This window comes from Salmo trutta, chromosome 14, assembly GCF_901001165.1.
Source record: "Salmo trutta chromosome 14, fSalTru1.1, whole genome shotgun sequence".
NCBI classification, from domain to species: domain Eukaryota; kingdom Metazoa; phylum Chordata; class Actinopteri; order Salmoniformes; family Salmonidae; genus Salmo; species Salmo trutta.
The window spans coordinates 66,892,786-67,025,404 of NC_042970.1; the positions used below are offsets into that span (position 1 = coordinate 66,892,786).

General features: G+C 44.2%; 6 protein-coding genes across 8 annotated transcripts; 3 read left to right on the forward strand and 3 right to left on the reverse strand.

Annotated features, from left to right (window-relative positions):
* Positions 1-15,865: 15,865 nt before the first annotated feature.
* LOC115208733 (zinc finger protein Gfi-1b-like) lies at positions 15,866-22,511 on the reverse strand. 2 transcript variants are annotated; one of them, XM_029777054.1, is made up of 7 exons: positions 22,096-22,511; positions 21,830-21,897; positions 20,461-20,808; positions 20,086-20,246; positions 19,315-19,458; positions 16,626-16,791; positions 15,866-16,244 (listed from the first exon to the last, which is right to left on the reverse strand). In XM_029777054.1, the coding sequence occupies exons 3-7, from the start codon at positions 20,732-20,734 to the stop codon at positions 16,072-16,074; spliced, it is 918 nt and encodes a 305-aa protein (XP_029632914.1). In that variant the 5' UTR covers positions 20,735-20,808; positions 21,830-21,897; positions 22,096-22,511; the 3' UTR covers positions 15,866-16,071. The 2 variants fall into 2 exon arrangements, with proteins under 2 accessions (XP_029632914.1, XP_029632915.1); XM_029777055.1 differs by lacking the exon at positions 22,096-22,511 and having other exon boundaries at positions 21,830-22,077.
* Positions 22,512-23,112: 601 nt separating this feature from the next.
* LOC115208732 (EVI5-like protein) lies at positions 23,113-61,927 on the reverse strand. Of its 2 annotated transcripts, XM_029777052.1 has the most exons (20): positions 61,505-61,927; positions 47,873-48,243; positions 45,130-45,319; positions 43,968-44,192; positions 43,520-43,594; positions 43,201-43,326; positions 41,482-41,625; positions 41,167-41,256; positions 38,947-39,044; positions 38,649-38,709; positions 38,372-38,425; positions 37,764-37,796; positions 37,125-37,265; positions 33,654-33,770; positions 33,438-33,578; positions 32,924-33,085; positions 30,212-30,358; positions 29,708-29,803; positions 29,428-29,523; positions 23,113-28,092 (listed from the first exon to the last, which is right to left on the reverse strand). In XM_029777052.1, the coding sequence occupies exons 2-20, from the start codon at positions 48,106-48,108 to the stop codon at positions 27,790-27,792; spliced, it is 2,535 nt and encodes an 844-aa protein (XP_029632912.1). In that variant the 5' UTR covers positions 48,109-48,243; positions 61,505-61,927; the 3' UTR covers positions 23,113-27,789. The 2 variants fall into 2 exon arrangements, with proteins under 2 accessions (XP_029632912.1, XP_029632913.1); XM_029777053.1 differs by lacking the exon at positions 37,764-37,796 and having other exon boundaries at positions 61,505-61,926.
* A 666-nt stretch (positions 61,928-62,593) lies between these two features.
* LOC115147852 (uncharacterized) lies at positions 62,594-70,012 on the reverse strand. Its single transcript, XM_029690122.1, has 15 exons — positions 69,815-70,012; positions 69,431-69,550; positions 69,047-69,166; positions 68,252-68,371; positions 67,865-67,984; positions 67,472-67,591; positions 67,031-67,178; positions 66,822-66,875; positions 66,582-66,714; positions 66,445-66,481; positions 64,909-66,331; positions 64,442-64,534; positions 63,214-64,280; positions 63,012-63,123; positions 62,594-62,747 (listed from the first exon to the last, which is right to left on the reverse strand). The coding sequence occupies exons 1-15, from the start codon at positions 70,010-70,012 to the stop codon at positions 62,638-62,640; spliced, it is 3,975 nt and encodes a 1,324-aa protein (XP_029545982.1). The 3' UTR covers positions 62,594-62,637.
* Positions 70,013-71,366: 1,354 nt separating this feature from the next.
* LOC115208734 (ATP-dependent RNA helicase DDX39A) lies at positions 71,367-78,010 on the forward strand. Its single transcript, XM_029777056.1, has 9 exons — positions 71,367-71,460; positions 72,513-72,721; positions 73,630-73,757; positions 74,155-74,431; positions 74,693-74,811; positions 75,718-75,849; positions 76,168-76,277; positions 77,026-77,318; positions 77,793-78,010. Exons 2-9 carry the CDS (start codon positions 72,514-72,516, stop codon positions 77,807-77,809), a joined length of 1,284 nt encoding a protein of 427 aa, XP_029632916.1. The 5' UTR covers positions 71,367-71,460; position 72,513; the 3' UTR covers positions 77,810-78,010.
* Positions 78,011-82,238: 4,228 nt separating this feature from the next.
* On the forward strand, positions 82,239-88,330 carry LOC115208735 (CCN family member 1). The gene is made up of 5 exons (XM_029777057.1): positions 82,239-82,498; positions 83,531-83,744; positions 84,764-85,135; positions 85,407-85,585; positions 86,524-88,330. The coding sequence occupies exons 1-5, from the start codon at positions 82,448-82,450 to the stop codon at positions 86,827-86,829; spliced, it is 1,122 nt and encodes a 373-aa protein (XP_029632917.1). The 5' UTR covers positions 82,239-82,447; the 3' UTR covers positions 86,830-88,330.
* Positions 88,331-89,803: 1,473 nt separating this feature from the next.
* On the forward strand, positions 89,804-99,827 carry LOC115147853 (rab11 family-interacting protein 4A-like). The gene is made up of 3 exons (XM_029690123.1): positions 89,804-90,028; positions 99,517-99,555; positions 99,795-99,827. Exons 1-3 carry the CDS (start codon positions 89,819-89,821, stop codon positions 99,825-99,827), a joined length of 282 nt encoding a protein of 93 aa, XP_029545983.1. The 5' UTR covers positions 89,804-89,818.
* Positions 99,828-132,619: the final 32,792 nt, after the last annotated feature.

Consider the following 132,619-nt stretch of genomic DNA (forward strand, 5'->3'; position numbering starts at 1 on the left):
CAGGTAAATGTTTATGTGCCTGAATACTGAAGAGGAGGAATCAGTTCCAGAGAACCTATGTGGTCCTCACAAGAGCAGTGGCAACCCGTCATTCAGGGCAGGGGGGGCAGACCCACCTATTTAACAAAAAAAAGTGTCACCAGTTTGCAAACAATGTAAAAACAAAAAAATCATTGAGTTAATAAAGCCGCATACAAACACGGTCTCTTATTTGCTTTCTTGAGTAAGGCAGTTCCAAAATGTAGGTGTTTCAGCCCAGCCTTTCTGTGGTGGTGGGGCAGCCAGCGGAATTTACGGAGTGTAAAGGTGTGTCTCCCCCAACCCCTGTGGCAGTTTCGCTTCTGCTTAGAATCCCATGTGAGATGGGTCACATAGGCTAAGTGGCATGGCACGACAAATATGAATTAACTAATTTATTCATATACAGAGTCCCTGCTCCTGCGGGACTGGGTTACATACATTCCACTTTGCTGTGACCTTAATTGAACCACTCACTCCCATTGCTGCTATAGATAGAGGGAAGAGAGGCAAGAAAGGGATGACAGGAACGGAGAGAATGTAAAGATCCAAATGTAAATTGCTGATCGATTTCAATTCTTGAATTTGAATAAATGGTAGTCTACTATACACAATTCCACCATCAGAATGTTACACTACAGACAGTGCCCAAGTACTCACCCACCTTTTACTTAGATTTCTGTGTGTTAAACGGCAACTAAAATGTATTTAATTTGGGATTTTATCACTGATCTACACAAAATAATCCATAACGTCAGTGATTTTAAAACAATTTATTTAAAAATTAAAAATAAACCTAGACGTTTTCAACCCCTTTTATGGCAAGCTTGAATTAGTTGACGAAAACATTTACTTTAAAATCTAATAATAGGTTGCATTGACTCACTCTGTGCAATAATTGTGAGAGAGAATACAGTAGACGGCATCTGTCAAAGCAGTGATTTATGACCTATTTTATGGGTCACGTGGTTACGCCCATATATGTACATCCTGTCCTTCCGTTCTCACGCTCTCGAGTGAGTGTTTATTTAACCAGATAGTGTAACGCCCTGGGCATAGAGAGGGGTTTTTTGTTCTTTATTTTGGTTAGGCCAGGGTGTTACATTGGGTGGGCGTTCTATGTTCATTTCCTATGTTGTCTGTTTCATTGATTTTGGCCGTGTGGCTTCCAATCAGGCACAGCTGTTGTTGGTTGTTGCTGATTGGGAGTCACACATAAGTGCCTGTTTTTCCGTTGGGGTTTTGTGGGTAATTGTTTCTGTTTAGTGTTTTGCACCTGACAGGACTGTTTGGCTGTCGGTTTTCTTGTTTTGTTTTGTGTAGTGTTCTTTAGTAAATTAAACTTCAATGATGAACACTAACTCCGCTGCATATTGGTCCACTTTCTCAGACGATGACTTCTCTGTTTCGTCTGACGACGAAGACAGCCGTTACAGATAGTGCATCTGTTTATGTTAAAGCTTAAAGCTGTCATGATGATTGATGTGTAGTGACCTCGTTGAACTTGGGAATGTGTTTGAACATTTCAAAGAGTATGGCCCCCCCTCTTGTAGTGAACTTAGAGCCTGGCTGTTGTATATGAAAACAGTAATATCCGGCGTTATTGGACAGCCGGAGTATAAGTAAGAGCTGTGAACACTACGACCTCGATAAACCCCAGAACACTAAATAAGAAATTCAAATAAACCCAGAACACTAAAGAGGAAATGAAACATGACTCCTAGACAAATTGTAGGTGTACTGTGTTCCTCGTGTCAAGAACACAATGACAAAACCATCGAAGACATTCTTTGGGAAGCCCCTGACTGTTTTAATGGAGTGTTGGATGTGAGTGATGGCCATATGGGTTACATTTTCCAACCGGACAATTCAACTGTGAAGATTTTCACAAACAGCGGCCACAGCACCCTTTTTCAAACAAAAGCAGGGAGTTTTTCTCCTGCGCTGCGGATGAGAGAATGGCTTAAGATACGGCTGGCGCTATGCCAGATCGAACAGGCACTGAGTGGGACAACCCTGTGGGAACAATCATTAAGACAAAACACAAACAGTTGTAATATAATCTGTATACATGTCATTCTATACTGAAAACGGGTACATTCTGAAAGATTTTGATGTTGATGTGATAACATTTTTTATTCATCTCTCAATTTAGGATAATACTGTTTATTTTATACTTTAGTTAAATTGTATTATTTATCTTGTCTCATACCATGCTAATAAACTACCAAGCAATGCAAACAGATGTGGAATTAACCCCATAACAGGTGTGTCTTTTTGGATCAAGAATTGATCAAGAATACCAATAGGCTTGATCAGATCCTCTTCCCTATTCGGGCATCATATAATGCACAGCCACATGCAAATCCATAAAACTTCACCAATAAAACATTTCAACATAACTACTTGCAATGTCATAATTTTTGTCACCATCCATCAATGGTTGAATTGTGTTTTTTTTCTTTGTACATGCAGCGAGCTTCCAATGGCTGGAGCAAAGCAACAGGCTAAATGAAAAAGACCCAAATAAAACGTATGTGAAAAGATGTGGTCAAAGTATAAAACTTTGCTGTTTTTTTATTTAATTTTTTGTTTTGTTTTTGTTACAACCACCAGGTCTTCCTGTCCGTACTGTGAGACACCTAAGACAGCGCTACTGGGAGACAGCTGACCGTCCTCGCAGCGGCAGACCACATGTAACATCACCTGCACAGGATCGGTACATCCGAACATCACACCTGCGGGACAGGTACAGGATGGCAACAACAACTGCCTGAGTTACACCAGGAATGCACAATCCCTCCATCAGTGCTCATACTGTCCACAATAGGCTGAGAGAGGCTGGACTGAGGGCTTGTAGGCCTGTTGTAAGGCAGGTCCTCACCAGACATCACCAGCAACAATGTCCCCTATGGGCACAAACCCACCGTTGCTGGACCAGACAGGACTGGCAAAAAGTGCTCTTCACTGACGAGTTGCGGTTTTGTCTCACAAGGGGTAATGGTCTATTCGCGTTTATCGTCGAAGTAAAGAGCGTTACACCGAGGCCTGTAATCTGGAGCGGGAGCGATTTGGAGGTGGAGAGTCCGTCATGGTCTGGGGCGGTGTGTTACAGCATCTTCGGAATGAGCTTGTCATTGCAGGAAATCTCAACGCTGTGTGTTACAGGGAAGACATCCTCCTCCCTCATGTGGTACCCTTCCTGCAGGCTCATCCTGACATGAACCTCCAGCATGACAATGCCACCAGCCATACTGCTTGTTCTGTGCGTGATTTCCTGCAAGACAGGAAGGTCTGTGTTCTGCCATGGCTAGCAAAGAGCCTGGATCTCAATCCCATTGAGCACGTCTGGGACCTGTTGGATCGGAGGGTGAGGGCTAGGGCCATTCCCCCCAGAAATGTCCGGGAACTTGCAGGTTCCTTGGTGGAAGAGTGGGGTAACATCTCACAGCAAGAACTGGCAAATTTGGTGCAGTCCATGAGGAGGACATGCACTGCAGTACTTAATGCAGCTGGTGGCCACACCAGATACTGACTGTTACTTTTGATTTTGACCCCCGCCTTTGTTCAGGGACACATTATTCCATTTCGGTTAGTCACATGTCTGTGGAACTTGTTCAGTTAATGTCTCAGTTGTTGAATCTTGCTATGTTCGTACAAACATTGACACGTTAAGTTTGCTGAAAATAAACGCAGTTGACAGTGAGAGGACGTTTCTTTTCTTGCTGAGTTTATATCGGCCATATATTTTGTGGAACATTTTATTTATTGGGTTTTCACATTCATTTCAAACACAGTTTCATGTGAAGTTAAATGAAAATATAATTCTAATTTTTACAATTCCACAACAGACAAATATAAGTCATATAGTCATGTATAAGGTTTACTGTGGTGTGTTTTCCTGTATATAGTTTATAACTGGCATCAAAACCTTAATAAACAGTCATGGTGATAATACACAGTATCACACATTTCAGGTTGGGGTCAATTCCATTTTGATTACTTTTATAGGGTAGTGCTGACAGAGAGAGAGGGTGGATTCTCAGCCCACCACAGGTATTTAATTCCAGGAAAATGTTTCGGTTCAAGAGATTGAAGTTAATGATTCAGTTCCAGAGAACCTACGTGGGCATTGCACACTGTTTAACTTCTTTTATCTCAAAGTTACATCTTAAACCATCCCACAGGTAAATCATTAAAGACTTTGATCACTGAAATAAAACACTGTTCATTCATAATATGAGTACACCAGATACTGACTGTTACTTTTGATTTTGACCCCCCCTTTGTTCAGGGACACATTATTCAATTTCTGTTAGTCACATGTCTGTGGAACTTGTTCAGTTAATGTCTCAGTTGTTTAGTCTTGTTATGTTCATACAGATATTTACAAATGTTTAGTTTGCTGAAAATTATGCGCAGTTGACAGTGAGGATTTCTTTATGTTGCTGAGTTTATATAGGCCATATATTTTGTGTAACATTTTATTTATTGTGTTTTCACATTCATTTCAATCACAGTTTCATGTGATGTTAAATTAATATAAAATTAAATGTTTTACAATTCCACAAAACAAACTCATATAGGTCATATATAGTGGTTAGAGCGTTGGACTAGTAACCGAAATGTTGCAAGTTCAAATCCCAGAGCTGACAAGGTACAAATCCATCGTTCTGCCCCTGAACAAGGCAGTTAACCCACTGTTCCTAGGCTGTTATTGAAAATAAGAATTTGTTCTTAACTGACTTGCCTAGTTAAATAAAGGTTTTTAAAAAATAAGGTTTACTGTGGTGTGTTTTCCTGTATATAGTTTATAACTGGCATCAAAATCTTAATAATCAGTCATGGTGATAATACACATTTCAGGTTGGGGTCAATTCCATTTTGATTACTTTTATAGGGTAGCACTGACAGAAAGAGAGGGTGGATTCTCAGCCCACCACGGGTATTTAAATCCAGGTAAATGTTTCCGTTCCAAAGAATTTAAGAGAAGGAAGATGATGATTAAGTTACAGAGAATTCCAGAGAACCTACGTGGGTGTTGCACACTGTTTAAATTCTTTTATCTCAAAGTGATATCTTTAAAACCATCCCACAGGTAAATCATTAAAGACTTTGATCACCGAAATAAAACACTGTTCATTCATAATATGACTATTGTTGTTATGCAAATCTGAAAGTGGGTAACATAACAAAACATGTTTTTAATGCACACTTAAAGCGATAACTTTGTTTCCTAGGGCTGGGTGATATGACGATACATATCGTGTGACGATAGAGCATAAAATGAAACGATAGAAAAACATCTTTTATTTCGTTGTGTCGCAAATCACTATTTTACCACCTACGCAAGAATCACGTGAAACAGTACGGAGAGAGTCTACGGATAAGACCCAAAAAAGTACAGTCGTGCTCAAAACAAACCCCCGGACTCAGACGTTGCAAGAGGCTTTTGCCCGCGGCACACCATATGGCAAAGCATCACGAAGATGGAAGGAGATAACAGCTGCGGTTACAACTTATATCGCTGCGGTTACAACTTATATCTGCAAAGACATGGACCCCAATTTACATGGTCGAGAAACGGGGGTTTCGTGAGGTGGTGCTAACACTTGACCCAATTTTAGGCCTATATTTATTTTGTTTGCAACTTTAGTTGACGTGTTTTCTATTTATCTTTTTAGATTTTATACATTAATTTATTAATATTTTAGGCTCTAATCTTTGGATTTCACATGACTGGGCAGAGGCATAGCCATAGGCCCACTCACTGGGGAGCCAGGCCCACTCACTGGGGAGCCAGGCCCAGTCTATCCTGCAAGTGAAGAAGCCGGATGTAGAGGTCCTAGGCTGGCGTGGTTACATACTCCGGCAGGTAGCCACTACATTTTAACAGGCACCACATGCCTCTGCTAGGGTTGAATGGTGGGAACCCGGTTACCAAAATGTACAGAGATTTGCCGCCTAAAACCACTCCCTTTTCCCGTGAATAATAACTGCAAGAAACAGGTAAATTATAATAAATTATGTATATGAACAGCACGACATGAAATCAAACTGTTAAATGATATGTGATGTCTAAATCTGGCTTCTGCATGGTCTTCTGTTCTCTGCATGATCAATCATAAACGCTCAGGGTGGGGACATAGTCTATCTCAGTATGGAGCGCAGTTCACGTTGCATGTAGACCTATCGTCTCATGGTAAGTTTTTTTTCTTGTGACAGGTAGGCCCTGCAAAATAATGTTTTATGGTAAAGATATATATATATTTTTGTAGCTGAAAACAGCCTATTACTCGAATATCGTTGCTTTAAATCTGTGCATGCTTGAGCACTCTCTAACAGTCTCTCAATTCCATTCATTGTTGCATCCAAAATAGACAATCCTGTTTTTTTATATATTTTTTATTTAACTAGGCAAGTCAGTTAAGAACAAATTCTTATTTTCAATGATGGCCTACCCCAGCCAAACCCGGACGATGCTGGGCAAATTGTGCACCGCCCTATGGGACTCCCAATCACGTCCGGTTGTGATACAGCCTGGAATCAAACCAGGGTCTGGAGTCGCTCCTCGAGCACTGAGATGCAGTGCCTTAGACCGCTGCACGACTTTATTCAGACCTGTAACCATTCAATCTTCGTGAAGATAAGTGAAAGTAATTCTAGTCCTAAATTAAGCAAGCATGTCATTAGGATGAAGATAAGGACAACAAAATTTATTTCATTTACAGTTGAAGTCGGAAGTTTACATACACCTTAGCCAAATACATTTTAACTCAGTTTTTCACAGTTCCTGACATTTAATCCTAGTAAAAATTCCCTGTCATAGGTCAGTTAGGATCACCACATTATTTTAAGAATGTGAAATGTCAGAATAATAGTTGAGAGAATGTTTTATTTCAGCTTTTATTTCTTCCATCACATTCCCAGTGGGTCAGAAGTTTACATACACTCAATTGGTATTTGGTAGCCTTGGGTCAAATGTTTCGGGTAGCCGTCCACAAGCTTCCCACAATAAGTTGGGTGAATTTTGGCCCATTCCTCATGACAGAGCTGGTGTAACTAAGTCATGTTTGTAGGCCTCCTTGCTCGCACAAGCTTTTTCAGTTTTGCCCACAAATTTTCTATAGCATTGAGGTCAGGGCTTTGTGATGGCCACTCCAATACCTTGGCTTTGTTGTCCTTAAGCCGTTTTGCCACAACTTTGGAAGTATGCTTGGGGTCATTGTCCATTTGGAAGACCCATTTGCAACCAAGCTTTAACTTCCTGACTGATGTCTTGAGATGTTGCTTCAATATATCCACATAATTTTCCCTCCTCGTGATGCCATCTATTTTGTGAAGTGCACCAGTCCCTCCTGCAGCAAGGCACCTACACAACATGATGCTGCCACCCCCGTGATTCACGGTTGGGATGGTGTACTTCCGCTTGCAAGCATCCCCCTTTTTCCTCCAAACATAACAATGGTCATTATGGCCAAATAGTTATATTTTTGTTTCTTCAGACCAGAGGACATTTCCCCAAAAAGTATGATCTTTGTCCCCACGTGCAGTTGCAAACCGTAGTCTGTCTTTTTTTATGGCGGTTTTGGAGCAGTGGCTTCTTCCTTGCTGAGCGGCCTTTCAGGTTATGTCGATATAGGACTCATTTTACTGTGGATATAGATACTTTTGTAACTGTTTTCTCCAGCATCTTCATGAGGTCCTTTGCTGTTGGTCTGGGATTGATTTGCACTTTTCGCACCAAGTACGTTCATCTCTAGGAGACAGAACGCGTCTCCTTCCTGAGCGGTTTGACGGCTGCGTGGTCCCATGGTGTTTATACTTGCGTACTATTGTTTGTACAGATGAACGTGGTACCTTCAGGCGTTTGGAAATTGCTCCCAAGGAGGAACCAGACTTGTGGAGGTCTTGGCTGATTTCTTTTGATTTTCCCATGATGTCAAGCAAAGAGGCACTGAGTTTGAAGGTAGGCCTTGAAATACATCCACAGGTACACTTCCAATTGACTCAAATGATGTCAATTAGTCTATCAGAAGCTTCTAAAGCCATGACATCCATTTCTGGAATTTTCCAAGCTGTTTAAAGGCAGTCAACTTAGTGTATGTAAACTTCTGACCCACTGGAATTATGATACAGTGAATTATAAGTGAAATAATCTGTCTGTAAACAATTGTTGGAAAACTTACTTGTCATGCACAAAGTAACCTAACCAACTTGCCAAAACTATAGTATGTTAATAAGACATTTGTGGAATGGTTGAAAAATGAGTTTTAATGACTCCAACCTAAGTGTATGTAAACTTCCGACTTCAACTCTACATACCCGAGAAGCCTGAACTCTTAGAGCCCCATATAGGGATCTAAAACCTGCTGCAACTTGGCTATGCGCACTGACACGCTGCCACTGCAGCCCAAGTCCATAGATCCCATGGTTCCAAGAATACTTACCCTGGGAGCCTAAAATGTCAGAACTCGTACAAGGAACTGCATGTCCAAAACAACAGAACACCTGCCGTGACTTGGTAAAATGCTCGTGCGAGGCATAGTATCAACCAGAGTGGATGAACCACAGCAGCCCGAGACTCAAACCCACAGTAAACCTTCAAACGCCTGCCACTAATAAACTCAGCAAAAAAAGAAACGTCCTCTCACTGTCAACTGCGTTTATTTTCAGCAAACTTAACATGCGTAAATATTTGTATGAACATAAGATTCAAAAACCGAGACATAAAATGAGCAAGTTCCACAGACGTGACTAACAGAAATGGAATAATTAGTCCCTGAAAAAAGGGGGGATCAAAATCAAAAGTAACAGTCAGTATCTGGTGTGGCCACGAGCTGCATTAGGTACTGCAGTGCATTTCCTCCTCATGGACCGCACCAGATTAGCCAGTTCTTGCTGTGAGATGTTACCCCACTCTTCCACCAAGGCACCTGCAAGTTCCCAGACATTTCTGGGGGGAATGACCCTAGCCCTCACCCTCCGATCCAACAGGTCCCAGACGTGCTCAATGGGATTGAGATCCGGGCTCTTCGCTGGCCATGTCAGAACACTGACATTCCTGTCTTGCAGGAAATCACGCACAGAACAAGCAGTATGGCTGGTGGCATTGTCATGCTGGAGGGTCATGTCGTGATGAGCCTGTAGGAAGGGTACCACATGAGAGAGGAGGATGTCTTCCCTGTAACGCACAGCGTTGAGATTGCCTGCAATGACAACAAGCTCAGTCCGATGATGCTGTGACCCACCGCCCCAGACCATGACGGACCCTCCACCTCCAAATCGATGCCGCTCCAGAGTACAGGCCTCGATGTAATGCTCATTCCTTCTACGTTAAATGCAAATCCGACCATCACCCCTGGTGAGACAAAAATATGACTCGTCAGTGAAGATCACTTTTTGCCAGTCCTGTCTGGTCCAGCGATGGTGGGTTTGTGCCCATAGGTGACGTTGTTGCCGGTGATGTCTGCTGAGGACCTGCCTTACAACAGGCCTACAAGCCCTCAGTCCAGCCTCTCTCAGCCTATTGTGGACAGCACTAATGGAGGGATTGTGCTTTCCTGGTGTAACTCGGGCAGTTGTTGTTGCCATCCTGTACCTGTACCGCAGTCTTGATGTTCGGATGTACTGATCCTGTGCAGGTGTTGTTATATGTGGTCTGCCACTGCGAGGACGATCAGCTGTCCGGTCTGTCTCCCTGCAGCGCTGTCTTAGGCGTCTCACAGTACGGACATTGCAATTTATTGCCCTGGCCACATCTGCAGTCCTCATGCCTCCTTGCAGCATGCCTAAGGCACGTTCATACAGATGAGCAGGGACCCTGGGCATCTTTCTTTTGGTGTTTTTCAGAGTCAGTAGAAAAGCCTCTTTAGTGTCCTAAGTTTTCATAACTGTGACCTTAATTTCCTACCGTCTGTAAGCTGTTAGTGTCTTAACAACCGTTCCACAGGTGCATGTTCATTAATTGTTCATGGTTCATTGAACAAACATGGGAAACAGTGTTTAAACCCTGTACAATGAAGATCTGTTAAGTTATTTGGATTTTTACGAATTATCTTTTGAAAGACAAAGGGATGTTTCTTTTTTTGCTGAGTTTATGTTTAAACCCTTTCATAGAGGGTGCACGTGCTAACTGTATAGTCGATCACATTCAAGGATAAATCCCTGGCTGTCGAATTCAACCTTTCAGGGGCCAAACCCACAGATCCCATATCTGTGTCCGTGGATGCCAAACTCTTCCATGCACCTGGGACAATAGCTCAGATGACATGGAACCCTCCACAGTTCCCCGCCCAGGAACCATGGTTGTCTGGGCCAACTGGGAACCACCAGAATCAACAACAGACCCTCCTGATGGAACCTCTCCACCGTGGCCTGAATCAGGTCCACCGGAGGAAACGCATAGAGCAGGGTCCGAGGCCACTGATACGCCAAAGCATCCATTCCCACCGGAGTGCCCAGATCCGTCATTGTGAAGAAGACGACAATGCACATTTTCTCGCAATGCGTAAAGATCTACAACGGCCCTGCCGAACCAGACCCATATCTGGGCAAAAACCGAGGGGTACAGTCTCCACTATGTAGAGATAGGAACCCCTTGGAAAGTAGATCCGAGCCCACATTGAGAGATCCGGGAAGATACATTGCCCTGAGCAACAGGAAATGCGCAATACTCCATACGAGCAGATAACGGACCAGGTATAGGAGAGACTGAGACCACATCCCCCCTGCCTGTTGATGGACGCCACCACTGTCCTGTTGTCGGACCGTACCAACACATGCTGGCCCTCAAACATCGTAAGGAAACACCTCAGTGCTAGCAAACAGTCAGTAGCTCTAGGTAATTGATATGCAGCACCCTTTCCGCTGTTGACCAAATCCCTCTGTCCCAGACTAGCCCACACACAGCGCTCCACCTCCCAGTAAAGACGTGTCTGTCGTAACACTACTCGGCCCATGAGAACCCTCTGCTACAGCAGTCACAGGTCCCTCCAAGGAGTCAAGGCCCTTAGGCACGACGGGGCTACCTTGAGCAACTGATGGAAGTGGCGAGATGCATCCCGACGCATAGCAATCACCCAGCGCTGAAACAGACATCAACCGAAGTCCCAGAGGCACAGCAGCTATCATAGAGGCCATCAGACCCAATAACCACAGGCATAAGCGAAAAGGCACAGGGTGCCCCAGCTGATACAGTACCAGACAGACGGATTGCGACCCTCTGTTGGGACAAAAACACATGATTTAGAACCAAATCCAAAACAAGACCCAGAAACTGAATGAGCTGTGTCAGATAACTTTTCTTGTGATTCACTGTGAACCCCAGAGACTGAATATGGGAAACCAGCGTGGAGCTCCACCTGTTCCCTAGACTCCAGAACGACCAACCAATCTTCCAGATAGGCCAATACTCTGATCCCCTGGCACCGCACCTGTGCCAAAGGCGCCTCCACCACCATAGAAAAGGTGCGGGTGATAGGGAGAGCCCTAAAGGCAGGAGAAGAAACCCGTAGGCCACACCCTCGAAATGAAACTTCAAAGTTTCTGTGGGGAGGAAATATAGCTACATTAAAATACGCATCCTTCACATCTATGGACGTGAACCAATCGCTGGGAAGCACCGACTGCAATACCCTGAGAATTGTGAGCATTTTGATCTTACAAACCTTGAGGTGCTTGTTTAAAACAAGCAAGTCCAGGATGAGCCTCAACGTTCCATCGCTCTTGGGAACTAAGAAGTACTGGCTGTACCAATTGCTCTGTACTTCTGACACGGGGACCAACCGAATTGCCTGCTTTTGAAGGAGAGAGGAAATCTCCCTTCTCAAGACAGGTGCTAGGACCTCGGTGACGATTGACGAAATGAAGCCATGAAAAGGAGGAGGAAGCACAGCAAACTGCAGACCGTACCCCCACCATTCTCTTCACCAGTGGTGAAACTGCGCATGCCCGCCCCTGGACGGAGCACGCTGCCAGTCTCCCATCCATTATCTCCTGAAGGGGGCGCCACCCTGAGGACTAGGATAAAAACATTTTTTGTCATGCTTATTTTCATAACCACCACTCTTGACAACTGCATGGAACAGGAACTGTGTCTATTATACCCACACCTGGACTATACCGCACTTTTGATACCCCTGAACACCGAGGAACCTTAGAAACAATGTTCTTTCGTGACTACCAATGTTATTTTGTGGTCACACCCCGTCCTCATCCCTACAGATCTTTCCGGTGTTGACGAACTTCTCACCTTTGTCGTCAGTGATCATGTAGGATTTGGGGTGATCCTCAACATAATTTACTAGGAAGATGTCAAATATCATACCTCCAAGACATGCTAACCTCTCACCATTACAATAACAGGGGAGGTTAGCATTTTTTGGCGGGTATGATATTTATGCCTCTGTAATTTTCTCACTCATCATTATTCACGATTCATTCAGAATGAGCTGCAATCATTGTAGCATCCACATAATAGTGTTTCGAAAAATATTATATAGCAAATGTCACAATACATTATTTACCATTAATTTCTATTGGGCACAAAAAAATCTGAAACACTACCAAAACAAACAGCAAATTTATCCAACAAATGTTTTTGGTCACTAGCATGATGTATTTTTTGCGTGCTATGAATATGGGACCAAATACTTAACTTTGTACTACTGTAATACACATGTAAATTTGTCCAAATACTTTTGGTCCCCTAAAATGGGGGGACTACGTACAAAACATGCTGTAATTTCTAAACGGTTCACCTGATATGGATGACAATACCCTCAAATTCAAGCTGACAGTCTCCACTTTAACCTCATAATCATTGTATAATTTCTAAAACCAAAATAACAAAAAATGTGTCGCTGTCCCAATACTTTTGGAGCTCATTGTATATGGACATGTAATTACTTATTTGAAATGTCTAATATAAATGTTTCTTATAATCCCATGTGGGATGGGCCACTTAGGCTAAGTGGCATTGCGCAATAATAAAATATAATTGTGTTAATTTATACAGTCCCTCCTCCTGGACTAGGTTACATACCAGCCTGATTGGTGATTTAGCAATTGAAATACCGCCCTTACCATCTTATATGCTTTGGTCTGATATGTTTACGCCTGATATGTCATGGCTGTCGTCATGGCTGTCGTCATGGCTGTCGTCATGGCTGTCATCATGGCTGTCTGTGCCTGAAGCTGGAGTACTCTTTCCCTAACCCATTGTTGCTACGATGGAGAGGGACAGAGAAAGAGGGTGACGTCTTGGTCTGTATACTGATTGAAACTGTTCTTTAAAAACTGTTTTTAAGTCTTGAAACGAGACCAGGGTGTGTGTCAAATCAGAATTGATCTGAAAATTCCCATTCCAATTCATTTATTGAATTTGAGTTAAAATAGTAGACAACTGTAAACAGTACCACCATAAGGATGTTACACTATATACAGAGGCCTATAATAAGTATTCACCCCCCTTTGTTATGGCAAGCTTAAATTAGTTCAGGACAAAACAAACTTCAAATCGAATAATAAATTGCATTGATTCGCTCTGTGTGCGATGACAGTGGTTAACATGATTTTTGAATGACTGATCCATCGCTGTAATGTACCCCATACACACAACATAACTGTAAGGTCCCTCAGTCATCCCTGATCAGGTATGTCACGATGAGGCTAATCTTGACCCCAGCTGGCTCTCTCGCTGTAGCAATTAAGCCTGGGGATGAAGTCACAATGAGGCCAATTGTGATTTAAAACCTAAAGCATGAATTCTAAATGATGTATTTACCTGTGTCTGTGTGTTCTTCCTTGGTGGTGCAGTGGAGGGGTTGAAGGGATCAGGTGTTTTAGTGAAGTAAAGAGATGGCTGTGCTTTTATAGGGTAGCGCTGTCCGAGAGAGAGAGGGGGCTTTCTCAGCCCATCACAGGTATTTAAATCCAGGTAAATGTTTCCGTTCCAGAGAATTAAACAGAATGAATATAATGATTCATTTCCAGAGAATTCCAGATAAACCATGTGCAACGCCCACGTAGGTTAACTTCTTTTATTTCAAAGTGACATACCTTTAACCCCCCTCCCGAGAGGTAAATCATTAAAAAGCAAGTTTGATCACTTAAAAAAAACAATGATCATTCATAACAATAATATCTTGTTGTTATCCAAATCTGAAAGTGGATAACAAAGATTTTTAATGCACACACTTAAGAAAGCGATACTTTGGAATAAAGTTCAAAGGTGTTTTTAACATATTTTCAGATATGACTCTATGATAACACTGAAAAAACTGAAATATATATGTAGGCAAAATATACAGTTGGGATTCAACTACAGTCAAGGTACAGTTGAAATTGGAAGTTTACATGCACCTTAGCCAAATACATTTAAACTCAGTTTTTCACAATTCCTGACATTTAATCCTAGTAAAAATTCCCTGTTTTAGGTCAGTTAGGATCACCACTTTATTTTAAGAATGTGAAATGTCAGAATAATAGTAGAGAGAATGATTTATTTCAGCTTTTTTTTTCTTTCATCACATTCCCAGTGGGTCAGAAGTTTACATACACTCAATTAGTATTTGGTAGCATTGCCTTTAAATTGTTTAACTTGGGTCAAACATTTCAGGTAGCCTTCCACAAGCTTCCCACAATAATTTGGGTGAATTTTGGCTCATTCCTCCTGACAGAGCTGATGTAACTGAGTCATGTTTGTAGGGCTCCTTGCTCGCACACGCTTTTTCAGTTCTGCCCACAAACTTTCTATAGGATTGAGGTCAGGGCTTTGTGATGTCTTGAGATGTTGCTTCAATATATCCACATAATTTTCCTGCCTCATGATGCCATCTATTTTGTGAAGTGCATCAGTCCCTTCTGCAGCAAAGCATCCTCACAACATGATGCTGCCACCCCCGTGATTCAGGGTTGGGATGGTGTTCTTCGGCTTGCAAGCCTTCCCCTTTTCCCTCCAAACATAACGACGGTCATTATGGCCAAACAGTTATATTTTTGTTTCATCAGACCAGAGGACATTTCTCCAAAATGTACGATCTTTGTCCCCATGTGCAGTTGCAAACTGTAGTCTAGCTTTTTATGGCGGTTTTGGAGCAGTGGCTTCTTCCTTGCTGAGAGGCCTTTCAGGTTATGTCGATATAGGACTCGTTTTACTGTGGCTATAGATACTTTTGTAACTGTTTCCTCCAGCATCTTCACAAGATCCTTTGCTGTTGTTCTGGGATTGATTTGCATGTTCAAAGTACGTTCATCTCTAGGAGACAGAACGCGTCTCCTTCCTGAGCGGAAGGATGGCTGCGTGGTCCCATGGTGTTTATACTTGCGTACTATTGTTTGTACAGATGAATGTGGTACCTTCAGGCATTTGGAAATTGCTCCCAAGGATGAACCAGACTTGTGGAGGTCTACAATTTTTTTTCTGAGGTCTTGGATGATTTCTTTTGATTTTCCCATGATGTCAAGGAAAGAGGCAATGAGTTTGAAGGTAGACCTTAAAATACATCCACAGGTACACCTCCAATTGACTCAAAATTATGTCAATTAGCCTATCAGAAGCTTCTAAAGCCATGACATAATTTTCTGGAATTTTCCAAGCTGTTTAAAGGCACTGCCAACTTAGTGTATGTAAACTTCTAACCCACTGGAATTGTGATACAGTGAATTCAATGTGAAATAATCTGTCTTAACAATTGTTGGACAAATTACTTGTGTCATGCACAAAGTAGATGTCTGAACCGACAAAACTATAGGTTGTTAACAATACATTTGTGGAGTGGTTGAAAAACGAGTTGTAATGACTCCAACCTAGGTGCATGTAAAGTTCCGACTTCAACTGTAAATGTTTGTTAGAATTTTTTGTGGAGCATCCATCACTTCTTCCATCCATCCCCAGCTTCTGGTTAGCTTGTGCAGTGGTGCCCCTTATAATGAAAACATTATCTGGAGTCAGCTATGACCATGTGAGGGTGTTTGAGTTGCTATCTATGTACAGTGGTTCTCCTGATTGTGAAAACTGAGCTCAGATCAGTTCTTAGCCAGGGTCTTGGCCTAAAGGTCTATGTACGGGGGTTCTCCTGGTTTTGTCTCAGGTCCTTGTTTGCACTGGAAGCCATAGAGGCAGCGGTAGGGCTGGTTGCGACTGTGCTGACGACTGTGGGTGATGAGGTTGGAGCTCTGGCTGAAGGCTTTGCCGCAAACCTGGCACACATGAGGCTTCTCACCTGGGATAGGAGGGCAGAGGGGACATACGGTATTAAAGGGGAAGTTCACTCTTTTATAACTGAATGTTAGATGGTTCCTCACCCTGAAAGTGAGCCAGGAAAAACTGTAATGCATGGTTGGGTTTTCTTTCATTAAAAGTCACTACAAACTTCAGCTAACTTAATCCAAATCAATGAGAGTGGTCGGGGCATGGCTGTTATATTTACTTATTTTAAAGGCCAAATCACTTCCCGCCGGACTCTGGCGTGTATTCACTACATTTTTAACAGGCACCACATGCCCCTACCACTCTCATAGCTTCTTTTATATATTTAAAATAGTTCATACGTGACTGTGACAAAGACAAGATCCCTATTTCTGTAGAATACACATTGACTCACCTGTGTGAATGAAGGTGTGTTTTTTCATATCAGATTTCTGGTGAAATCTTTTGCCACAGTATTGACAGGGGTAGGGGCGCGTGTCAGAGTGGATTAGCAGGTGAGTGGACAGGGTAGAGGAGCGCTTGAACACTTTCCCACACACCTTACAGCCATACGTACGGTCCTGAAACACATGAGAACAAAGCATATATGGTCATATATTTTGTAAAAAAATATAAATTTATTGGGTTCACAATTTCATGAGAAGTTCAATGAATCTTATATTTTTTTTTACACCAAACAAAAACAGGCCATATAATATAGGCCATATAGGGTCATGTATAGGGTCTACTGTAGTGTTCCGAATGTCCTACAAACTATTTTGACCCCTCTATGGAAAGATGAGACTCTCTCGAACATATACATGTTTTGCTCTAGGACACTCACAAGACTCGTCTGACGGTCCCCTGGTACCAGCTGAAAAAATGTATGGAAGTATATATGGAGACTATTTAATGCCCAAAATATGGAGTTAAATACATGTAAAAAAAAAAATATATATATATATATATATACTGCTCAAAAGAAATAAAGGGAACACTTAAACAACACATCCTAGATCTGAATGAAAGAAATAATCTTATTAAATACTTTTTTCTTTACATAGTTGAATGTGCTGACTACAAAATCACACAAAAATAATCAATGGAAATCCAATTTATCAACCCATGGAGGTCTGGATTTGGAGTCACACTCAAAATTAAAGTGGAAAACCACACTACAGGCTGATCCAACTTTGATGTAATGTCCTTAAAACAAGTCAAAATGAGGTTCAGTAGTGTGTGTGGCCTCCACGTGCCTGTATGACCTCCCTACAACGCCTGGGCATGCTCCTGATGAGGTGGCGGATGGTCTCCTGAGGGATCTCCTCCCAGACCTGGACTAAAGCATCCGCCAACTCCTGGACAGTCTGTGGTGCAACGTGGCGTTGGTGGATGGAGCGAGACATGATGTCCCAGATGTGCTCAATTGGATTCAGGTCTGGAGAACGGGCGGGCCAGTCCATAGCATCAATGCCTTCCTCTTGCAGGAACTGCTGACACACTCCAGCCACATGAGGTCTAGCATTGTCTTGCATTAGAAGGAACCCAGGGCCAACCGCACCAGCATATGGTCTCACAAGGGGTCTGAGGATCTCATCTCGGTACCTAATGGCAGTCAGGCTACCTCTGGCGAGCACATGAAGGGCTGTGCGGCCCCCCAAAGAAATGCCACCCCACACCATGACTGACCCACCGCCAAACCGGTCATGCTGGAGGATGTTGCAGGCAGCAGAATGTTCTCCACGGCGTCTCCAGACTCTGTCACGTCTGTCACGTGCTCAGTGTGAACCTGCTTTCATCTGTGAAGAGCACAGGGCGCCAGTGGCGAATTTGCCAATCTTGGTGTTCTCTGGCAAATGCCAAACGACCTGCACGGTGTTGGGCTGTAAGCACAACCCCCACCTGTGGACGTCGGGCCCTCATACCACCCTCATGGACTCTGTTTCTGACCGTTTGAGCAGACACATGCACATTTGTGGCCTGCTGGAGGTCATTTTGCAGGGCTCTGGCAGTGCTTCTCCTGCTCCTCCTTGCACAAAGGCGGAGGTAGCGGTCCTGCTGCTGGGTTGTTGCCCTCCTACGGCCTCCTCCACGTCTCCTGATGTACTGGCCTGTCTCCTGGTAGCGCCTCCATGCTCTGGACACTACGCTGACAGACACAGCAAACCTTCTTGCCACAGCTCACATTGATGTGCCATCCTGGATGAGCTGCACTACCTGAGCCACTTGTGTGGGTTGTGGACTCCGTCTCATGCTACCACTAGAGTGAAAGCACCGCCAGCATTCAAAAGTGACCAAAACATCAGCCAGGAACTGAGAAGTGGTCTGTGGTCCCCACCTGCAGAACCACTCCTTTATTGGGGGTGTCTTGCTAATTGCCTATCATTTCCACCTGTTGTCTATTCCATTTGCGCAAGAGCATGTGAAATGTATTGTTAATCAGTGTTGCTTCCTAAGTGGACAGTTTGATTTCACAGAAGTGTGATTGACTTGGAGTTACATTGTGTTGTTTAAGTGTTCCCTTTATTTTTTTGAGCAGTGTATATAGGTTCCCTGATCTTTCTTAAATCTCTCAGATATAGGAGAGACACTTCAGAACTAACTTCCTTTTGATCTTTTTTGGGGGACTATCTTTTGTTCCATGTAGTGAATCTGTTATTCAATGCGTTTTTATGGGCTAATAACAGTAAGGACAAAATTATATATATATATTTTTTTTGTAATATTTTTGGGATACTTCAAGGAGTCTTAAAATTCAAAATCAAATAGCTAAATGATCCTTACTATGCCCTTAAAACAATTCCATATATCTTAGTAGAACAGTGCATTTAATAACTTGATTTCCAGTTTTTTGAATGATATTTCCATACTATGAGGTCGAAATAACATTCTGAAATTATGATAATGCCCTTGATCTGTATGAAAAAAATGCCTGCAATATCAGCCTTTTCAGGTGGGATGGAACTTATGTCCCACATCTTGACGTCACAATGTGATCTGATTATTATAGACCTGACCCCAGACCTGCTTTAAAACCCGTCATTATACATGTAATGTGGCAGGCAACAGACCTTATTTGGCGTTATGAGGTGTGTTATTCCTACCTTGACCCTGTAGCTCAAACCCAGGTCTGGCCTATAGCCATACGGCTGACTGTTAGTCTTGTTGTGTGCTGATGATGACTGCTTGTGTCTGCCAACATGGGACTTGTGGACGTGGGACTCCAGACAGGAGAAAGAAAAGAAACTCTGAAAAGGAAATAAACACTTTAATGTCATTTGCATTAAAGTGGAGAGCAGTGCAGTAAATACAATAGACCTCTTATCTTGATTTAATCCTCACACTGGTCTTCCAGTCAGAAACAGAATAGAGAGTTAAAGCAAGTCAGACTTCAGTTGCTGCACTTTGACCTTTGGTTAATAAGAAGGCTGTGTGTAGGTCTATCCAATCACCTCAGTGGTATTCCAATGAATCAGAATTGTTCACTATCCATGATGGAAGCAAACATAGCTTTCTCGTATCACTAATATCAAACCTTTTTGATGGAGAGGAGGGTTGACGTTTAATTTTACATTTTAGTCATTTAGCAGACGCTCTTATCCAGAGCGACTTACAGTAGTGAATGCCTACATTTCATTTCATACATTTAAAAAACTAAAATAAAAATTGTGCTGGCCCCCCGTGGGAATCGAACCCACAACCCTGGCGTTGCAAACACCATGCGTTGCAAACACCATGCTCTACCAACTGAGCTACAGGGAATAATAATTCACCTTTATTTATACAGGTAAATCAATTAAGAACAGATTATTATTTGCAATGACGACTTGTCAGAGAGTTAGAATAACAAAACTGATTTGGGATCATCCACTAACCTTTCCACACAGTGGACATTCAGTCCCAGTGGCCCTGTGGTCACTGATCTGGGGACAGTCTCTGTGTCGGGTCTCTCCCAGGAGGGGAGAGCCCACCTCCTCAGCAGGGCTGCCAGGGTTCAACTGGGAGGAAGAGTGATGGTGCAGCGCAGCTCTACCATCTTAAGATGGAGAATAGCAGGAGGTTAATAAGTTACATTAATAGCCCCTTCTTACAAGCAATCACTGATCTCTAGGTTTTAAACACATTTCTGTTTCAGTCTTAACTTTAATGAAAATTGTATAAGAATGAATGATTATGAGAGAACAATAATACACAAAACTGGCAGATGTACATGAGCTTGTGTTAGCTGAGCCTCAGTGCTCAACACCTACCTGAAGACATGGGACTGGTGGGGTGAAGGTAAGGGGGACTATGTGAGGCAGGGTGGAGGGCTGGAGGTGGAGAGGGCTGTGGTGGGTAGGCCTCATTGTGCGTCACTAGAGACACTGCACTCTTAGGTGACGGCTGTCCCTGAAGGGTACCCCCCTGCCTCTTGTCTGTTTCTGAGGGACCTACTGGCACCAGGGTCGTGCCCAAGCAGGGGCTACCTGCTTTGGGACGCAGAGGGGGAGAGCCCCCCCTCCTCACCAGGAAAGAACGAGGCATGGTGGGGAAGCGAGAAGCAGCAGGAGCACAGAGGGTTTTGTAGACTCAGTCTAATGGAAGGGAAGTAGAAGGCCCTGCAATATGGAGTACATGAAAATTGACAGAATAGTCCAGGTGTTATTCATATCAACCAACATACAGCAGGTGGCAGCAGTGCTTTGACTAACACGGTCACATACTGCACTGCCGTATTCATAAAGCTTCTCAGAGTATGAGTGCTGATCTAAGATCAGTTTTAACTTTCAGATCATTATGAGTAGGATAACAGGAACAAGGGGGACCTGGTCCGAGATCAGCACACCTAATCGGAAAGGCTTTCTGAGTACAGGCCACAACCACTCCGAAAGTAACAGTACTGTGGGTTTTGCTGACACTAAAATTATGAAGACAACATTTTGAAACCATAAAAACGAGCTCCATAATGAAATCAGTTCAAATATACTGAATGGAAATATAGTATTTTCCCAGCAGAGCTTTTCCTACTGTATCTATTCATAAAGGTCATTTATTTGGCATTACATGCGTGTTATGTATAATTTACAGACATCTCTAGACAGATCGCCTCAGCCAAGTCATTGCACGTACTCATTACTGTTGAGCTTGGTTGGATTGCTCCATAAACTGTGGCAACATACACTAGCACCCAGTGTTTTGAAACCATTCCACAGCAGCTACCACCCAAATTCAACCAAACACAGCAGACCGTTATGCATTATCCCGACTCACCCTGTGAGCTCTCTCCCCTCTGGTTGCACAGCCTTACAGGTGGCAAATGGTAGAGTATTGAAGACATAACATGATAGAAGACTAGGGGCAAAAAGGCTTGATTTGTTTTTCCTCTGCTGGATTCATACTGGTTAAAAGCTTCAGATAGAATACTTCAAATGAGAAATATTTGATATGTTACTAAGCAGAATAGTTCATATGGATTAGTAAATAAAACACGTAACTCTTTCTACTGTGTCATTTTGCAGACACAGGGTGACATTTGAAACAGCATAACTAAGAATGACGCAGATACACCCGTGGAGGTAAATGATTAGGTTGAACACATTGGCTGAATTCATTTGGTACAGTAAATGCAGAGAAACTCACCTAATGAAAGAGGAATGTCAAATCTCTGCAGCTAGCCCTCTTGAAGAGGATGTCTTCAGTCAAGTCACCTGGTGAGATGACAGAGCTTTGATTTTAAAAGATGGTGATAGTGTACATGATCATTTCCTAAAAGCACAAAGCAAAAATATGCTCCTAATCTTAATTGCAGGATGGAATTGAAGACTGCAAGAAGTCATTTATGCCATTACGGCGAGAATGGAAAATGTGAAAATCTCACTACAAAGAAGTGTTTCATACAAACTTACCAGATAAGGTTCTTTAAAAGGCATACAAATGTCAACCTTTCACATCAAGCAAATAGGCTGAACAAATACATTCAGGCTCAAAATCTAAATGAATTCAAACAAAAATAAATATCAAAACATGATATGCCAAAATGTAAACTTTACTCCTGAATCTCCAACTACGTAGTAAAGGAATGAAAATTGAACAGGAAGCTCAAATCATGTATCATTACAGTAAAAATCTATCTATATGCTCAAGTTTAAGTTCTAGGCTGTATTCAGCCACTGAGATGTAGTGTTCAGTTCAGTGAAGCCCAATGAAAGTGATGGGGAAAAGCGTGTCTGTAGCACCGCTCCACTCAGCAGCAGCCACCTCAACCACAGAGCTTCCTCAGAAAGACCAGACAGACTCCACTGCTGAGCAACAGGTCTTTCTGCTGCACTAAAAACCCACTCATCGCTGCTTTGCTACAGTATATAGCACCAAACAAGTCTAGATGTACTCTCTCTAATCTCTTCACTTTCAAATGACCAAATGTCCTCTTCGACTTGAGGTTGGTATACAAATCTCTAATATCCGTCTACTTCATTGTTTTATCAAAATGATTCACATGATCACAAAACAGGAAGATGTGTGGAAGTGAGGCAAGAGAATACCAAGTAATAAGAAACCGAATGAGAGGATGGTGGGGTCACTTGAGTAATGTGCGGCAAAGTGTCGACACACACAAGTGTTGAGACAGGAGGGGGTTTCAGAATGGAAGTTAGAGCAGAGAGCGATGGAGACGGAAAGCCCAAACCGAAATGAACTGGTAACCCAATGTTGTGATGAGGAGAACGGGAGAGAAAGATAGAGAGGGACAGAGAGCCAAAGAGGATAACAGGTTCAATGGAAGATTACAATGGATTTTATATCCAAATGAAGACAAGGGTGCAGACAATCAACACAACAACAACCGTACCACCTCGTCATGGCATCTGTGAATGTGTAGTGTCAATGTTTATTTCATATCAATCATCAAGTACAGAACACTGAAATGTTTTTATAATATTGTCATTAATATCATCTTTATTACTGTCATTAATATACTTGACAACACATTGGTAGAATTGCAAGAGAGAGTGAACAAGGTTGGAGGGAGTAAAGTGGATACCGACCTGCTGTTACATACATGAGAGAAGTCCTACACCGGGGTTGTGTTTGAGGCACCAAATGGAAGAAAAGTGACTGAAACCAGGAGGTACTTCATGGACTTGTCCAATAAGAAACACTAATTTTTGTTTTCTGTTGCAGAACGTTTTTAAATATTTTACATTGTGTGCCCTAATGAATACAACCCAGGGTATGCATGAGGACACTGTCCATAAGGGGGAGTCTCCATGTTTTGTTTCTTTCTTCTTTGAGACACAGACAACGGCATGTATAGTGTTCCAGTTTCATTCTAACATGGTTATTTATTTATATATATATATATATATATATATAAAAATCTTAAACATATTGGGGATCCTTCAGTCCTAGCTCAACAGTGGCCTTGACCTTTGAGATATTTTTGATGAACACCACCCTAAACCACAGTGAAAATGCTGAACTGTCTATGAAAATTGCATTTGATATACTATGTATAAATCTACCTACATTATGGCACTATATAGATTTAAACATGGAACCCTACCATTCACCACACCATAAGATTTTAAACATGATCTTAGTTCAGATCAAAGAATAGCCATACCAACGCTAATCATAAAACTACATGGATGACAAATACTGAATCAGAGGGCATCTTCATATGTATCAAAAAGTATTTTAGTCACAGTTATACCAGTTGTAGTTGGGATACTGGGGAACTCCGCATCCGAGCACCATCTCTGAACAGCAGTATAGTATTTGTATTATGCAGGGTTGTTATACACCCTGGTGTTATGCGAGTGTGGAGCGAGTACAGAAGACTTTGTGTAAATTAGACACTGTCGAGTAGTGTCTAATAGTGGAGTAAAGTACTTAAGTAAAAAATATTTTAAAGTACTACTTTAGTCGTTTTTTTGGTATCTGTACTTTACTATTTATATTTTTGACAACTTTTGGAATATAGTGGTGTAAAAGTTACAGAAAATAAATGTACTTTTTACTCCATACATTTTATCTGAAACGCAAAAGTACTCGTTACATTTTGAATGCTTAGCAGGACAGGAAAATTGTCAAATTAACACACTTATCTAGAGAACATCCCACGTCATCCCTATTGCCTCTGATCTGGCGGACTCACTAAACACAAATGCTTCGTTTGTAAAGTATGTCTGAGTGTCGGTATGCCCCTTAATAACCGTAAATAAAAAAGGCAAGAAAATGGTGCCGTCTGGTTTGCTTAATGTAGGGAATTTGAAATTATTAATACTTTTACTTTTGATATTGATGTATATTTAAAACCAAATACTTTTACTCAAGTAGTATTTTACTGGGTGACTCACTTTTATTTGAGTAATTATCTATTAAAAAAAAGGTATCTTCACTTTTACTCAGGTATGACTCAAGTACTTTTTCCACCACTGACCAAGACTATACTCTACCACAGGTTGGCAACACATGGCATCCGAACTCCCTCCCATTGCTAAAGTAATGCCGTAACTGACTGGTCCAGGATGTTACACCAGACAACAGTGATTTCAGCTGCTGCACTGGTTTAACCTCTAAAAAGGTGGTTATTTGTAATACTTGAGCGACCGAAAGATGGGCTACATGGCAGCGGAACCCCATTAGAGGAGCTCCCTTATTTCCATGGCAGTTGGTGACAGGTTCCCCCTTCATTCAGCATCACTGTGCGACAAAAGCCAGGCACACACCAAATCTGAGTGCATGGCATAATTTGAACACAAGAAAACATGATACAAAGTTGGGATGCATAGGCTTGGTGGCATAGCATTATACAGTACCTCAATACTACCAAGAAACCTTACAAGTGCTCACTAATACTGACATGAGACAGGGCCTTAGCTTGCTACACTAACCACTCCAAGCATTCCCTCCCATATTCCCAGAACAACACTCACTGATTTAAGTCAAGAGGAGATCTAGAATCTATATATAGAATCTTAGGATCGTATATCCAGAATCGTAGGATCGTATATCACCCTATTGAATATTACTACTACACATCCTCTGCATCAGCAAATCAACTCAATTACTCTTGTGATATATTTATTTGAATACTTTAGTTCAGGTTGTCATATGGAATATTATTGAATTATACAATACGTTTTGCGTCCACTGTTGTAAGAATATATAAATGTGATATGTGAAGTGTCTGCCACAGAAGTAAGACAATGCTCCTTCCATCTATATAGAGTTTGTATGGAACCCTTTCCCCCTTAACATTGGGAAAGCAACCACATGGAGCTTCTTTCCAGATGGCTATCATCGATTCCCATGATCAACTCTGTCCCATTGATATAAACACAGAACATTTGAAAGGTTTGGAAACATGACACCAAGCCGATGCATTAGTCTCCCCACTCCTAATGACTGAGCTAAAGCTAATTCTAACAAGCATTTGTCATATATTCAAGACAGTTGGGATGATATGCCACATAGTTAGCCAATGAGGTATATACTAAGCAAAATACTGCTCCCAGTCTGTTAACCTGTGCATTTCAGCCATCTGAAGCTGTAGTAACAGCATGCATCAGATAGTCAGACATTTTCAGTCAACACGTTCAACTGAATGTTTCCATCCATCCCTAAATCCTATTGGTAACAGGCAGTAGAAAAAGGAAGTGATGTCACAGTTGGCTGTTCTGGAAGGAGAGGTATTGATAATTCATCATACATGACTGAGACGAGAACAACAGAGAACAGAACAGAGACATAAACAGAGTGATGACCCTGGGCCAACTTGATAATGATATTTATGATGATCTGATGAGTACACTTGTAGCTGGTAAATTAGAATTTTTTTGCCTCTGATTGGTCAATTTCAACAAATTATCATTTTTTTGGTAACTTCAAATTAACCCCCTCACGTCACTCACACAGCATTTTGACGGACACATGCCAAACACATGTCAAAAGCCAGTCCCAAACTAGTAAACTCCAGCCTCACCATTAGACAAAATGAATGATTGACTGAGCCATTGCTCTCCTCTTATAAACACTTGTGGGTTGATACCTGCTCTTAGGGTTTAAAAATGCCTTAACACATTTCAAATAGATTATAAAGGAGTTGTTTATGTGTGGGTATTTCATAAGTCATAGGTAGAGACATCATTATGAAGCATAGCCATAACCATTCAACAATTTCTTCACAGTAGTTTTCGCACACACAACTGATTCCTAAGGGGTGTAAAGTTCAACTGTATGTCGAGCAGATAGAACATAACATAGAAGAAGACTGGGAGAAAAAAGGAAAATCATAGCAGCGCATTCGTTCTGTCTCTCTGACATGAATCGTCAAGGACGCCGTCCGTTGACACCTCAGCCTCAGGATTCAAGTTGGCACAAAAGACCGAGGGAACTCAACGTATATATAAAGTTTGGCCGCCGTTGGTATCTATATATTTATATAGATATATATATAAAAAATATGAAAATAAATAACATAAATAAGAGCAGAAAAATTACCTAAGATTTGGCAACGTTGAGATTTTTGTTGTTGTTGACATTAGCCATCGTAATTCGCTTGCAAGTCATTGAGACACACAACAAACATATTTCAGTAAGGTAAATTGTTAATATTCATCTATGCATGTGATGTCATCTAGTAACATCCCTATGATATTGATGTGTACAAGTCCATGGCATACTCCTCTTTTCCTACCTCTATCCTTCCTTCCCGCTCGCTCTCATTTTTTTTGAAGTGTGCATTGTGAGGTTACAGTGGATGGTTGTTTCTAATTTTAACAGGCAGTGCGCAGGCGGCCAATGGGTCTTCTTGGAATGATGAAATGACAGAAAGAGAGCCAGAGAGAGAGAGAGAAAAGGAGGAGGAAAGAGATGGAGGGAGACAGGACGTTCCACATCTCGCCCATGGGACAGTACGAGCAGGGTCAAGCCCAACAAGTCATCCATCCATATCCTCTTTTACCGAGCCCAAGTCCATATAGAAGTCCTTCCAAACTTGAGGGGAATCATTTCATCAAAGCGATGTCCTATGCATCTCATAGTCACTGCTGTGTGGTATGGTTGGAGTAAAGTTGAAAGCAATTTTTTTGTCCATTTTCAATCCCTTTTATTTTCTCGGCTTTCTGTGCGGATAGGATATGCTCGCTGCACAGTGAGTGAGCATACTGAAGTTATCTGTTCTTCACTTAGGTCCGGAGTGCAGTGTGGAAACTAATGCCAAGGACAGGACAGGACAGGACAAGACAGGACAGGACAGGGGAATAGGATTGGAATTAACTCTACCCCCATAGGGAATACAGGGTCTGTGAGAATGTAGAGGAGAAAGAGATTGAGAGAGGGAGATAAAGAGAGGGATAAGTGAAGAGAGAAGTAAAAGGGGGAAATGGAGAGAAGAGAATGACAAAAAGAGGAGAGACCATGGCACCAACACGAAGAAAGAGGAGAGGATGTCCGTTACAGGTTACAGTAGTTTAGGGTGAGAACAGTAGTACAGTAAAGTTGGGGCGAGTACAGCATCTCTAATACTAAAGAGATACTGAGCACAGTATCTTCAGTAGTCTAGGTCAGGACCAGGGAGTTCCAGGGACCTCCATGGCTCAGTTGTCCAGGACCTCAGCACACACCATGCTAGTGTAGAGCTGCTGCGAGGGGCCATGGTGGGGGTGGTCCGGGTGGGCCTCTGCTTCGCTGTCGGTGCTGCCCTCGCTGTCCAGCCTGGCCGAGGGGTGGGGCAGGGCGGGGTAGATGGCGTTAGGGGGGATGGGGCTGGGGAGAAGGTCCTCATCTGAGCTCAGGTAGTCGCCTCCGGCCGACGAGGGGCTAGCTAGACACAGATCTGGGTAGCCCCCGCCCCGGGAACTAGGGGCGAACTTGGAGCGCTGCCCGCGGAGCTGCCTGATCTAAAAGAGAAAGAAATAAGGATAAGACATTCATACCCGTAGATATTGTCACAATCATCTAGGGATATTACTGATATCATAAAGAAAGGCTTTTGATGCTGTATGTTGATGAGAAGAGTGTGTACACTGGTTGGAAAGTGACCCATTTCTATAGCAACCAGGTATGGTGGTCTAGCCTGCAGTGACAAGGTTAAATCCAGTCTGATGTGCCTGTGTGTGTCTGCGTGAGTGTGTGTGTGTGTGCATGTTTAGATACAACACTGATTCAGTACTTACAGAAAACTCTGAGATTTGTACTGAGTTAGGCTGGTAGGAGGGGGAGGGTAGTGGTTAACCAATAGGAACACTATAACTAGGCACTCGCCCACCTCTTCCTCTTCTGTCTCGGTTTACACAAAAGAGTTCAATCATGTACACTATACTGGTCTGATTCTAGATCAGCCCTTCTCGAACTGTATCAATACTGTACTATGTTGGAGTGGATCATATTGTTCTGGGACAAATCAGAATATTCAAAAGTCATTGGTATGACAAACACTTTATAATCATAACTTCCGACAGTTACAAAAAAACAACAACATATATGCTAATTCTACTTATGATACGGGTCCAACACCAAAACATGAATTCATTTGCAAAATAGATGCCTGAGATTTGAGACCGGAAAATTACTGCTTGCTAATCTCGACTTTGTCACGAATGTTTCGGTGCTCTTCACATAAAGGCTCCATATGACGAATACAACCAACAGTATGCACTCTAAGAACTAGTGAACAGAAAAGGGCAAGGCAGTCCCATCACTCCCCCCTCCGACACATCCTTCTCACGCACAGCCGCTCTCTAAATGAGCAAGTGTATATTACGTGGTTCAGCTACGTTAGTGTGTGTGTGTTTTTAAGCATGTGAGAATCAGTGTTGTCTCGTTCTCACGCACTCGTCGCTCTCTTTCTGAGGTCTGGGGTTTTGAAGGGGTGGGGGGGGGGGTACATCTGTTCTGTGTGGTTGGAAATGTCATACAGAGGAAGGCCAGAGTAGTGAATCTAGTATGTCATGCTTCATGTGGCGGCCAACATCTATCATTTCAGAGAAATACAGAAAGCATGAGGGGGATCTGATTCTCATGTAGATGGGTTTCAATGGCTAAACTAACCCCAGGCACGAGGGCTTTTACTGTGTGTGTGTCTCTCTCTCTGTGTTGGTAGAGCATAGCGCTTGCAACACCAGGGTTGTGGGTTCCATTCCCACGGGGGACCAGTACCACAAAAAGTACAAACTCACTACTGTAAGTTGCTCTGGATAAGAGCGTCTGCTAAATGACTGTTAAATGTGTGTGACCTCATTCTTGAGCTCTCCGATCTGGTCTCGAAGCTGGGTGATATACTGCCTGGAGTCAGAGTGGTTCAGCTGGCCCTGGATCAGACCCTCCTCCTTCTGTAGGACAGGGATAGGGGGATGAGACACACACACACTCACATACTCGCCCACATACGTACAGTCAACGCCAAAGAAGCAGGGAAGACGATCTCTCTAACGCACACACACCACCCAGAAGAAATCTAAACACACTTGACAATAACCTGCAAGTCAAGTTCAGATCTGTGTACAAACATCCCACCTGTATCTCCAGCTCAGCTATCTTCTGTCTGAGCTCAGCCATGGAAGCCATGCTGTCAGCCTCCCGCAAGCGCAGCGCCATCACCTCCTCTTTACTCTACAGAGAGAGGGAAGCGAGTGGTAGAAGAGGAAAGACACGAGAGACAAATCACCTCTGGCGCAAAGCCTGACTGAAAGCCACTAGTCCATCTAGTTGTGCAATGGCATCTGTTTAGATTGCAGGCTCACACACAAAGCCCACTCACCCTGGGCTGCTTCCATTTCCCCCACCCTCTCCATCTCCTCTCTCACCTGGCAGTCAGTCCACTTATTCCACTACCTTCCTCCATCCTCCCCATACCTTCACTACTCCCCCTCTCCTCCCGCTTCCATTCTCCATCCCTCTTTCTTTCATCCCCACTCTCCCTCCCCTGTCTTAACTTGCAGCCCACTTACTCCACACATTTCAACGCTACCATTGGCTACCTCCATCCTCCCCCTTCCCTTCCCTCCACCTCTACCCCACCTTGCAGTCGAGCTCGGCCTGTTTCCTCTTCATCTCGGTGAGCTGGGCCTGCAGCCCCTTGTTCTGGCCCGCCAGCTGCTGCAGCCTCTCCTGCATGACGGCGCTCTCCACCTCATGGCGCCCAATCAGCTTGCTGTGAATCTGGTTCTGAAGGTGAAGAGAGAGTGGGGACAGTGTCAGAAGGCTGAAAGCGTAATTAGTCACTGGATTAGCGTCTGCTAAATTACAAGTCTTTAAATGTCACGTACAGTACAAGTCAAAAGTTTGGACACCTACTCATTCAAGGGTTTTTATTTATGTTTACTATTTTCTACATTGTAGAATAATAGTGAAGACATCAAAACTATGAAATAACACATGGAATCATGTAGTAACCAAAAGTGTTAAACAAATCAAAATATATTGTATATTTGAGATTGTTCAAAGTAGCCACCCTTTGCCTTGATGACAGCTTTGAAAACTCTTGGCATTCTCTTAACCAGCTTCATGAGGTAGTCACCTGGAATGCATTTCAATTAACAGGTGTGCCTTGTTAAAAGGTCATTTTTGGAATTTCTTTCTTTGAGCCAATCAGTTGTGTTGTGACAAGGTAGGGGTGGTACACAGAAGATAGCCCTGTTTGGTAAAAGACCAAGTACATATTATGGTAAGAACAGCTTAAATAAGCAAAGAGAAACGACAGTCCATCATTACTTTAAGACATGAAGGTCAGTCAATATGGAACATTTCAAGAAATTTGAAAGTTTCTTCAAATACAATCGAAAAACCATCAAGCGCTATGATGAAACTGGCTCTCATGAGGACCGCAAACAGGAAAGGAAGACACAGAGTTACCTCTGCTGCAGAGGATAAGTTCATTAGTTACAAGCCTCAGAAATTGCAACAGAGTTCAAGTAACAGACACATCTCAACATGAACTGCTCAGAGGAAACTGCGTGAAATCAGGCCTTTATGGTCGAATTGCTGCAAAGAAACCACTACTAAATGACACCAATAAGAAGAAACATGAGCAATGGACATTAGACTGGTGGAAATCTGTCCTTTGGGCTGATGAGTCCAAATTTGAGATTTTCCAACCGCCGTGTCTTTGTGAGACGCAGAGTAGGTGAATGGATGATCTCCACATGTGTGGTTCCCACCATGAAGCATGGAGGAGGTGGTGTGATGGTGCTTTGCTGGTGACACTGTCTGATTTTAGAATTTAAGGCACACATAACCAGCATGGCTACCACAGCATTCTGCAGCGATACGCCATCCAATCTGGTTTACACTTAGTGGGACTATCATTTGTTTTCAACAGGACAATGACCCAAAACACACCTCCAGGTTGTGTAAGGGCTATTTGACCAAGAAGGACAGTGATGAGTGCTGCATCAGATGACATGGCCTCCACAATCACCCGACCCCATCCAATTGAGATGGTTTGGGATGAGTTGGACCGCAGAGTGAAGGAAAAGCTGACAACAAGTGCTCAGCATATGTGGGAACTCCTTCAAGATTGTTGTAAAAGCATTCCAGGTGAAGCAGGTTGAGAGAATGCCAAGAGTGTGCAAAGCTGTCATCAAGGTGGCTATTTGAAGAATCTCAAATATAACATATATTTTGATTTGTTTAACACTTTTTTGGTTACTAAATGATGTGTTATTTCATAGTTTTGATGTCTTCACTATTATTCTATAATGTAGAAAATAGTAAAAATAAATATAAACCCTTGAATGAGTAGGTGTGTCCAAAGTTTTGACTGGTTCTGTATATGATATTAGTTGTATGTCTCTGTCTAAGTGTTTTAACACTAAATAATCAACAGTTTGTAGCAAAAAGCTAATTTGAGAAATTAACAACTTGTACTTCCACAAACGCAAATCACCTGTTGACATCAATGCATTATTTATGTGAAACAGTTATGCACACATTTGTCAAGTTAGAAAAAGGCTTAAAGGCAGGTTAACGTTTATTGGGATGAATCTCGTCCTGGAGGCAATGCCGAGAGATTTTCACTAGATGGGAAGGCTGCAAAGTCAAAATTGGCTATATTGTAAACATTCATGAAAAAAAGAAGCTTTTTGGTCTTAATTTAAGGTTAGGTTTAAAATCTGCTTTTATAACTCTGGCTGTGCCAGCTAGTGATCACTCTGCAGAGCTGCCTCCAGTACATGAGTCATCCCAATAAATGCCAACCTGCGGCCCAAAGTGATGAACTGTAATGAAAATGTGTGTGTGTTGGCCTATGGTGTTGTATAGAGCTGTGAATAATCCACCACAAAAGACAAACATCTCACTCATCAGGGTGAGAAACATGAGTGTGGAACTGAATGTTAAAACACTGAGCGAGGTACTTTCCATATATCGAAAAGATGAGGCAGTATATGCATCTTCCTTACCACTTTTATACTGCATTGTTCTTTCACAATGTCATAATGTCACACCTGTACTTGTCCTTGGCATTTATCTACCATTTCCACATAGTATTTGATGTACAAGTTACCCCTTAGTCATTTAGGCCTAATGAAAGTCTTTTTTAGAAATGTGATCCAATACAATGTATTTCCCTAGGCTGGTACCAGCACTGTTTGTGCCGTCTTGCCAACTCCTATTGTCATTTTTACATGCAACAGACCTGGGATCAGACTAAGGAAATAACACACAATGGATAACTTTTATAAAGATAGAGCACAAAGAGATTTGGCATCAGGCTAAAGTTCTTCCACTGACCTGGCTCTCCAGCTGTATGGCTTGGAGTTTGACCTCCCTGAGTTCAGCCTGGGCCTGGGCCTCTCTCAGACGCATCCCCATCAGCTTGTCCTGCAGCTCATTCAGGGCGTTCTTCTTGGGGGAATCCTTCCAGTGACCCCCGCCACCTTTTGACATGTGGAGCTGGATGAGAGAGAGGAACGGAGAGGAAGAACAGGTTAGAGAGCCACAACCATGGTGCATCGGTTCTCTATCCATCTCTCCCTGACGTCACTCGCTCTGAAACCTTGAAGTAGTCGTTTCCCTTAGCTCTGCAAGGGCCGTGGCTTTTGTGGAGCGATGGGTAACGATACTTTGAGGGTGACTGTTGTCGATGTGTGTAGAGCGTCTCTGGTTCTAGCCCAGGTTGGGCCGAGGAGAGGGACAGAGGCAACACTGTTACATAAACACTGTTCTTCTAGTCACCTCTACTATGCTCTCCCCTTCTGAAGCATTCAGTTCCCTACTGTTCAGTCTTCTGTGATGTGTTACTTACCTGCCAGCGCTGGTTGAGCTCGGTCACCGTGTCCTGCATCTCTCTGAAGGAGTGCAGTGTCTCCAGCTCTCTGAGCTTCACCAGCTTCAGCTCATCCTGCAGCTGGGCTACGTTGTTCTCATCAGGCAGAGAGCTGCTCCTCTGGAACGTACACACACAATGAAGATATTAAACACACAGATATAACCACACACACACACAGATGTGTTCTCTTACCTTCTCTAGGTCCAGTACTTTGTCCTGCAGCTCTTTGAGGGCTCCCAGTAGCTCTGCCTCCTGCAGCCGGGACTGCTCCAGCTGGGTCTGCAGACCGGTCACAAACTGCTCTGTGTACTGAGACACAACACATGGACCAATTATAAAAACTGAGACAACACACTGGGACCAATCCCAAACTGACACTACACATACCAACCAAATCACAAACTGTTCTGTGTAAGGCATCAGAAGATAAAGATCATCCACCAAGCAAAGTCAGAAGAGGGCTGGCCACCCCTCGGAGCCTGGTTCCTCTTTAGGTTTCTTCCTAGGTTCCTGCCTTTCTAGGGAGTTTTTCCTAGCCACTGTGCTTCTACATCTGGATTGCTTGCCGTTTTGGGAATTTAGGCTGGGTATGTGCATAGCACTTTGCGACTGCTGATGTAAAAAGGCATTTTTAAAATACATTTGATTGATTGATGGGTCAGAAGAATGTCTGTCTAAAATGGCGGTTTTCTATTGATGTGGATATGGGAACCACTTACAAAGTCTATCAGTGTATCCACCAGGTAGATTGACCTCCTTTGTGGACACCCAAGCAGATACATGAGTGATGTACCAAAAGGAGATGTGGAGTACAGCTCTGTGTAGCTGTGATAGTTGTGGTGGGATGGACAGAAGGGATGTGGGTTGGCAAAGGGGTCAACCAACCAAAAACATGTCCGTTTCTCACTAGATGCGTTTCAGAGAGAAGAGACAGAAAGAGACAGAACGTTGGGACAAACCAATATCTTTGTATGTGTATGCATGGCATAAAGGCCTTTCTTTCTTTGTGAATTAGTACCCACTCAGTTTCAATGTGAGAGAGAAGTGAGAGGTGGGGGTGTGTGAATTCTGGCTTGGTAATACACCCAGGCTAGTCATCGGAGGCACAACACATTATCTGACCACACCTGAAACACCAATTCCATAGCAACACCACACACACACACCTATACCACTGATTCTCTCCATGGCCCCAATTCTAGTCGATCTAAACGTAGTTCACTGGTGTTGAAAGACTGATGGAGGAGGAGGAGACAGTCAAGGAAACAACCGTGAGACGTGCAAACTCGTGTGAACTCGTCACATGGTGAATGAGTGTCATTAGTGTGACTGCTGTGTCTGAAGACAAACAGCACACTGTACATACTGTACATAGCCATAATATGACATTGCAAATGTCTCTATTCCTTTGAAACTTTTGAGAGTGTAATGTTCACTGTTCAATTCTGTTTATTTCACTTTTGTTTATTATCCATTTCATTTGGCAATGTAAACATATGTTTCCCCTGCCAATAAAGCCCTTTGAATTGAAACTGTGAAACTAACGTCTGTAGAAGAGTTGTGGTTCCTGACACATTTAGTAACAGAAACACATCATCTTTGTTGTTTTAGCCGGTGTTGGGGACTTGCATTCAAAACAGATTCAAGCACTAAGTGACTCACACGGGTTTGAATAGACTAAAATAAATAGTGTGTGTGTGTGTGTGTGTGTGTGTGTGTGTGTGTGTGTGTGTGTGTGTGTGTGTGTGTGTGTGTGTGTGTGTGTGTGTGTGTGTGTGTGTGTGTGTGTGTGTGTGTGTGTGTGAGAAAGATACAAAAATAAATAAACATGATGCACTGCACCTAGACGCAAAGTCAAAGAGGAGCATTCAGTGTTTCTGTAGCATACAACACACACTAACACACAAGGACAGGCGGCACACAGCTGCTAACACACAGCCACAATAGAATAACTGAACCCCTATTGTGTTTGCCAGCCTGTCCACTACCATCAAAGCGCTACCCAAACACTTACGATAAGACGATAATCAACTTGAATTTAAACTTACAAATCACAAACATCCATACACAGATTATACTGAATTGTTTGGAAAACACATGTTGTTATTATGTTACATGGTGTGAATAGCATAGGGGCAGAATAACACAGATTATGCTGAATTAGAGATTATACATGTTGTTATTATGTTACATGGTGTGAATAGCATAGGGGCAGAATAACACAGATTATACTGAATTAGAGATTATACATGTTGTTATTATGTTACATGGTGTGAATAGCATAGGGGCAGAATAACACAGATTATACGGAATTAGAGATTATACATGTTGTTATTATGTTACATGGTGTGAATAGCATAGGGGCAGAATAACACAGATTATACGGAATTAGAGATTATACATGTTGTTATTATGTTACATGGTGTGAATAGCATAGGGGCAGAATAACACAGATTATACTGAATTAGAGATTATACATGTTGTTATTATGTTACATGGTGTGAATAGCATAGGGGCAGAATAACACAGATTATACTGAATTAGAGATTATACATGTTATTATGTTACATGGTGTGAATAGCATAGGGGCAGAATAACACAGATTATACTGAATTAGAGATTATACATGTTGTTATTATGTTACATGGTGTGAATAGCATAGGGGCAGAATAACACAGATTATACTGAATTAGAGATTATACATGTTGTTATTATGTTACATGGTGTGAATAGCATAGGGGCAGAATAACATGTAGACACTGCAGCAGTTGACTTCTACACATATTTTCTTTCAAATTGTATATACACAGATAATACATATTTTGAGTAAAAGTAAAGATACCTTAATAGAAAATGACTCAAGTAAAAGTGAAAGTCACCCAGTAAAATACTACTTGAGTAAAAGTGTAAACGTATTTGGTTTTAAATATACTAATTGGTTTTAAATAAATATATCAAAAGTACGGTGTCAGGGAAAATGTATGGAGTAAAAAGTTCATCATTTTATAAAAAGTAAAAGTAGTCAAAAATATAAATAGTAAAGTACAGATACCCCAAAAAACTACTTAAGTAGTACTTTACATCACTGATCATAATGCAGACCGATACTGTCTGTCATACAACATCCACTAACTGTGTCACTCTGGCCAGATTGAGGCCACAACTCAACACAAACTGACTTGGGGAAATTCACTTTGACACTTCACCGTTCTCGCCAACACCAGCCTTTATTTTTTTCCTCGCTGAAAAATTTGTCAATGTCATCAATTTAGAATGTAATTATTTTTTAACTGACAAGTAAAATGTGCAAAACATTTTTTTTCAATATTTTACGAGCAGGAGACTGTCAGAATGAGTCAGTTCCCCAAACAAGAACAACAAAAAAATCCACAGGGGCAACCACAGACTATACAGCCTAGTGCTGGTAATTTTCCACACCAGTCACTGGTGCATCAAAAACATGTTTTGTCAATTGTAACTTTTAGAGCTTGTTATCCATTGCAATAGACTTGTATTTAAGAATTTTACTCATAATCTCTGAGTGAAAGCCTAAAACGGGTGCACCGTTCATCAAATCCTGACTCTAGATCAGTTCTACATCTGAGTCTCTGCCCCTGCAGCATCCCAATATCTCATCCACACTGGCTCCAGATCATTCCTTACCTTCTCCCGTTGCAGTTCTCCGATGGTGTCCTGGGCTTTCTCCAGGTTCTGGCTGGTCACGCTGAACTGCTGCCTCACCACTGCCAGCTCCCGCTTGATCACGTAGTTCTCCTCCGCCTCCTGCGCCCGCGTCACCTGACCCTGGAATAGTGAAGACACAGGGTCAGAGACCAGAGGGGGCCGTGTCAGTTATAGGGAATATGTCTGGGGGGGCGACAACGTTGCTTTGAATTTAGAGGGAATTGGGGCTTAGCTTTAACACTTTCCCAATTGGAGGTTAGATATTAGGAGATGAGAGTAGAATATAAATGGCTCTTCTGTATCCATTCCTAATAGGTTGGAATTACCCTACAAAGACATTTCTATCCTAACAACTGACAAAGGGCATAAAACAGTGCCTGTGTTTCCACATGCCACATGCAGGGCTGTAGGCCTTAATATTAGAGCTTCTACCATGGACGCACAGACGCACATGCGGTCAAGGGGGAGCATGGTCTGACAGACAGACAGGACAGACAAACAAAACATTCTCTCATGCAGAAGTCAGGCATTGATCGGTCACTGTCAAGGAGACAGAGAGAGGAAGTGCAGGAGGAAGGAAGGTGTTAGAGGAGGAGAGGTGGTTTTCCAGTACTGTACCTGAATCAGCCTGTCTGCTAGGGCAGCACTTTCCTACAACACCAGCGAAGGAGAGGACGAAGATAAGAAAAGGGTAAGGAGAGAATAGGGAGAAATAAAGACGAACACGAGGAATGAAGGATAAGAACAGGAAAAACGAGTAACGGGAAGTGTGACAACAGAAAATAAATAAGTGAGGGTGAGAAAGAAATCGATAATACAGAGTGAAAGAGTGGTAGTGGGTTTGCGTGAGAGAAGGAATAAAAAAAAAAGAACAGAAAGACAAAAAGCATTACTCAGAGAACAACAGGAGAGAAGCAAGAGGGGAAGAAAAGCCAGAGTACTTGGAAAAGGAAGAGAGACTCAGTGGCTCCGGTGTAGAATAAGGCCCATCCATTTAAATCATCCACTCACGCACACAAAAGCAACAGACATGATCTCTGTCCTTGGGTACATTCACAACTTAAGTCCCCTCACTTATTCTGTAAATGTGACAGGCTATAAGTCTTGGTTGGCATGGCTATATTTTAGCTTCATGTTTCTGGCTGTGTTTGATTGTCTATCATAAACCTTATTCACATAAGCGCTAAAGTGAGTGTCTGACTCGAAGCCAAGTTTCAATCTCTTACCTTCTCCAATGTCTCAATCCTCTGCTTCAGAAGCCTGTTCTCTGTGCGTAACCTCTGTGGATGTGTTGATGGGTAGAGAGACAGTTTGGAAAAGGTATTAGTCATTATACAAGGCTTATACATTTGGGACTTTGTAAATAAAACAGAAAAAAATATATTCCGTCGGTCTATTAATAGATTAGCTCAAAGAAGAAGTTAGACGCGCACGTGCACACGCAGGCACACACACACACACACACACACACACACACACACACACACACACACACACACACACCTTGATCTCTATCTGCTCCTCCATCTCTTTGTTCTTGATTGTGGTGTACTCTTTCTCTAACCTGGCAAATAAAATCATTTTAGTAGAGTTAGATTCATACAATGTGTTTCCATTTTCCATTTATGCATTTGACTGGGTGCATTTGACTGTGTGCAAAAACGAATAATCTTAAACTGAAAGAATGCTTTGTATAGTAACAATACCACAAGCCAGGTCCCATTGGCCCATATTAACTGTAGTCTACAACCTAAAGCCAGTATTGTTAGTCTAATGAATAGTGATCAGAAGCAGAGCCTACTTCTTCATCCTCTTGGGGTTGTATTTGACCTGGTAGGCCCTCAGGATCAGCTTGTCTGGGCAGCTGTCAAACTGGTGGGGTATCACCTTCTGGAAGTGCTGTGAGAGAAGGAAGAGACATGGTTAGAGCTTCATAGAATACACTCTGAACGAGAAGATGTGTCCCGTTAAGACACTCTGAACCAGATGATGTGTCCCATTAAGACACTCTGAACGAGAAGATGTGTCCCGTTAAGACACTCTGAACCAGATGATGTGTCCCGTTAAGACACTCTGAACCAGATGATGTGTCCCGTTAAGACACTCTGAACGAGAAGATGTCCCGTTAAGACACTCTGAACGAGAAGATGTGTCCCGTTAAGACACTCTGAACGAGAAGATGTGTCCCGTTAAGACACTCTGAACCAGATGATGTGTCCCGTTAAGACACTCTGAACCAGATGATGTGTCCCGTTAAGACACTCTGAACGAGAAGATGTGTCCCGTTAAGACACTCTGAACCAGATGATGTGTCCCGTTAAGACACTCTGAACCAGATGATGTGTCCCGTTAAGACACTCTGAACCAGATGATGTGTCCCGTTAAGACACTCTGAACCAGATGATGTGTCCCGTTAAGACACTCTGAACCAGATGATGTGTCCCGTTAAGACACTCTGAACCAGATGATGTGTCCCGTTAAGACACTCTGAACCAGATGATGTGTCCCGTTAAGACACTCTGAACCAGATGATGTGTCCCGTTAAGACACTCTGAACCAGATGATGTGTCCCGTTAAGACACTCTGAACGAGAAGATGTGTCCCGTTAAGACACTCTGAACGAGAAGATGTGTCCCGTTAAGACACTCTGAACCAGATGATGTGTCCCGTTAAGACACTCTGAACCAGATGATGTGTCCCGTTAAGACACTCTGAACCAGATGATGTGTCCCGTTAAGACACTCTGAACCAGATGATGTGTCCCGTTAAGACACTCTGAACCAGATGATGTGTCCCGTTAAGACACTCTGAACCAGATGATGTGTCCCGTTAAGACACTCTGAACCAGATGATGTGTCCCGTTAAGACACTCTGAACCAGATGATGTGTCCCGTTAAGACACTCTGAACCAGATGATGTGTCCCGTTAAGACACTCTGAACCAGATGATGTGTCCCGTTAAGACACTCTGAACCAGAATGATGTGTCCCGTTAAGACACTCTGAACCAGATGATGTGTCCCGTTAAGACACTCTGAACCAGATGATGTGTCCCGTTAAGACACTCTGAACCAGATGATGTGTCCCGTTAAGACACTCTGAACCAGATGATGTGTCCCTGTTAAGACACTCTGAACCAGATGATGTGTCCCGTTAAGACACTCTGAACCAGATGATGTGTCCCGTTAAGACACTCTGAACCCGTTAAGACACTGAACCAGATGATGTCCTGTTAAGACACTCTGAACCAGATGATGTCCAGTTAAGACACTCGATGTCCTGTTAAGACACTCTGAACCAGATGATGTCCTGTTAAGACACTCTGAACCAGATGATGTCCTGTTAAAACACTCTGAAAGGGAATAATACATCCAGTAGGTATCACATGATAATTGAAGTAAAGACACTTCACAAATGCCCACATGCTTATACAATGGTTAATTTCACTCTTTTGTTTTTCTTGCTTCCAGCAGGTCTTGTGTCTATCTACAGTGATAATTCATGATTTATACTATAGTGCAGGGGTCCCCAATTACATTTAGCTGTGGGACGATTTTTCCATGAGCGGATGGGTGGGGGGGCCAGAACATAGTTATAAATAATTTGTACAAATAATTGACCACAAGAACAGATATAGTATTTGACAAAACAATTAGAATTTCAAACCTTGATTTCATTGTGATACGATCACATGTGCCTCCATTTATCCGTGGGACGACTTGGGAACAGATTTCCTAAATTAAAAATCCCTGAGCTCATTTTCTGGTCATTTTACAGTCTTTTACATCCAAGAAAGATTTTTTTTTATTTAAATAAAATCTCAGAAATCTTGGGGGGGGGCAAATAAAATCACGAATTAGGTCCCTTAAAGCTGGATTACTTAATGGTGAAACAGCTTATTGGGGAACCCTGCTGTAGTGCCCTTTATGGGATAAATCCCAAATGGCACCCTATTCCAAATATTGTCCACTACTTTTGACCAGAGCCCTATGGGCCCCGAGGTGCCTTGGTTGTGGTTGTTACCTGAGACATGCCCTCCATGTCTAGCTGGATGAGGTCAGTCTGGTTGTACTGCAGAATGGCCATGCCCACACGAAATATAATCTCCAGACCCTGAAGACAGCGAATCAAAGTTCAATTCAACACACACATAGTGCTAGATCACAAGACTCATGTAGAATATATTTTATCTTAATGAGAACAACCTGTAAATAAAGGTTACATTTAAAATCAAACATAATGTATATGGGTTCCACTATGTTTATTTTTTCAAGTATATATATATTCACCCAAACACATTTTCACACTCGCATAAGACACCAGTGGTGAGTCTCTTACCTCGTACATGAAGATATCAAAGATGCGCGTGGCGACGGGCATGGGGAGGAAGGTGAGGAAGAGAGTGAGGAACCAGGAGGAGGCGTACATGGAGGTGTGGAAACTCTGAGAACGGAAGTGGACGTTCAGCTCCGGGAGCTGCTCCTGTTGAGATAAAGAAAGAGAGGGAAAAGAGGGTGGATGAGAGGGGAAGAGGAAGGGAAAGAGGGTGGATGAGAGGGGAGAGGAAGGGAAAGAGGGTGGATGAGAGGGGAAGAGGAAGGGAAAGAGGGTGGATGAGAGGGGAAGAGGAAGGGAAAGAGGGTGGATGAGAGGGGAAGAGGAAGGGAAAGAGGGTGGATGAGAGGGGAAGAGGAAGGGAAAGAGGGTGGATGAGAGGGGAAGAGGAAGGGAAAGAGGGTGGATGAGAGGGGAGAGGAAGGGAAAGAGGGTGGATGAGAGGGGAGAGGAAGGGAAAGAGGGTGGATGAGAGGGGAGAGGAAGGGAAAGAGGGTGGATGAGAGGGGAAGAGGAAGGGAAAGAGGGTGGATGAGAGGGGGAGAGGAAGGGAAAGAGGGTGGATGAGAGGGGAAGAGGAAGGGAAAGAGGGTGGATGAGAGGGGAAGAGGAAGGGAAAAGAGGGTGGATGAGAGGGGAAGAGGGTGGATGAGAGGGGAAGAGGAAGGGAAAGAGGGTGGATGAGAGGGGAAGAGGAAGGGAAAAGAGGGTGGATGAGAGGGGAAGAGGAAGGGAAAGAGGGTGGATGAGAGGGGAGAGGAAGGGAAAGAGGGTGGATGAGAGGGGAAGAGGAAGGGAAAGAGGGTGGATGAGAGGGGAGAGGAAGGGAAAGAGGGTGGATGAGAGGGGAAGAGGAAGGGAAAGAGGGTGGATGAGAGGGGAAGAGGAAGGGAAAGAGGGTGGATGAGAGGGGAAGAGGAAGGGAAAGAGGGTGGATGAGAGGGGAAGAAGAAGGGAAAGAGGGTGGATGAGAGGGGAAGAAGAAGGGAAAGAGACGAGAGGAGTTAATTAAGCAATAAGGCACGAGGGGGTGTGGTATATGGCCAATATACCACGGCTAAGGGCTGTCCTTATGCACGACGCAAAGCGGTGTGCCTGGACACTGTCCTTAGCCGTGGTATATTGGCCATATATCACAAACCCCCGAGGTGCCTTGTTGCTATTATAAACTGGTTACCAACGTAATTAGAGCAGTAAAAATAAATGTTGTGTCATACCCGTGGTGTACGGTCTGATATGGCTGTCAGCCAATCAGCAGTCAGGTCTCAAACCACTCAGTTTATAATAGGGGTTTTAGTTGAGCTACAAACCCGTAATGGTTTCAAAGTGGTACTATTAAAAATGTAAGGACTAACCTAGCTCAAGTCTTTGCTGTATGAATCTATTTGCTGCCACATAGTGGACAACTTTATAATTGCAATATCTGTGCTTATTCACCAACTACAGTACACTGTATACATACTTACTTAAAACCATACATTTTTGAGGTAAAAAATAATAATAATTTCAATCCTAGACACCTGCAAGGCCCGTAAGGTTTTAGTTTATTTGACAATAGATGCATCCTAAATGGCACTGTATTCCCTACATAGTGCACTACTTTTCACCTATTGGCCCTGTTCAAAAGTAGTGCACTTTATAGGGTATAAGTTGCCATTTGGGACACATACAGCCTTCTACGTTGGCCTGTGTGACATATGGAGATCAATAAAGTTTATTTACCTGCAGCAGGTATTCAAACTGGTAGATACAGAGGCCTAGTTCAGCCATGGTTGGTTTGAAAAGCTCCCTCAGACGGTACTCCTGCATCAGACGCACAAACACACAGAACGCCTCCTCCTCTGGCATCTAGAGGGCCACAGGAGAGACAGGGTCAGGCTGTGTGACTGTCTGCATTCACACTAAATCAGGAGCTCAAAGGTAATTTATTCATATGAAATGAAAAAAGGGTAGAATCAGGACAATTCCGTATTTAGCACAACGTAGCGCGATAGCAAGAGAGGGGAATGTCTAGACTAGAGGGCTGCTGAAGAGACGTTACCTGCATGAGCAGCAAGCCCACGATGAAGGCACTGCCCTGGCAGTAGCCCACCTCCCGGTCCACCAGAGAATACGCCTGCACACACAGACATCAATCAATATAAACAAACCTATACTCATTGGGGAGGTTTCCCCAGACACAGATTAAGTTTAGAAATTCTCCATTTGCTAAGCTTTTTAGTCCAGGACTAGGCTTAATCAGTGTCTGGGAAACCAGCCCATACAGTTTAAATACACATTTAACTCAAATCAATCACATTTATTTATAAAGCCCTAAAACTGGAAACCCAGGCTAAAACCCCAAACAGCAAGCAATGCAGATCTAACTGCTTCTAACTGTTTATCCAATTGCACATCTCACTAGTACAAAAAGGACTAATCATACCAAATTCATTCTAATAATGCAGAAAAAAAGTAATGTTCAAGGTCAAAGGTGAAAATGTCCTCACCTTCATGACGTTGAAGAGCACCTCCTGACCCAGGCTGTCCTGGCCCTTGAAGAACTCATGCTCGGGGTAGGTGCGGGCGATGTCCCGGCGGATGAGCTTTTCGCAGGGCGAGGACATCTTGAGCAGCTCAGAGTACTGGTTCTTCACTGGCATGTCTGTGGCGTTACCAAGCAGCTGCCACACGATGGCCCGGAAGTGGTGTGGGATGCCCTTACGGATCAGCTCCTGGAGGTGAAAAGAAAGGTTTATTTTACAAATCTAATTCTCAGTTTACTGTAGAACTCTACACCCTGGCCTATACTGAATATCTATGTCATCTCATGTCTCTTTTCTTCACTTATCATACCCCTCCGTCTGTGCCCTCTCCTCATTTGTCCTCACTCCCATTTTCTCCTCTCTAATCTCTCCTGCTGTTATGTTCCCCTCTCCCTGGCTCTGTCTGCTCTCTCCCTCATCCATCTTCTCTCTCTGTGTTCTGCCTCCCTCTTCTCCGCTCTTCCCCGCGCTCTCACTGTCCTTTCCATCTCATCCATCTCTTCTCACTTTTCACCTTCCCTACTGTCCTTTCTCCCCTTATTCGTCCTCTCTCCTCTGTCCCCACTCTCCATCTTCTCCCCCTATGTACCCTCTCCGTTACCCATCCATCCATCTCTCCTCTGCCCACCACTCCCATTTCATATCTCCTCTTTTTATTTTATTTAAGCCTTATTTTACCAGGTAAGTTGACTGAGAACACATTCTCATTTACAGCAACGACCTGGGGAATAGTTTCAGGGGAGAGGAGGAGGATGAATGAGCCAATTGTAAGCTGGGGATGATTAGGTGACCGTGATGGTATGAGGGCCAGATTGGGAACTTAGCCAGGACACCGGGGTTAACACCCCTACTCTTACGATAAGTGCCATGGGATCTTTAGTGACCACAGAGTCAGGACACCCATTTAATGTCCCATCCGAAAGACGGCACCCTACACAGGGCAATGTCCCCAATCACTGCCCTGGGGAATTGGGATATTTTTTTTAGACCAGAGGGAAGGGTGCTTCCTACTGGCCTTCCAACACCACTTTTCCCCATGTCCTCATTTATCCTCTCTCCATCTTCTCCCCTCTCTTCCCTTTGCTCTATCAGTCTCTCGATCACTCATCCATCCTCCCCCCCTCACCTTGAGCAGCTTGTCCTTCTTGCGTCTCCATTCGTCCCACTCGTTGACGATGCGTCCCCACAGGATCCAGGTGTCCTCCTCCAGGTGGGACAGGTTGGACGAGGCAGAGGAGCTGGACACCAGGGACGAGCCGCTGTTCCGCCGCGAGCCGCTCATCGAACGCATCGACTTGGAGTCCGCCTCCAGAAGTCTGGGGAGGAGGAGGGGGTATCGAGGGGTTAGAGGTCAAAGGTCGTCAGACAAGGGCCATATGAGTGAATCAAGAGCCACCCATGCTCTCATTACACTAGTCTTGTTTCTATTACTTGCTTTGATCTTTTTACTGTTAATCCATGATGTTGAGCTTTTCAGGCTTAATGTTATAATCTCTTTTGCATTAAATTAGACTGTTTACTTGAAACGTTTTTAATTATTACCCCATGTAGTAGAACATCACGTGTGGGAGAATGTCATCTAAAACACTGGAGGGCACAAACAACCAGCAGTACCTTTAATACTACTACGTCAAGACACCGAGCCTTGAGCACCTCTCTGATAGTGAAACACTGGGCCTATTGTTGAGATACTTATCAGTGCCAAGGCCGTAGCAGCTACTCTGATAGTAGAGACACATTGAGGTTGAATCCAAAATGGCAGCTTTTTCTCTATATAGTGCACTGCTTTTGACCAGAGCTCATCTAGACCCTGGTCAAAAGTAGTGCACTACATAGGGAATAGGGTGCCATTTGGGACGCAGACTGAGTGTGTGGCCGCACATTGGTTATAATACTGTGCCAGTGACAGCAAATGTCCAGCTCACAGAGGCAGAAGAGGAAGGTTCAACAGCGCATGTTCCAGCTCTGGCATCAAAGCGTCTCTCAGCTAGCCTAGCCGGCCCGCTAGGCCTTGGCCAGAAGCTCCTCCAGCCCAATGACACATCTGCTCAGTGCATCAGCTCTGAAGCTACCCACAGCGGGGAGAGGCTAACCTCTGCTACCCCATACTGACCTGGAAGCCTCATAGCAATGTGCTGTAACACAGTTGAATCGCTGGACTGTACCTGTTTGTTTATAAGTGGTCAAAGACACTGCATCTCAGTGCAAGAGTTGTCATTGCAGTACCTGGTTCGAATCCAGGCTGCATCACATCCGGCCGTGATTGGGAGTTCCATAGGGCGGTGCACAATTGGCCCAGCGACGTCCGAGTTTGGTCGGGGTAGGCCATCATTGTAAATAAGAATTTGTTCTTAACTGAGTTGCCTAGTTAAATAAAGGTTACATTTAAAAAAAATGAGTGGCTCATCATTTACCTGGTAAAATATCAGCAAATGCCATTCTCACAACAGCGCAGTGATCTTGAACGCAGCCATGCGAGATCAGTCACCAGGGACAACCTAACAGTAGGTTTCCATTGAACAAGGTTTATTCGACAAAAGCAATGTTGCAACAACAAAAAAATCTTGTGACGTGCCATGGAAACAGCAGACATAGGAGAAATGTTCTAAAGATCGACAACATTTTTATCCGTTCAATAGGGGTGGATTTTTATTTTGTAGAACATTCCTTATTGCAATAAATGATGGAAACAGTGTTCATCTAATAAATGATTGCCAAATCATTTTTAAGGTAGGCCTACGAAGGGCACATCGAATCCACATTTAATTCTAAATGCCAACTACTTCCCAAATAAAACATTTTACTATAAAAAAAAAGAATGTTCCTATGCAGTGACTTTCAATAACGCCTGAATCGCTTAGCGTTGCTTTTCTGGTTGCCTGGATGCAAGTTCAAGATCCAATTATTTCAGACCTACAGGAGTGCAAGTTTCACCATGGCGACAAGGTGGCACATGAGAATTATTAGAATATGGCAAATATTAGTAAATTATTGCATTCTATCCATGCCTGCTTTTGGGAGCTACCTCAGACATGAAACAGATAGGTGGGAGGGCATACAGGCTGCCGCCAATTTATTAATGTGCAATTTGCCTTAAATGGATAATGGAAACATTTCATCCACTTCATTTTTATATGACACGTTTTTGCAAAAAACGTTTTGTTATTTTTTGTGGGATGTCATTACGTCCAGCTGTTTTTAAATCGACACAAGACAGTTCAATGGAAACGCAACGTGGCAGGAAATTGTCACATCTATTTTCTATGCCAACTTTCTAAATGTCTACACAAAACCACTGGACAAGTTAATGGAAACATACAGGTAACTGCCTAAATAAATTACACTTGAGTAAATGAGGCATACAAAGTATATTGAAAGCAGGTGCTTCTACACAGGTGTGGTTCCTGAGTTAATTAAGCAATTAACATCCCATCATGCTTAGCATCTATGTATAAACATGCCCAGTTGGCCATTAGTTTGGCTACCATGGCTAGAAGAGATCTCAGTGACTTTGAAATAGGGGTCTCAAAGGAGTATAGGGGGTTTAAAGCGTGTGTGTGTCTCAGTCACCAGATCTCAAACCAACTGAACACTTATGGGAGATTCTAGAGCGGGCCTGAGACAGCATTTTCCACCACCATCAACAAAACAAACTATGAAATTTCTCACGGAAGAATGGTGTCATTTCCCTCCAACAGAGTTCCAAACACTTGTAGAATCTATGCCAAGGTGGATGGAAGCTGTTCTGGCCACTCGTGGTGGCCCAACGCCCTATTAAAGACAACTTATGTTGGCGTTTCCTTTATTTTGGCAGTTACCTGTAGCTACTGTGCAACACATGTGAACCCCAGTTCCCATCTCTTTCTCACCTGTTCTGCTCCTCCAGCTTGGCCAGCAGCTCTAGCTCGTCAGGGCTCAGGCTCTCCGAGTCAGCGGGGGAGGCGGCGGTGGCCGAGAGCATGGCATCTTGGCAAGATGAGTCCGGGCTGAGCAGGGGGCTGCCCATGGAATGGTCCATGCCAGGGGGAGAGGAGGGGGGACACTCCAGCTGGTTGGGTCCCCCTGTGGAGCCCTCTCTCTCGGGGCTGCCGCTAGGGGTGGACATAGCTGTGGTGGTGGGCACAGTGCAACGCACTGTTGGACAGGGGAGGCTGTGGCTGGGTCTCCTTACCCGTCTCCCCCGCTGTAGGGTCACCTGGTAGGGTGGCGCCGGAGCCAATCGGATCAGGGTTCCTCAAACCTGTTGTGAATTTAGAGGACATTTGAATTACGAGGACATATTCACGAGGACATACACTGAGCAAAAATATGAATGCAACATGTAAAGTGTTCGTCCCATGTTTCATGAGCTGAATTAAAAGATCCCAGAAATGTTCCATATGCACAAAAAGCTTATTTCTCTCAAATTTCGTGAACAAATTTGATTACATCCCTGTTAGTGAGCATTTCTCCTTTGCCAAGATAATCCATCCACCTGACAAGCGTGGCATATCAAGAAGCTGATTAAACGGCATAATCATTACACAGGTGCACCTCGTGCTGGGGACAATAAAAGGCCACTGTAAAATGTGCAGTTGTGTCACACAACACCACAAGTTCTGAAGGAGCGTGCAATTGGCATGCTGACAGCAGGAATGTCCACCAGAGCTGTTGCCAGAGAATTGAATGTCCATTTTTCTGCCGTAAGCCACCTCCAGAGAATTTGGCAGTACGTCCAACTGGCCTCAACTGCTGACCACGTGTATGGCGTTGTGTGGGCGAACGGTTTGAGTGCACCATGGTAGCGGTTGGGTTATAGTATGGGCAGGCATTAGCTACAGACAACAAACACAATTGCATTTGATCGATGTCAATTTGAATGCACAGAGATACCGTGACGAGATCCTGAGGCCAATTGTTGTGCCATTCATCAGCCGCCATCACCTCATGTTTCAGCATGATATTGCACAGCCCCATGTCGCAAGGATCTGTACACAATTCCTGAAAGCTGAAAATGTCCCAGTTCTTCTATGGCCTGCATACTCACCAATCAACGTGTACTGCAGCGTGTTCCACAGGAAACAATCAACAGCCTGATCAACTCTATCGGAAAGAGATGTGTCGTGCTGCGCGAGGCAAATGGTGGTCACACCAGATACTGACTGGTTTTCTGATCCATGCCCTTACCTTCTTTTTTACGGTATCTGTGACCAACAGATGCATATCTGTATTCCCATTCATGTAAAATCAATAGATTAGGGCCTAATTAATTCATTTCAAATTGACTGATTTCCTTATATGAACAGTAACTCAGTAAAATCTTTGAAGGCATGCTGCGTTGACATTTCTGTTCAGTATACATACATACATACAGTGCATTCAAAAAGTATTCAGACCCCTTGACTTTTTCCAAATGTTGTTACTTACCAGCCTTATTCTAAAATGGATTAAATAAAAATCTCAATCTACACAAAATACCCCATAATGACAAAGCAAAAACAGGTTTGTAGAAATTTTTGCTAATTTATTAAAAATACCTTATTAACATACAGTACCAGTCAAACATTTGTACACACCTACTCAAGGGTTTTTCTTTATTCTCACTGTTTCGGTTTTTTGCGACTGCACTTGAAACTTTCAAAGTTCTTGAATTTCAGGATTTACTGACCTTCATGTCTTAAAAAGTAATGGACTGTAATTTCTCTTTGCTTATTTGAGCTGTTCTTGTACTTGGTCTTTTACCAAATAGGGCTATCAAGTGTATACCCACCCTACCTTGTCACAACACAACTCAAACGCATTAAGGAAAGAAATTCCACAAATTAACAAGGCACACCTGTTAATTGAAATGCATTACTGGTGACTACCTCATGAAGCTGGTTGAGAGAATGCCAAGAGTGGACTGTCATCAAGGCAAAGGGTGGCTACTTTGAACAATCTCAAATATAAAATATATTTTGATTTGTTTAACACTTTTTGGTTACTACATGATTCCATGTGCTATTTCATAGTTTTGATGTCTTCACTATTATTCTACAATGTAGAAAATAAAGTTTACATACACTTAGGTTGGAGTCATTAAAACTCGTTTTTCAACCACTCCACAAATTTCTTGTTAACAAACTATAGTATTGGCAAGTTGGTTAGGACATCTACTTTGTGCATGACACAAGTCATTTTTCCAACAAATGTTTAGACAGATTATTTCACTTATAATTTACTGTATCACAATTCCAGTGGGTCAGAAGTTTACATATAATAAGTTGACTGTGCCTTTAAACAGCTTGGAAAATTCCAGAAAATGATGTTATGGCTTTAGAAGCTTCTGATAGGCTAATTGACATCATTTGAGTCAATTGGAGGTGAACCTGTGGATGTATTTCAAGGCCTACCTTCAAACTCAGTGCGTCTTTGCTTGACATCATTGGAAAATCAAAAGAAAATCAGCCACCTCAGAAAAATAATTCTAGACCACAAGTCTGGTTCATCCTTGGGAGCAATTTCCATCTGTACAAACAATAGTACACAAGTATAAACACCATGGGACCACGCAACCGTCATACCTCTCAGGTGTTCTGTCTCCTAGAGATGAACGTACTTTGGTGCGAAAAGTGCAAATCAATCCCAGAACAACAGCAAAAGGACCTTGTGAAGATGCTGGAGGAAACAGGTACAAAAGTATCTATATCCACAGTAAAACGAGTCCTATATTGACATAACCTGAAAGGTCGCTCAGCAAGGAAGAAGCCACTGCTCCAAAGCCACATAAAAAAGCCAGACTACGGTTTGCAACTGCACATGGGGACAAAGATCATACTTTTTGAGAAATGTCCTCTGGTCTGAAGAAACAAAAATATAACTATTTGGCCATAATGACCATCGTTATGTTTGGAGGAAAAAGGGGAGGCTTGCAAGCCGAAGAACACCATCCCAACCGTGAAGCACAGGAGTGGTAGCATCATGTTGTGGGGGTGCTTTGCTGCAGGAGGGATTAGTGCACTTCACAAAATAGATGGCATCATGAGGAAAGAAAATTATGTGGATATATTGAGCAACATCTCAAGACATCGGTCAGGAAGTTAAAGCTTGGTTGCAAATGAGTCTTCCAAATGGACAATGACCCCAAGCATACTTCCAAAGTTGTGGCAAAATAGCTTAAGGACAACAAAATCAAGGTATTGGAGTGGCCATCACAAAGCCCTGACCTCAATCCCATAGAACATTTGTGGGCAGAACTGAAAAAGCGTGTGCGAGCAAGGAGGCCTACAAACCTGACTCAGTTACATCAGTTCTGTCAGGAGGAATGGGCCAAAATTCACCCAACTTATTGTGGGAAGCTTGTGGAAGGCTACCCAAAACATTTACCCAAGTTAAACAATTTAAAGGCAATGCTACCAAATACTAATTCAGTGTATGCAAACTTCTGACTCACTGGGAATGTGATGAAAGAAAGAAATCATACTCTCTACTATTATTCTAACATTTCACATTCTTAAAATAAAGTGGTGATCCTAACTGACCTAAGACAGTGAATTTTTACTAGGATTAAATGTCAGGAATTGTGAAAAACTGAGTTTAAATGTATTTGGCTAAGGTGTATGTAAACTTCAACTGTGTGTGTGTGTGTGTGTGTGTGTGTGTGTGTGTGTGTGTGTGTGTGTGTGTGTGTGTGTGTATATATATATATATTAAAATGTAAAAAAAAAACTGTTTTGATTTGTCATTATGGGGTATTGTGTGTAGATTGATGAGGAAAAAAAACTATTGAATCCATTTTAGAATAAGGCTGTAGCTTAACAAAATGTGGAAAAAGTCACGAGGTCTGAATACTTTCCGAATGCACTGTAGATAGTCCTGTGTCTCGTTAGTCAATGCTTATACGAGGTCAACTGTTGGTTGATTGCTGTGATAAATGGTTAAGTGCTATGAAAAGATCATTTGATTGTTTGACATTTTCATACAGAGCCAATTTCTATGTCAAACGCAACAAACAAAAATAATTGACATGCAGTCCCTTGATTCCCATCTAAGTGAATTGATCACAGTCAACCCACAATGAACGATATTATAGCCGTCCACTTGCTAAGGGAGTGGTTATCAGGGTGTGGGCCTGAGTCACCATGGATGATATCACATTCTATAATGGCCATTGTCTCACTGTGGCTCAACATTCACTTACAGTCTTCTTTATAAAGAGATTGGTTGAGTCTCAAATGGCACCCTATTCTCTATAGTGCACTACTTTTGACCAGGGCTCTGGTCAAAGGAGTGCACTATATAGGAATTAGGGTGGCATTTGGGACACACACAGAAGCGTATGGATTTAATGGATCATGATGTAATCCTGTATTATAAACTGGGTGGGTCGAGCCCTGAATGCTGATTGGCTGAAAGCCGTGGTATATAAGACCGTATGGGTATGACAAAATACGTATTTTTACTGCTCCAATTACATTGGTAATCAGTTTATAATAGCAATAAGGCACTGCAGGGGTTTTGTTATATAGCTAATATACCATGGCTAAGGGCTGTGTCCCAGCACTCCGCGTTGCTTCGTGCGTAAGAACAGCCCTTAGCCGTGGTATGTTGGCCATATACACCACACCCCCTTGAGCCTTATTGCTTAATTATAAGGACACACAGTCATCTCCCAATCATAGAAACCATCCTCACAGAGTTTAAGACTGTAGTTCACCATTTAAATCACTTACTGATGGATCAACATTAGCTAGATTAACATTAAATGTGATGTCATGAATGTTTGATGACATCATGCTGTGAATGTCAAGTAAGCAGGAAGAGACTGTACATTAAAGGTGATTGGATTGGAGCCATAATTAATTATGAGATTAGCAAACTAGAAAGAATGTGTTGAGAAAGATAAGCCATGTTGATATACTACAAATCTGCAGAGTTATGAAAATACAAAACAACATTCCTCAAAGTATTTTATTTTATAATTGTTTGCTTTCTCATGCAAATCCATTGACAAAGAAATAAATAATGGCAATTTAAGCTGAGGTTTAATCCATGAAATCCCATTTTCTGATAAGGAAGGTTTTGTGTTTGTTGTTGTGGTGTGTGTGTGTGTGTGTGTGTGTGTGTGTGTGTGTGTGTGTGTGTGTGTGTGTGCACTCAGGCTTGTGCTTCACAATGTGCAACATTCTACTGGCCTATGTGAGGCGAGGCCAGGTAGGCAGGGCCTGGTGCTCTCTCAGTCCACTATCCTATCTCCTCCCTCTAGTAAAGCCAAGAACAGACTGTGCACTGCACAATGCAGCTACTAATCACAAAACTAATAGGGGGAAACCATTGGTCAGTGATAAACCAGAGGTCCCGCTGCTACCGTTCAACCATGAAGGTAGCAACGCTGCTCAGCAGTTCCTCTCTGCACTCCTGTCTGTGGCAGCCAAGCTGCACCATAGAAATGGAATTACTAGAATGAGGATCCCATGAAGGTGCAGCCAAATTGCGGTGGCCTGGGTTGTTTCCTGTTCTACTCATTCTAGTTCTATGGTGTTTCCACTCCTGTCTGTGGCAGCAAGGGAGCACCATAGAAATATAATTACTAGAATGAAAAAAAAACCCTGACAGCCCCATAGAAATATAATTATTAGAACAAGTAAAACACCTTTGGCCATGGCAATTTGACTGCACCCTCATAGCATTTCCATTCTAGTGATTCTGTTTCTATGGACAGAAGTACAGCCCTGGCCTGCATCATGTATGGGAGCTCTATTACTGGGTAAGCCAGAGTCCAGCCGAGCTGGTGGCCCCAATCCACATAGAGGGCGAGGAGAGATAGGCCTAACCCCAAGCCGAGGGTAATTCAGCATACATTTTACTAATGGAATCCCAGAATGTAGGGCTTATGCACATCTGCGAGTGAGCGCGAGAGAGATGAGGGAAATGGGCTAGCCATCATCAGAATGCTGAACAGCTCTATGACTACAACTCACACACACACCTTAGCTGTTTTAATATCAGCCAGACACACCGATACATAGTCTACTGAAGCACGACAACAACAAGGAAAACAGAAAAACTGCCCAGAGAAGAGAAAAAAAGAATTGTTTGAAGGGAAAAAACACTGCAGAGGGATGGAGGGACAAGGACGCCATTCATGTGCTGGGAGAGGCCAATCAAGAGCCATTAACTAGCACGAGACCAATTGCATCAGAAGAAGAGCAGCAGCTCAGGAAAACGGGCGTCCCCAAACCGTCACAATACTCCCTCAAAATGACACGTAGCTAGTTCCTCCAAAACAATGTAACAATAGCAACAGAGAAAAGTTGTCCATATGTAGCCTAATTTTATCAAAGCTAATCTTATGACACTAGAAATACTGAACTTTAACCCTTGATATTCCTCACGACTGCTCACTGTGACGATGGAAATGCATATACAGTTGAAGTCGGAAGTTTACCCTGTGAAGATGCTGGAGGAAACAGGTACAAAAGTATCTATATCCACAGTAAAACGAGTCCTATATTGACATAACCTGAAAGGCCACTCAGCAAGGAAGAAGCCACTGCTCCAAAGCCACATAAAAAAAACAGACTATGGTTTGCAACTGCACATGGGGACAAAGATCATACTTTTTGAGAAATGTCCTCTGGTCTGAAGAAACAAAAATATAACAATTTGGCCATAATGACCATCGTTATGTTTGGAGGAAAAAGGGGAGGCTTGCAAGCCGAAGAACACCATCCCAACCGTGAAGCACAGGGGTGGCAGCATCATTTTGGGGGATGCTTTGCTGCAGGAGGGATTAGTGCACTTCACAAAATAGATGGCATCATGAGGAAAGAAAATTATGTGGATATATTGAGCAACATCTCAAGACATCGGTCAGGAAGTTAAAGCTTGGTTGCAAATGAGTCTTCCAAATGGACAATGACCCCAAGCATACTTCCAAAGTTGTGGCAAAATGGCTTAAGGACAACAAAGTCAAAGTATCACAAAGCCCTGACCTCAATCCTTTAGAAAATGTGTGGGCAGAACTGAAAAAGCGTACGTGAGCAAAGAGTCCTACAAATCTGACTCAGTTACACCAGCTCTGTCAGGAGGAATGGGCCAAAATTCACCCAACTTATTGTGGAAGCTTGTGGAAGGCTATCCGAAACGTTTGACCCAAGTTAAACAATTTAAAGGCAATGCTACCAAATACTAATTGAGTGTATGTAAACTTCTGACCCACTGGGAATGTGATGAAAGAAATAAAAGCTGAAATAAATCTCTCTCTACTATTATTCTGACATTTCACATTCTTAAAATAAAGTGGTGATCCTAACTGACCTAAGACAGGGAATTTTTACTAGGATTAAATGTCAGGAATTGTGAAAAACTGAGTTTAAATGTATTTGGCTAAGGTGTATAGAAACTTCCGACTTCAACTGTAGTTACCTTTTAAGAAACGAATGCAAGAAATAACCTTCAAATCTCTGAAAATATAACACTAGTCTCCCTCTGAAAACTAATCCCCTAAATTACTGGCATCCCCATTTGCCATCTCACCAGGAATCATTCCAGTCCAGCTACAGTTGGATGTACACCAGAGGGGGTATACAGCAATGTCATTGAAGCCAGGCTGTAGTCCAAACTCTGTGAGTCATGCTAGACTACAGCAGTATGTGGGACAATTGCTGCTCTGGCTATCAGTACATTACATCTCTCTAAGGGTAACGGTAGGACAACAACAACAACAAAAATGGCACTGAATGTAGCTGAATGCAGAAGTTCTCCCATTTAGTGTGTTTGGAGGTGGTATGTTGTGCTTCCCAAATGGCACCCTATATAGTGCACTACTTTTGATCAAAGCCCTATGGGCCCTGGTTAAAAGTACTGCACTATTTAGGGAATAGGGTGCAATTTGAGACACCACCATGGTGAACTTGGGACTGCAGAGTACTGGAGATGGAGATAGTAGCCTTGGGGGAACAAAGGCTGTACCCAGCACATGAGGGAGCTTCAATGTGAGCCCTGTTGTGTGTGTGTGTGTGTGTGTGTGTGTGTGTGTGTGTGTGTACACAGCAGCTTCTCCCATGCTGTGAATGGGGCAGCTTCAATGTGAGCACTGTGTTGTGCCTATGCATGAGTTTGTATGTAAACCGCTATCCACGTGCACAATTATCGCATTGTGTGTGCGCCTCAGCGCTTCCTATCCTCACTCCCACTGTCCACAGCAACAGACAGACCTATTGTACCAACTATCAACCCTCTCTATCTCCCATTTCTACCCCGAACCCCTAATCCACCCATCCCTTCCCCTCTCTCCCTCCTTGTACTTGTTGTGCCTCCCCCTCAGGCCATGCTTGACACAAGGGCAGCTCCCACGCTAATCCCCCAGTCCTCCCTCCTGTCCGCCTTAACCTCGCTGTTGCTACATCTCATTTACAGCTTTGTTCCCGTCTGTCCGCTGACACGTGGCTTGTTCCTCAACGCCACAACATCCAAGTGCATGCGACTGTGGTAGCATCCAAAATGGCACCCTATGATCTATATAGTGTGCTACTTGGGAATGGGCCCTGGTCAAAAGTAGTCCACTATGTAGTGCCCAATTCTTCTCCCACTCTGGTGTCTAGGGTTAGTATTATGAACCCTGTGCTCTTCTGACGTCACTGTTGTTGACCTATTCCCTCTGATTCTGTAATGGCTGCATATTAACCCGTGTCTGTACTAGGCTTGACCTCCCCTGGTCATCCAACATCGTCATGGCAATGACAGCCTGGTCTCCACATGACCTTCCTTGACAAAGTGAATTATATACACATTCATTATATCGGTCCAAGGTCCTGTACAGCAGATGTTATCTAGAATCGAGATGAATCTAATGAATAAGTTGCTTTGACGGTAAGCTTGAATGATGACCAGACATTTGGGCTAATTAGAATGACATGTCATCCGGTGAAGCTCCCTCAGACTACCCAAGTTCCCTAAACGTATAAACATTTAGAACAAGAATTGCTTCCTGAATTCCTAGTTTAGCTATAAGCGCCCTCCTGATAATCACGTTTCCATGAATACCAAGGGGAACATGGCTTTAAAATACACATTTCCACCATCCTCCCTCCAAACGAATTCCAAAGCAATGCGATGTGACTAATCATTTATTCTGCAATGGTAGTGAGCGTATCGTCGGAGGGGGGCTAGGCCAATCTGACCCTGATCAGGTGATTCAATAAGATACAGATTAAAAGGATCACCAGCACTGCTGCGTTATCCTCAAACAGATTACAAACAGATTAAACGCTGTACACCAACATAACCCTGGGTGCCCTTGCATTTGCCTAGGCATTAACAGAAAATACACACATAAACGATACATGGGGTGTCCGTGGGATTGGTTTAAGCCTCACTTTCCCACAGTAGATGCACCAACCAGATCCCCTTTTCTGGGGCACTGATCCAAACTGATCTGGGGCCAGTATAGTTAGTGGGGCGTCAAACAGAAACCATCTGACCGATTACTGGCACACCTGTGTCACTTTGGTACAATAGCCCTGGGACATTGTGTCACCAGTTGATCGTGTGTTCATTCAGCTCTATTTTAAACCATATGAAACCTCCCTCTGGGGTTTCAGAACAGGTCTGGATAGTTTACCACACACAGTGGAATGGGCCAATAGAGCGGTGACGTTAATCATACTCCCAGAGAGAGTGAACTGTGAACTGAGGTGAATCATTCCTGTACATTACCAGACACCAGTGATCCTAGAAAACAAGTGCAACCAAGACAACAGCTCTGGTGAAATGGTTGCCTGGGCTTGTTTATCATAATAAAGGGCAAGGCCCTGTTCACCTGACTAGGTGGGGAAATAGATAGGGGGGCGTGGAAGTGGGCGTGGCCAACTGCGCCTTCTCCGATCAACATTTTTAGAGGCCCTCCTATCGCAGCAGAGATAAAATGTTGATGTTTTAAAGCAAATGTGTCTACTACTCGCAATTCTAGACATTTTGCCATGGGGAAGAGAAAACATTTTACAGTTTTAAAGCTAGTTTCCTGAAATTCTACACATTTTGCCATGGCTTATGTTGTGTTCTTATGCTACACTACATGACCAAAAGCTTGTCAAACATCTCATTACAAAATCATGAGCATGAATATAGAGTTGGTCGCCACTTTGCTGCTATAACAGCCTCCACTCTTCTGGGAAGGCTTTCCACTTGATATTGGAACATTGCTGCGGTCAGGGCTCTGTGCAGGGCAGTCCAGTTATTCCACACCAACCTCGACAAACCATTTCTGTTTGGAACTCCCTTTGTGCACGGGGGCATTGTCATGCTGAAACAGGAACGGTCCTTCCCCAAACTGTTGCCACAATTTGGAAGCATAGAATCATCTAGAATGTCATTTTATGCTGTAGCGTTACGATTTCCCTTCACTGGAACTAAGGGGCCTATCCCGAACCATGAAAAACAGCCCCAGACCATTCATTATTCCTCCTCCAAACTTAAGTTGGCACTATGCATTGGGGCAGGTAGCGTAATCCTGGCATCCGCCAAACCCAGATTTATCCGTCGGTCTGCCAACTAGTGGAGCGTGATTCATCACTCCAGAGAACGCACTTCCACTTCTCCAGAGTCCAATGGCGGCAAGCTTTACGCCACTCCAGCCAATGCTTGGCATTGCACATGGTGATCTTAGGCTTGTGTGCGGCTGCTCGGCCATGGAAACCCCTTTCATGAAGCTCCGGACGAACAGTTCTTATGCTAACGTTGCTTCCAGAGGCAGTTGGGAACTCAGTAGTGAGTGCTGCAACCGAGGACAGATTATTTTTATGCGCTACAACACTCAACGGTCCCATTCTGTGTGTTTGTGTGGCCTACCACTTTGTGGCTAAGCCACTGTTGCTCCTAGACGTTTCCAATTCACAATAACAGCACTTACAGTTGACCGAGGCAGCTCTAGCAGGGCAGACATTTGACAAACAGACTTGTTGGAAAGGTGGCATCCTATGATAGTGCCACGTTGAAAGTCACTGAGCTCGACAGTAATACCAACGTTTGTCTATGGAGATTGCATGACTGTGTGCTCGATTTTATACATCTGTCAGCTGAAATGTTCGAATCCACTAATTTGAAGTGGTGTCCACATACACTATATATACACAAAAGTATCTGAGTGACTCAAACATTACAACAAAAATCAATGGGGGCCCCATGCCAAGACATTTGGAGAATTTTAGGGGAAACACTGCCATGTTGTTTTTGTATTATCACCCCTCTAGTATGTGATGTCTCTGAAACAATACAGTTATACTGATCTGCAGCATCCTGTATCTGGGCAAATAATGGTTTGCTTTGTGAGTAACTTTAACTAGTTAGCATTCTATGACCGCTTTATTCCGTGTTGTAATGTAAAGTGCTACCAAAATGACAGGAACAACAGACTAGAAGGGAGCTTGTAGTAGCTGCAGTAGGGCAGGATACTGGAGTTTTAGGCTTGGTATGTCAGGTCATGGAGTTGCTCCCAGTATCTCAGCGTCAGCAGCACAGCAGGATAATGGTGTGGAGCCTATAGCACAAGGCAGGCCTCTGCTGATCGCTACAACCAGCCAACCACAGTGAGAGAGTCAGTGTGACGAACAGATAGAACCTGTCAGAGATGCAGAGACAGACATAGAGACCTTCACAGAGATGCAGAGACAGACAGAGAGACCCTCACAGAGATGCAGAGACAGACAGAGAGACCCTCAAAGAGATGCAGAGACAGACAGAGAGAACCTGACAGCAATCCAGACAGACACAGACATTACATTTACGCTCTTATCCAGAGCGACTTACAAATTGGTGAATTCACCTTATGATATCCAGTGGAACAACCACTTTACAATAGTGCATCTAAATCTTTTAAGGGGGGGGGGGGGGGTGTTAGAAGGATTACTTTATCCTATCCTAGGTATTCCTTACAGAGGTGGGGTTTCAGGTGTCTCCGGAAGGTGGTGATTGACTCCGCTGTCCTGGCGTCGTGAGGGAGCTTGTTCCACCATTGGGGTGCCAGACATCAGGACTGGTAGATGATATCCCTCCCTCCTACTACCACGGCCCTTATTGTGGCATTCAGCAGTTTGTACAGCAGAAGCACGCCACAGCCAAGCCAGTGTAAAACACAAAGACTGTTCATCTGACAACATCAAAGGCCTATTAGTTTACCATTCATTCACAGTTCACCTCAGCATGGATTGCCATAGCAACAGCAAGTAGCAGCCATGATGAGAAAGAAGTGAGGTTTACACAGCTGTGTGTGAATGCCAACTGTCACTTTTACTGAGCTGTAATGTTCAAATGTCCCATCTGTGTGTGTGTGTGTGGTAAACGGTATAGCATTTATTTTCAAAACAAGGTCATGAGGATGTGTGAAGATCAGATAATTGTTTTCATGAGAGTCCTTGTGTTTCACTCTCTGTATGGTGAGTGCATTTCCTAGATAAGGCTAAAAGCAATGACTTGATTTCTCACTCAACACACCCTGTGCTGGTGAAATCTACCCAGCGCTTTCACTTGGTGGTGCATGTCTCTAGTCTGTTCTATTCCACCGTTTATAATATTAACCGTAATTGGTCTGAAATGCAAGGTAATTTATTCCTTGAACAGTAGTCCCCAAAAGAGACTGAATGCAGACGCCTGGGGCAGAATACTTAACTTGTTTATAGTCAGCCATAATACCCCTTCCATAATAAAATGTTAGCCGCAATTCATACTAATGTTTGAGATCTTTCGCTCTCATAATCTTTTGGAGTAAAGCCAAGCCAAGGCACATCCATTTCTGACTACAATATTCTAACGGCTGTAGCATGCCTTCACTAGCAAAAATCATACATCTGAAGGACAAATAACCTGCGTTGCATAGGCTACAAAGAACTGGCTGAGGATGTAATCCCGTGGGTTTATGCCTGTTTCTGTTTGTGTGATGGCATTTAGCCCGGATTTCAAGTCAATATGCTGATGCATATGGCTGCTACCTGTACAACAGGCTCTCGCGCTGCAGATGATGCTTCAGCATCTGTCACCAATTCAAATGGCAGCTCAAGCCTATGTCTTGCAGTTCAATGTGACAAGAAGGCCATTCAAAACATTGCAACGATTGTAAAACGATATATGAAATTGAGGCCGCGCAGGCGAAGAGGCTACAATGTGTCCTCTTACTTCTGTGAGTAAAACAGAAAAATAACGGGGTTTGTAGCCTATTTCGGCTATTTTCTTTTTCGCTTGCCTTCCCTTTCCATTTGAGGGGCCTATTCGCTTTCCGGAAATATGCAAATGAAGACCACTGTATTAATTCAACAAGAGAGAAATGGAGCAGTATCAGCCCCGCGGTCGCCGAGTAACCTCTGATGAAGATTAAGGCTTCCTCAATGTAAAAATACACAGGGTCTAAGTGCTTTGTTTTGGAGTATAAACGTAAACTTCACTCGATCCAGCTACATGCATAACAAATATTTCTGTGGCACATGCAATTATAACAAGAACAACAGTAAATAATATATAGATACATTTATAAATAAAACAGCAATGCCTACCTGAATGTTCCCATAATCGAAGCGGCTCTTGCTCGTAGCTGCTATGTCATGCCAACACCCGGCAACCACGAAACTAGCACAGAATAAAACCTTCACAATGTCGACTTCGCCGCCTTATGAAAAATACAGTACGAAATGCTACGCCAAAGCCATCGCTCGTGCTGCTGTTTTATTAGAAAATGCGAACTCGCACAGCTGTCCGTTTGTCGGCGCTTCCTCAAGAAGACCTTTAACTAGCTACAACTACTAGACAGGGTGCTGTCCACCCTTTCTCCCCTGTCCTCCCCAACTATGTAATAATACAAATAAGGCAGACATTAAAATAGCTTTAAACAGCAGCGTCAATCATAAATAGAAATCATAAACAGAATGGAGTGCTTCAGAGTTTCTACACCATTTGCCATGAGGTGGTACACACACCAATCCGATTACAACACAGACATGATTGGCATGTCTAAAGCCAATGAATTGGCTTAATTAAGGTATCCTTTGTAGTGACACCGCAATTATCCACTCATGTCTATTCTTTATTCTGCGGGGAGGCGGGGCTTGCAGGTGTCATCGGCATACAGCGGTGTGCTTACTGTATGGTATTGAGTATAGTGTATTAGAGATGTATTCCCTCTCAAGAAAGATAAAATGAGGGAATTATTAAAATGTAACTCTTATTATGTAAATTGCAATTAGGTTAGGGCATTTAGCCTATACCTATATAGCGACAGGTAGCCTAAAAAATATGTCGTTCTGCCCCTGAACAAGGCAGTTAACCCACTGTTCCTAGGCCGTCATTGAAAATAAGAATTTGTTCTAAACTGACTTGCCTAGTTAAATAAAGGTACAAATAAAAAGAATGACTGGCACAGTGAACATACTCATAACAATGATACTGTAGACAGTACACAGCAAATTGACCTTAAGAATCTATAGCATGCAGGTGGGTCTGTAAAACAAAAAGTAAAGAAGAAGTTCAAAATAGCTGCAAGTTGTGTTTAATAAATTAAATGGGGGGGGGGGGTAATAAAATGGGTTGTGAGTAGGGGGGGTTGTCTCCCTCTTCTGATTGCTCTGATGTTTTTTTAGAAAGTGGGTTGGGGGAGGTGGCATCAGGGTTTCCCAAACTGGTCTCTGCACAGTTACTTTTTGCATCTTTTTTTGCAGGGGAAGCAAAATAGTTTTGCCAGGGCGGCTGTGATCCGCGGGAAGAGAGCCTGTTTTTTCTTCGGCTCATCTGCAGCCACAGTACCTGAACAGGTGACAGAGAACAGGGCATGAAATCAGGGTCCTGTTCATTAAGGCACACAGTAGCAAAATGTTTTGAAACGGAAAACAAAAACAAGCATTTGTTATTGGCAAGTTCAAGAAAGTTCCTCCCTGTTTTAGTCTGTTCTCTTCCATTTAGTGGCTAATGAATAAGACTCTGATAACTTCATCATAGTCTCCCGTCCTTACATTACAATAGTGTGCTGAAGACAGATGCACATGTTGACTGACAGACATGAGGACTTACCATCATTGCCAAGAGGAGACACCTTGTTCTTCTTCTGGTCCTTGTTATTTCCTCGCTTCTTCTTTCCTGACTTCCTCACTTCTTCCTTCATAGCCTCTTCCTTCTCCTTCTTCTTAGTAGAGAGAGAAACAGATTTGAGTCGATGCCTCACAATCAAACAGCCCAAATAACTAAACGATCTACTGGTTCTTGTCTGTCTCACCTGTGTGGAGGTGATGTCCTCGAGATCTGTGAAGAGGGCACAGCTGATGGGCTCGGTGCTCTCAGAAAGGTAGCTAATTACCTGGGACTTCTCAGAGATGACTGAGCTTACAATGGTCTTCTCCAAACCAGTGCTGTCATCAGCCATCTCCTCTAGGTCCTCTTCAAGGGTTTCCCTCCGGGCCAAGAGCTCCTCGGTGAAGGTGACGTCACTCCTTGAGGAGGTTGAGGAGTGTGACCTCCCACTAGCACGGCTCCTCCTGGCTCCAAAATGGCAGTTGGAACTCCAGTCCTCGGAATAGTCATCTATGACTTGTGTGATGGTGTCCGCCATGCACCTGATGGCTCCCTCGACACCAGAGCGCGCGGCACGCAGTTGAGCCCGGTTGGAGTCCGAACGCAGAGACAATCTTTTAGCTGCAGTCTTCACGATGGCCTTCACCGCATCCTCCCCAATGAATTGGATGCTCTCCTCCAGGCCAAAGATGACAGAGATGTCAGCATACTTAAGGGCATGCTGGACCTCCAGAAAGAGATCCTTCATCAGCCTGAAGGGGTTGTTGGCCCTCCTTGTCTGGGGGGACTCTGAGGCCTCCAGTCGGCGCATGATGCCCTGGAGGATGAGCTTCAGGGTCTGGGGGCTCATGATGGTGGCCCAGGGAGTGCTGCGAATGCGGATGTCCTCCTCGATAAGGATCTTGCCTGGTAGGAGGGAGGGAATCTTCTCAAGGGCCTTGGTGGGCATCATGGCGCTGTCACTCACGTCGGACACCTCAGCTCCCCCCACCTCTTCTTCCAGGGTCTGGGAAGGAGCTGCCCGTGCTGCATGGGTGGTCGTCACAGAGTTGTCCTTCATGGAGGTGCTGGGCACTACCTCTTCTTCATCCAGGCAGGGTCTGGGCAGAAAAACGTCCAGAGTCTGGGCAGGAGCTGCCCATGCCACCTGGGTTGAGGTGGAGGGTTTAGGGTATGAGACAGTCATGCCACTCACAACCACCTCCTCTTCGTCCTTGGGTGAAGAGGGACACGGAGAGTCAGGGAACCTTTCCCTGGCACCGGAATCCAATCCTAAGAAAACACACTTATATTCTGAAATGGTTCAAAGCCACATTCATGTATAACACTATGCAGTATCTAGCACATTTACTAAAATGGTAATACACTGGTTATTACACAGGTTATTACATTGTTATTACTGGTCATATGGGTAAAACAGGTTATAAGTGTACCTTTCTGGATGATGAGCCTGGCCTTGTAATCGTCGTTGCAGGTACTGTTCAGGATGTCTCCCACCCTGGTGGTCAGGACCTGGTAGATGGCCCCTAGTCAAATAAACATGTATTTAATACAGGGGTGTCAAACTCATTCCATGGGGGGCCGAGTGTCTGCGGGTTTTATTTTTTTCCTTTCAATTAAGACCTAGACAACCAGGTGAGAGGAGTTTCTTACTAATTAGTGACCTTAATTCATCAATCAAGGGTGGAGTGAAAACCTGCAGAAACCCTGCCTTCTATAGAATGAGTTTGACATTTGATTTAAAGTAATACTTCACACATAAAATGTCTCCAAACACTGTATAGAAAAATAAGAAAAAAAGAGGAGAGAGAAAATGAAAATACCATTACTGATAATAAGGGAAAAGAAAGAAGGGGAATGTGCAGGTGCAAAAGACAGTAAAAACAACATAATAACTAACCTAGTGCCTCCTTGTTGTCATCGGAGAGGGAGCTGGAGGACTGGAGGGTCAGGAAGCTGCCCTTCTCCAACAGAGCGGCCCACCTCCCACGGGACTCTGCCCCCTCCTCCTCCCCAAGCCCACTTGACCAGGTGGAGTCGCTGTCCTCCTCGCTGGATGTGGGGGTGTCCCTCCAGCCGTCCCTATACATCCAGTTGAAGTTGTCATTCCACATAATGTCTCTACCCGGTGGGGTGGTCGGCAGACCCAAGAAGTTCTCCAGCAGATTCTTAATGGCCCGTTGGATGAACATGTACAGCACGTCTGTGAAGAATTCATTGGAGAGCCTACGGTTGGCAGCCAGGTCTTTCAGGGTGGGCTCGGACCTGCTCTGGCGGGCCATTGGCCTCCTGCCCATACCGGTGTCCAGAAGCATCTGATACACCTTGCAGATGAGCTCCTTCCCAAAGTAGTGGACCTTCCCCCTGAAGATCCTGTTGACCAGCCTCCATGAGGACAGGATCTGCCCCAGGGGCTCCACTGCCGGGGTTAACTTCATGTCCATGATGTCATTCAGTGAAACATCATCCTCACTGCTGAACTCCTGGTGGAGTTCCCGGTCAGTGTCGGAGTGCGCCAGATGAAGAATAACATCAAAGATGTTACTGGCTGTGACTCCTGCCTCTCTGTGGCCGGTGGTGGGAATGGTGGTCTGGCTACTCCTTCTGCCGCCATGCCCAGACCGGGGAATGCTGGGAGTGCTGGCAGTCTGGGTCTCGTCCATCTCTCCAGCAGGGCTGCTGGTCTCCCCAACTTCCCCTGGCCTCTCCCCAAACAGGGCAAAGACAGGGAAGGACCCCTCGCTAAGGACTTTATGGACGTCACTTCCCTTGGGTCTCCTCACTGACCCCAGTTCTCTCAACTCTGGCATGTTGGACGGGCTCGATCCCTGTGATGACCCAGGGCATCTCCCATTTCGGCTGTTGTTGCCTCTTCCAGACCTCATGTGGTGGATCCGTCTGGCGGCCTCCTGGGCACTCTCACAGGCATCCCTGAACAGCTCTGAGAAGATGCTGGAGAGCTTCTCTTCGGTGAGAGTGATGCCTGGATGGGTGTTCTCCAGGTCATTCTCACCAGAAGAGAAGAGGTCCTCCTGGGCCCTTTTCAGGATGTTACTCACAGACAGATCTGCTATGCCCTGAAGCTCCTTGTCGGTCTCAGAAGGGGGAGTGGGCGGCTGCCCGCCCAGGAGCCTTCCCTTCGGCTCAGAACTCCGCTGGTGGAACTTTTCAGAGACAATCTGGAGCACACCTGACCCCCAGCGGGACGAGTCTGACAACTCTGGTCTGGAGGTCCTGTGCAGAGCCATCACTGGGAGGAACACCTCACTGGAGACACACACCACCCACTCGATGATCTCGTCCAGGTCGCCTATTGTCACATTCTTAGAAAGAGAAACAGAAAACAACAATCTGACAGCTAGTAGTTTTTATGTTACAAGATAGTTTTTTCCGATGATCACTCCACCCTTGAAAGCAGAAAAAATGGGGGACTTACCATTTGTTTGAGGAACTTCCTGATAAGCTTTCTCTGACTGGAAAACAAACAAACACCAGGAATCATTGCCAACTTAAACTAGTGTTTACATAGATGATATTTTCTCTGCACATAATGAGGTTCACAGCAGGACTCACGGGTGAGACTTCAGGAAGATTGTTAGAGAGAACGCCTCGGACGTGACATCACTCTTTGGGGTCAGGAGGTCATCAACAGATAGAGAGGAGATCAGTATCTCCCCATCATTAGGTGTCAGGGGACCTGGGGGTTCTGAAACAGAAGACAATCAGAATTACCACCGAACAAGCTAGTGACCACAGCAACGATTCTATTGAAGTTGTTTAATCAGGAATAAACACTGTGTCACCAATACTCACGTGTTGTCTCCATTTTAGTAACTTTAGTGCCCTTCTTGATAGCTGGCAGGACACCTACAGAAAGAGGAGAGTCGTAGATATTAGTGGATCCTTCCACCATATATCCTTTTAGAATTCTATCAAAAAATCCAAGAATTTTGGAAATGGAGATGAATACTCACTGTAACAGGTTGTTCGAGATTGAAGAGTTTGAGGCAGTGCCAACACACCAACTACTTGGAGGCTTAGGTTTTTCACCCCTGCCTTAGCCTCCCTAGCACTTCTAGGCTTGATAGCCTCTCTGGCCTTCTTTTCTGCCTTTGCTATATTGGTCTCTCGGCTGGGCCTGGGGCCTTGTGGGGGCTTCGGCACAAGGTTCTGAGACAAATAACAACAGTGGGGAAATCATATCACCATAGAAACCACCTATTTCACCATAGGCATGGTGGTACTAAGTGACATGTCACATAAGGGTTAACCTTAGAATTACAATCAGAATTACGATCAGAATTACAATACTATTAGTTCTAACTAGTAGTTGGTCCATGTGTCTTAATGGCGTTATTATATCGTTGTAAACTGGTTTTCAACCCGTCATGTTACTAGATTACAACCAACTGGTCTCCGTTACAACCAGACGTTTTGCAACAGAACTGAAAGCTGTTTCTTACCTTTAGAGGGCTGTCCTTGGGGCAGTCTCCCAGGGCTGGTAGCCTTAGTCCATCATGGCCAGCGGAATGGACATCTGTCTGGAGCACCTGCTCTCCAGCACTAGCTTGGAGGGTCCCAGCCTGGGGTACAGGAACATAAGGAATTACATTTAACTTGAGCCCTCCATTTTTATGCCCACTTTTCCAACTATAAATCATAACCGTAGAATTACAATCAGAATTAAAATCAGAATTCCAATACTTTTAGTTCTAACTAGTAATTGGTCCATGTGTCTTAATGACGTTATTATCTCGTTGTAAACTGGTTTTCAACCCGTCATATTACTAGATTAAAACCAACTGGTCTCCGTTACAACCAGACGTTTTGCAACAGAACTGAAAGCTGTTTCTTACCTTTAGAGGGCTGTCCTTGGGGCAGTCTCCCAGGGCTGGCAGCCTTAGTCCATCATGGCCAGCGGAATGGACATCTGTCTGGAGCACTTGCTCTCCAGCATTAGCTTGGAGGATCCCAGCCTGGGGTACAGGAACATAAGGAAATACATTTAACTTGAGCCCTCCATTTTTATGCCCACTTTTCCAACTATAAATCATAACCGTAGAATTACAATCAGAATTACAATACTATTATTAATTCTAACTAGTAGTTGGTCCATGTGTCTTAATGGCGTTATTATCTCGTTGTAAACTGGTTTTCAACCCGTCATGTTACTAGATTACAACCAACTGGTCTCCGTTACAACCAGACGTTTTGCAACAGAACTAAAAGCTGTTGTTTCTTACCTTTAGAGGGCTGTCCTTGGGGCAGTCTCCCAGGGCTGGCAGCCTTAGTCCATCATGGCCAGCGGAATGGACATCTATCTGGAGCACCTGCTCTCCAGCACTAGCTTGGAGGGTCCCAGCCTGGGGTACAGGAACATAAGGAATTACATTTAACTTGAGCCCTCCATTATTTTGAGAGAATGAGAGGTTTTACCTACATAGCACAGCCCATATGGACATTTAATCTTGTAGATAATAAAGGTGGTGGAGCACGTAATAATGTCATTTATTTGAGGAAGATCAGTGATACTATCAAGAGCAGTGTGCAGGTTTCTTCATTTTTCCTCAGTTGGTTAAACATGAAATATTATGTCCAAAGAGCAGATGTCTATCCACTTTTTCAATTCATTTGTTTTTGATGGTCCCGTGTGGCTCAGTTGGTAGAGCATGGTGTTTGCAACGCCAGGGTTGTGGGTTCGTTTCCCACGGGGGACCAGTACGGGGGGAAAAAATGTATGAAATGTATGCTTTCTCCACTGTAAGTCGCTCTGGATAAGAGCGTCTGCTAAATGACTAAAATATAAATATATTATTATGCCCACTTTTCCAACTATAAATCATAACCGTAGAATTACAATCAGAATTAAAATCAGAATTCCAATACTATTAGTTCTAACTAGTAGTTGGTCCATGTGTCTTAATGGCGTTATTATATCGTTGTAAACTGGTTTTCAACCCGTCATGTTACTAGATTACAACCAACTGGTCTCCGTTACAACCAGACGTTTCGCAACAGAACTGAAAGCTGTTTCTTACCTTTAGAGGGCTGTCCTTGGGGCAGTCTACCATGGCTGGCAGCCTTAGTCCATCATGGCCAGCGGAATGGACATCTGTCTGGAGCACCTGCTCTCCAGCACTAGCTTTGAGGGTCCCCGCCTGGGGTACAGGAACATAAGGAATTACATTTAACTTGAGCCCTCCATTTTTATGCCCACTTTTCCAACTATAAATCATAACCGTAGAAATACAATCAGAATTACAATACTATTATTAATTCTAACTAGTAGTTGGTCCATGTGTCTTAATGACGTTATTATCTCGTTGTAAACTAGTTTTCAACCCGTCATGTTACTAGATTACAACCAACTGGTCTCCGTTATAACCAGACGTTTCGCAACAGAACTGAAAGCTGTTTCTTACCTTTAGAGGGCTGTCCTTGGGGCAGTCTACCATGGCTGGCAGCCTTAGTCCATCATGGCCAGCGGAATGGACATCTATCTGGAGCACCTGCTCTCCAGCACTAGCTTTGAGGGTCCCAGCCTGGGGTACAGGAACATAAGGAATTACAATTAACTTGAGCCCTCCATTTTTATGCCCACTTTTCCAACTATAAATCATAACCGTAGAATTACAATCAGAATTACAATACTGTTATTAATTCTAACTAGTAGTTGGTCCATGTGTCTTAATGACGTTATTATCTCGTTGTAAACTGGTTTTCAACCCGTCATGTTACTAGATTACAACCAACTGGTCTCTGTTACAACCAGACGTTTCGCAACAGAACTAAAAGCTGTTTCTTACCTTTAGAGGGCTGTCCTTGGGGCAGTCTCCCAGGGCTGGCAGCCTTAGTCCATCATGGCTAGCGGAATGGACGTCTGTCTGGAGCACCTGCTCTCCAGCACTAGCTTGGAGGATCCCAGCCTGGGGTACAGAAACATATGGAAATATATTTAACTTGAGCCCTCCATTATTATGCCCACTTCTCCAATTATAAATCATGTCAATCTGTTTTTACAGCATATAGGCTATACTACCAAGAAGATAGCCTCATTACATATCAAGAGAGAAAGCCCCAGAATTTACAAAAAATGTTTCATCACTTATGAGACTTACTCTTTGAAGAATTCTTCTCAACCGTTTATGATTTCTATCCATTGTGCTTTCAGGCACCCTTCTCAGATTGGACCTGACATTTTTTTATAAACAAATACATTTTAAAATACATTTCAATATTTTTTTTTCAAAATCTTGGCCCGTTTTGCTGTACTCACAGAATGTCCTCTTTGTCCACTCAAAATGATTTATTTGAACATGAAGATGACTGTCCTTTGCAAATCATCAACTCAACTGTTCCAGAAGCAGGCACTGAACCTTCTCTTGAGTGCGTTTACGTCATAAGCCCTATATTACGTCATGCCATTGTACATTATTACGTCAACTACAATAGCACAGAGCGACCACTCTGGGAAATTAATGCATTGTTTCTGATCACATACGAAATCTCTATAAAGTTTACAATGTAACCCAATTCACTTAGGTTCAGTGAGGTTTAATCGTATTTTATGGATAAATGTTGCCCTCTGTTGGCCATAACTGAAATAGTCAGGAATTAAGTCGCGCCATCATCAGTATGCATACTCCCACTGTTGGACTTTTAACAGCAACGGTTAAAATAACATCTATTTAGTGTCAATAATATGGACCAATCAAATTATTATGGTCAAATAAATCAAATCATTGATGGGTTTGGTGAGGGAAGACAGATGTGGTAAGCTGATATGATCAGGGCATTATGAATAAATGTTTTAAGCCAACTGCCTATTTGTCCAAGACAGTCATTACCCCTATACCCAAAATGCCCCATATAGCTTCATGTCACACTTCTATCATAATTTATACAAACTGGATGAATGCAGGCTGTTGGTTTGTAAATGTTGTAAATATATTTCATTCACTTATCGTTTTGACCTGCACTGTTGGAGTTCAGATCTTAAGAATTTCACTGTACCCTGCAATTACATCTGCGACGCTATGTATGTGACGAATAAATTAATCTAATCGATTCGAATCTAAATTCAGAAATCATTTCTGGGTGAGGAAACCTAGTCATACGTAGCTATAATTTACAGAAATCAGAAATGTTTACATTATTGCTGAATAAGCCTATCATAGTGTACTTTTTTCATAATGGTCAAACAATAAATTATGCCCACAATTAAATTTAGGGTAGCTGGTGAAATCCCGCCTTATTTGCTGGCATTTTCAAGATCGGCATTTGAATAGGCCAATCATGGTTCGTTTTCAGACCGGTTTGGGGAGATTGTCTTTAAAATTGACCAATAGTGGCCACGAATACACGAGCACAGTACTTCCGGACGAAAGTACTTGCCCCTCTGTGAACCTAGCAAGCAGTTAAAGTCGAAGCCGATTTGAATTAACACCGAGAAGTAAGTGTATTTTAATTGCATAGGAAATGTGCTGTATTGAGTAATTTTCAATATCGCATGGATTGTAAAATGGAGACATCTATTTCTCTTTCCATAACGCCATAAGTTGCAGCAATGTTCGGCTATATTTTTGTTAATTTTTGCTAAAATCTTGTGCGATCTGGCTAGCTAACACATTTAGCATTGCGTCAAGCTAATGTTAGTACTAGCACGGTCATGCCAGTTAGCAGTTAACTTCTGCTAGCAGTGTGTCGCAGGTTGGTTCCGAGAATTACATTTTAGGTGAAGTTAGGCCCTAGAAACGTCTTGCTTGTTATTAATTTGAGCCAACGTTTCTGAATGTTCACCCTGCATTTGGAACCTATTATTGTCCATTTTTATATCGCCTTTTCTGTCATAAAGTTTGAATGAGAGGAGGCGGCTGCCATTGTTTGTGAGGCATGACTCCCTGTTCAGCTTAATTGAATCTGGCAACTGGCTAACTACTGTAAACTGGGTGGTCGCTGGTCCAATCCTTGTTTCTAGCTAGGTAAATTGTAATGATTGCGTCAAATGTATTCGCTTTCCATTTGCATACTATCAAACTTTGGTGGTGTGAGTGCGGCCTGCTACTAGCATTATTAGCAGCCTAGCCGTTAGCTAGCTAATGCTATGTAGAAATACACGTCAGACCAGCGTTTCCCAAACTCGGTCCACGTTTTGGGTCTTGCCGTAGCACTACACAGCTGATTTAAATAATGAACTCATCAAGCTTTGATTATTTGAGTCAGCTGTGTAATGCTAGGGCAAACAAAACGTGCACCCCTTGGAGTCCCCAGGACCTAGTATGGGAAACTCTGCTAGACGGCGATGTTTCACTAGGATTCAATTCAGGAAGTGAAGTTACAAGAATCGTAATCATTTAATATAACTAAGGTTAGATGAAGAATTGTACATAGATTATTGAATTGGCATTTCAATTAACCTTCTGAATTTACTGTTCATGCAGTCCTCCCCCCAAACTAGTCTCCAGTCTTTCCTAGCTTCAACTAATGCAAGTACCCCTTCTCTAGAATGGCAGAGAACGACGTTGACAACGAGCTGTTGGACTATGAAGAGGATGAGGAGCCTCAGGTTGCCCCGGAGACCGCCACACCTGCGGGCAAGAAGGAGGTAAAGGGCTCTTACGTCTCCATCCACAGCTCCGGTTTCCGAGACTTCCTGCTCAAACCAGAGCTGCTCCGCGCCATTGTCGACTGTGGCTTTGAACATCCCTCTGAAGGTGAGTCTCACAGGCACTGCCCACCTTCAACCAAGGACTGTCTTTGACTTTGTCCATTCTGTGTGTCTCAAATAGCACCCTATTCCTGACATGGTGTACTACTTTTGAGCAGGGCCCATAGGGCTTTGTTCAAAAGTAGTGCTCTATATATGGGCCCTGCTTGAAAGTAATTCACTGAGTTATACATGTATCCTCCTTCAAGGATTACATCAAACCCATCATACTATGTAGCTCAGTTGGTAGAGCATGGCGCTTGCAACGCCAGGGTTGTGGGTTCTATTCCCACATTGGACCAGTATTTAAAAATGTAATAAAATGTATGCACTCTACTGTAAGTCGCTCTGGATAAGAGCGCCTGCTAAATGACTAAAATGTAAATACTTAAACTGGTCATCTCTGTATACTTGTAGCAAGACCCTCTGGTTGATGCTTATTTATAAAACCCTCTTAGGCCTCACTCCCCCCTATCTGAGATCTACGGCAGCCCTCATCCTCCACATATAATACCTGTTCTGCCAGTCACATTCTGTTAAATGTCCCCAAAGTGCACACATCCCTGGGTCGCTTGTCTCTTCAGCAACAAACACTCAAACTGGACAGTTTTATCTCTTCATTCAAAGACTCAATCATGGACACTTACTGACAGTTGTAGCTGCTCTTTGTGTGACGTGTTGTCTCTACCTTCATTCCATTTGTGCTGTTGTCTGTGCCCAATGTTTGTACCATGTTTTGTGCTGCTACCATGCTGTGTTGTCATGTGTTGCTGCCTTGCTATGTTGTCTTAGGTCACTCTATGTAGTTTTGTGTCCCTGCCTTTTCGTAGGCCGTCATTGTAAATAAGAATTTATTCTTAACTGAGTTGACTAGTTAAATAAAAAATACTTCTGACTTGTGTTTCTGTCTTTCAGTCCAACACGAGTGTATCCCACAGGCCATCCTGGGCATGGACATCCTGTGCCAGGCCAAGTCTGGTATGGGCAAGACGGCTGTGTTTGTACTGGCCACCCTGCAGCAGATTGAACCTGTGGACGGGCAGGTGAGTGTTTGAATAATGAAATTCATCTTTACACTGGACGCAGCCATTGAATTGCGGTTACATTGAAGCCTATTCCTCCTGGACTAAAAATAGCTTTCAATGGAGAATCCACTGAGTGCTTTTAAGTTTAGGAATGAGCTTAATATATATCTGGGAAACTTGCGTAAAGTGTTTACATCTAATCGCCAACTTTTTATTTGGCAAGTCGGTTAACAAATGCTTATTTGCAATGCCAGCCTACCTCGGTCAAACCCTAATGTGCTACCCTATTACAGTCTGAATTTGTTCTGCTTTTAATCTCACTGTTTTACACAGTGCTTTTCTATCCTATTGGATAATCTTGTGGTTTTTGTTTTTCTGATGTCCATCCTCCCCTACCTACCTCTCTGTCTACCAGGTGTCTGTGCTGGTGATGTGCCACACACGAGAGCTGGCCTTCCAGATCAGCAAAGAGTATGAACGCTTCTCCAAGTACATGCCCACCGTCAAGGCGGCCGTGTTCTTCGGGGGCCTGTCCATCAAGAAGGACGAGGACGTGCTGAAGAAGAACTGCCCCCACATCGTGGTGGGAACGCCCGGCCGTATCCTGGCCCTCATCCGCAACAAGACCCTGAACCTGAAGAACGTGAAGCACTTTGTCCTGGATGAGTGTGACAAGATGCTGGAGCAGCTGGGTGAGTAGGACGGGGGGATGATGCCAGGTGTGTGTGTGACGGGAGTAAGTTGGAACTTACTAGAATGCACTTCTAATACACTTTCATACTAAGTAGTAGTGGATCTTGGAACAGATTGTGGTAGATGGTGTGACTCAAGGATTTAGCCAATCGGTAGGAAAGTGTATTTACGTTTTATTTTATGTAGTACTTGGATTTCAGACTGAGTGGGTCAACTTTTTTTGTGACTGACATATTATTTTCCTATCCTCTTTCCCTCAGACATGAGGCGTGATGTTCAGGACATCTTCAGGCTCACACCCCACGAGAAGCAGTGCATGATGTTCAGTGCCACCCTAAGCAAAGAGATTCGCCCTGTCTGCCGCAAGTTCATGCAGGATGTAAGTTGGAAGGGGTTCTCGTAACAAGTTATGTACATGTTCTGAAACTTAAAGTAGCAGTTTTTCGCGCACACACACAGCTTAACCAATCTCCCTTAATTGCACTTTTTAAAGAGGCGATGGGCAGTAGGAACATGAAGCATCTTCCTCGTCCTGTTTCGGTAAAAAGCTGAGGGATAGGTCTGGAGAAATTTAACCACTCTCAAATTTGTAGAGCTATGGATGCAAGGACTGACCAATGATATCAGAATTATCATTTTGACCATGTTTTGAGGCTATATCGTTTTTACTTTTACTTTGTTTACAAATATTGGAGTGAAACAAGCTTATATTTTGGGGTCTGATTGGGTACGAAAGTTGAACTAAGCTCATGAGGCATTTGTTATATTCTTTTAATTTAAATGTCCAAAAGTTTGTGTAGAAACTGCTGATTGCCCCTTTTTTTTTTTTTTTTTTAAGGGAGATTTTTGTATATGGTTTAATATTCATGTACAAAGTTCCAGTCAAGCCCCTCTACGCTTTGCCTGCTCGTGACTGTACGTCTCAAGTGGCCATATCAGGGGGGCAGAGTGACTCTCTTAACCTGGGTCTGGGGCTCTACCCCTGCCTCGGGACATTTTCGGGAGTAACAGTCCTTGCATTAAAGCTAAAAGTTCCACCCAGCTCTAGTACTAGTAATTAATGTTCACAATCACATTTGTAGTTCTTCATTCACCAACACAGAATGTGGTTTACTCAGGTATTCACTTAATGTAGCTAAGTTTATAGAACTGGCCCAAAGAGTGACACTTTCCCCATGTTAGATTCATTAGGACACACTGTAGCAAAATGTTTTGCAATGAAAGTCCAGGTAGTCCCTCCCTGTGTTGTGTTTGGTGCTTAATGAATATCTCCTTCCTCCTGTAGCCCATGGAGGTGTTTGTGGACGATGAGACCAAGCTGACGCTGCACGGCCTGCAGCAGTACTACTGCAAGCTGAAGGATAGCGAGAAGAACCGCAAGCTCTTCGACCTGCTCGATGTGCTTGAGTTCAACCAGGTACGGACAAAATAAATAATTTTCAGATATTTTTATGCTAAAATGTCATTTATTTTAGTTTTAATCTGAGTGAGTTGAATGTATTTTGTCCATGGATTTTGAAAGTCACGTTTGAAATGTAATTGTACTTATTCACGTGAACTCTGTCTATGCACCGACAAAGTTTCTGCCTGTGAGTTTTATGCCATATGTTCTTCGTCTTCGGAGTGTACATCTATTTGACCAGCGTAAAGCCAGGGTACCATATCAGATGCAGCATGGGTTTGTGCCCCATGTTTGTCTTCGGTGTCTCACTGCCATTCTCTCCCCTGTCTGAAGGTGGTGATCTTCGTGAAGTCTGTGCAGCGCTGTGTGGCTCTGTCTCAGCTGCTGGTGGAGCAGAACTTCCCTGCAATCGCCATCCATAGAGGCATGGCCCAGGAGGAGAGGTGGGTTCTGACGGAGAGGAAAAACTGGCTAAACCCTACAGTCTATGCACTTGTTTAAATCTGAGAGGTTTTGATTGGTATAAGCGATATTGCTTACACTTCAAATCATCTGATATCAATAAGTGCATAGGGTTTAGGGGTAGATTTGGGATTGGTCTTGGCTTTCATTGGGAAATTCTCATTAGGACAAAAGACCATTCCTCAACGACTCCGTCCTCTCTTATCCGTGAACCGATAAGTGGTTGAGGTGTCAATTCGTTAGTAGGCAAACGGTGTCCTCGTCGCCTCCTGCTGAGGAAGCACAAGTTTTGACATCTACCCCTCCCCTTTTGAATCAGCTGCTTACTCTGAGGAGAAGCATGCTACTTATCATTTTAAATATGCGCATGAAATGTCTAGCTAAATTTCTTTTTACTACTTTACACATTTTAATTTGGGATGCCACCCCTGTAAATGTCATTTTCATGATGTGTGAATGGAGTCTAATTTCATACTAGCACATTTCCTCCTCTCCTCAGTTACTTTTGACTTTTCTTTTTCAAAAGGAGGTGGCGAGGACGGAGAAGTTGAGCAATCAAATTGAGAATCTCATTTACATGCACATTTTCTATAATAGTCATGTAGCAGAAGCTGTTATCTCTGACATGTTTGTGGGTCACAGTTTCAGTGTACCTACAGGAGTGAAGCAGCAAGTATAATGCCTGTTGTACTTATTTTAAATCTATGGATGCCTCCCTTCCTCCCCTAGGCTTTCCCGGTACCAGCAGTTCAAGGACTTCCAGAGGCGGATCCTGGTGGCCACCAACCTGTTTGGCCGAGGGATGGACATTGAGCGCGTCAACATCGTCTTCAACTACGACATGCCCGAGGATTCCGACACCTACCTGCACAGAGTGGCCCGTGCCGGCAGGTTCGGGACGAAAGGTCTGGCCGTGACCTTTGTGTCTGACGAGACCGATGCCAAGACCCTGAACGATGTGCAGGACCGCTTCGAGGTCAACGTGGCAGAGCTCCCAGAAGAGATTGACATCTCCACCTACAGTAAGCTATATCCAACCAACTAGTCTAGCACTCATTTGGATTTCATGTGCTACTGCAGTACTTTTTCATGTTTTTTTTGGTCTTAAATGTCACCCTATTCCCTATGTAGGGCACTACTTTTGATCAGAGCCACATAGGCTCTGGTCAGAAGTAGTGCGCTGAATAGGATGCCATTTCAGACAACCATGTTTTCACTTCTCATTTATTCCTCTGGGTTTTGGAATTTCCTTAATTATTACTGTTTGCAATGCCAGTGCTGCTTGCAATTGTTCCTTCAAAGGAATTGTTGATGACACTTTAGAGCATTTGATTATTACCTAGTCATTCCAAGTATGTGGTCTGTATAGTTATGCTGAAGGTATCTATTTTATTTTGAGGTTGTTTTTTTTTTTTGTACCCAGCATCTGCCAGTCATTTTATATGGGTACACTGCTTGATGCTGTAAACTAACCGCTCCCTCTTTTCTTGTTTCAGTTGAACAGTCCAGATGAAAATCACCCCCTGACCAGTGAAGACGACGTGTGCGTGCCCCTCTGTCTCTGTCTTTTTTTGGAGAGGGAGAATAAAATCCTTTTTCTTTTTAAAATAAGCATCACTTTTTTTTGTTTTTTATCCTATCCTCCCGAGGCTGCAGTTTTAATGTTATTTTCCCTGTTAATGGTTTTCTATTATTAGGTTAATTAAAATTAAAACTTTTTTATACAATGTTATGTCACTGTATGCTTCTTTTTTCCTTGCTAATGGTGTTGAAAAATTCTGGCATTTTCCTTAAATTTCAAGACCTCCCAGTTGGGTGATTCCCTCCCTGGGAAAGTTAGCGGAATTTAACCATACTTACTAATTAGAGAGAAGTTGGATTTTCACATTGCAGCATATCATTGAACATGAAAGATCATTGTTGAACTGAAATGAGTCAAAGACAAACCTAGATTAACACTATAGAATATCAAATTCAGTTTTGCCTGTCACATGTAAGGGGCACTATGATCATACATTTAAAACAATTGTTTACAAATATACACTTCACATGTTTTAAAAAATATATTTTTGTTAAGTGTTTGTTCCATGAGCTGAAACAAGATCCCAGAAATGTTCCATACGCGCACAAAGCCTATTTCTCATTTTGTGCACAAATTGGTGCACAAGATATGCAACACCTGTCAGGTAGATGGATTATCAAGAAGCTGATTAAACACAGCATTATTACACATGTGCACCTTGTGCTGGGGGACAAAAGGTATGCAGTTTTGTCACACAACACAATGCCACAGATGTCTCAAGTTTTTAGGGAGTGTGCAATTGGCATGCTGATTGTAGGAATGTCCACCAGAGTTGTTGCCAGATAATTTAATTTCACTACAGTAAGCCACCAATGTCGTTTTAGAGAATTTTGCAGTAGTTCCAACCGGCTTAACAACCGCACACCATGTGTAACCATGCCAGACCTCCACATCCGGCTCCTTCACCTACAGGATCGTCTGAGACCAGCCACCCGGAAACTGAAACTGGGGGTTTGCACAACTGAAGAATTTCTGTACAAACCGTAAGAAGCTCATCGTCTTGACCTGACTGCAGTTTGGCTTCGTGACCAGGCAAACGCTCAGACTTGTCACCAATTGAGCATGTTTGGGATGCTCTGGATCGACGTGTACGACAGTGGGTTCAAGTTCCTGCCTATATACAGCAACTTTACACAGCCATTGAAGAGGAGTGGGACAACGTCCCACTATCAACAGCCTGATCAACTATCAGAAGGAGATGTGTTGCGCTGCATGAGGCAAATGGTCACACCAGATACTGACTAGGTTTCTGATCCACGCCCTTTTTTTTTTAAGGTATCTGTGATCAACAGATGCATATCTGTATTCCCAGTCATGTGAAATCTATAGATTAGGGTCTAATGAATTTATTTCAATTGACTGATTTCCTTTTATGAACTGTAATTCAGTAAAATCTTTGAAATTGTTGCACGTTGCATTTATATTTTCGTTCAATGTATAATAACAAGGAGGAGCTCTATTCCTCTATCTCTTCCCCTCTGCCCTTTCTTCTCCCACTCCCTTTTCTTCACATTCATACACAAACTTTTCTATTTCAGAATATGGCTACTACATTTCCTCTGTCTACCTATTTCAGACTTAATTAGATAATTAGTGGAATGAAATTATAACATTGTATTTAGCCCTCTACATTTAAATCTTAATTTGTAGGCAAATGTGTATTTTAAGATATCTTAAATGTAAAGGTTATAATATATGCTGGGTAAGACCAGGCCATAGTGCGGTGTTTTTGAGTGTCGGGTGAAGTTGCCTCTAGACACTGATCTTGGGTCAGTTTTGCACTTTCCCCATAATGGCTAAGGTTACGATTTGGGGAGTTGAAGCTGATTCTAGGTCTGTACCTAGGGGAACCTTCACCCCCATAGCTTGTTTTCTTTGTGTGACATACTGTACTTTACGCCAGGCTGTCAGTAGCACCACATATAAGGGCGGAGCAGGAGATGTGGAGTATGCTACCTCCTCCCCTTGAAAAAACAAGCTCTGTTACCACAGAACACCTGTCCTCCCTTTCTCCACTTCTCCCCCTCTATCCCTGTACGCCTCCTTTCTCTCCATTTCTTCCTCTCAGGCAAGCCTTCTCCCATTCTTTTCTTCTCAGCCCAGTTCTTTGTCCATCGCTTCCATTGGTCTTCCTTGCTCTCTCCATTCTGCTCTCAGCCACTCACTCATTCTCTCCTGCACTGTCTTATCTGTATCAAGTTCCATGCTTTGTGTTCACCCTGTGTGACTGGCCTTAGAAACACAATATCATCTGTTTCTCTCTTCCGTTGTGTCATAAGCGCACTCTATTCCCTACATAGTGGACGACTTTTGACCAAAATCCATAGAGCTCTGGTCAAAACTACTGCACTACATAGGGAATAGGGAGCCATTTTGGATACAACCACAGTATTGTGCTCCTCAATCTCTAATGTACTGTCTATCTGTATTGTGTTCAACCTGTGTGACTAGCCTTAGAAACACAATATCAGCTATTTCTCTCTTCCGTTGTGTCATAACATGCATCCCAAATGGGGATGCATAGGGAATAGGGTGCCATTTGGGACAGACATAGTATTGTCCTCCTGTGGCCTATTTATCATATGGCTTCTGACGGTCACCTCAACAATTGTCAAACCAGGAATAACCTCCAACTTGACTTGTTCTCAAATGGGCTGGTGCCTTGGATCTTTTTTTTTTTAAACGTGCTTTTTCAAAGACTATGTCCCAGTCTGTCTCGTCCAGCTCAGTGATGTGGCAAAAACCTGTGGTTGCCGGTTAAATAGGTCTCTCAAACCCTGTACACCTGGATTAAAATAGATGGGCCATGACTTCCGTCTCCAATGGTCACATCATTACCACTGGTGACAGACAGACCGTATGCATTCCAAATGGTACCCTATTCCTTTTATAGTGCACTACTTTTTATCTGGGCCTACAGGGCTCTGATCAAAAGCAGTGCATTATATAGGGAATAGCGTGCCATGTGGGAAGCAGACATCTTTTAAGCCCTCCAGCAGTGTTTCCTGAGTGGTGCGTGAGAACTAGCTGGTAAGTTGTGGCTAGTTCCTTCCGGATCGCTGCTAATGCAATCAATCAAATTCAAACGTATGCAGTTGTCACAAAGTGCTTTACAGATACCCAGCCTAAAACCCCAAAGAGAAAAAAGCACAGTGGCTAGGAAAAACTCCCTAGAAGGAAGGAACGTAGGAAGAAACCTCGAGAGGAACCAGGTTCATTCAAAAGGCTTTCAGTGGATCACAACTCAAATATGGAACCACTGCCCCTCAAAGAGAAGCAATGAAACACCTGCCAGTTCAAAGAGGCAACTCTATTTACATATGAGCTCTATGGACTACAACCCTCTACAGAGTAGTAGCAATGCTGCTATAGGCAGTCTATAGGAGACCAATATGACTGTTAACCGTTCATATTGTTCTCACCTGCACCTTCTCCCTATCATATTTCATGCATTCTTTCATCAAATAAGGGCTGTGTGTTTGAGGTGTGTCAGGAATGGAAAGAGCACAAGGGAGTAGCTAACCACAAAGAAAGAGAACTTGATGGGGAAAATGGGAATGTAGTATTGAGTGGGAGTCTGGGAGAAGACATGGGCTTTTAGTAATAAACAGGGTTAACCATTAACTTTACAATACACACCAAGGTCTATCATCATGGCTGTGTCAGAACAGACCACCTCAATTCAAGACTGAAAGCTAGGCAGACATGGGGGTCGTTTTTAACAATCAGGACCCAGACAGTACCCGTTCTTTAGTGGAAGTAGACAGTGAATAGGAAGTAATGAAACACATCTGTGCAGTCCACAAAATGGACAAGGTTTTATTAAGCCACAAGTAGGTAGACAAGGTCTCACTTCCCTGAAATCATGTAATACCTATACTCTTAATATAACTTTAATGTTTTACATTACACCTTGACTACTTACATTTTTTGTACTGTTACACTAATATCAAAACCACCGGAATGCTTCGCCTTTTCTGAGGTGCTGTTGCTATAAGTATTGCTGTACTGTACTGGGAGTGTCTGCGGCGCTCGCCAGCAAGCCGGGTATATTTATCTTGGTGTTAGCAGAGCGGTGGCTACAAAGGTGGAATGTCAGTAAGCCTAAATGTGACTTAAAAGCACCGGTTGCATTTTTGTCCAATAAAATAAACACGGACTACTTCTACGGATTTTTATGAATGACCGTATTCATCCCCAAGCACGCCCCCCAATCAATTTGCAGCCCTCTCCTTAACTCCACCCATTTGGAATGTCTGGCCCGCTGCCGGAATGATAATTGGCTGGACATATGGCGATGCATGGGCGGAGATTCTGAGTAGCTGACGAGTTGGTATAAAGTAGATCAGGATACTCTCTCTGTTGAAAGATTTTTTAGAGTGCTGTGACGATCTCGGGCAAGGGATGAAAAGAACTGTTCTCTACACTTCAACGACTTCTATTCATCTAACGCAACTGTGCGACTGTAGTCTATTCAAAAGTTCAGAACTGTCTTCAAGCGGACTAATAACGAGATCAGAGCTTGTTTTTTGACAACTGTCTACTGTTTCACTGGAATTTTCAATAATTATGGCTAAACGTATCATCTTTGTTTTCTTGACAATGGCAGTCACCAGTCAGGTAAGTCGTATCACCTTGGCAGCTGTCAAATTAGTATGACTTTGATCATATGCAAATCATGCAACAAAATAGCAATGGATGAGTGCATTGCTTAGGCTGTTTGCAATGAGCAGTTGGAGGTGATTTGACTGTCATACACAAGTAATTGTGTTTTAGAGAGACACAAGTCAGAACTTTGTCTACCGTTTTTTTCTGTTGCCTGAAGATATATATTTTCAAACTGCTGTAGCCTACAGACTATTTATTTGGTAACACTTTTACAAGACAGTGCTACTGTGTGTAATTACAGTGTAACAATTTTGCAATTATTCATTGTTACAATTAGTTACAATGTACTTACAGTAGTAATCCTTAACCCTAACCCAGTGTACTAATGAGTAATTACAATACTTGTTACACCGTGATTACAGTAATAATTACAGTTATAAGGGCACTGTAATGTAAAATGTAACCAACTATTTTTGTAGCCTACCAGTCCTACCTTGAATTGTGTCTTTTTTTATAGACATGTGTGTGCTTGTCAAATAACTTTGACTCACTGTCTGAGGGTGGGACTTTTACATACTGTAGAATTTTTTTACTGGAAGAAGTTGGCACGGAAGACTAATGTACTGTTACTCGATTCACGAGTTGGCAGGGGATTGGGTACAACACTTAAACAGCTGCCTAGACAGACAAGACATCCACGGGGATGAAGGGGTAGAAATTATATAAGCAAATTAGATTGACTACTTCAAATTGAAGTGAAAGTATATCAATTCATTGTAAATGGTGTTCAAAACCACTCCAAAGGGGACACAATAATCCATTTAAATAATCAGTTGACATCTCACAATGAATATAAAAAGATCAAAATAGACTCGTAGAACATCTGTATCACTAGTAGTGTTTTACCCATGAAGGCAGACCACAACAAGAAATGACATGACAAAAATGACTTTTTACTTTCCTATGCTCTCTCTGTTTATGCCTAGGAACCTAAACCTCTCCTCTATCCTCCCCCCTCTTTCTCTCTCCTCCCCACACCTCCAGGTGGGTGCCAGCTGCCCAGCGGTGTGTGAGTGTCCAGCCATGCCCCTCTCGTGCCCCCCCGGGGTGAGTGCGGTGGCCGACGGCTGCGGGTGCTGCAAGGTGTGTGCCTCCCAGCTGAACCAGGACTGCAGCCCCACGATGCCCTGCGACCACCACAAGGGACTGGAGTGCAACTACGGAAATGACGTGACCCTGGCCCAGGGCATCTGCAGGGGTACGGTTGTGACAGGGGGAGGAAGTGGGGCGTTTGGAAGTGTGTATTGTAGAAGTGTTGGGATTCAAAGTGTGTAATGTAGGTTGTAGGTGTTCAGTGTTGGAACTATGATGAGGTGTAGTGTGTGTGTATAGTTAGTTGATGCTCTGGGTAGGAGGATTTAGAGTGAGTTTTCGAAGACAAGGGACTAGAGAGGATGTTTTAGAGTTTTTATGTGATAGCATCTTAGGGTCCATGTATGAGAAATATTACCGTAGGACTAAACCATGTGTTGAAAGTCACCACAGCCCCAGGACTTAGCACGTTGTATCCCAGTGGGGGAGGACATTTGGATGTTAAGTAGATTCCTTATGGAGCTCAATCTCACAGAATGGAACTAGTTCTATCTACATCAAACCAAGATTCCAATCCTTCATAGACTAAGAATGGAGGCTCCACCGTGTCCATGATATGCAGACAGAGAGACTCTTCTGGATTCTTACTCACAAGACTTCCTTCCTCTGCCCTTTCTCTGACCTCTGACCTCCCTCTAGATCTAAGTGTTCTCTCTGGGTTACAGTCTGTGTGTCATGTCAGTGGCGGTTATTGTGTGTTTGCTAGTTGTTAAGGGGAGGATTGCGTAAAGGGGGTTTCAGCTGGTGTAACTGGAGTATATGACATATTCCTCCCGGTCATACCTGGGATTGTCAGTGGAAGTTCTTGTACTTTGACTTTAAAACACATCCTCATATTTAGACTCTCCAGAGACATGGATGGATGGTTCCCAAAATACCCCCTCGTTACATGATAGCACATTACATACTATAGATAGTAAGCAGTTCCTTGGTCCTGCTGATGGTTTTATTTGTATATAAATCATAAATATGTTACTACCTCAAAGTGGTTTTAGTATCCATCTAAACTGCCCCTAAAGAAATTATGAAGTTGAATTGAGTTGTACTGAACTGTACCTAACTGTACTGTGCTGAACTGAATTCAATGGAATTCAATGCGTTCTCCTCATTTCCCTCTCTTAACAGCGAGAAAGGAGGGTCGTACGTGTGAGTACAACGGGAGGATCTACCAGAACGGTGAGAATTTCCGTGCCGGCTGTAAACACCAGTGTACCTGCATCGACGGCGTCGTGGGCTGTTCCCTGCTCTGTGCCAACCGTCTGCCCCCCGCCACCCCCTCCTGCCCCTACCCCCAGCTGGTCAGGGTGCCAGGGCAGTGCTGCTTCACTGTGGACTGCCACAAGGGTACCTGGCGCCTTCCCCCCACCAAGCAACATCGCCAACCAACACAACCCAAACCTCAGCCAGACCAGTACCAGCCGGATAACACACTGGGCAATGAGCTGGTGGAGAGAGGCAAGGGCTGGGAGAATGAACAAGGCTACAAGCACCTACCTGGTGAGGAGCTGTTGCACTCTTGACATTGACCAAATGCATTGTTATTGATCATGATAGATACTTGGCTGTAGCTTATCATGTACACTGAGCGATCATCGCTATCACAATTAGCATTTTCGGTATAATAGTTGATGACTATTGGTCGATAGTTACTCACGTTTGTCTGTACATCAGTCATGTATCCTGGTTCCTTCCCTCTGTGGTATATTCTCCCTATAACTCCCTTCCTTCCCTCTGTCTCCCATGCTCCTCTTCCTCCCACCCTTCTCAGTATGGAAGCATTCGTTGGAGAAGTGTGTTGTCCAGACAACGGACTGGTCCCATTGCTCACGAAGCTGTGGGATGGGAGTGTCCTCGCGCATCACCAACGACAACGCCCAGTGTAAGCTGGATAGAGAGACGCGCCTCTGCACCATCCGGCCCTGCGGTGACGTAGCCGTCCCACCCAAGGTCAATTCTAGATTTAAACAACGCAGTAGGCAACTGTGTAGTGTGTGTCTGTGTGTCTGTGTGCCCATCAGTGTGACTGCACATATTTTCATCATCATCCCAGGCAATAACAATATCTCCCTTATCATTTACTGATCTGGTATCACTTTGATAACAAACCCCAACCCCCCAGACCGTTTCCTCTGCGGAGCACGTCCCGGTGGGAACAGACTAGCGTTGATTTACTCACGCTGGCGGTGGCACCCTTTTAAATATAGTCCCCTCCACCCCACCCACAGCATTCCTGCCAAGCAACTGTCCATAGCTAGGCGCCTGGGCCCTGTGCACTCAGCCAGGGAGATGGTGTGTCTATATTAATCCGCATCTGTTTCTCTGGATCAGTGCTTGCGACCCAAATGCCACACCCTATTCCCTATTTAGTGCACTACTTTTGACCGGGGCCCATAGGGCTCCTGACAGTGCCCATAAGTCTCTGTTCAAAAGTAGTGTACAATGTAGGGAATAGGGTGCCATTTGGGATGCACCACTGTGGGCTGGGAGATTATAGCTGATTTACCACTGAGACGAATAAGGCCTCTGTCTGTCAGAGTGCGAGATTAATGAGTTTCAGTGAGTTTGATTTAAAACTTTGTTTTGTCACTGTGTGTTCAGTTAATTTCATAACTTTACTATAATTGAATAAACTTCCGTTTTGTTTTCAGTACTGACACTTTGTTAGTGATAAGTGATAAATTCATGATTATTTGGTTGCATAGGCCTTCCGGACTTTTAATTCAAAGATGTTTTAAAGATGTCTGCAAAAGTTTGTTATTTTATTGAAACAATACAGGTGCCCCAACAGTACAGCATGAAACTTTTACTTTCCTCTGCCCTCTCTGATTATCTCCCTCTTTCTCTCTCATCCTCTCATCCCCTTCCTCCTTCTATTCCCTTTACAGAAGGGCAAGAAGTGCTCCCCGACTCCAAAAGCCCCAGAACCCATGCGTCTGTCATATGGCGAGTGTCAGAGTGTCCGCCTCTACCGGCCCAATTACTGCGGCGTGTGTACGGATGGCCGCTGCTGCTCGCCGCTTCGCACGCGCACCGTTCCTGTGATTTTTATGTGCCCGGATGGCAAGCGTTTCCAGAGAGACGCCATGTTCATCCAGTCGTGCAAGTGTAGCAAGGAATGCGGCCATCTCAACGAAGTGGCCTTGCCACCACAGCACTGGATGTATGGAGACACACATAAGTTCATCGACTAGCTTGATCGTGTTTTAAAAGAATCCTCAAACTTGACTGAGAACATTGACATGGGAAGGGTGACATTTTTTAAATAAATACCATGGGCCTTGAGGGTGTTTTTCTCTGCAGGCCTCAAATAACAGAACTGAGCTTCACAATGGGCTCTCAGTGAAAGCCTGGCACTATAGTAGCAAACCCCCAAATAGTAAAGTACTTACTGTATGTTTGACTGGAGTGGTTTTGATTGACAGGTGATCCATTCACTCCTGAATGTTCCTCAGACATGGCTCTGAACTCCGGCCTACAGTCCCACCTGGCGTTTTTGTTTAGTTACGGTGTGACATAAGGAACAGGACCCAGCCACGAGTTGCTAGGGCCTCCACAGCATCGGCAGAGAGAAACAGACGACAACACAGCACTGTGTTGTAGAACAGAAACACATGAACTTGAAGGAACTGCACAGGGTTATTTGCTGTATAAAGTGAGATGATGCTTTGCCTACACTAACCAGGGTCATATTCACTAGGCACCAAATGGAAGAAAAGAGTCTGACACAGGGAGGGACAAGCTGAAGTTGTTCAATAATAAATACTTGTTTTGGTTATCCGTTGCAAAACATTTTTCTAGGGTGTGCACTAAGACTACAACCCAGCTCTATGAGGGCTGGCGTGATACTGGGGCATCCCACAATGCACTGAGAACAGTGACTTCAGAAGATAAGTGACATCAAGCCTGGATGGGCTGGAACGTCTTGATGACGAAGAGACTGACAAGATGGAGCATTTAGCTCAGCGCAGGGTACTCGCGTGTTAACATTATTTATTCGTATTCTTGTCCAAAGAACTTGACACTAACTCTCTGCAGTAGAGAGTGACGTTCAGTGTAGTTGGGATGATGAGCCGTCTAAAAACAGATGTTTATGTGAGAGGTGGTAATGAAAGAAATGTGTGTCTCAAATGGCACGCTATTCCCTATATAGTGCACAAAGTAGTTCTGTATGCAGGGAATGGTAATGATAGCCTGTCTCCACTGACTGCAGTACTAAAAGGAGCTCTGTCTGTAAATGAGACGTGTTCAGAAATGACTGGACCAATACCAATTCACTTCAAATGACCTCTAATCTCTTACCATATTCAGATAAGTTTTATTAGCATGAATGGCAAAGCCACTGTTGCTAAAGCGAAGTGAGATAATGTACAATCAACAATAACAGTAAAAATAATGAATACATAATAATAATGATAATAATAATTAGAGAATAATCAATAATGAATAACATTGGCGAATAATCTTCAATATTGTGTACATGTTTGGGATTCATTCATGTATTGTGTTCTGTTCCTGAAATCCGAAAAACTATTGCTTATACATCTTTAATGATGATTTGTTTCTCCAAAGCTGTCATATGAAATGTTTTACTATAAAACTGTAATATACAATTGTACAACGTCTACTTCAAATGTATGTTTGTCATAACTGAGAATATGTAGCCAAGCTATTAAATGGCACTAGTGATTGTTAGTTTGCACATGATACTAAGCTGACCTGCCTGCTTCAGAGTTTCAGCTACATGTGATGTTTTATTTTAACTTCCTATTCTTTCATTTGTCAGTCATTTGATTAGCCGGTAGCAAGAGGTTGATAAACTGAAGGGGTTTGCAAAACACACCTACTTGGCTGCTGACATTTTTGGGAATGTGTTAAAGGGATAGTTCACCCAAATTACAAAATTACATATTGGTTTCCTTACCCTGTTAGCAATCTATGGGCTAGGTAAGACAGTAATCACTGCTTTGGTTTTGTTTACATGGTCACTGTTTCCACTATTGGCACAAATCCAATGCAAGTCAATGGTACCGCTATAAGCATTTTTCACGCTTCATGTCCAAATCATCTATAGTAACTTCCCTGAGCTACACAATCAATTTGAGATACTTTAGGATGATTTGGTCGGTAAGCACAAAACAATGCTAATATCAGTACCTTTGTGCCACCCATGCAAAAAAAGTTAGGATTTGGAGACAGTGACCAGGTAAACAAAAACCAAGCATGGATTGCTGTCATACATTGTCCATAGATTGCTAACATAATAAGGAAACCAGTAGCCTGTATGCCATTTTGTAATTTGGGTGAGCGGACTAATGAACAAAATACTAAACTATTCCTTTAAAATAACAGTGGCTTTTTAGCATCCTTTTCACCCTGGCTCAGCCTTAAAGGTGTATTCACCTTTAAGGCTGAGCCAGGGTGAAAAGGATGCTAAAAAGCTACTGTTATTTTTATCACTAAACAGGAACTCCAGCATTGATGCCATCAACACAAACAGACAGGGTACGGGTGGATGCTGGCGGGTGCACGGACTAGACCAGTCAGTATTGGGCAGAATGTATGGAGAGACCCACTGGGGACCACAGACATTGAGGTTTAGGTGGTTTAGACCTATTATTAAATGTATTGAATAGTATCTGCTTTATAGTGTACTGAACACAGATATATCACAGGACAACACTGACATTCTCACAGAATCATATTCAGCCCTTTACAATAAAAAGCATGTTATGTGGACATCAACATCTGAAAAACTGAAACGTGCAGCAGGCTGCTCATTCAGGACAAAAAAAGTCTCTTGAACAACTTCGCCCTCAGGTAGTGATTTTCTTAACAGTAAATTAGGTTTAACTCATGGGCGAAATTGGCAACTTTACCTGTCATCAACTCCCAGTTTATCAAAAATGATCTGTCTGGATTTCGCATATCGGATAGGATTAAATGCATGGAAATATAATGACTAGGACGGCTGTCCCCATTCAAGTCAATGATTCGTCCGTTATTTTCATAATATTTTTATCCATTTAATCCTGGCTGCTGTGTATAGGTTTTTCCCGCTCGCGCTAGTGTACCTCTCTTCTAACTCTCAGCATCCAGTGGTCCTCGCGCTCTACTGATTTTGTGAAGTCACTCACACTCACTGTCGAGCGCGCCAGCGCAGCGGTGGTTCTCGCCTCCGGGATGGCGACTTCTGCTTCGGTGTTCAAGTCGGGTTTTCAACCTCAGGACAACAAACTTCCGATGGAAAGTGTCCTTCCCGACGCGGAACAGCTCCTGCTGTTCCTCAGAAAACTCAAAGAGGTGTTCGACTTGTGCAACGAGGATTTGGATGGTTACATTCGCGTGGAGCATTTCGTAGACCTCGGTTCACAGTTCGGCCAAGGAGACGAGGTAATATAAATTCCAATCAAGCATCACCTGGTGTTTTATGGAGTACGCTACAGTAGCGTTTGTTTATACGTTTAAAGGCTTTGTTTCTATGTTTCTTGTTGTGTTTTATGTCGTATAGACTATGTTATTACACATTCATAGATATTTACTTACAGTAGACTAATTCATTTATGTTTGGCTATTCAAAACATATAGCCTATACCATAAAGTGGAACACGCTCTTTGTACCAAAAGCTGAACAAAGTGTCTTTTCTTGGAGTATATTTTCTTGGATGCTAAAAAACAAGATAGACGTGAGATTTTATTTTCAAGTAACTGTTAACGTTAGAACTAGTTTTCAGTGTGGCTGTGGAGGAGAGTACAGTAACACTTTCCAGTGAGATAATCTGATTCAGCCTTTCTCTCTCATTCCTTGTATTCAGGCTCTAGTTTTGGCCCAAAAACTGAAACTAATTTTCCTCCAAATGTGTTATTTTGTGGTAGAGAAATTAAGTCAACTACTGAGAGAGAGAGACTGTGTAAGGGTTGCGGAACTGGTGGCAGTGAAGTCAGACGCAGGAGAGCAGAAATAGGCAATAGCCGGAGGAGTTTAATACAAAATCCACGTCAATACAAAAATAACCTACATGGGTACAAAACCCAACTCGCACCAGTAACATAGAGTACAAGCACTTACAAACAATTCCACACAAGGACATGGGGGGAACAGAGGGTGAAATACACAACAATTCATGAGGGAAATGGAAACCAGGTGTGTAAGAAAACAAGACAAAACAAATGTAAAATGAAAAGTGGATTGAAGATGGCTAGAAGACTGGTGACACCGAACACCGCCCGAACAAGGAGAGGAAATGATTTCGGTGAAAGTCGTGACAGTACCCCCCCCCCGAAGCGCGGCTCCAGCAGCGCGCCGACACCGGCCTCGGGGACGACCCGGAGGGCGAGGTGCAGGGCGATCCGGACGGAGATGGTGGAACTCCCGCAGCATTGAAGGGTCCAACACGTCCTCCACCGGAACCCAGCATCTCTCCTCCGGACCGTACCCCTCCCAGTCCACGAGGTACTGAAGGCCCCTCGCCCGACGTCTCAAATCCAGTATGGATCGAACGGAGTACGCCGGGGCCCCCTCGATGTCCAGAGGGGGCGGAGGAACCTCCCGCACCTCAGACTCCTGGAGTGGGCCAGCCACCACCGGTCTGAGGAGAGACACATGGAACGAGGGGTAATACGGTAATCTGGGGGAAGTTGTAACCTGTAACTCACCTTGTTCAGTCTCCTCAGGACTTTAAATGGCCCCACAAACCGCGGACCCAGCTTCCGGCAGGGCAGGCAGAGGGGCAGGTTTCGAGTCGAGAGCCAGACCCGGTTCGTGACAGTCGCGCAGCACGGCGCGCTGAAGATGAACATGGGCGGCGTCCCATGTTTCTTCCGCGCGCCGGAACCAGTCGTCCACCGCAGGAGACTCGGTCTGACTCTGATGCCAGGGAGCCAGAACCGGCTGATACCCCAGTACGCACTGGAAGGGGGAGAGGTTAGTGGAGGAGTGGCGGAGCGAGTTCTGAGCCATCTCTGCCCAGGGCACAGACGCTGCCCACTCCCTCGGCCGGTCCTGGCAATAAGACCTCAGAAACCTACCCACATCCTGGTTTACTCTCTCCACCTGCCCATTACTCTCGGGGTGAAAACCCGAGGTAAGGCTGATCGAGACCCCCAGATGTTCCAAGAACGCCCTCCAGACCCTCGAAGTGAACTGGGGACCCCGATCAGACACTATGTCCTCAGGCACCCCGTAGTGCCGGAAGACGTGTGTAAACAAGGCCTCCACAGTCTGTAGGGCCGTAGGGAGACCGGGCAGCGGGAGGAGATGGCAGGACTTAGAGAAACGATCCACAACAACCAGGATCGTGGTGTTTCCCTGTGATGGGGGAAGATCGGTCAGGAAATCGATCGACAGGTGTGACAATGGCTGCTGTGGAACGGGTAAGGGGTGTAGCTTACCTCTGGGCAGGTGCCTAGGAGCCTTACATTGGGCGCACACCGAGCAGGAGGAAACATACACCCTCACGTCCTTAGCCAAAGTGGGCCACCAGTACTTCCCACTCAGACAGCGCACCGTCCGACCGATGCCTGGATGACCAGAGGAGGGTGATGTGTGGGCCCAATAGATCAGCCGGTCACGGACAGCAGACGGAACGTACAGACGCCCAGCGGGATGCTGGAAGGGAGCGGGCTCTGCACGCAACGCCTGCTCAATGTCCGCGTCCAGCTCCCACACTACCGGCGCCACCAGGCAGGAGGCAGGGAGTATGGGGGTGGGATCCATGGGGAGCTCCTCTGTGTCATACAGCCGGGACAGTGCGTCTGCCTTACAGTTCTGGGAACCTGGTTTGTAAGAAAGGGTGAAAACAAAACGGGTGAAAAACATGGCCCACCTTGCCTGGCGAGGGTTGTCTTCTCGCCGCCCGGATGTACTCCAGATTGCCGTGGTCAGTCCAGATGAGAAAAGGGTGTTTAGCCCCCTCATGCCAATGTCTCCATGCCTTCAAAGCCTTGATGACAGCCAACAGCTCCCGGTCCCCCACGTCATAGTTACGCTCCGCTGAGCTGAGCTTCTTCGAGAAGAAAGCACAGGGGCGGAGTTTCGGTGGCGTACCCGAGCGCTGTGAGAGCACGGCTACTATCCCAGCCTCGGACGCGTCCACCTCCACTATGAATGCCAAAGAGGGATCCGGATGGGCCAGCACGGGAGCCGAGGTAAACAGAGCCCTCAGGTGACCAAAGGCCCTGTCCGCCTCAGCCGACCACTGCAAACGTACCGGTCCCCCCTTCAGCAGTGAGGTAATGGGAGCCGCTACCTGACCAAAACCCCGGATAAACCTTCGGTAGTAATTGGCAAACCCTAGAAACCGCTGCTCCTCCTTTACCGTGGTGGGACTCGGCCAATTACGCACGGCTGAGATGCGGTCACTCTCCATCTCCACCCCTGAGGTGGAAATGCGGTACCCTAGGAATGAGATGGACTGTTGGAAGAACAGACATTTCTCAGCATTGGTGTACAGGTCATGTTCCAACAGTCGACCAAGCACCTTGTGCACCAGGGACACATGCTCGGCGTGTGTAGGGGAGTATATCAGAATGCAATCAATATACACCACTACACCATGCCCGTGCAGGTCCCTGAAAATCTTGTCTACAAAGGCTTGGAAGACTGATGGAGCATTCATCAACCCGTGCGGCATGACGAGGTACTCATAATGCTCAGAGGTCGTACTGAATGCCGTCTTCCACTCGTCTCCCTCCCGGATACGCACCAGGTTGTAAGCACTCCTGAGATCAAGTTTGGTGAAGAAGCGCGTCCCGTGCATTGACTCAATCGCCGTGGCGATAAGCAGTAGCGTGTAACTGTACCTCACAGTTATCTAATTAAGACCTCGATAATCAATACACGGGCGCAGACCTCCCTCCTTCTTCATCACAAAAAAATTTACTCGAGGTGGCGGGGGAAGTGGAGGACCGAATGTACCCCTGATGCAGGGATTCGGAGGCATATGTTTCCATAGCCACCGTCCACGCCTGTGACAGAGGATACACGTGACTCCTGGGAAGTGCAGCGTCTACCAGGAGATTTATCGCACAATCCCCCTGTCGATGGGGTGGTAATTGAGAGCCAAATCGGCATATTCGGGGGGAATGCGCACGGTGGAGACCTGGTCTGGACTTTCCACCATAGTAGCACCTACGGAAAGCCCTAAACACCTCCCCGAGCACTCTCGCGACCACCCCGTGAGAGCCCTCTGTAGCCATGAAACAGTGGGGTCATGACAAGCTAACCAGGGTAGCCCTAGCACCACGGGAAACGCAGGAGAGTCAATGAGAAAGAGACTGATTCTCTCCGTGTGACCCCCTGCATCACCATGCCCAGAGGAGCGGTGGCCTCCCTAATCAACCCTGACCCTAATGGTCTACTATCTAAGGCGTGAACTGGGAAGGGCGTAGCCACAGGAACGATGGGGATCCCTAAACTATGGGCAAATGATTTGTCAATAAAATTCCCAGCCGCGCCTGAATCGACGAGCGCCTTATGCTGGGAATGCGGGGAAAACTCAGGAAAAGTGACAAACAAAAACATGTGTGCAACAGAGGGCTCTGGGTGAGAATGGTGCTTTCCAACCTGGGATGACGCCAGAGTGCCCTGCCTGCTGCCTCGACCCCCAGAGGAACCAACCCGGCACCGACCGGCAGTGTAACCTCTGCGGCCACAGATGGTGCACGAGACGGAACCTCCTCCGGTCTCCCTGAGCGCAGCACCTCCCAACTCCATGGGCATCGGAGCGGTGGTGCTGGGGGATGGAACCAACAGACCCCGATCTGGACGTCCACGGGTAGCCAGCAGGTTATCCAGCCGAATGGACAGGTCCACCAGCTGGTCGAAGGTAAGGGTGGTGTCCCTGCAGGCCAACTCTCGACGGACGTCCTCGCGCAAACTGCAGCGATAGTGGTCGATCAGGGCCCTGTCGTTCCATCCCACTCCGGAGGCCAGGGTCCGAAAGTCCAAAGCGAACTCCTGTGCGCTCCTCGTCCCCTGCCGTAGGTGGAAAAGACGTTCACCCGCCGCTCTGCCCTCGGGTGGGTGGTCAAAGACTGCCCGGAAACGACGGGTGAACTCCTCAAAGTGGTCCAGCACCGCATCTCCTTCCACCCACACGGCGTTGGGTAGAAGGAGATGGGGAAAGCTCTGTTGTCCAGGGCTTTCCCCGAGAGGCATGAGACGAGGGGGGACCCTCTCACGGCCTGAAGGAGCTGCAGCAGGAACCCCTGGCAGCGGGCAGCCGTCCCATTGTACTCCCCGGGGAGGGTGAGGCGAATCCCACTGGAACCGGGTGCAAGGGGAGTGAGTAGTGGAGGCCCCTGTTGTGCTGGGGGAGGCGCTGGAGGAACTCCCTGTCTCTCCCAGCGGTCCATGATTTGGACAACGCGGTCCATGGCGGCGCCGAGATGGTGGATCATCGCCTCTTGCTCCAGGACGCTTTCCTCGACCCCTATACCAGGGGCACCTGCTCCTGCTGACTCCATATGGCAGGATGTGGAATTCTGTAAGGGTTGCGGAACTGGTGGCAGTGAAGTCAGACGCAGGAGAGCAGAAATAGGTAATAGCCGGAGCAGTTTAATACAAAACCCACGGCAATACAAAAATAACCTACATGGGTACAAAACACGACGCGCACCAGTAACATAGAGTATAAGCACTTACAAACAAACAATTCCACACAAGGACATGGGGGGAACAGAGGGTTAAATACACAGCAATTAATGAGGGAAATGGAAACCAGGTGTGTAAGAAAACAAGACAAAACAAATGTAAAATGAAAAGTGGATTGAAGATGGCTAGAAGACTGGTGACACCGAACACCGCCCGAACAAGGAGAGGAAACGACTTCGGTGGAAGTCGTGACAGACTGGAAAGTAGGCTAATTGTGTTCTTCTGACTATAGCCAATAGCTCTCAATTGCATCAGCCTTTTGATATTTAATATAATGTGTCAGCCTCAACATAGTAATAAACATAGACAGACAGGTTTGTTTTAGTAAAGGAGTTTTCTCTGTTATAAATTACGCTTAACACAAGCTGTCTGCCATTTGTCATGGCATGGCTGCGCTCTGCTGAACTGGGCTGAGTGATTGTGTGAGCAGGGAGCGAGCATGCATAGACCTGCCTGTGTAGATTCAGAAACAGATATATTGCCTAGACTAGAAACAGCGCAAAGCACACAAGAGACTTTATCTTATCCTAACCCGTCACTGACCTGCTCTGTCTGAATAGTAATTGTGTGCAATGAATTGGCACTCTCTTTATGTGAACAATTAACTATTTTAATTGGCGCTCTGTATCTTTGTAAATGTAATTAGGTTGGTAATAGACCACTTTGCCTGTCTCCACACAGGCTTTTTCCAGTAAGAATGATTCATAGGCTGTGTCCGAAATGGCACCCTATTCCCTATATAGTGCACTACTTTTGACCAGAACCCTATGGGTCCTGGTCCCCCTGGTCAAAACAGGGTGCCATAGTATGCATACACAGGCAGATCTGCATAGCTCTACAGGAGTCCACTGTCCTGCAGTGTGTCCTACTGTTCTGAGTGTGAGTTGGGGATGGATGCACTCAACTTCCCACAGGTTGATAAGCATAAACTGATCTCAGACCAGTTTTAATTGGACAACCCATACACTCCCGACTTTGTCATTGGCTAAATGATACCAGTTTGGTCTTGATGTTTTAACTGTTGTTGAATAATTAACAATGATACTGAAGTAAGGCCCATCCAAAAATAGGTTGTTGTTCATCTGTGCACACAGTAGAAACATGTCCCTTGTGTTCCAATGTATGTCACAGGGCTGGAACATTAGTGTTGATTGGCTCCCCTGTGTTCTGTTGCTTATCACTTTTCTGGAACATTAGCTCTGATTGGTTCCTTTGGGATGCTTTGCATAGACTGTGGGCACATGGATCAAATCAAATTTTATTTGTCAAATGTGCCGAATACAACAGGTGTAGTAGACCTTACCGTGAAATACTTACTTACAAGCCCTTAACCAACAGTGCAGTTCAAGAAATAGAGTTAAGAAAATATTTACTAAATAAAATAAAGTAAAAATAAAAAGTAACAAAGTAGAATTACATAACAATAACAAGGCTATATTCAGGGGGTCCAGTACCGAGTAAATGTGTGGGGGTACAGGTTAGTCGAGGTCATTTGTACATGTAGGTACGGGTAAAGTGACTACGCATAGCGAGCAGCAGCAGTGTAAAAACAAACGGGGGTCAATGTAAATAGTCCGGGTGTCCATTTGATTAATTGTTCAGCAGTCTTATAGCTTGGGGGTAGAAGCTGTTCAGGAGCCTTTTGGACCTAGTCTTGGCGCTCTGGTACCGCTTGATGATGTGGATAGGGGTTAAAAAGGGGTGCTATTAATAGTAGATAGTGTGGGTGTTCAACTATGTATGTAGCATCAACACTCTCCTCAGCAGATGTAGTGAATAGGTCTATATGGACACTGAATTCTCATGTTGGAACTACCTTAGTTCAAAATTAAATTAGCATTTGAGAAAGAGGCAGCTCGATGAAGCTAAATCTTTTCAGCTAAACAATTTCCCCAAAGCTTCTCTCAATAGTTGTATTAGACCACAATGGTCCACTCTATTATTTGACCCTGATGGTCATCTATGAACTTTGAACATCTTGAAGAACGATTTGGCCTTAATGGCCATGTACTCTTATACTCTCCACCCGGCACAGCCAGAAGAGGACTGGCCACCCCTCAGAGCCTGGTTCCTCTCTAGGTTTCTTCCTAGGTTCCTGCCTTTCTAGGGAGTTTTTCCTAGCCACTGTGCTTCTACATCTGCATTGCTTGCTGTTTGGGGTTATAGGCTGGGTTTCTGTATAAGCACTTTGTGGCATCTGCTGATGTAAAAAAGGCTTTATGAATACATTTGATTTGATTTGAGTTACGCACACAGAACATGATGCAGATTAGATTAAACCTGTCTGGACCTCTCCATGTCCCACTGGCCACACGTAACCTCAACATCATTCTTTCACTGCTCCCATATTCTGACCTATCCTGTCCACTCCCGCTATCCACCCACTCACAGTCACACTGACCTCCTCCTAATCCAGCAAAACTGAATTTAATCTCCTAAAAACTCCCTGGTCCAAATCATCCAACACAATGACCTTCATTTCACCCAGTACTTTCCTGTTGACCCAGTTGCCGTGCCGACAGTAACTAGGGCGTTAGAGCCGTGACCGTCTGGTGTGTGTTTTGACTGACAGCTGGCTTACACAGTGAGGGATGGTGATGCACAGCTGTATAGCAGAGGTTGGACAGATGGGAGCAAGGACCCATCGTGTGTGTGTGGTCTGTTGAAGAACTGTCTCCCACCACATTCTCAGACACACACGCGCACAAATGTATGAGCATAGACATACACACACAAACACACGCATACGCACGCACACACACAATCTCTCTGATATTCACACAGTCATTCTCAGTCACTAGCAGGTCTCTATCCCCAGCATTTACAATTTCATGATACTATTTTACCAGCCTCAGTCTAAAAGTAGGAGTTGAAAGAGCTGCAGGCAGCATCTAAAGTGCATTAAATGCATAATTCAGGAGCACAGTACAGTACCTCTGAGTCTCTGCTCCAGCCCACATGAAAGATGTGGATGTGGGTTGATGGTGGGAGCGGCTACAGAGTTGCATACATTTCCTCCATCACAGGGAGTGCAGGTCGATACTATGGGCTGTTTACAGTAAGATACACCCTCTGTCTCCCCCTCCTCACTTTCACGTTGACTATTACATAGGATCATCAACCGAGATCTACCAGTTCACCTCTGACTGTTATTGGCTGGTTTTATTTATTTATTTTATTTTTACTTATTTTATTTATTTCACTTTTATTTAACCAGGTAGGCTAGTTGAGAACAAGTTCTCATTTACAACTGCAACCTGGCCAAGATAAAGCAAAGCAGTTCGACACATACAACAACACAGAGTTACACATGGAATAAACAAACATATAGTCAATAATACAGTAGAAAAAGTCTATATACAGTGTGTGCAAATGAGGTAGGATAAGGGAGGTAAGGCAGTAAATAGGCCATGGGGGCGAAGTAATTACAATATAGCAATTTAACACTGGAATGGTAGATGTGCAGAAGATGAATGTGCAAGTAGAGATACTGAGGTGCAAAGGAGTAAGATAAATAAATAAATACATTATGGGGATGAGGTAGTTGGATGGCCTAGAGCTAAAGTACGGCTCTTCACACATGGAGGATCTCACTCATATAGAGCACACATTATAGAATGCATAAGACTGTGTGTGTGTTTATATATATATATATATATATATATATATATATATATATATATATATATATATATATATATATATACATATACACACACAGTCTTATGCATTCTATAATGTGTGCTCTATATGAGTGAGATCCTCCATGTGTGAAGAGCCGTATATATATATATATATATACACACACAGTCTTATGCATTCTATAATGTGTGCTCTATATGAGTGAGATCCTCTATGTGTGAAGAGCCGTACTTTAGCTCTAGGTCATAACAACATGAGGTGTGTTGTAGTGACTCAGTAGTGACTCAGAGAGGGACTGTTAGAACAGGTGGTGGTGGGAGGCTCACAGCTACAGGTCTCACACACACACACACACACACACACACACACACACACACACACACACACACACACACACACACACACACACACACACACACACACACACACACACACACACACACACACACACACACACACACACACAACAAGGTTGTTTACAATTTCATCTGTAGGTTTGCATAGATTCTCTTTGTATTATATGAAGCCAAACCCATGACAAACAATTTTTGTTCAACGTTCTTGTTGCCTGTCCCATGTTCTCCAGGTGAAGAAGTTGGCCAAATGCTTGGACCCCAATGCCCAGGTCAGGATCAACTTCAAGGACTTCTGCCATGGAGTGCTGACTATCATAATTCAGTTTTACTGGTGTGTGTGTGTGTATGTGTGTGTGTGTGTGTGTGTGTGTATGTGTGTGTGTGTGTGTGTGTTTGTGTGTGTGTGTCAGTGTGCATGTGCGTCGTGCATACATGCATATGGTGTCTTCCCACTGAGGCAGAAGAGCATCATTCAGCAACACTTTTCTGCCATTACCCTCCTACTCAGGTTATAGATGCTGGGACTGAAGAGGCTGGGTAACTCCTACTGCTTAGTTACCATGGAGTAGAGTTGAGTCACATGTTCATACATACACAGCCTACCTACAAAATGGTCAAACAATATTGTACTCTTTTTCATAAGAAAGTAGTCTAGCTCAAACCCCCAAAATATTTTTTTTCTGAGAGAACCAATCAAAGCTCAGCCAGAAATAAGTACAACTTGGCGCGAATATTGCATTTACAATGGCCTCCTGTCCAGACAGTGTGTCAGCTCTCCCTCCCTGACTACCTGAGTCTCGTCAGCCAGGCTAAAGAAAGAGTGCATCAGCATCAGAAAGTGAAGGTGGAGAGACATAAAGGATGCTGGAGAGTAAGTGCCAATCAAAAGTGAAGCCCTACAATTTAGAGAATAAAAAGTCTGCTTTGGGCTATGTGGTCATTCACTGACATTATGAAAGTCCTGCCCATGATTGAATCTTAACATCTTCACTATGGTCACTTAGTTTTTCCCTGCTACACACTCAAGGCTTGTTTCTGCCAACTTGTTTCTGCCAACTGCTCTAACTGACCGGCCGGCCTCCTCTTTGGCCTGTCTAGAGAGAGAGAGTCCCTGTAAACCAGGTTAGTTTGTTTTTCCCTGCTACACACTCAAGGCTTGTTTCTAACAACCAGGACACTTGAGTGGTCACCAGCCAACCAGGACACATGAGTGGGGAACCAGCCAACCAGGACACATGAGTGTGGACACCAGCCAAACAGGACACGAGTGGACACCAGCCAACCAGGACACGTGAGTGGGGAACCAACCAAACCAGGACACATGAGTGGTGAACCAGCCAACCAGGACACATGAGTGGGGAACCAGCCAACCAGGACACATGAGTGGGGAACCAGCCAACCAGGACACATGAGTGGGGAACCAGCCAACCAGGACACATGAGTGGGGAACTAGCCCTGCCAGGACACATGAGTGGGGAACTAGCCCTGCCAGGACACATGAGTGGGGAACTAGCCCTGCCAGGACACATGAGTGGGGAACTAGCCCTGCCAGGGCACATGAGTGGGGAACTAGCCCTGCCAGGACACATGAGTGTGGAACCAGCCCTGCCAGGATGTTGTTGTGTATTGCTGGAGCCCGACAACGTTAACGGCTAACATCTAACGCTCATCCCATAGAGCTCCATTGTAATCGACTGACTGCAGATGTGCATGCTTAGCAGTGACCTGCCTCTACTCTGGCCCCAGCTCAGCCACTGCAGCCAGGGGCTAAATCCACAACCCACAGATGGTGCAGTGACGCTAAGGCAAGGTATGGGCACAGGGAGTTAGCCTTGTTAATACGGTGCATGCGTGGTGTCATGTCAGGTGCCAATGTGAATTTAGGATGATGAACCACAGATGATGGACTGAAGGCTCTGTTTTAGTCAGATTAAACTGCTACTAGTCTACTCCCACTCTAAGTTAAAGCTGAGCCCTCATGTCTCCCTTTTACAAAGCCGAAGACTGCGTTTCTAACCTACTCCCAACCAATCATTAATTCATACCAACACTCCTTCAGCCCTCCGTGTCACTGTTGGCTCACTGTCTGTGTGTTGAATTATAGATAGGAGAAAAGTAAGTGCACGTGCAGAAGTGCACGTTTCCTAAATACTTACAGGAAATGGATTGTGAACTCAACTAGTCTACCTCATGTAACTGTGGCAGTTGTTTTCTGTCTTGATGTCTCATTACTTTATGCTAATATAACAGCTTACAAGTACAACAAGGTCTCACATCAAGGATTTAATTTGATGGAAAGAAAAGCTACCCAGGGTTCGAAAGACAACTTGACAGTGGGAGTTAAAGAATATCATGTTATTCTATACAGTATGTATAGAACACCTTCTCCCCTCTCTCTTTCAGGCTGTGAGGGGATCCTGAAGACCACACGGGGAGCTCACAGTATCACACAGCGTCCCTATGAGACCGACAACGGTTACTACTACCAGGTACATAATGTGTGTGTGTGTGTGTGTGCCCTTCACCAGGCCAGCCTCTATAGTTGTACACCCCTCTTTTCATTACTAAGTCAAAAGTCATGTGAAACCCTCAAACTATGTTGTTTTCTTGTAACATGGGAGCTTTGACTTTATAAGCCCTTCATCCCAAATCAGCCCCATAATGTGGTTACATTTTTACGCTGTCTTTTCTCTATCTGCACGGATAAACCTAGATTAATGTCAGCATGTGAATCTGGACATAAACTCTAGCCAGAGTCAAGGCAAACTCCCACACAATGGATTAACAGGCATCACATCAAATATAGTAAGTTGTACCATACCTTTACAAATGTATGTCTTTACCAACATTACTTATTTTGATTTTATTGTAGGCCTAGTAGTTTACTTCAAAGTAAAATTTCATAACATTTTTGTGTAATTACAGAGTACAATTTTTAAGCATAAGTACCTCATGTGACCAGAGGGTGGCGTACTTTATCCATTCCATTGCCAAAGAGGAGTCACAGTAGCTGGCCCAGATTCTCTCCAGCCCAGCCCCATTCTGTAGACATGGCCTTTGTTTCACGCTTCTCTCTCATTTAAGGTCAGTAAACTAAGATAATTGGCTTATTATGTCATGGGGGGTGTACAGTCTATAACATTGTTTCTAAGTGAGCTTTCACCACACTACACTTTCACCACGCTTTCACCACACTGGAGCAGACCTGGGTTCAAATATTATTTAGAATCATTTCCATCTGGCACTCTAGGCAGGCTAGAGCAAACGCTCAATGTATTTGAAAGATTTCAAATAGTATTTTTGAACCAAGGTCTGCATTGGAGAGGAGGATCCCCATATTAGGTGTTACAGTATGTGTCATTGTAATGTCCCACTCATCGGGTCATCTCTGGGGAAACAAGATATCGTGTGGTACCGCTTTCTACCACAACACTAAGCCAGGGGGTCTCTCTGTTTATGTAAGCAATGTTGAAGCATTGATTTAATGTCACTAGGTATTAACTAGTGAATGTTTTGCGTTTCTGTTTTCAGTTGTGTCTGTATCTTTTTATGTAAGCCCTCTCTGTGAGTACCCAGATTGAGAGCGTTTTTCTTCCAAGGCTTCTGCTGCAAATGCATTATCCACATGGAGAAATATATATATATATATTGATGTTTTGGGGGTTAGTTTGAGTGGGAGAGTCTAGTTATCTGGGACAGTGGGGTCGTTATCCAGTGTTCCAGCTGAGCTGTCTGGACTAAAGAGGTTTGCGGAGGGAAAACTTGGTTGCCATTGTGAGGAGACAGAGGAATCTCAGAATCTCTGTGCTCCAGTGCAGCCTTTAGAGGTGAGAGAGAGAGATAGGAGGAGGAGAAGTGTGTGATCTGCCTCATTAGTGTAAGAGGAGGTACACAGGATCTATTTGCCTGTTCACTCAAATGGATACTGTGCTGAGCGAGTGCACACACACACACACACACACACACACACACACACACACACACACACACACACACACACACACACACACACACACACACTCACACTCACACTCACACACACACACACACACACACACACACACACACACACACACACTCACACACACACACACAGAGGGGGGAAGGCTGGGGGAATTAGTTTTGGCAGGTAACAGAGACAGATGAAGCTGGTGCGCTGAGCATTGCAGGGGAGGAGAGAGCGACAAAGACTGTGTGTGAGTGTGAGTGTGAGTGTGTGTGTGTGTGTGTGTGTGTGTGTGTGTGTGTGTGTGTGTGTGTGTGTGTGTGTGTGTGTGTGTGTGTGTGTGTGTGTGATGAGAGCTTGGTCTAGATGTGCAGCACCAGGGAGGTAGGGGTAGAGAGATAGCAGATCAGGGGGAAAACAGGCTCCTGTAATTGACAAGCCTGGTTTACAGAATCAGGTCAGAGCAAAAAGAGTGGGATCCCTTACACAGTGGCACTAGCAGGGTAACAACAACAGAGTCATGTCTACCACCACTCCTGTTGAAGTTTAAAACTGCCACTGGTATATAGGAGCTAGTACAACGTTGCGTATTGTACACACGTAGCATTGAATATCAGACATTTCTACACTATTAGACGTCATAGTTTATGATGTAGCTCTATGTGTCTGGTCATTCCGTGTCATCCGAGTCAGTATGGATTGAAAATGTCGTTGTCTCTTTTCAATAGCTCAAAATAAGCCAAACTAATTAATGAAAATGGCTAACAAAGTTCAAGGAACTGCAAACTTTTACTGAAGCATAGGGAGTAGGGACCAAGCTTGTTGGTGTTTTAAGGCGTCAACTGTGTTCTGAGGGTAGATCAATCATGATTGGTTCTTAAAACATGAACAAACTGGAGACTTACATCCCCCAGAGACCCACTTCAGTCCCCCAAAATAATCCCCTCCACAAACCTCTTACTGGTACTGACTCTGAGCCACACTGAGCTGAGTTATCCCTCTCTGCCTTAAGACGCTTGTCCTCATTAGAACTGCATGGATTACACTGACATTCCACCAGTGCAGTTAGCATGCTAGCAAATTAGTAATGAACTCCATTTTGGAATTATCATGCTAGAAGATTAGCATGGAACTCAATGGGTTGAGTAGTTACTTGACTAGGTAGGCCGCAGGGTTGTGTATGTTACTTTCTAAAAGTAATCCTTTACAGTTACTAGTTACTTGTCCAACATTGTAATCAGTAACATAATTTTTGGATTACCCAAACTCAGTAATGTAATCAGATTATTTTCAGTTACTTTTAGATTACTTTCCCATTAAGAGGCGAAGGTTAGTAGCTGGCACAGCCACAAAGTAATAAAATCTGATTTTAAACCTTTTTATTTATTTTTTTATTTCACCGTTATTTAACCAGGTAGGCTAGTTGAGAACAAGGTCTCATTTACAACTGCGACCTGGCCAAGATAAAGCCAAGCAGTGCGACACAAACAACAACACAGAGTTACACATGGAATAAACAAGCGTACAGTCAATAACACAATAGAAAAAAAGAAAGTCTATATACAGTGTGTGCAAATGGCGTGAGGAAGTAAGGCAATAAATAGGCCATAGTAGCGGAGTAATTACAATTGAGCAAATTAACACTGGAGTGATAGATGAGCAGATGATGATGTGCAAGTAGAAATGCTGGTGTGCAAAGAGCAGAAATGTAAATAAAAACAATATGGGGATGAGGTAGGTAGATTGGGTGGGCTATTTACAGATGGGCTATGTACAGCTGCAGCGATCGGTTAGCTGCTCAGGTAGCTGATGTTTAAAGTTACTCAGGGAAAAAGAAGTCTCCAGCTTCAGCGATTTTTGCAATTTGTTCCAGTCATTGGCAGCAGAGAACTGGAAGGAAAGGCGGCCAAAGGAGGTGTTGGCTTTGGGGATGACCAGTGAGATATACCTGCTGGAGCGCGTGCTACGGGTGGGTGTTGTTATCGTGACCAGTGAGCTGAGATACGGTGGGGCTTTACCTAGCATAGACTTATAGATGACCTGGAGCTAGTGGGTCTGGCGACGAATATGTAGCGAGGGCCAGCCGACTAGAGCATACAGGTCGCAGTGGTGGGTGGTATAAGGGGCTTTGGTGACAAAACGGATGGCACTGTGATAGACTGCGTCCAGTTTGCTGAGTAGAGTATTGGAAGCTATTTTGTAAATGACATCGCCGAAGTCGAGGATCGGTAGGATAGTCAGTTTTACCAGGGTATGTTTGGCGGCCTGAGTGAAGGAGGCTTTGTTGCGAAATAGGAAGCCGATTCTAGATTTAATTTTGGATAACCCAAACCAAACCCTAACCTTAACCACAATGCTAACACTAATGCCTAACCCTAACCTTAAGATTAACCCTAACCTTAACCACACTGCTTTCCCAAATGCCTAAGTCTAACCTTAAATAAGATAAAAAGCTCATTTATGTTTTCGTACATGTTTACAACAAAGCCAATTTTGCCTTTGCATCTGGCCCATCTAGCGGAAATTGCTCAGTTCTGCCTCAAGGACAAGACTAATCCCAATAAACGTCAACCTGCTTAAGAGGGATTAGAAGAAGACAAAAATGTATATTACCATTTGAATGACATCTATTGCAGGATAAATCAATGTTAGAGTTTACATACACTATATATACAAAATTATGTGGACACTCCTTCAAATGATTTGGCTATTTCAGCCACACCCGTTGCTGACAGGTGTATAAAAAATCGAGCACACCGCCATGTAATCTCCATAGTCAAACATTGGCAGTAGAATGGTCTTACTGAAGAGCTCAGTGACTTTCAACGTTTGTTGGGAGCTTCATGAAATTTCCATGGCCTAGCAGCCGCACACAAGCCTAAGTTCACCTTGCGCAATGCCAAGCGTCGACTGGATTGGTGTAAAGCTCGCCGCCATTGGACTCTGGAGCAGTGGAAACGCATTCTCTGGAGTCCGACGGACAAATCTGGGTTTGGTGGATGCCCGGAGGACGCTACCTGCCCGAAGGCATAGTGCCAACTGTAAAGTTTGGTGGAACAGGAATAATGGTCTGGGTTCGGTCTGGGTTCGGTCTTTTTCATGGTTCGGTCTAGGGCCCTTAGTTCCAGTGAAGGGAAATCTTAACGCTACAGCATACAATGACATTCTAGACGATTCTGTGCTTCCAACTTCGTGGCAATAGTGTGGGGAAGGCCCTTTCCTGTTTCAGCATGACAATAGCCCCGTGCACAAAGCGAGATCCATACAGACATGGTTAGTCGAGATCAGTGTGGAAGAACAATAATCTATATCTTTTCAATTAAAAAAACAACAGAGTCTGTCAGATTTCCAGTCATTCCAATTAATGTAATACCCCTTGATCTTCAGGAATAGGACTTGGAAATATGGAAATCTAGATTAGCTAAATTGTTTTACCTGAGCACAACCCAGAAACTAAGAACTAATCAGCCTAATCTGTTGTTTTTGATTTTGTTGTCAAAAGGGAGTTGACAAAGAAATGTTGCTCTTGGAATGGCATGCTTTGAGAAAATAAAAGCCCCACTCATGTCTTCTTAAATTAAATTCCATTTTGACAGTATTGAGCACAAATGTTTATTCCATAGGCAGGGATCCGCACCATGCAGCTGTTGCAAAATAGCATTTTTCACTGGCTGTCCACTGAGGCGTATTCATTACTCCGATCCTGTTGCAAAACGTTTGTTAAACAGAAGGAAATGGAACAAAATGGGGAGGGACCTACCTGAATTTGTTCAATAGAAACTCTCTTTTTGCTTCCGTTTGGTTTTCAAGCGGTAAACGGTTTCCGTAATGAATACACACACCTGGCTGCAAAAACAATGATTGATAGGCAGCTTAAAGTTCTTAAATTCAACCTTTATTGGGTTAAAATACACATATACATTCATGAACAGCCATCCACAACAACCAGAGGTGCAAATAAATGAGAGAGCAGCAGGGTGATTCACATCAATGCGCTATGTAGCCTAAATATAAATAAAAAATCTGTATTGCCTGTAGGGTACACCACTGTTGTTGTCCTTACCTCCAAGCGTTTATTCAAGTTTGCTGATCTTTGGATGCCGACAGCAGTCGCACCATTGGTAGACATAGCTTGGACTGTAGCCTTCAAAAGCCTATTCCTGCTATTTTCCCGCGATCCATCAAATGCATTTGGTGTGGACCCATACGGGTCTCTGGATTTGGGATCAGACTCGCACAGGCGGAACAAACTAAAACTTTTTTCAATGCTGATTTCAATATCGTTGAGAAAGCAGAAAGGTGTCAAAAAAGGTTTCGCAAACATCCTTTCTGAATTTAAAAGTAATCCTAGAAGTAATCATCTAGTTTTTCAAAAGTATCTGTAATCTGATTACAATATTTTTGCTGGTAACGTAACTACAGTTACTGTTTTTTTTGTCATCCGTTACTCCCCAACCCTGGGTGGCTGTAGGCTCACTAAAACAGTGACTATTGACTCAATTGGCGGCTCGTAATCTTCAATGAAGTCTGTACTGCAAGACTCTGCCACATACAATATGAGTTACCACAGACTTATACTGTAGGCTACATTCATTGTGTTGGTTCATAGAGAAGTTTAAGAGACATGTTAGTTAACTTTTCTTGTTCTGGTGCCGACAGGCCAGGCAATTCACAAGGGTTTACTCATCTTATCTACTGTCCCTGTCGAACTCATCTAGTCTCTATATTCACTTAATTTTGATTACATTTTTTCATAATTTTGCATCTTATCTCTCCGTTCCCGGAGCACCAGGCAAGCTTCATGATTCAACATCAGAGCAGAACAGTGTGTGAGGGAGCTCCCAAAACCAGCTTTGAAATTCACTGTGTAATCTCACCCCCCTCCTCCCCTCTCTCTGTTCTTTCATTCTCTTGCACCATCTCTCTCATGTGCTTTCACTTTCACTCTAAATCGATTGGTTGGTCAGTCGGTCTCTCTCTATCTCTCTCTCTATGTCTCTCTCTCTTTCTCTCTCTCTCTCGCTCTCCTTGCAGGGTGCTTTCTCTCTCACCCTTTTCCTCTCTCTTTTTATCTCTCTCTCTCCCCTCTCTCTCTTTTTCTCATCCCTCTATCCACGTTAGCATTTCAAATGAGAATCAAGGGAGGAATATGCACTGTCAGCCACTGCAGTCATTTCATGCTCGGATTTAAGAAAACAGAGAGCGAGAGAGAGACAGAGAGGATAAATAAAGCGATATGGAGAGAGGGAGCAGTAGAAATAGAGAGAGAGAGACACATACAGAGAGAGAGAAAAATGCAGAGACAAAAGGGAGAGAAAGAGAAGGGATATTTACTGTGTGGGCACTGCTGGAGCATACTGTGCGAAACACACTCATCTAGATGAGTGAAGGAGGCGTGGGGAGATGGAACTGTATTGAGAATACTGTGCTGCAGACTTATGGCTTGTCATAATAGCCATAGAGATCCTATTATTCATCTCAATGATAATAGCTTTTAGGGGTCCATAGTTCTTTAGAATTGTGCAGTCAGTGGAATAACTCAAGCAATGGTCTTCTGTCTACGTATAGATGGTTAGAGATCTATAAAGAGGTTGATGTTAAGTCACTGTAACCATATGCAGTACCAGTTATTGCCTTAGCTGGTTACAAATATTCTGGATGATTCAAATGATCATTACGAGTGCCTGATTGACTGATTTCACATAGGCCCACACACAGTGCCATCCGTTTTGTCACCAAAGCCCCATATACTACCCACCACTGCGACCTGTACGCTCTCGTTGGCTGGCTCTCGCTTCATACTCGTTGCCAAACCCACTGGCTCCAGGTCACCATAGCAGCACCCACCTGTAGCACGCGCTCCAGCAGGTATATCTCTCTGGTCACCCCGAAGCCAATTCCTCCTTTGGCCGTCTCTCCTTCCAGTTCTCTGCTGCCAATGACTGGAACGAACTACAAAAATCTCTGAAACTGGAAACACTTATCTCCCTCACTAGCTTTAAGCGCCAGCTGTCAGAGCAGCTCACAGATCACTGCACCTGTACATAGCCCATCTATAGTTTAGCCCAAACAACTACCTCTTCCCCTACTGTATTTATTTATTTATTTTGCTCCTTTGCACCCCATTATTTCTATGTCTACTTTGCACTTTCTTCCACTACAAATCTACCATTCCAGTGTTTTACTTGCTATATTGTATTTACTTTGCCACCATGGCCTTTTTTGCCTTTACCTCCCTTATCTCACCTCATTTGCTCACATTGTGTATAGACTTATTTTTCTACTGTATTATTGACTGTATGTTTGTTTTACTCCATGTGTAACTCTGTGTTGTTGTATGTGTCGAACTGCTTTGCTTTATCTTGGCCAGGTCGCAATTGTAAACGAGAACTTGTTCTCAACTTGCCTACCTGGTTAAATAAAGGTGAAATAAATAAATAAAATAAATAAATATAATTTGGAAAGATACTGTAGCATTTTTGCCATCTCATATAATGACACCATAGTCACAGCAACCCAGACTGACTAGCAGCACACATTACTCACCCTGCTATCACAGCCCACACATACCACATTACTCACCCTGCTATCACAGCCCACACATACCACATTACTCACCCTGCTATCACAGCCCACACATACCACATTACTCACCCTGCTATCACAGCCCACACGTACCACATCACTCACCCTGCTATCACAGCCCACACATACCACATTACTCACCCTGCTATCACAGCCCACACGTACCACATCACTCACCCTGCTATCACAGCCCACACATACCACATTACTCACCCTGCTATCACAGCCCACACGTACCACATCACTCACCCTGCTATCACAGCCCACACATACTACATCACTCACCCTGCTATCACAGCCCACACATACCACATCACTCACCCTGCTATCACAGCCCACATGTACCACATCACTCATACTGCTATCACAGCCCACACGTACCACATCACTCACCCTGCTATCACAGCCCACACATACCACATCACTCACCCTGCTATCACAGCCCACACATACCACATCACTCACCCTGCTATCACAGCCCACACGTACCACATCACTCATACTGCTATCACAGCCCACACATACCACATCACTCACCCTGCTATCACAGCCCACACATACCACATCACTCACCCTGCTATCACAGCCCACACATACCGCATCACTCACCCTGCTATCACAGCCCACACATACCACATCACTCATCCTGCTATCACAGCCCACACATGCCACATCACTCACCCTGCTATCACAGCCCACACATACCACATCACTCACCCTGCTATCACAGCCCACACATACCACATCACTCACCCTGCTATCACAGCCCACACATACCACATCACTCACCCTGCTATCACAGCCCACACATACCACATCACTCATCCTGCTATCACAGCCCACACATACCACATCACTCACCCTGCTATCACAGCCCACAACTACTGATGATCAGCATGCATCTGGGATGTGGTGCTCTCCATAATTCCCATATTCCCTGTATAGTACACTACTTTATCCTATTCCCTGTATAGTACACTACTTTATCCTATTCCCTGTATAGTACACTACTTTATCTTATTCCCTGTATAGTACACTACTTTTTCCATTTTCCCTGTATAGTACACTACTTTATCCTATTCCCTATAGTCATTTTGACCAGAGCCCTATGGGCACTGGCCAAAGGTAGTGCACTTTATAGAGAATCGGATGCCATTTGGGACTGAACCCTAGTGCATTGTGTAGGAATAGGGTGCCATTTGGGACTCAACCTGAAAGCGCTCTCTGATGGATGGAGAGGTAATTGCTAGTCAAAGGTATTGATCCAAGAGACATGGTTTGTAGTGTAGTGATTTATCTAATGAGGGGTGTGTAGTGTTAGGCTAGCTATAGAAAATGGGCTGGTATCTGTTGACATTTCATTCCCTAGCAGTGCTTTAATTAATGGCTATTTTATTACATGCTACGTTAAAGCCTTCCCTTCTTTTAAGAGAGGAATTGTATTACATTCAAGGCAGCCATATAATATTGAAATATTCTCCCCCACTCATTAATATTGTCTTTAAATTTGTCTTTGACTGTGAGAGATGGATTCAATTCGGCGATACATTTCTTCACAGCACTTGAGCACTAGTTTTAACCATGTTTATGTATGGGTGTTAATCCAAAACAGATGTTACCACACCATACCTTAATCCTCTATTTGGGAGGGATACTGTAAGAGGATCTCACTGGGGTTTTGGTGGTTTGATGCTGTGCTGCTGAGTGTATTACAACTTATAAGCAGAGTGCAATACACTGTCCCAAACAATACCACACACCACTGTCACTATGGGTCTTTAAATGGTGGCTTGCATCTTTTGAGCTGTAACTCATTACACTTTAAAACCACAAGTTCCTAGATGACAGACATCCTCCACTATCCTAATGTGATGTGATAAAACATAATGACAAGCTTTCGTTTAAAGTGAAGATTCACTGTTTGTGACAACCAAGACTGTGCCATTCCTGTGACATGGTAATTACACGGTGCTCTCTGTCATGATAGATGTCACGTTGTTATTTCAGCATCTGAATAATATACTGTATTATCCAAAGGGAGAACTGTAGTGGGTTTTCAATGCTTGGCTAAAGATAACACAATCCAATGGAATTGGACTGCCTAATAGAAGACAATGGAGTCAACCAACAATGTCCAATACCATATACACTCTTAGAAAAAAGGGATTCCAAGAGGGTTCTTTGGCTATCCCCATAGGATAGCCCTTTTTGGTTTCAGGTAGAACCCTTTCGGGTTCCATGTAGAACCCTCTGTGGAAAAGGTTCTACATGGTGTTCTACCTGAAACAAAAAGGACCGAAACCTGGGACCAAAAGGGTTCTACCTGGATCCAAAAAGGGTTCTTCAAAGGCTTCTATGGTAACAGCTGAAAAAACATTTTAGACTCTAGAGAGCATCTTTTTTTTGTGTACTGTAACTAGGGCCAAGAGATTTCCTTGAAAAGATTACGTGGTCAAGAATAACTCCTGTCCCATACAGTATATCCCTTCTTTATCTGACTATACAATCACTGTACTGTATTGTACTTGGTCATATGATAACACCTCCCTATATGTTAACTAATTGATCCATAAATGCCTTTACTTTATTTCCTGAATGGGGATTTCAAGATGAATCTCCTTTGATAAATCGCCGGCCACATGCCCTTGGTGTGATGTGTGGAGCATTGTTAAACATTTAAATCCTCTACCAGTACCACAGCCTGCAGTATGTATATATCATTCATACTGAAGGGGTCTAGCTATTTGTATTCTGTGCATTCTGTGAGGGAGATAGAGATAGGCAGAGGCAGAGGGAGAGAGAGAGATAAGCAGCAGCTCTCTGTAACTAATATATTAATGGGAGCAGCGTCTTGCCTCTGGCCCTCACAGGAGCCCATTAATATACACTAAGTGATGGTATGAGAAAACACTTTTCCGTCTGTCTGTCACTCTGTTTCTGTACAGAATACAAAGGCTGTATGTATTAAGTGTTGGAGTGATAATTTAGGATCCATTTAGCCTTTTAGATCACAATGAGCACGGTTACATGAACAGGAGGGACCTGATCCTAGATCAGCACTGACCGGTATCAAAGCCAAGCGCTCAAAAAAAAAACAAGTGCTGGACTCTTCCTCATAATCCATATTGCTGAATTGCAGCTCTGGATCCACTCTTGCCAAGCCATGTATGTAAATATCAATGGTATCAATAGTGATGCTGCTGCTCTCTCATATGTTCAGTACAGTACATCACCCTCATTCTTGGTTGTACTTTTAGTGGAGGCATTTTAGACAGCTTAAAGTTTGAAAGTTGAAAATCAAAATGAGGATGGAGAGAATATTGTTAGAGGGGTGAGCGACAGACAGAGAGAGATCGTGAGAGAAATGAAGTGATGACCAGCTTGAAAATCAGATGGATGGATGGAATAACAATTCTCAGTTGGAGAGATTGAAGAGGAGGTAGACTGCTTATCCTCCACTGGCTTTGGCATGATGGTGTTGTGACTGGTTATGGACCATAGATGTCCAGCTGAGAGCAGCAGTCACCAGTCTGGATGTTGGTATTGTAGACAGCCCAGCTCAGCCAATTATTTATAAATACACTAGAGGACTGATAGGGGGCGCTGTGTTGAAGCCACTGTGCCTCCATTTTGGCACGCGCCTCTACAGCGCCCTCACCATTGTAAACAATATTTTGAAAGCTATAGAAATGTCCCATCTCGCTCTAGCGACTCCTGTGGCGGGCCGGGTACATGCACGCTGACACTGTCGCCAGGTGTACGGTATTTCCTCTGACACATTGGTGCGGCTGGCTTCTGAGTTAAGCGGTCATTGTGCCAAGAAGCAGTGTGGCTTGGCGTGGTTGTGTTTCGGAGGACGCATGGCTCTCGACCTTCGCCTCTCCCGAGTCCGTACCGGAGTTGCAGCGATGGGACAAGACTGTACCTACCAATTGAAAATTACGAAATTAGTGGGAAAAAATTGAAATAAATAAGATACATTTAAGTGAAATTACTGTAGAATTCCATTCATTCCTATGGAGGACTGCTCCTACTAGGGAGTGCCAATATGGTCGACCGGTGGCTTCAAAGCCTCTCAATGGCCAATACATAGCATTAGCAATCCAGGGTTTATATACATCATTGGCCCCAGCAGTCCCCTCAATGAAAGCCAAGGACAGAGCAGGCATCATTAAACAGTACAGTCAGTGGTTAACAAGGAGGACTGCAAATTACCATCGACAGCTACCTCCTCTTTCTCTCTTTGTTTCTCTCACTAATTCTCTTACGCATTATTCTTACACGATATTATGTTTTCTCAATTTCTCTTTCTATCTCTTTCTCCATTTCTCTACCGGACTCTTTCTCTCTCTCTCTCTCTCCTCTATCGCATACACACAGATTAAAGAATATATACGGCAGGTAGCCTAGTGGTTAGAGTGTTGGGTCAGTAACCGAAAGGTTCCTAGATCGAATCCCCGAGCTGACAAGTAAAAAAATCTGTCATTCTGCCCCTGAACAAGGCAGTTAACCCACTGTTCCTAGGCCTTCATTGTAAATAAGAATTTGTTCTTAACTGACTTGCCCAGTTAAAAAATATATATACGGATTGCATCTTTGATCTCATTATGTGTGATGATGGTACAGGTTTTACATTCTGCTGTGTTGCCTGATATACAGGGCTCAACATTGGCTTTAAATTACTTCCCCACCTCAGCTAATGTCACTGTGCGCGTGTGTGTGCATGTGTGTGATCTATGTGTTTGTCTTATACGTCCTGGGGTACAGTTTCAATATATATGCAGAACATGAGAACAACTGCACTTTGAAATATTGTTTTTATTCAGCATAACTGAGGAGATGCATTGAGTTCTTCAGGCAACACTTACAGCACTATCATCATATACTGTAGTAAGTAGTACAGTGTTATCATGTTACAGCCTTGAGAATGGAGACGCTGAGTTATAGAGGTTGAAATATACATTGGATTTAAAATAAGCAGTGGAATGATTCAGGGGAAAATGTGACAGAGAAGAGGAAGATACACTATGTGGACACCCCTTCAAATGAGTGGATTCGGCTATTTCAGCCACATCCGTTGCTGATTGATGTATAAAATCGGGCACACAGTCATGCAATCTCCTTAGACAAACACTGGCAGTAGAATGGCCCGTACTGAAGAGCTCAGTGACTTTCAACGTGGCACCGTCATGGGATGCCAATTTTCCAACAAGTCAGTTCCTACATTTTCTGCTCTGCTAGAGTTGTCCTGGTCAACTGTAAGTGCTGTTATTGTGAAGTGGAAACGTCTGGGAGCAACAACGGCTCAGCCGGGAAGTGGTAGGCCACACAAGCTCACAGAACAGGAGCGCCGAGTGCTGAAGCACATAAAAATCGTCTGTCCACGGTTGCAACACTCACGACCGAGTTCCAAACTGCCTCTGGAAGCAAGGTCAGCACAATAACTGCACACAAGCCCAAGATCACCATGCACAATGCCAAGCGTCGGCTGGAGTGGTGTAAAGCTCATCACCATTGGACTCTGGAGCAGTGGAAATGCGTTCTCTGGAGTGATGAATCACGCTTCACCATCTGGCAGTCCGACAGACAAATCTGGGTTTGGGAATGCCCAGAGAACGCTACCTGCCCGAATGCATAGTGCCAACTGTAAAGTTTGGTGAAGGAGGAATAATGGTCTGGGGCTGTTTTTCATGGTTTGGGCTAGGCCCCTTAGTTCCAACGAAGGGAAATCTTAACGCTACAGCTTACAATGACATTCTAGACGATTCTGTGCTTCCAACTTTGTGGCGTTTGGGGAAGGCCCTTTCCTGTTTCAGCATGAGAATGTCCTTATGCACAAAGCGAGGTCCATACAGAAATGGTTTATCGAGACATTTACATTTACATCATTTAGCAGACGCTCTTATCCAGAGCGACTTACGAATTGGTGCATTCACCTTATGATATCCAGTGGAACAACCACTTTACAATAGTACATCTATATATATATTTTTTTTTGGGGGGGGGGTTAGAAGGATTACTTAATCCTATCCCAGGTATTCCTTAAAGAGGTGGGGTTTCAGGTGTCTCCGGAAGGTGGTGATTGACTCCGCTGTCCTGGCGTCGTGAGGGAGCTTGTTCCACCATTGGGGTGCCAGAGCAGCGAACAGTTTTGACTGGGCTGAGAGGGAACTGTGCTTCCGCAGAGGTAGGGAGGCCAGCAGGCCGAGGTGCATGAGTGCAGTGCCCTTCTTTGGGTGTAGGGACTGATCAGCGCCTGAAGGTACAGCGGTGCCGTTCCCCTCACAGCTCCGTAGGCAAGCACCATGGTCTTGTAGCAGATGCGAGCTTCAACTGGAAGCCAGTGGAGTGTGCGGAGGAGCGGGGTGACGTGAGAGAACTTGGGAAGGTTGAACACCAGACGGGCTGCGGCGTTCTGGATGAGACCAACTCCATATTAATTCCCATGATTTTGGAATGAGATGTTCGACAACCAGGTGTCCACATACTCTTGGCCATGCAGTGTAGCTCCTCCTTTAGTTGCTGTTTTGGAAGTTAAAATGCCCTCTAGTCAGCATATGACTTTGGCATGATGGTGCATATGTGTTTTGGACATTTGTGTGCCCTTCACTGGCATATGTGTGTTTCAGTGTGTGTATGTGTATGTTTGTGTGTTTGTGCCACAGGGCCAGGCTGTCTGACTGGCAGAGCTGAGGTCACCCCCTGCCACGAGCATCTGGACAGATTCTCTGAGACGCACTGGGTCACACACATGTACTGTACACATACACAAACTGGCGTGCACCGCACATTCACACACACTGCCACATGCCAAAGCATCGTCACCGTTCCAAACTCTCCTTTTAATTTATTCACCAATGCAACCTCCCTCACCCAACTACTATTCATGGCAAATATAGTAAACAACACACACACAGACACAGACAGACGGACGGACGGACGGACGGACGGACAGACAGACAGACCTCCATGCTGTTCTTGTTTGGTGATGTTCTATAGGAGCTGTATCTCTATTCTTTCTGCTGTTTGGCCAGAGGGAGAGAATGTGGGCGCTTACTGGGACTGCTGCCAACTTTCTCTCTCTCTGACACACACACACACACACACACACACACACACGGACGAGGGAAGGATGGAATGTCAGTGTGTGTGTTTCCTTGTGTGTCTACGTGTGTTGATGTTTCTACCCCCCAACCCTTTGCTTTGCCATCACTTTCTACTGTTTGTTTCCTGGCAGACTTTCACTGTGTTCTCTCTCAGTTCCCTATGGATCCTAGTACTGTACACTTGAACTCTAGCACAGCCAAAGGCACATCACAGACTGTCCTGGAATGAATTTAAGACTGTGAGATAGGGGGTCAGCAAAAGGACAAAGTGCATGCACACGCAGCCAGGCACGCACGCACACACACACACATACACAAAAACACACACACAGACACACACACACATTGCTGAACCGTAATATTAACCACTAGTTTGGCTGATTCTGTTCACCTAAGCTTAAAGGGTGTTAAGTCTAGAAATGTCATTAGCTTTGCTCTACCACTCACAATGGTCGAGACTAGACCCTGGCAATGAAGAGTTGATCCTGATAGGATTCATTCTGTCATTGACCCTCACTGTAGCAGCATGCTGAGTCCACTCATCTAGAATGGCTTTACTTGTCATGCCTATAGCTTGAGTGAATGGTTATCCAGACCTTCTCTCTCTCTCTCTCTCTCTCTCTCTCTCTCTCTCCCGCTGTCTCTCCCGCTGTCTCTTTCTCTCTCCCCTGACTCTCTCCCACTCTCTCTCTCGCTCTCTCGCTGTCTCTCCCTCCATCTCTCCATCTCTCCCCCCTCTCTATATCTCTTTTATCTCCTTAGTACAGCAGTGTAGGTCTGTGTATGCCTATGCCCTGCTATGTTATAAGTCTATAATAGGGAATATATTCTAAGGGATGAAGTGCTTGTGGCAGCATTCTTGCCCCTCTCTCCACCTCTCCCCAAATCTGAGCCAGCACATCTGATATAGCCCAAGGCCAAGGTTTTAACTCCCTCCCTCCAACCCTACCCCTTTTTCCAATAGCCTCCCTCCTTCCCTCTGTTCTAATCTATCGTTCTCTTTCACACTGTAGCTTCTTTAGCTACACTTGCATGTTGTTCTCTTTGTCATCTACTCATTCATTTGCTCGCTCCATTATTTTACTGACCATTTTTCTGTTGTCTTCCAACCCCTTTCTATCTCTCCATCTATCCAAACCCTGTCTGTCCCATCCTTTCTCACTGTCTCTCTCTCTGCTTATTTAATTAGGTCGCTGATATTCCTTTGATGTGGGGGCTGAATAGAGGAGCTGTCACAGGAGCTCAGTTCTGGCCCGCTGCCTCCCTGCGCTCGCTCACTCACTCACTCACTCACTCACTCACTCACTCACTCACTCACTCACTCACTCTAAACCTTTCCAGCAAACTTCACATTCTCCCACTGTACAATGGTCAGACCAACAAACACACGTCCTGTCTCCCAGACTCACTCTAAAGCTCACATAGTGTTTCTCCTTCTCACACCCACACTGTGTTCCTCCTTTGAGACCCAATTTAGTCACAACGGAATAACAGAAGTGATGTTATAGGGTTAGCAAACATAGCCTTTACCACCACAATGGTGTATGGAATATACAATCCATTTGGTATCATCATTCCCTGTAGCAATAGAGGAAATGTATTCGGTAGAGGAAGCTTAAGTTCCATTATATCTGGCAGACTATTTCAGCACATAGTTTTCTCCTCAACGCTGTGCCACAGCCATAACTCTAGTCACAATATGCAGTGGTCTTAACATAACATTCTTGAAATTGAGGAAGGTCAGATGATATAACAGACATATTGCTTCTTTGGTCTGTGTGCTTTCTGCATGTAGTTCAGTGATTTCCTCAAATATTTATGTCAACATACAGGTCTCTCTGAGCGGGTCACCGGAGCCTCAGTCAATACTTCCAGCTACTGGGCTGTATTTACTAAGAGGATGTAGAGAAAACACAACGCAGTGTGTGTGTGTGTGTGTGTGTGCCTGTGTGTATGTACTTGCTTGTGTGTGTGTGTGTGTGTGTGCGTGCGTGGTCCTGTGTGCACATACATGCATGTGTGTGTGTGTGCGTGGTTATATGGGTTAGCTGTGTGTTTGCGCGTGTGCATATGTGTGTGTGTATGTGCTCATATACTTTGTGGTTGCTTCCTAGCTGTCTGTCTGTCAGGGTAATAGCCCTTATGCACATTCCATGATCGAACATTCTAAACACACTTCCTACCAGCGTGGCAATTTCCGGTGGTGCACACTATAGAACGGAAGTCAGTCAAGTTGTTATCGACAATATAACGTTACTACCACTATGTCACACTTTTTTACTACTTGTCTTCAGGACTTGCCTCAAATTAATATTAATGATGTACATCGAATTGTTAAATCAGCCTCCGAGACTCCAGCTAGCAAGAATGAAAAGGGGTTCAAGATGTACATAGGAAGCTACATAGACAACTATGAAGGTGAGTACCAAGTCAGTGACAGATATAGCGTTAGCTAGCTACAATCATATTAGCTAGCTAATTTAACTATTAACTGCAGCTAGCTAGTTACTTCGTAAAATGATGTAACGTTGACATAATCTACCTGAGAATGTGTGTATTTTTGTTAGCTTGGTTAAGTTATGGTTAAGTTATGCTTGCTAGCTATATTTGCTAGCTAAAAATAACAACATCCTTTCCAACACTTCCCCTTCAGCAGTGATGTGCAACCTGTCCTCATACATGTCCTCATACATGTCTAGTAGTTTGACAAGCAGTACTCTCTCCATTCTATCTTCTCATTTAGATTTCTCTCTCTCATACATTTTAGTCATTTAGCAGACGCTCTTATCCAGAGTGACTTTCAGTAGTGACTGCACATTTTCATGTTTGTTCGTACTGGTCCCCAGTGGGACTCAATCCCACAACCCTGGCGTTGCAAGTGCCATGCTCTACCAACTGAACCACACTGGACCCCTACTCATACTTACTCCGGGCGATCACACACACACACACACACACACACACACACACACACACACACACACACACACACACACACACACACACACACACACACACACACACACACACACACACACACAAAACCCCCTCAACCCGCCTCCCTCCCTATACACACGTCCACCTTGCCCCCTTCCATCTCGTTATTCCTCCCATTGATTCCCCTTCCCCCCTGGTCCCTGTGGCCTATTAACAGCATGATAGATGATCAGGCTTTGATCCACCGTCACTCACTGGAAGTGAGGTCAGCACCACCGGACCCAACAGCCATGTAAAGACAGATCCCAAAAATAACTTCTGTCTTGGTGTGACTTTGACTGCCCAGTTCCAATATGTGGTGGTGAGGGATGTATGGGGAAGAGGGATGTGTGTGTTAGGGCGTGTCTGTGTGTGTGTGTGTGTGTGTGTGTGTGTGTGTGTGTGTGTGTGTGTGTGTGTGTGTGTGTGTGTGTGTGTGTGTGTGTGTGTGTGTGTGTGTGTGTGTCAGCTCTTGCAGGGTGGGATGGGCGGTGAGCCTTCATACCAACCACTATAGTGTCCCACAACTACATCATAGCAAGTCAAGGGAAAGTGAATGTTTGTCCCCTTGGCCTTGCACTATTATGGCTAATATCTTACACCCCATTTGGAACATACTGTGGATTGGAGTACAGGGTCGGACAGTATACAGTTTTTTGTGTTTATTTTTTGTTGCTTGTGTCTGTTCCCATTGTACATGATATACTGTAATAAAGAGATCCTAACCTTTCCAGCAAAGGCAGAAGAATGTGTAGTGGTTATCAATACCTCCACATAACTCTTTTAATAGTGCCCTGAGGGCGCCACTAACCCAGTGGCCTGGTTTCACCACAACATAGCACTGATATCAGTCACCCAGACAGAATGGGACTGGGTAACTTATCCTGTTAGAGCTAGAGAGGGGCGCGTAGTTTTCTAGCCTAGGCTATATATCACCTGTAACACCTTGCGCTGTACAGTCACAGTGGCATGGTAGTTAATAGTGATTTTACCATAGCTTTGATTTTGGGCCAAGATCCAGGTTTTTGCAGCCAACCATGTCTTCAAGCTCCGCTTGTATAGACGCTGCAGCTATTGCAGTTGTATGTTATAAGGAGGGCTGTGTGTGTGCTGTTATTCTGTTGTGGGTAGAGAACGCCTGAATATTTCATGGCGAGCGGCAGCAACGGGATCTGATCGCTAGTGTGTGCGTGCGACTGTGCGTGCGTCCATGTGTGTGTGTGTGTGTGTGTGATCTCTCCGTTTCATTCCTCCATAGTGTCTGCAGATCACTCCTTCTGAGCTTAGAGAGATAGACAGGGCAAATAGGACTGTGTGGAGACTTGATTCTGCCTGCCCTGAAAACAAGATGCACTTAACTGCTCTGAAACGCCACTTACCTTGGGAGAGGGAGGGGTTATGCTGTCTGGCCATGCAATATACATTCTAGACCATACTATAGCAATTTGGAGTGAGAGTGCAAATGTATAGGTAAATATCAAGTCAGTCGGTCACACAACAGAGGAATATCAACTCTGTCTCTATCCCTCTCTCCCTTTCTCCTTGTTCTCTTTCTTCTATCTCACTCTCTGTCTCTTTATTTCTAACCCTCTCTCCCTTTATCCTTATTCTCTCTCTTCTATCTCTCTCACTGTCTCTCTTTATCCTATTTATCCCTCCCTTCCCCTCCCCCTCTCTCTCCTCTATCCCCCTCTCTCTCTCCCTGTCTCTCTTTATCCTATTTCTCCCTCCTTCTCTCTCTCTTCTCTCCCTGTCTCTCTCTCTCATTCTCTCTGTCTCTCTCTACCTCTGCCTACGTTGTAATTTTGTCACTGTGTAAAGTGGTGCAGTAGGTGTTTGCTAATTCTCTCCATGTACTGTAGCTGTGGCTTCAAAACGCTGATAACATTCCAGACCAGCAAAATATATACCCTGCTTTAACATCTATAACAGCCTATTTTTCTGTCTGCATTCCAAATTGCACCCTATTCTATATGTAGCGCACTAGTAGTGGTCAAAAGTAGAGCACTATATAGGGCCTAGGGTGCCATTTGGGACGCATATTTTGTTAGAGCCTAAAGATATGTATGAGAAATGTCTCAAAGTGAGAGGGACATATGTTGTCTGTGTTCTTAATGAGTTATGATGCTCGACTCATATTATGTGGTGGTTCCAGAGTCTGTGTTCAAATGCACTTATTGTGAGTCACTCTAAAGTTTCTCCAGAGTGTACTGCAATTGTTATGCATTGCCTTTTCTGGTATATATACACTTTTCCTTCTCCAGTCTATATGCCTTGTGAACCATGCATCCCACAGCTGGCTAGCCTCTGAAGCTAAGCAGGATTGGTCCTGGTTGGTCCCTGGATGGGAGACCAGATGCTACTAGAAGAGGTGTTGGAGGGCCAGTAGGAGGCACCCTTCCCTCTGGTCTAACAAAATATCCCAATGCCCCAGGGCAGTGACTGGAGACATTGCCCCAGGGCAGTGATTGGTGTAGGGTGCTGTCTTTCAGATGGGATGTTAAATGGGTGTTCTGACCATCTGTGGTCACTAAAGATCCCATAGCACTTATCATAAGAGTAGAGGTGTTAACCCTGGTGTCCTGACTAAATTCCCAATCTGGCCCACATATCATCATGGCCACCTAATCATCCCCAGCTTACAGTTGGCTCACTCATCTCCCTTGTAACTATTCCCAAGATTGTTGCTGTACATGAGAATGTGTTCTCAGTCAACTTACAGCATAAAAAAGATGTCAAACATGCCAATTCCTAATTCTCTGGTACAGATCAGAATCTGGAATTCTCTTCCACCATATCCAATAATGAAAGTAGGACAGCGTGGTCCAGTGGCCTAATCAGTCGTGTGTGTGTGGCTATAGAAGTCATCAGGAAGAGAGCTACGATGGACTGATGAGCATTCCTAGTTGCATGGGTACCAGTGCTGAGTGATTAACCAACTTTTCATATTTTTTCCTGTTATTAAACAACTACTACCCGATGTCGGCTCAATTACTAATGAACTACAATGACCATAATCCATTGCGCCTGTTCTTTCCGGCTCAGACAGATGGATACACTTTTATGCTTGCTACGTTAGGATAGATACACAGACCGCATGAGAGAGGAAAGTACACAACACAATGAAGAGAGAGATGGATAGAGACAGTTCATGAAAGTATGCCTTATCTACTTTGAAGAACTAGTAAAATGATTTAGTCAGACAGCTCTGCAGCATAGGGTGGGCAGGCTAGTCTAGCTAAATAGGATGACAGTACAGTATGGGGAGCACAGAGAATGTTGTCTGGCTGTTTGGCTGCTACTGCCTGAGCAGAGATGAGATTAGGATTTTTAAGGAATGAAAAGTAATACAGTCATCAAATAAAAACAATGTAATATACACAACTGAAATATTGTATTATTTCATAGTAATTTCCTATTTTTCTATTGATGTCTACCCATTGTGGACCTGACAGAGACAATGGAATGTTTGAAATGTTTTGGCAATTGAATGTCCACTATTTTGGGCTTTGGAATTTCAATGAAAAAAAATCTAAAATCATTTGAATCTCATTCTTTCATAATGTATGTAATGTTAAAACAAATGTAGCTCTCATCCTGATGACTTCTATAGCCAATGAAGTAGAGTAGGTCTACAGGAATATGTTTGCCCACCTTGGTTGAGTAGAAACATCGGACTATGTGTGTGCATGTGTGTGGCCGTGGTTGTGTTTGAATTCCCCCAGTCCTGCGTCTTGGCAGTAGGAGAGTAGCACCGTTGTTGGCATTCACGTCAGCAACTCCACAACAGCTACTCCGTGCCTGGTACCCCCACAATGTATCCCTGTCTTTACCCCTCACTGTATCCATGTCTTTACCCCTCACTGTATCCCTGTCTTTTCCCCTCACTGTATCCATGTCTTTACCCCTCACTGTATCCATGTCTTTACCCCTCACTGTATCCCTGTCTTTACCCCTCACTGTACCCCTGTCTTTACCCCTCACTGTATCCCTGTCTTTACCCCTCACTGTAGCCATGTCTTTACCCCTCACTGTATCCCTGTCTTTACCACTCACTGTATCCCTGTCTTTACCCCTCACTGCATCCCTGTCTTTACCCCTCACTGTATCCCTGTCTTTACCCCTCACTGTAGCCATGTCTTTACCCCTTACTGTATCCCTGTCTTTACCCCTCCTGTATCCCTGTCTTTACCCCTCACTGTATCCCTGTCTTTACCCCTCACTGTAGCCATGTCTTTACCCCTCACTGTATCCCTGTCTTTACCACTCACTGTATCCATGTCTTTACCCCTCACTGTATCCCTGTCTTTACCCCTCACTGTATCCCTGTCTTTACCCCTCACTGTATCCCTGTCTTTACCCCTCACTGTATATGAGGGAGTTGTCCAACTGGCCCCTCCGTCGCGACGTAACCTGATCGCCCATCTGCGGCCAGCTAATCGTTAGCTGTCTTTTCGGCTGCGATCTGAATAGGTCTGTCGGACACTTTTCTTGAGCCACTATAACTAACTATTTTGCCAACTTGGACAGGTCCCCCCTTCCACACGGAACCCCACTAACCCACAGACGGAAACGCACGAGGCGGCTAAAAACAGACCTCCCTCCCATCTTCCACCAGCTTGCTACCTATGGCCCGGCTTGCTGTCTGATTCTCACTGGACCCTCTGATCACTCGGCTAAGCATGCCTCTCCTTAATGTCAATATGCCTTGTCCGTTGCTGTTCTGGTTAGTGTTTATTGGCTTATTTCACTGTAGAGCCTCTAGCCCTGCTCATTATACCTTATCCAACCTCTCAGTTCCTCCACCCACACATGCTATGACATCTTCTGGTTTCAATGATATTTCTAGAGACAATATCTCTCTCATAATCACTAAATGCCTAGGTTTACCTCCTCTGTACTCACATCCCACCATACCTTTGTCTGTACATTATACCTTGAAGCTATTTTATCGCCCCCAGATACCTGCTCCTTTTTCTCTCTATTCTGGACGTCACAGACGACCAATTCTTATAGCTTTTAGCCGTACCCTCATACTTATCCTTCTCTGCTCCGCTGGGGATGTAGAGGTGAATCCAGGCCCTTCAGTGCCTGGCTCCACACCTACTCCCCAGGCGCTCTCTTTTGATGACTTCTGTAACCGTAATAGCCTTGGTTTCATGCATGTTAACATTAGAAGCCTCCTCCCTAAGTTTGTTTTATTCACTGCTTTAGCACACTCTGCCAACCCGGATGTCCTAGCTGTGTCTGAATCTTGGCTTAGGAAGTCCACCAAAAACTGTGAAATCTTCATCCCTAACTACAACGTTTTCAGACAAGATAGAACGACCAAAGGGGGCGGTGTTGCAATCTACTGCAGAGATAGCTTGCAGAGTTCTGTCCTGCTATCCAGGTCTGTACCCAAACAATTTGAACTTCTACTTTTAAAAATCCACCTCTCCAAAAACAAGTCTCTTACCGTTGCCGCCTGCTATAGACCCCCCTCGGCCCCTAGCTGTGCTCTGGACACCATATGTGAACTGATTGCCCCCCATCTATCTTCAGAGCTCGTGCTACTAGGCAACCTAAACTGGGACATGCTTAACACCCCAGCCATTCTACAATCCAAGCTTGATGCCCTCAATCTCACACAAATTATTAATGAACCCACCAGGTACAACCCCAAAGCCGCAAACACTGGCACCCTCATAGATATCATCCTAACCAATGTGCCCTCTAATTACACCTCTGCTGTTTTCAACCAAGATCTCAGCGATCACTGCCTCATTGCCTGCACCCGTAATGGGTCAGCGGTCAAACGACCTCCACTCATCACTGTCAAACGCTCCCTGAAACATTTCAACGAGCAAGCCTTTCTAATCGACCTGGCCCTGGTATCCTGGAAGGATATTGACCTCATCCCGTCAGTAGAGGATGCCTGGTTATTTTTTTTAAATGCCTTCCTCTCCATCTTAAATAAGCATGCCCCTTTCAAGAAATTTAGAACCAGGAACAGATATAGCCCTTGGTTCTCCCCAGACCTGACTGCCCTTAACCAACACAAAAATATCCTGTGGCGTTCTGCATTAGCATCGAACTGCCCCCGCGATATGCAACTTTTTAGGGAAGTTAGAAACCAATACACACAGGCAGTTAGAAACGCCAAGGCTAGCTTTTTCAAACAGAAATTTGCTTCGTGCAACTCCAACTCTAAAAAGTTCTGGGACATTGTAAAGTCCATGGAGAATAAGAACACCTCCTCCCAACTGCCCACTGCACTGAGGATAGGAAACTCTGTCACCACCGATAAGCCCACTATAATTGAGAATTTCAATAAGCATTTTTCTACGGCTGGCCATGCTTTCCACCTAACTACCCCTACTGCATTCAACAGCACTGCACCCCCCACAGCTACTCGCCCAAGCCTCCCCCATTTCTCCTTCTCCCAAATCCATTCAGCTGATGTTCTGAAAGAGCTGCAAAATCTGGACCCCTACAAATCAGCTGGGCTTGACAATCTGGACCCTTTCTTTCTAAAATTATCTGCCGAAATTATTGCAACCCCTATTACTAGCCTGTTCAACCTCTCTTTCGTGTCGTCTGAGATTCCCATAGATTGGAAAGCAGCTGCTGTCATCCCCCTCTTCAAAGGAGGTGACACTCTTGACCCAAGTTGCTACAGACCTATATCCATCCTACCCTGCCTTTCTAAGGTCTTCGAAAGCCAAGTCAACAAACAGATTACCGACTATTTTGAATCCCACCGCACCCTCTCCGCTATGCAATCTGGTTTCAGAGCTGGTCATGGGTGCACCTCAGCCACGCTCAAGGTCCTAAACGACATCGTAACCGCCATCGATAAGAAACATTACTGTGCTGCCGTATTCATTGACCTGATCAAAGCTTTTGACTCTGTTAATCACCACATCCTCATCGGCAGACTTAGTAGCCTTGGTTTCTCAAACGATTGCGTCGCCTGGTTCACCAACTACTTCTCTGACAGAGTTCAGTGTGTCAAATCGGAGGGCCTACTGTCTGGACCTCTGGCAGTCTCTATGGGGGTACCACAGGGTTCAATTCTTGGGCCAACTCTTTTCTCTGTATACATAAATGATGTCGCTCTTGCTGCTGGTGAATCTCTGATCCACCTCTACGCAGACGACACCATTCTGTATACTTCTGGCCCTTCTTTGGACACTGTGTTAACAACCCTCCAGACGAGCTTCAATGACATTCAACTCTCCTTCCGTGGTCTCCAACTGCTCCTAAACACAAGTAAAACTAAATGCATGCTCTTCAACCGATCGCTGCCTGCACCTGCCCGCCCATCCAGCATAACTTCTCTGGACGGTTCTAACTTAGAATTTGTGGACAACTACAAATACCTAGGTGTCTGGTTAGACTGTAAACTCTCCTTCCAGACTCACATCAATCATCTCCAATCCAAAGTGAAATCTAGAATTGGCTTCCTATTTCGCAACAAAGCATCCTTCACTCATGCTGCCAAACATACCCTCGTAAAACTGACCATCCTACCAATCCTCGACTTCGGCGATGTCATTTACAAAATAGCCTCCAATACCCTACTCAACAAGCTGGATGCAGTCTATCACAGTGCCATCCGTTTTGTCACCAAAGCCCCATATACAACCCACCACTGCGACCTGTATGCTCTCGTTGGCTGGCCTTCACTTCATCATCGTCGCCAAACACATTGGCTCCAGGTCATCTACAAGACCCTGCTAGGTAAAGTCCCCCCTTATCTCCGCTCACTGGTCACCATAGCAGCACCCACCTGTAGCACGCGCTCCAGCAGGTATATCTCTCTGGTCACCCCTAAAGCCAACTCCTCCTTTGGTCGTCTCTCCTTCCAGTTCTCAGCTGCCAATGATTGGAACGAACTACAAAAATCTCTAAAACTGGAAACACTTATCTCCCTCACTAGCTTTAAGCACCAGCTGTCAGAGCAGCTCACAGATCTCTGCACCTGTACATAGCCCATCTTTAATTGAGCCCAAACTACTACCTTTTCCCCTACTGTATTTATTTATTTTATTTATTTTGCTCCTTTGCACCATATTATCCATATTATTTATATTTTAACTTTTAACTTTCTTCAAACTACAAATCTACCATTCCAGTGTTTTTTCTTGCCATACTTTATTTACTTTGCCACCATGGCATTTTTTTTGCCTTTACCTCCATTATCTCACATCATTTGCTCACATTGTATATAGTCTTATTTTTTTGTAATGCATCATTGATTGTATGTTGTTTTACTCCATGTGTAACTCTGTGTTTTTTGTATGTTGTCGAACTGCTTTGCTTTATCTTGGCCAGGTCGCAATTGTAAATGAGAACTTGTTCTCAACTTGCCTACCTGGTTAAATAAAGGTGAAATAAAATAAATAAATAAAAAATCCCTGTCTTTAACCCTCACTGTATCCATGTCTTTACCCCTCACTGTATCCATGTCTTTACCCCTCACTGTATCCCTGTCTTTACCACTCACTGTATCCATGTCTTTACCCCTCACTGTATCCCTGTCTTTACCCCTCACTGTATCCCTGTCTTTACCACTCACTGTATCCCTGTCTTTACCCTTCAATGTTTCCCTGTCTTTACCCCTCACTGTATCCCTGTCTTTACCCCCCACTGTATCCCTGGTACCCCTCACTGTATCCCTGTCTTTACCCCTCACTGTACCCCTGTCTTTAACCCTCACTGTATCCCTGTCTTTACCCCTCACTGTATCCCTGTCTTTACCCCTCACTGTACCCCTGTCTTTACCCCTCACTGTATCCCTGTCTTTACCCTTTACTGTATCCCTGGTACCCCTCACTGTATCCCTGTCTTTACCCCTCACTGTATCCCTGTCTTTACCCTTCACTGTACCCCTGTCTTTACCCCTCACTGTATCCCTGTCTTTACCCCTCACTGTATCCCTGTCTTTACCCCTCACTGTATCCCTGTCTTTACCCCTCACTGTATCCCTGTCTTTACCCTTCACTGTACCCCTGTCTTTACCCCTCACTGTATCCCTGTCTTTACCCCTCACTGTATCCCTGTCTTTACCCCTCACTGTACCCCTGTCTTTCCCCCTCACTGTATCCCTGTCTTTACCCTTCACTGTATCCCTGTCTTTACCCCTCACTGTATCCCTGTCTTTACCACTCACTGTATCCCTGTCTTTACCCTTCACTGTTTCCCTGTCTTTACCCCTCACTGTATCCCTGTCTTTACCCCTCACTGTATCCCTGGTACCCCTCACTGTATCCCTGTCTTTACCCCTCACTGTACCCCTGTCTTTAACCCTCACTGTATCCCTGTCTTTACCCCTTACTGTATCCATGTCTTTACCCCTCACTGTACCCCTGTCTTTACCCCTCACTGTATCCCTGTCTTTACCCTTTACTGTATCCCTGGTACCCCTCACTGTATCCCTGTCTTTACCCCTCACTGTATCCCTGTCTTTACCCTTCACTGTACCCCTGTCTTTACCCCTCACTGTATCCCTGTCTTTACCCCTCACTGTATCCCTGTCTTTACCCCTCACTGTATCCCTGTCTTTACCCCTCACTGTATCCCTGTCTTTACCCTTCACTGTACCCCTGTCTTTACCCCTCACTGTATCCCTGTCTTTACCCCTCACTGTACCCCTGTCTTTCCCCCTCACTGTATCCCTGTCTTTACCCTTCACTGTATCCCTGTCTTTACCCCTCACTGTATCCCTGGTACCCCTCACTGTATCCCTGTCTTTACCCCTCACTGTGTCCCTGTCTTTACCCTTCACTGTACCCCTGTCTTTACCCCTCACTGTATCCCTGTCTTTACCCCTCACTGTATCCCTGTCTTTACCCCTCACTGTATCCCTGTCTTTACCCTTCACTGTATCCCTGTCTTTACCCCTCACTGTACCCCTGTCTTTACCCCTCACTGTATCCCTGTCTTTTCCCCTCACTGTATCCCTGTCTTTACCCCTCACTGTATCCCTGTCTTTACCCCTCACTGTACCCCTATCTTTACCCCTCACTGTATCCCTGTCTTTACCCCTCACTGTATCCCTGCCTTTACCCCTCACTGTATCCCTGTCTTTACCCCTCACTGTATCCCTGTCTTTACCCCTCACTGTATCCCTGTCTTTACCCCTCACTGTACCCCTGTCTTTTCCCCTCACTGTATCCCTGGTACCCCTCACTGTATCCCTGTCTTTACCCTTCACTGTATCCCTGTCTTTACCCCTCACTGTATCCCTGGTACCCCTCACTGTATCCCTGTCTTTACCCCTCCTGTATCCCTCACTGTATCCCTGTCTTTACCCCTCACTGTACCCCTCACTGTATCCCTGTCTTTAACCCTCACTTTATCCATGTCTTTACCCCTCACTGTACCCCTGTCTTTACCCCTCACTGTATCCCTGTCTTTACCCCTCACTGTAGCCATGTCTTTACCCCTCACTGTATCCCTGCCTTTACCCCTCACTGTATCCCTGCCTTTACCCCTCACTGCATCCCTGTCTTTACCCCTCACTGCATCCCTGTCTTTACCCCTCACTGCATCCCTGTCTTTACCCCTCCTGTATCCCTGTCTTTACCCCTCACTGTATCCATGTCTTTACCCCTCACTGTATCCCTGTCTTTACCCCTCACTGTACCCCTGTCTTTACCCCTCACTGTATCCCTGTCTTTACCCCTCACTGTAGCCATGTCTTTACCCCTCACTGTATCCCTGCCTTTACCCCTCAATGTATCCCTGCCTTTACCCCTCACTGCATCCCTGTCTTTACCCCTCACTGCATCCCTGTCTTTACCCCTCCTGTATCCCTGTCTTTACCCCTCGCTGTATCCCTGTCTTTACCCCTCGTGTATCCCTGCCTTTACCCCTCCTGTATCCCTGTCTTTACCCCTCCTGTATCCCTGCCTTTACCCCTCACTGCATCCCTGTCTTTACCCCTCACTGTATCCCTGCCTTTACCCCTCCTGTATCCCTGTCTTTACCCCTTACTGTATCCCTGTCTTTAACCCTTACTGTATCCCTGTCTTTACCCCTCATGGTATCTCTGGTACCCCTCACTGTATCCCTGGTACTCCTGACTGTATCCCTGTCTTTACCCCTCACTGTATCCCTGTCTTTACCCCTCCTGTATCACTGTCTTTACCCGTCACTGCATCCCTGTCTTTACCCCTCACTGTATCCCTGTTTTTACCCCTCACTGCATCCCTGTCTTTACCCCTCACTGTATCCCTGTCTTTACCCCTCACTGTTCCCTGTTTTTACTCCTCACTGTATCCCTGCCTTTACCCCTCCTGTATCACTGTCTTTACCCCTCACTGTATCCCTGTCTTTACCCCTCACTGTATCCCTGTTTTTTCTTCTACTTAAGACCCTACTCCTTCTCTCATTCTCTCTCATTCTATGGTGCTGCTCTCTATTCCTTCCCCCCCTCTCTCTCTCACACACACACACACACACACACACACACACACACACACACACACACACACACACACACACACACACACACACACACACACACACACACACACACACACACACACAATCTCGCTCTTTTCCTCTCTGTCTCCCCCTCTCTCTCTCCCTCCCTCCTCTGTCTTGTTACTGCATAGTGAATGCTGGCTGCCTCTCAAGTCCCCACGGAGCTGATTGAACTGAACTCTGCAACATACACTATTTGTTTGGCTTATTTATTTTTCTTTGGGAGGAATGTGTGTGTGTCAGAGAGAAGAAGTGAGTTTGTGTGGTTGAAAAGCGGTAGCGTGTGTGTACTGTATGTGTGTGCGATGTGTGTGATGTGCGTGTGTGATTGGAGTCACAGCTTAATGAAGTACAATAATTTTTCAACAAATCTCCCCTCGCTTCATTCTTCCCTCTTGATTCATATTTCATCTCACTATTCCTCCGATACACAGTTCCTTACCCCTGGAGAATTGTTTAATCACTCTACTCTCCTCTCTGTGAATAACATCAAGAAATCACATTAATGCTGGATCTGAATGCATTACCCTCAAAGTATTACTGCATGTCTCCAACTGAAATACAATACTCCAGTCTCACCCAGGTAGACCTGAATAGAATGTGAAAGGAGAAGGCCAACCCTCTAACAAATTGCATATTAACAAATAGCTGTGGGCCCGTTGGTTGACGTGTAGCCAAAGTCTTTGATTGAGAGAGAGAGAGAGAGAGAGAGCCGGGAGGGGAGCATTCCTTGCCACATAATTAGCTTTCATTTGGGTCCCCTGGCCTGGATCACCCTCTCTATCCCTCCTTCTCTCACCCCTTCCCTTCATCCCCCCTTCCCACCCTCTTTATATAAATCTCTCTCTCCATATATGCATGTCAAGCACTTGGTGATCTAGTGTCTGTGAGGTGAGGATCTGATACATATGTCAGTTTCCCCCGGAGACAGTCTGAGTCATAAAGACGAAGGGAGGAACAAAGCAGATATAATGAGAGGATGTCAGGAAGAAAGGAAGAGGTAGAGGCTGAGAAGCAGAGGCAGAGTGAGAGATGGAGTAAGCTGAGAAATGAAGAGAGAGAAAGAAGGTGAGAGAGAGGAAGTGGTGAGGGAGAGGAAGAGAAGTGTTCTCCACCCTGAAATACTGCAGGATTTGGCTTGGCACGCCAGGCACGGTCACCATTGTTTGGAGCAAGATTGTCACAAAGAAACTAGGTTGGCACGGTACAGAGAGATAAGGTGTATTGTGAGTGATCAGGTTGGTT

Excerpts from the sequence above, each read along its gene's own strand:
- LOC115208733 (XM_029777054.1), bottom strand. The coding sequence starts at position 20,734 with ATGCCTCGTTCTTTCCTGGTGAGGAGGGGGGGCTCTCCCCCTCTGCGT. Across the intron at positions 20,247-20,460 it reads CACCAGTCCCATGTCTTCAG|ATGGTAGAGCTGCGCTGCAC; the intron begins GTAGGTGTTGAG and ends CTCCATCTTAAG. Across the intron at positions 19,459-20,085 it reads AATGTCCACTGTGTGGAAAG|AGTTTCTTTTCTTTCTCCTG; the intron begins GTTAGTGGATGA and ends TTTCCTTTTCAG.
- LOC115208732 (XM_029777052.1), bottom strand. The coding sequence starts at position 48,108 with ATGTCCACCCCTAGCGGCAGCCCCGAGAGAGAGGGCTCCACAGGGGGA. Across the intron at positions 45,320-47,872 it reads AAGCTGGAGGAGCAGAACAG|ACTTCTGGAGGCGGACTCCA; the intron begins GTGAGAAAGAGA and ends CCTCCTCCCCAG. Across the intron at positions 38,426-38,648 it reads AGGAGCAGATAGAGATCAAG|AGGTTACGCACAGAGAACAG; the intron begins GTGTGTGTGTGT and ends ACACATCCACAG.
- LOC115147852 (XM_029690122.1), bottom strand. The coding sequence starts at position 70,012 with ATGATTTATAATTGGAGAAGTGGGCATAATAATGGAGGGCTCAAGTTA. Across the intron at positions 67,592-67,864 it reads CCAAGGACAGCCCTCTAAAG|GCTGGGACCCTCCAAGCTAG; the intron begins GTAAGAAACAGC and ends CCTGTACCCCAG. Across the intron at positions 67,179-67,471 it reads CCAAGGACAGCCCTCTAAAG|AACCTTGTGCCGAAGCCCCC; the intron begins GTAAGAAACAGC and ends TATTTGTCTCAG.
- LOC115208734 (XM_029777056.1), top strand. The coding sequence starts at position 72,514 with ATGGCAGAGAACGACGTTGACAACGAGCTGTTGGACTATGAAGAGGAT. Across the intron at positions 73,758-74,154 it reads TTGAACCTGTGGACGGGCAG|GTGTCTGTGCTGGTGATGTG; the intron begins GTGAGTGTTTGA and ends TCTGTCTACCAG. Across the intron at positions 74,812-75,717 it reads GCCGCAAGTTCATGCAGGAT|CCCATGGAGGTGTTTGTGGA; the intron begins GTAAGTTGGAAG and ends TTCCTCCTGTAG.
- LOC115208735 (XM_029777057.1), top strand. The coding sequence starts at position 82,448 with ATGGCTAAACGTATCATCTTTGTTTTCTTGACAATGGCAGTCACCAGT. Across the intron at positions 83,745-84,763 it reads GGCCCAGGGCATCTGCAGGG|CGAGAAAGGAGGGTCGTACG; the intron begins GTACGGTTGTGA and ends CTCTCTTAACAG. Across the intron at positions 85,586-86,523 it reads ACGTAGCCGTCCCACCCAAG|AAGGGCAAGAAGTGCTCCCC; the intron begins GTCAATTCTAGA and ends TTCCCTTTACAG.
- LOC115147853 (XM_029690123.1), top strand. The coding sequence starts at position 89,819 with ATGGCGACTTCTGCTTCGGTGTTCAAGTCGGGTTTTCAACCTCAGGAC. Across the intron at positions 90,029-99,516 it reads AGTTCGGCCAAGGAGACGAG|GTGAAGAAGTTGGCCAAATG; the intron begins GTAATATAAATT and ends CATGTTCTCCAG. Across the intron at positions 99,556-99,794 it reads GCTTGGACCCCAATGCCCAG|GTTATAGATGCTGGGACTGA; the intron begins GTCAGGATCAAC and ends CCTCCTACTCAG.